Source organism: Cornus florida, unplaced genomic scaffold, assembly GCF_030987335.1.
Source record: "Cornus florida cultivar Cherokee Brave unplaced genomic scaffold, ASM3098733v1 CherokeeBrave_3.0.0_Hap2_Chr10, whole genome shotgun sequence".
In the NCBI taxonomy this organism is placed as follows: domain Eukaryota; kingdom Viridiplantae; phylum Streptophyta; class Magnoliopsida; order Cornales; family Cornaceae; genus Cornus; species Cornus florida.
The window spans coordinates 53,296,259-53,440,437 of NW_026775580.1; the positions used below are offsets into that span (position 1 = coordinate 53,296,259).

Below are 144,179 nucleotides of genomic sequence, written 5' to 3' on the forward strand. Positions count from 1 at the left end.
ATTATTGTTATTTAGTTTTTTTTTTAGTTATATATTGATAGCATTAAACTCAAATTTATTTATTTATCAAAGGGTGAACTACATTAAATCTCTTTTTTTTATCTGTATTTTTCACTATTAATAAACTTCTCTCAACTATTCAAATGGGGTGATTTAACTAACGAAAGTTAGCTGAAAGGGAGTTGTTTGGATATTTAGTTTCACATATATTTTTTAGACAAAAATGTCCTTGTACCTATTTTAATACACCCTCACATATATATCTACTCCATTATCACTCTTAGCCGCATATATTCCACCATTGCAATAACACGTACTCTTCCATCATTATAATAGTATATATAATTTGTATCATAATATAATGGTATATATAATATGTACAATTAAATATTATTTATACTATATTTTTATTTCCATCCAACCTTCAGATCAATATAAATTTTGGTTTTTCTCTTGAAATTTATCTGCTATATATATATATATATATATATATATATATATATATATTTATTTATTTATTTATTTATTTGAGAATTATATTGTGCATTCATTTATTTGGTTTTTATTAATTTTCATTTTATATAGATTTATTAAAGGGACACTACGAGAAATAATGCCTAATTTTTTTCCTTTTTTATATTAATATTTATGCCTACATGTTTTCTTCTTCTTCTTCTTTTTCTTTTTCTTTTTTAATATTTCAATATCATTTTTTTCTAAAAAAAAAAAAATTCCTTCCTTGTGACTAATTTGAACTTGTTAGTCTAGTAAAACGTTAAAACAAAAAACACAATAGAAGTGTTAATTTATGTGAATGATGTTGTTTAGGTTATTTAATAAATAAATTTAAAAAAAAAATAAAAAACAAAAAGCAAAGTAGAATTTTCAAATAGGCTTTAATGGGTATTTAAGTCAATTTATATTTCAGTTCTCTTTTCACTAACTTTCGTTAGTTAAATCACCCCCCTTAAATAGTTTTTTTTGGGGGGGGGGGAGGGAAGGGAGTTTAATGAAAAACACAGATAGAAAAGAGGGGTTTAATGTAGTTCACCCTTTACAAAATTATTGAAATATAAAATTTCTCAAACTTTTTACAAATTTTTATTCACGGAATTTGTTACAGGTCAATTGAATATTAAAAATAAGGAATTAACAATTAGTTACTTTATAGAAGGACCAATGAAACACACATTTATTTTATTATTATGCTATTTTATATAATAAGGATAATTTAGGTAAGTACAAATATTTTTCACTAATTTTGTTTCTATCCAAACTATAAAATGATATTTTTCTTTTTTTTTTAATATTTTTTTACTAATTAAATGCATGTTAAAAAATCAATTTTCTTTTCATTCACTTCAATTTTCATTTTCTTTTCCATTTCCTTTCATTCATTTCCTTTATTTTTTTTCTAACCATTTACTATTTGTGTAGCAGATAATTTCATTTCCTTTCATTCATTTCCTTTCTTTTTTCTAACCATTTACTATTTGTGTAGCAGATAATTTTTTCTCTTTAAACTTATCCATTGCATTAAATAAAAAATCCAAGAGTGTGGACAAAAGACGTTTTTATTCTTTAAGATTAACATTGGAACAAATAGCTCTAAATAGTATTTTTCTTTTTTAAAATGAGAAATATTGATAAACCAATTCAAATGAACTCTCACCAAATGTTTAAATTGATGTGATCTGAATTAGTGTAGTCTAAGAATATTTTTTAGATAATGTTTAACTACTCATTGGTGAGTAACTTCACCCTACTCATCCCTCATGTGTTCCAATAACAAAATACCACGTCAACTTTAATAAATAAAAAAAAGTTATGTACGTTTATTCAATGATTGATCCGAGAAAATATAGGAGAAAGTGGGTTATTTGGTTATTAAAGTTGATATATTATTTTGTTATTGGAACACACAAGGGATGAGTAGGGTGAAACTACTCACCGGTGAGTAAGTAAGCATACTCCATATTTTTTTATAAGGTAAAGTGGAAAAAATATCTTAATGTTTTAATTTTGGACAAATAACACTCTTATTATTTATTTTGAGTATATAACTCCATTAAGTTTGAAAAAATGAGCAAAAAAGGGTTTTATGTTGTATACATAAGTCCGTTAAGTTTGAAAAATGAGCAAAACGGGGCTTAAAATCACTATTAAGATATAAAATTTCAAAAATACGCTTTTCTCTTCCTATAATGCCCTTATAAGGGCAAACTGAGAAAAATACCCTTAATGTTTACATTTTTAGTAAATAACACCCCTATTATTTATTTTGAGTATAAAAGTCAGTTAATTTTGAAAAAAAATATGACAAATAATGGCTTGATGTCATTGTTTCATTAAAAATTTATTCATATGCATTACACGTGACATTTTTATGATATAAATTTTTAAAAATATCTTTGTCTTTTCCGATAGTGTCCTTATATATATACATACACTTGTCACATTTAATTAGTTTTTTTACCTATTTTTTATTCAGTTGTAGAGAGATACTTTAGCCTTTTTAGCATTCAGATCCTTACTTGCATCAAAATTGAATGTTAAGGAGGTTTAGAACGTGTAGGAAGTTATATATTTTATATATCATAAGGATGTTTTTGGCCCGTAGCCCTATATTATATATATAAAAAGAGGGGTAGTTGAGTCATTCCACATTTAATTAGTTTTTTTACATTTTTTTTTTATTCAGCTATAGAGGAATATTTTACTCTTTTCAACATTCATGTCCTTATTTGTTCCAAAAATAAATATTATGAACTTTTTAGAACGCATAAGGGGTTATACACTCTATATATATACCATATAGGTATTTTTTGCTCACGACCATTTTTTATATTTGAAATACATATGTGTATATATATGCTCGAAAAAAAAAATTATTCTTTGAGATCAATATCGCATTTATGGAATATGTATGTATAGATATATTCAAATAGACTTGTGTAGATTCTTATATAGTGTTGGTGTTTAAATCAATCTGTTGTTGCAAAATCTGCATGGGCCGGAGTCGAAGATATTTCCTACAAGATAATATAGAAGTGACGACCGGCGTTGTGCCGGTCGGGTGCACTCCGACGATCAAGTTAGTACCTGACAGATGAATATCCGATAAATGATTCAATATGAAATTTATGGCGTATCTTTTTATGTTAGCCGATGACTTCTTTTATAGAAGGATTTATTTTCCTTATCCATTAAGGATTGTAAGAGTCATTGGATAGAGTAGTAGCTGTTATTTCTATCTCCTTAAGTTTATCCATACTCTTTGAGTCACGTGGAATTCTTATCTAGTCAAATATTCCATATCAGTAGCCCCCCATTCCCGTAATCTTGTTTGTCAAGCGTCAGGAATGCCAAGTCCTTTCAAGCTAAGCATGCTTGATGATTTCTTTCTTGCCCCTTTTAATAAGGGAGTGGATTCGCTCGAGCTTTGTAAGCTTACCCTTTAATAAGGGAGTAGTTAACCTCTCGTCTCTTTACCGAGAGAAGAAAATGAAGTTGATCCTTCGTTCCTTTATGGGGGAATTAATGCTAGTCGTGTCCACAGAGGGAGTTGATTCCCTTTACTCCTCCACCAAGGACTAGGAGAGTTATTCCATATAGAAGTCGATGGTCTCTCATCTACAAGTAACTTATTTAAACTTTTTGGACTTTTGTGTCAGCTAGTCTTCCACTTGAGCTAATATTCCTTATCAGTAGCCCGCCATTCTTGTGTGTGCTTGTCAAGCTTAGGGAGTGTGTGTAATACCCCCTAATTTCGGAACACGGGTTAATCAAGTCCACGCACAAAATTAGGGAATATCAAAACAATTAAAGTATTTAAACAAGCACAGATTACAAAATGAAATAAAGAATAAAATAAAACGCTGAAGAAATCTAATTAATAGTAAATCCATTAATAACTTCCAAATGGTTACAGTTCGGGAATCCCGTAACTCAAGGACCCCTTAACCAAAAGTTACTATGTAGTATTCCAACCAAATAAATACTAATCTCAACTGTAACAATAATAATATCGTACTTGTAAATAAATAGAAAGAATGGATAAGTCCTCCAGCTGCGGATCCTCAACCTTGAGACTTGACCTTCTAACAACCTGAAAAATAAATCGCGGGTTAAACCCTACGAACAAGTTCCCTCTACCAAACCTCTGAAAGCCAATAAACAAATCATCTACATCAAAACAAACCCTAATAAAGTTTAAACTTTAATATACCATGCTATAAATATATATAAATACTTTTATACAATACAATAATCCTATCTATTAATAGGTGCAATTAAATTGTTAAATCCATTTACCAACGATTAATTTATAATCAGACCTAGACCAAAACCATCACTTATAAGTTTCCTATAAAATAAACTCCACTCACCTTAATTCCAACCTAACCAGTAATTTAACATTTTAGCTATAAATTACATTTAATGAATAATCCACTAAAATCCAAAACCTAGTAATACTTTTGATTGTTTAAATTACATGTTCGGAAATTTAAACTTTCACAAATCATTCATGTCTCCACCCACAATATTTTATTAATATATACCAAGTAATACACTAATATGTAACCACTAGATTATTCTAATTTAAGAATATCTAACTTAAATCCAACTCATACCTACCGTACACATAGATGAATTTAATCATCTAACATACATAGCAATTTAATTTTGCTATAGCAATTCAACCATGCTATTATGAATATATTTATCTATATATTGGCAACTCAACCATGCCTCCTCAAGTATATATATTTATACTTTTAATTAGCAATTCATCCATGCTTTCCACGTATGTATTTTATCTATACGAATAATAAGGCAATATATTTAAGCCTTTGGCAACTCATCCATGCCTACAATTCAACCATGTACCAACCTTAAACTTAACTAATAAGCTAAATCACACATACACATCTCATGCATATAATAAGCATGTCAATAATTAATAACCCACATATTCAGATACACCAAATAAGACTTATAATAATAATTATCTTAAATGATATCCATATACAAATATATTATGTAATATATACGTATATAATATCTTCCATACTATATATACATATACAGATGTATATATATATAACTACTTCCTTCCATCCTAATCGCAAGTTAAATAAACCATATACTCATGTACGATTATAGATAAATAACTAAATAAATAAATATATATATATATATATATATATATATATATATATATATTCATTTCCTTCTATAATAATCATTAATTTATTCTGTTACACACGCTAAAGGCTACCACATATCTTAGCAACACTCTACAGCCTTTAGAAAAACTAGAACACATCGAGACTTATTCTAGAACCTCTCCGGACTTTACCGGACCTTTTTGAGACACCAAATACCTTACCACGCGCCTCTACACTCTCCGAAGCACCTTGCACGCGCTTCCACACATCTTTCCACGCACGCACGCGCTCACACGCGCCCTCACACGCGCTAGAGAGTGAGCGCACGCTCACACGCGCTGCCACGCGCGCGCACGCGCGGCCACGCGCTGCCACGCACGCTGGCTATTCCTCTTGCTGACGCGGCGCGCTCCTATTGGTTAGTTGTACCGCGTCCCTGCTGGTGCGCTGCAGCGAATCAATCCACCATCATCCACCTCATCCAACGGTCTAGATCAGCGTAGCCATCAACATATTATACACCCTAATGCACTGAATCAATCTATTATGTATTTCAAAATTCAATGCCCCAGATTCACATGCACATACTTTTAGCATAGGCCGCACCACACTGGAATATCGCCTTTCTAAACTACCATCAGTGCGTAAACATATACAGTATATATATATATATAATTAATTTGCACATATATAATTATATATATATAATTCTAAATATCCGAATTTTTCTAAAAAAATATCAAATCAGTCCAGAAAATTCTAGGAAAAATCCACAAGCTTAATTTATTAATTTTGGCCATAACTAAATATATGTAATTATATTTTGGTCCATTTAATTTAATTAATCACGCTACATAAAGTTAAAACAAACTATAAGAAAATTTCAGAAATAATATTTAATTAACCTTCCCTCACATACAATATTTAAACTATCCGAACAATTCATACATATATTCACATGTTTAAATCTATAAAAAAAAATTTCAAAAAAATAAACATGCTCATCTAATTCGATTAATAATTTAATTCAATACAATACAATTATTATTTCAATAATCAAGGTGATAAGTTTATGAGTTCTAAGAGGAGAAGTAGAGAAGAACTCGCCTTTTCTTTTCCAGATCCGGTCTCCTCTTACGTTCTTTGATCCGGCCTCCTCCTCGTTAGCCCTTCTTCTTCTCTCTCTAATTCTCGTATTTTTCTAACGTAGAAAAACTCCTAACCCTAAAGTCTTATATGTCTATTTATACACATCCAAAAACCTAAATCCTTTTCCCATTAGGATTATCATATAAAATAAATAATATTTATCTTTTAAATAATATATATACATACATATATTTTAATATAAATATATATATATATATTACCTTCCATATATAACCATTAGTTAAATAAATTATATATACCTATATATATCAATATATAATTATATTGACATATATGCCCCTACACATGATTTAATAATGAATTAATATACACATGTAATTATATAGGTATAATTATGCAAAGATAATTGTTAAATATCCTCCCAACCACGGGCCTTTACCAATTAACCCAACAAGGCTTCCTTCAAGCCCAATACCACATCCGTTGGTCCAACTTCCTTTAATCCCAATCCAAATAACTTAAATACCTAAAATAATGAAATTAAATTTAATAGCTACCAATAATTAACAATAAAGTTACACCAACATAAAATCACGCAAATCAAATAAACACTTCACTAACTAGCATTCCACAAATCAAACACCATATAAATTTAACAATTAAAATTACAAAATATATAATTTAATTAAAACAATACAATTTACCTACGCACTTAATTAAATAAAACAAATCACAACTATCAAGCACCTAATTAAATAAAACAAATCACTTAAAAATAATAATAATAATATAATATAAATTAATTTAATTAATAAATCCTTTTTAAAATATCGGGGTATTACATTCTTCCCCCCTAATAAAAGGAATTTCGTCCTCGGAATTCACGAATCCATGAAATGAAATTTTGATTATTTGTCCCAAACTTTCATTTTCCCTTATTCCACTGTTTGCCATGTAAGATATTTAATATGCAAATATCTAAATAAAATGCTCACAATTGTGTAAATTACTTAAACACTTAGTGGTGTAATATACTAACAGTCAATGATTTGTATATATATGTATAAATATATATCACCATCATAAGCCAAAACCATCCAGATACTAATGAATATGATGCACTTATATCTACTAAGTCATTTCTACATCTACCTTGAAAAAAAAAAAAAAACATACCTCAATTCTTTTGAGGTACCCATGCATTGCAAGGTGTGGCATTGTACACCATACCCTGATGCAACTGCTGTATAGGCTGTCCCTGCGGTGGCGGTGGTGCTGGTAAGGCCGGAAATGTCTGAGCCTGCACACGTGGAATCTGTGGAGTAGGTAATGGTTGCCACTGTCCCAGTTGCCCATGCTGTTTCTGAGCCAACCCAGGACACCGTTTGGCTGAATGCCCATAATCTCCACACTTATAGCAATGACCCCTAAATATACTTGACTGCCCCTCCTGGTGATTACCCTGTAGCTGTCCCAGTCCAGTCTGAGGTGCTCCAGTCTGCTGAGTGGAAACTCCCTCTCTCTGAACTTCTGAATTACCTTTGTGCTTCTTCCAAGGCTGCTGGCCCTGGAATCTGCCCTTGTCATTCTGTCGGTTCCCATTATCATTCACTTTCGCAGCTGGCTGGTTAGCAAAATCTTTGCCACCCCGCTTCTCAGCCCTAGTCTGTCTGAAATCCTCATTCAGCTGATAAAGCTGCAAAGCTGCGTCCACCACTTGAGCATAAGTAGTGTAGGCTGGACTACCAGTAATAGCTCTCTTGATAGACCACATCAGTCCCTTGACAAAACTGTTGCGCTTCTTCTCCTCTGTATCCACCTCCTCCGGTGCAAAGAGAGATAAGCGTGTGAACTGCTGTTCATACTCCGCCACTGTCATGTTCCCTTGCTGCAGATTGAGAAATTCAGTCTTCATGGCTGCCCTAACTGCATAAGGGAAATACTTTTCTTCAAAGCGTGCACTGAACTCATCATAAGTCAATGCCATCCTCTCCTCTATGGTGGTAACTGACTCCCACCACTGCAGTGCATCCCCAACTAGCTTGAAGGTAGCAAGCATCTGCTTCTGAACCTCCGTGCACTGAACCAAGCGAAGATGTCGCTCAATGTCCTGTTTCCACTGGTGAGCTGCTCTCGCATCCGTGGAGCCCGTGAACTCAGGTGGACTCCCTTTTGTGAAAGAACTCCTGGCCTTCTCCCAAGTATCAGTCTGAACAACCGGTGCTGGTAACGGTGCCGGCTGTACCTGAGGCTGATTCCGAAGTACAGCTGCTACCCCAGCTTCTATAGCCCGAGCAATGAGGTCATTGATGTGAGGAGGATACTCTGGATCCCTGCCCTGAGCCGGAGCCTGAACTTCCTCTTGCTCCTCCTGAAGCTGACCCTCATCCTGAAACCCAAGTCGTTGCTGCTCTTCCTCCATTTGCTGACGTTGCAGGTGTTCTTGCTGCCTACGTTGTAATACCCCGATAATTTAAAGGATTTATTAATTGGGATTAATGAATTTTATTTTATTTTTAAATGATTTATTTTATTTAATTGAATGTTTAGATTAACTGTCTCATTTTAGTTAGATTTTATTTTGTGATTATACATTTATTGAATTGATATGATGATTGATGTGTGTGTATTTAATTATTGATTGAATTGTGGCGTATTGAGATGATGTGACTTAGTTGTAAATTCTTATTTGTTTATGTGTTTTATGTAATTAGTATTTTAGTTTAAGTATTTATTTAATTATTTTATTTATTTAGATTAATTGGTTTGGGCTTAAGGAATGTTGGACCAAAGGATATGGTCTTGGACTTGGATGAAGCCTTGATGGGTTAATTAATAAAGGCCAATGGGTATTTGATTATTTAAATAATCATTTTTATTGATTTAATTATATATAAATATAATTAATTGATAAGGGTTACAGAATGATATAGGTTTATGGATATATATATATAGGATTTAGGATTTAATTAACCGATGGTTAATTATGGGAGATATATATATGCATAAGTAATATAATATATGTTTATATATATATATATTATATTATTTAAATAATATTAGTTTATTATTTTATTTTGTAATCCTACTAGGAATAGGATTTATGGTTTAATGTGTATAAATATACACATAAGGTTTAGGGTTAAGAAGTTTTCACGTTAGAAAAATAAAAGAGACAAAGAGGGAAGAAGAAGAGAGAACGGACAAGGAATAGGCTGGATCTGAGAAAGCGGATACCGAAATTGGAAGAGACAATCAAAGGTTAAAGCTTCGATTTCGTTTCGAAATCTTCAGGCAAGTTGTCTCTAACTCTCCTCTTAGGACCCATAAATTTATCACCTTGGGTGCTAAAATTTAGTTTAAAATCATTAATTAAATCATGTTAGATCGAAAAAATATATATATATAAATTATTATATTTAATTTGTGTATTCATTGGATTTTAATTATGTATATAGGTGTGGTATATATGTTTTTAGAATCAATGTATAGGTAAATTTGTAACCCAAAAGGGTTAATTATTTTTCTGGAATTTTTCTAGAATTTTCGGAATTTTTCTATATTTTTCTGGATTTGTTTTATATTTTTATGATATTTCTAGAATTATTTATGTGTATAAAAAAAATAATATATATGCATACTAGGTACACGAATTAGAGGTCTCTGTGCATAAAAACGATTCTGATTCGGTGCGGTCAGGTACACTACACTACGGTGCGCCTCAAATCAAGACCATGGGATGGTCCTGATGACCAGCGAAGGTTCTGGTGTGATACGGTGCATAGGAATTTGGTACACAAGCTGATCTTGGCCATTGGATTATTTAAAGTTAACTAGATTGATTCAGTGTAATGCGGGTGCATGGAGGTTCAATGTACCATAAATTTGAACCTTAGATGTGGCTGATTGAAAGGAGAGTTGATGTGATGTGGTGCTAGTGCATGGAGGTGTATAGAGATGCGGTGAACTGATCCTATGTGACACGCGCATAAGGACCAGTTTACATCCAGCAAATGAGAGAGCGCCACGTCAGCCAGAGGAAGAATCAGGTGCATGGGCGGCGCGTGAGAGCGCGTGGGGGCGCGTGAAGCCACGTGGCTTCTTGTGGAGGCGCGTTCCAGAGTTTTAGGCGCGTTTGGCGGCGCGTGGGGGCGCGTGAGGAGGTGTTCAGAGTCCCGGAAAGGTCCTGTGGGGTCCGGTGAATTTTTAGGATTGATTTTAAGCCTGTGAGGGTTGAAAATAACCACTTGAGGAGGTGTTCTTGGTATTCTAAGAACCATAGAGTGTTACTACGAGGATTAGTAGTAATTGTTTGGAGTAAATATAATAATATATTATATTGTTATGGAGGGTGGTGTATATATGTGTATATATATTTATATATATGTATATATGTGTACACATGGAGTTTTGATTTAATTATGATTAGTATGGAAGAGAGTATTTATATATATATATATATAAATGGAAGGTATTATACATATATATTATATAATATATGTGTATAGGTATATATTATTTAAGATAATTAATATTAGTTATTCTTATATATTTGGATAGACTGATTATTAAATGGTAATATGCTTATAATGTGCATGAGATGTTTATGTATGAATTAGACATGGTTTAATTGTCAAAGGTATAAATAAATATACCTAGAGGGGCATGGTTGATTTGCCAAAGTTATACATGAATATACTTAAAGGAGGCATGGTTGAGTTGCCAGTATATAAATAAATATATTTATAAGGACATGGTTGATTTGCCAAAGTGTATTATTGTTATGTGTTAGATGATTAAAGTATATCATCTATAAGTATTGCATGTATAGGTTGGATTAGGATTAATTAGATATTCTTAAATTAGAATAGTCTAATACTTTCAGGATAGTGTATTACTTTATACATATTAACAAAATAATACTAGTGGTGACATGGATGATTTGTCAAAGCCTAAAGGTGTGATGTAAATACTTATAATCATTATTGGTTTTGGAAAATAAATATAAATGATGGATTTGGTCTAGGTATGATTGATAATTAATCGTTGGTGATTGGTTTCAACAAATTTAGTGAACCTATTAATGGGTAGGATTATTGTATTTATATATAATTATTTATATAAATTTGTATCATCTTATATTAAAGGTTAAAATTTTAATTAGGATGATTTTGGTTAGAGATGCTTTATTTATTGGTTTTCAGAGGCTTGGTAGAGGGAACTTGCTCGTGGGTCTAACCCACGATTTATTTTTCAGGTTATTAGAAGTTCCAGTCTCGAGGTTGAGGATCCGCAGCTGGGAGACTGTCATTCATCTACTCATCTTGTTTACCTTTAATTAGTATAGTTAATTATTGTTAAATGTTTTGTATAAACTGGTGGTTTATAAGATTTTGGTTTAGGGTCCTTAACTTATGGGATTCCCGAGTTGTATAATATTTTCAGAATTTGAAACTCATGGAAATATTTTTGTAAAAGAGATTTAATTTTATTAATAGAATTCCATTCAGCGATTTAATCATTTTTTATATTCTGTGTTCGTTTAAGTACTATATTGTTTTGATATTCCTATGTTTTCGGGTGTGGGCCTGGCCAGCCTACACGTGGAAATGTGGGGGTATTACATACGTGCAGCTCTCCTCTATCGACGGTTCAAATTCTGTCCTCTTCCAGTGTTAACCATGCTGTTAACATAGAACGACAGCCATCAGTACGATTTTAACGGACCGTAAAGGAATACAATGTATCCTAAACTTAATCTCTAAAGAAAAGAGTACACAAAGCGGAATTCACATAACGAAAGACACCCTAGGGACACTTGAACCTGGAGTGCTCTGATACCAACTGTAATACCCCCTAATTTCGGAACACGGGTTGATCAAGTCCACGCACAAAATTAGGGAATATCAAAACAATTAAAGTATTTAAACAAGCACAGATTACAAAATGAAATAAAGAATAAAATAAAACGCTGAAAAAATCTAATTAATAGTAAATCCATTAATAACTTCCAAATGGTTACAGTTCGGGAATCCCGTAACTCAAGGACCCCTTAACCAAAAGTTACTATGTAGAATTCCAACCAAATAAATACTAATCTCAACTGTAACAATAATAATATCCTACTTGTAAATAAATAGAAAGAATGGATAAGTCCTCCAGCTGCGGATCCTCAACCTTGAGACTTGACCTTCTAACAACTTGAAAAATAAATCGCGGGTTAAACCCTACGAACAAGTTCCCTCTACCAAACCTCTGAAAGCCAATAAACAAATCATCTACATCAAAACAAACCCTAATAAAGTTTAAACTTTAATATACCATGCTATAAATATATATAAATACTTTTATACAATACAATAATCCTATCTATTAATAGGTGCAATTAAATTGTTAAATCCATTTACCAACGATTAATTTATAATCAGACCTAGACCAAAACCATCACTTATAAGTTTCCTATAAAATAAACTCCACTCACCTTAATTCCAACCTAACCAGTAATTTAACATTTTAGCTATAAATTACATTTAAATGAATAATCCACTAAAATCCAAAACCTAGTAATACTTTTGATTGTTTAAATTACATGTTCGGAAATTTAAACTTTCACAAATCATTCATGTCTCCACCCACAATATTTTATTAATATATACCAAGTAATACACTAATATGTAACCACTAGATTATTCTAATTTAAGAATATCTAACTTAAATCCAACTCATACCTACCGTACACATAGATGAATTTAATCATCTAACATACATAGCAATTTAATTTTGCTATAGCAATTCAACCATGCTATTATGAATATATTTATCTATATATTGGCAACTCAACCATGCCTCCTCAAGTATATATATTTATACTTTTAATTAGCAATTCATCCACGTATGTATTTTATCTATACGAATAATAAGGCAATATATTTAAGCCTTTGGCAACTCATCCATGCCTACAATTCAACCATGTACCAACCTTAAACTTAACTAATAAGCTAAATCACACATACACATCTCATGCATATAATAAGCATGTCAATAATTAATAACCCACATATTCAGATACACCAAATAAGACTTATAATAATAATTATCTTAAATGATATCCATATACAAATATATTATGTAATATATACGTATATAATATCTTCCATACTATATATACATATACAGATGTATATATATATAACTACTTCCTTCCATCCTAATCGCAAGTTAAATAAACCATATACTCATGTACGATTATAGATAAATAACTAAATAAATATATATATATATATATATATATATATATATATATATATATATATATATTCATTTCCTTCTATAATAATCATTAATTTATTCTGTTACACACGCTAAAGGCTACCACATATCTTAGCAACACTCTACAGCCTTTAGAAAAACTAGAACACATCGAGACTTATTCTAGAACCTCTCCGGACTTTACCGGACCTTTTTGAGACACCAAATACCTTACCACGCGCCTCTACACTCTCCGAAGCACCTTGCACGCGCTTCCACACATCTTTCCACGCACGCACGCGCTCACACGCGCCCTCACACGCGCTAGAGAGTGAGCGCACGCTCACACGCGCTGCCACGCGCGCGCACGCGCGGCCACGCGCTGCCACGCACGCTGGCTATTCCTCTTGCTGACACGGCGCGCTCCTATTGGTTAGTTGTACCGCGTCCCTGCTGGTGCGCTACAACGAATCAATCCACCATCATCCACCTCATCCAACGGTCTAGATCAGCGTAGCCATCAACATATTATACACCCTAATGCACTGAATCAATCTATTATGTATTTCAAAATTCAATGCCCCAGATTCACATGCACATACTTTTAGCATAGGCCGCACCACACTGGAATATCGCCTTTCTAAACTACCATCAGTGCGTAAACATATACAGTATATATATATATATAATTAATTTGCACATATATAATTATATATATATAATTCTAAATATCCGAATTTTTCTAAAAAAATATCAAATCAGTCCAGAAAATTCTAGGAAAAATCCACAAGCTTAATTTATTAATTTTGGCCATAACTAAATATATGTAATTATATTTTGGTCCATTTAATTTAATTAATCACGCTACATAAAGTTAAAACAAACTATAAGAAAATTTCAGAAATAATATTTAATTAACCTTCCCTCACATACAATATTTAAACTATCCGAACAATTCATACATATATTCACATGTTTAAATCTATAAAAAAAAATTTCAAAAAAATAAACATGCTCATCTAATTCGATTAATAATTTAATTCAATACAATACAATTATTATTTCAATAATCAAGGTGATAAGTTTATGAGTTCTAAGAGGAGAAGTAGAGAAGAACTCGCCTTTTCTTTTCCAGATCTGGTCTCTTCTTACGTTCTTTGATCCGGCCTCCTCCTCGTTAACCCTTTTTCTTCTCTCTCTAATTCTCGTATTTTTCTAACGTAGAAAAACTCCTAACCCTAAAGTCTTATATGTCTATTTATACACATCCAAAAACCTAAATCCTTTTCCCATTAGGATTATCATATAAAATAAATAATATTTATCTTTTAAATAATATATATACATACATATATTTTAATATAAATATATATATATTACCTTCCATATATAACCATTAGTTAAATAAATTATATATACCTATATATATCAATATATAATTATATTAACATATATGCCCCTACACATGATTTAATAATGAATTAATATACACATGTAATTATATAGGTATAATTATGCAAAGATAATTGTTAAATATCCTCCCAACCACGGGCCTTTACCAATTAACCCAACAAGGCTTCCTTCAAGCCCAATACCACATCCGTTGGTCCAACTTCCTTTAATCCCAATCCAAATAACTTAAATACCTAAAATAATGAAATTAAATTTAATAGCTACCAATAATTAACAATAAAGTTACACCAATATAAAATCACGCAAATCAAATAAACACTTCACTAACTAGCATTCCACAAATCAAACACCATATAAATTTAACAATTAAAATTACAAAATATATAATTTAATTAAAACAATACAATTTACCTACGCACTTAATTAAATAAAACAAATCACAACTATCAAGCACCTAATTAAATAAAACAAATCACTTAAAAATAATAATAATAATATAATATAATTTAATTTAATTAATAAATCCTTTTTAAAATATCGGGGTATTACAGTGTGAGCCACTTTCGTCCTTGCTTATTTTCAAGCCTATTGTAGAAGCACGGTTCAAAAGTAATCTATCACTTGTAAATCAATTATCTATTTTGAAAATCATATTTTGCCCCCAGTAATTGGGCACATTTTGGATAATGTGTCTAATTTGACGTTGGTCTTAGCACGTATTATTCTTTCTTTGAGAGCCTTTGGTCTGACTCTATTGTCTCCACCATTTAGTAAGGGGAGTAGTTGTCTTGTCCCTTTAGTAAAGGAAGAAAGTTTTTAATTGGCTCACCCTTCTCTATGGAAAGAGTAGTCGTTTTCTCGTTCCTTTAATGATAGAAGAAGGTGTTGTCAACCTCTCGTCTTTTTAATAAGGGAAGAAGGTGTAGTCGGTCTCTCGTCTTTTTAATGAAGGACAGAGGTGTAGTCGGTCTCTCGTCCTTTTAATGAAGGAATAAGGTGTAGTCTTAATAAGGGTGACCCTTTTAATACGGGAGATAGTCGTCTCGTCCCTCTAGTAAATGAAGGAAGCTTGAATTATGTCACCCTTCTATGTAGAGGGAGTAGTCATATTCTTGTCCTTTTAATGAGGGAAGAATGTGTTGCTGGCCCCTCGCCTTTTAATGAGGAAACCTTTAATAAGGTGTAGGCGGCCTCTCGTCCCTTTAATAAAGGAAGTAGATTAATACGAATTTCACTTAACTCATCCTTTAATAAGGGAAATAGATTACTATGAACTTCACTCAGCTCACCCTTTAACAAAGGAAGTAGATTAATACAAGCTTCACTCAGCTCACCCTTTAACAAGGTAAGTAGATTAATACGAACTTCACTTAACTCACCCTTTAACAAGGTAAGTTGATTAATACGAGCTTCACTTAGCTCACCCTTTAACAAGGGAAGTACTTTCAGCCCGCCTTCAAGACTAATGAGTTGATCCTTTTAATAAGGATGGTAGATTTTTCGAGATTCTTGTCGCTCAAACTATCTATAGGATTTAAGGTCCTATATCAGATGCCCTTTTTCCAAGCTTGCTTATCACGTGCAAGGAACACTAATGTTCTCTTTCTATTTACAAAGTTAGCAAAGCAAAAATAAAGGAACAGATGTACAGTTTGAACGGATAATATATATATATTAGAATTGGTACAATTAAGGCAAAAACTTATCATTGAGCATCATAGGACCAAAATCATCCATGGAGCTAGCAATTGTTCTCTAAAATAAGAAAATGTAATCCTGCTCTTTTTTTATTTATTTTATGACTACTCAGTCAAACAAAATATGAGTTAGATAATTTAAAATAAAGTCGCAATAGCAAAGTCATTATGATGTGGTTTGTACCCACTCATATGACACCAAACAAAGAATTTCTATTTAAGAAAATTTAGATATCAAATGATTATGAACTTAAACAAATGAAGAGGTGTAGTATAAACAATTTCCATATAAAAGTGGAAGGTTCAGTGTAGCTTAAACAAAAATTATGAAATGCATTCTCTATGATATTTGCTCAAATTCACTTACAAGAGGATGGCATGAATCAAAACATAACAACAAATACGGCGGTAAATTGATCACTTGGGGCACCTTTGCAACTATTAGAGCATCAGTTGTGAAAATTCTTTTGCATACAGACTTGAATGCAAGTTTGCAATTGAAAAGTAGTATTACTTAATAATGAAAATAAACTGCAACTAAAAAGTTTTAGTTATTCATTTTGGATTTTATACTCGTTTTGTAACCAGTGATGCTAAACTCCACTCAGAATCAAAGTAACCAAGTTTTCCGCATCAAAAGGTTTTTGCTAGAACATTTATATTCGAAGGAGTAGGCTTCTCTCAGAAATGAGAAATTGATAGGGAAAGAACTATTAACAATGATAAGGCTCATGTACAAGGACATCATCATTTGAGCTAAAAGGTTATTTGTCTTTCCCTTAGCCACCGAACATTATTTAAAATGAAGTTCAACGAACATAATACTATATTTTTAATACACACATACTTATATCTGGTATAAGTGAGTATCATAGTAACAAGTTACGTAGCCAAAACTAAACATTCAGTATGATATAGTTCTCAACTCAACTAAAATCAATTAACTTTTTCCAAACTTATTTGGAATCAAACAAATTAACTTCTATTTTTCCTCGGGGTATACCCCGTGTCACCGTGCAATCGCTATTTAAGCTACATGGGCAATATAGTTTGAATCTCAGAGTTGTTTAGGCAACCCAAATCGATAGTTGGGCAATGTAATGGATTTCTTTATCTTATTTAGCTTGCCCACAATGTAATGGATTTCTTTATCTGGCTTGCCCTCCTCGCACTGGCCACTAAGTTTCAGTCCGGACTTGATTATGCATCGAATAAAATTCTCATGAGTTGGACTGTTTTATTATTGAAGGAAAATAAAAATCCATTGAAATGGAAGAGATTTTGTACACAGAGAGTATCAAACCAAGGAATCATACTATTATACCCACAAAATCATTCTCAGACATAACTCCAAACCACTTTTATCCTCTTCTCCTTTTTTCTTTCTCTTTTTTTTTTTTTTTTTTTTCACAAAAATATGGAAGGTTGAATTTGAATGGGGTTTAAAAGACTTATGCTGACTTTAATTTCCTGTCTGCTTGTCTTTCCATGCCATAGATACACCACACTCGGTTTTATACTTTAGCCAAACAACTAGCCTTTATTTTTTATCATTTTTTGAGACTTTAATTATCAAGTCATCAACGACCCTAATTACAATGGATCCACAAAGCGTAGTATTCTATCGAACGGTGACAATTGGAAACACATAAAAATTTGTTTCTCTTTAAATCATGTGAGGAAGTGTAGACATATATTTTGATATAGACGTAATACATGAAACTTACCCGGTTAACAACGATAATGAAACAACTGACAGCGGTCGGGTGGGACTTTCCAGCAATTTTACCGGATTGAGCAATTGTACCCTTGCTTTTGGCCACGCAATTCTTGAACTGTTCTCCTTCTTTTAGAGACGGTCAGATTATAAAGGGACTGAATTGCTTTTAAGTTTTGTCGTAGATTTCCCTTATACGAACCATGATTTCTTGGGATGTTTACGTTCCCACAGACAGTGCCAACTGTTGATGCAAAAATTTGCGCGGGCTGGAGTCGAAGATGTTTCCAGCAAGATAAGATAGAAGTGACGACCGGCGTTGTGTTGTGTTGTCGGGTGTACTCTGACGGTCATTTTAGTACCTGACAAATGAATAAATGATTCAATATGAAATTTATGGCGTACCTTTTTAGGTTGATCGATGATTTCTTTTATAGAATGATTTATTTTCCTTATCTATTAAAGATTGTAAGAGTCATTGGATAGAATATTAGCGTTATTTCTATCTCCTTAAGTTTATCCATACATTTTGAGTCACGTGGAATTCTTATCTAGTCAAATATTTCGTATCACAATCAAATCAATTTCTCAATTTCAATTTTAAATTGAATTTATAAAATAGCAACAAATTAAGTAAAGTAACTAATACAAACCTACCTCTCTAAATGAAAGATTTGACTTCGAACCTCCCGAAGGCATGGATATGCGACGTTGATTAATTCAAAATTATTGACTTTGTTTAATCTAAGTCGGGTCTTAAATCTTACGACTCTACCTAATACTTGGCCTCGATTATTGCAGTCACGGAGATAATTGTATGCAAGAATGGGGAGCAACTGAGGCACTGGTCGGCACCGGTGGCCCCTCTTAACTTTGTGTCCAACATGTGCAATGTCAGTGTTTTTGTCATCTAATTTCGTACCCAAAATGTGAACTTTTTCCTCATTATTTCTATGAAGAAATAAATAAATAAAAATTGAACCATTCAAAAATTAAAGGCTTCCCCAATCTTTGGAGTTTTCGATTGTCCCATAGTGATCTTAGGATTCATTGTGAAAAACCAAGTCATGTGTTAAAAACCAAGAGATGTAATTATTATTATTATTTTTTTTTGAAAGAAAAATAATTTAGAGTTTGAAAGTCTAAAGAATTTAAATTGATTTGTGTAAATAGAGTACTCATGACTTTCACGATAGCATCCGTTTATACTAATATAAAATTAGTCATATTTGGCTTCCTTGTAAAATACAAGAATTTCAATAATGAAAGAAGTCAAATTGCAGTGCCCTTCAAGTGAGCCATTCAATACAGCTCCATTTGTTTGGACGTAAAATATTTTTCAGAAAATATTTTTTGATTTTCTGGTATTTGGTTGTTCGTAAAATATTTATCAAGAAAAAAATATTAAAATTTAATAAAAATAACTTATCCATAAATCTTTTGCAAGTTATTTTATATGCCCCGCCCGATGGACACGACCTCAACCTCAAAGTAAACCTTTGTTAAACATCAAAAAAGTAAAAATAAAAAAATATTTTATCTGAAAAAGAAAAATATTTTTCAAGAAAAATATTTTACATCGAAACAAAAGGAACCGAAATGATTCTTAGGCTTACCATCCAAAACGAATGGTGAGCCATGGAATGCATTCAAGTGAAACCAATGGCATACAATCGGCCCACTGTTTCAGTTTCATACATAGAATGGTATGCCTAAGAATCATTTTACTTAATGAAATTAGTGTAATAATGTTTCAGATTTTTTGTGTGTGACCAATTTGTGTATACTATACTTGACATTAGCTTTCAATACAATGGAAGGACAGACTGAAGAGGACAATTAAAAAGGCAAAGCCAGCTAAGAAAAGTTTTGGCAAAGAATTGAGATTTATGTGTTTGGTACGAGAAAGATGGTGTTCCTTCATTTAGAATTATTCACATATATGATCAGGGCAGCTGGCTCTACAATGACCTCCACCCAACTCTTGTTCCACTTTTATGCAAAACAGACATGTCATGGCTAGCTGCCCTCTTTTAGTTCATCTCTTTTTCTTTCCAACTTCCTCAATCTAAAACAGTGATTTATGTGTCCCGTTTGTCATGCGTTTTATTTCTATTGTTTTTGTTTTTGGTTACTACAGTGTCAATTTTACCAACAAAAAATATGTTTGGTGCGACCTTATTTTATTTTACATAGTGCTAAAACACTTCGTGAACAGTGAGTCAGTGACCCAAAACCAAAACATCAAAAAGTTATTTTTTCTTATTTTGACAACTGGTCATGGCCCAAAAGCATAATTATTCATATTTCTGTTTTCGACATTTCCACAGTAAAACATCGTTCCCAAACGTACTTCTAATTTTTTTTCCAAAACACTCATACAGCAAAAAATTGTTTCTGTTTTAGCCAAAAACAAAACGCCTAAAACAAAACGCATGCCAAACGGGAAGGCTCCATTTGTTTGGATGTAAAATATTTTTTAATATATATATTGGTGTTTGATTGTCGTGAAATATTTACGAAGAAAAAAAATATTAAAATTTAACAAATATAACTTACCCATCAATTTTTAACAAATTATTTTACACGTCCTTCTTGATGGACTCGGACTCAAATTCGACCTAGACCTCTGCGCAATACTGAATAAGTAAAAATTAAAAAATATTTTACTTGAAAAAGAAAAATCATTTCCGAAAAAAATATTTTACGTCAAAACAAACGTGACCTGACCTAAAAGGAGGGAGCATTCAAAGCAAATTAAAAGGAGGGAGGACTTGAACACAGGCACACCCGCTCAGAGAGTTGGATACCCTATCAATTTGGCCACTGAATAATGTCCATCAATCTAAAAAAATACGTGTTCAGTGAATTTAGAGACATAAAACAATAGTGAAATTTAATAAATACTACGTGGTGCAAGTACATGTCTTAAATATAAGTAAATGATTATTGTCCATGTTTTCAATTGTTATTTTTAATTTAGATAGACTCTTTCTAGTAAACTCCTACTATAAACATTACTTAGGTGGTGGTAGAGCGCTTAACTTTCTAAACAGACGTGTCTATCTGAATCGCCTTTCTTAGTTTGTCAGTAGAAAAATAAAATTGTTTAACATTGTCCTAAATAAATGCTACCCAATATCCCCCTTGTCATGAAAAATAAAAAATATATAAATAATTAAATTAATTAATTAAAACTTTAGACCTGTATTGTATTTAGATCAAATGGGGTCACAAAGTCCTATAACTCATCTTGGATCTGCTTTTGTACCTAAAGATCTTAAACACACCAAATACATAATTAATTGCAATTATAAAGTTGGAAAATGACTTCCTCTTTTCTATGTTTAATGAATCCCACCAACCAAAAGCAACAATAAAATTTAACATGTTTAATTAATTCAATTTTTTAATGGGTGGATCACATAAATACATATTTATGTGATTTTTTTTTTCACACGATGGTCTAGCGGATAAGAAGTCTCTTAAGACAATTGTAAATTCAGACTCGTGAATTCGCCGAGGTTTACTTTTCACAATTAAATTTCAATAGAAAATAGTCTTATTGGTTCAACTCTTTCAATGAATAAAATACATTAGGCTTGTTTATTGAAAAATTTTGATGGTCTTGTAGAAGAAAAAGTGAGACTCGTTTCTAATTCTCTCTAGAATTAATGTACAAAAATCATGTATCTAGTAGTTTAATTTAGGACAAGTTAATTATATCAGTCCATCAAAATTGTCGTGAGGACTGGACCAGCATAAATTCAGACCTGTGGTCCATTATCTAGACACAATACATAAAATAATAATAATAATAATAATCCGATTAGTTTGGATTTGGAATTGAAAGAAATTTAGTTAAAACTTTGACTACTAAATTTCCTTCAATTCCAAATCTAAAGCCCTAATTCGGTGCTCCCAAATGCATCATTAATGTTTTGTTGTGTGGAATATTGTGAGAAAAATAAAAAATAAAAAAAAAATAGTAGGAAATATATGAAGGGAAAAGAGAAGAAGAAATAACGCCTGGAAAACCTGTAAGGAAAGGAGATCAAAATTTTCCTTTCCTTTCCTTTTCATTTTTTTGGATTTCACCTGGCTTTTCTAGGAACCAAACGGAGTCTCTCAAGATTCAAGACGTCCCATGAGGCCCATGATAAAATTACTCGTTCAGTTCGGGCAGCTTACACCGCTCTGCCCAGACTTGTTCCAGCTTTTTCTCTGACTAGGGGACAGGCCCAAAACTGAATCCACATTGTGTGTCTTCGGCCCATGTCACAGCCCATAAAGCTTTGAAAAACCAAATTATACCATGAATCATCCCTTGGGAAACCCGTTGCACAATGGTCCCGTTAGTTTGTAAGGTTTAAAGAAAGTGAGATATATATAGTCTTACCTTTATATACAATTTTTTTTTTCTTTTTCTCCATATACGCATATGTATGTAACCATTTTCTTTTTCTTTTTACTGGAGGAGGAGGATGGAGTTATTGGGGTGAGTCGGACACGACTCTGAGGAGTGCATTACTCAACTCTCCCCAATTAACGCAATTGCAAGGCAGGGTGGTGTGAAACCATTAATGCAAAAAAGAAATAAATTCTAAAATTGAAAAGGCAGCAAATTAGGTTTAAATTAGTCTAAAGACATCTAAAGTCAGATTCTAATCTTAACAATTTGTCAACTTTTATTTGGTAACCCATCAATCGTTTCTCTTTTTCTGAGTTTAATACAATAACAATAATTAGAGAGTTAGTTTAGCGACTTTAATGGGTAAAGTCTTCCCACAAAGAAGAGTTAGATTAACAATCTCAAATCTAATTCCAATGTGGGGTCATTACATCATCATGGATTTTCTTTGCAATGTGAGAAGCCCCAATGACCCGACCCGGTAGTTCACCACACACCTTACCTAATCAGAAAGAGCATTACTCATCATAAGTCATGCCTCCATGAATTGTTCAAAGAAATGTGCCTTACCCAATTCTTAAAAATACCTTATTATATATATTTTTACTTCGGTTCTTTCTGATCAAAGGACATGTAGTTCAATGATATAAATTCTCTCCTCTCAAAGAAGAGGGGAATGATTCGAATCCGAGTGTGGACAAAAAGGAGTGTGCGTGGATTTCATGCCTATGTAAAAAAACATTTTGATTCACTCATTTCGCTACTCTCTTTCGCCAACAATTGACTGTTTTTCAATCTTATTTTCTCTCTTTAGGGCTTTTAGCCTGACCCATCTCCGCCCTCTCTCATTTTTATAAATGTAATACAGAGTAAATGAAAAATATTATTAATTAAAATTAAGTTCTTATACTAATTATTTTATTCAAAAAAACAAAAATTATCCTCATTTTTTAAAATTTTATATTTCTTCCCCTGCACTAAATTCCTAACTATATTTAGCATTTCGGTGGTAATTATAAAAATTATTGATAAAAATATATGTCAATTTTGAAAGCATGTATATATATATGAACTAGGACTCTAGGTAGGAGTCACTTATTAGAATTTTTTTATTATTAATTTTTTTTTGACAAAAAGAAAAAACTAAAAATAAAAAGAAGGGTGGGTATTGGAAGATATAATTATTAAAAATAAAATAAAATAAAATATTACTCTATGGTCAAAGGGAAAGTAGGCAATTTCCTCCGTCATTTGCGCCGGGAGGAGTCCAAAGTCCAAAGTTTGGACTCTATACCACTAGCTATTGTCCTTGTTTGGTTTGGCCTTTTCTTTTTGGAAGGCCCACCAAAATTGTTGACATATAAAGGCAAAGCACTGATGTCCTAAAGAGTTGGTTAATTTGATTGTATTGTGTCCTTAGCTTTTCAAAACATGGTTTTGATTTGATAGTTCCTTCCCCCAACAATTTCAATTTGGCACTATTCCAATTTAAAAATATTGGAATTATTAAATTAAATAAAATAAAAAAAACCTAGTCACATGGTGTCCAAGATGTAAATTACATTGGTGTGTAGGTATGGTAATGTCCAAGATATATTGTATTGTATATTCGTATTTCCAAAATTCAAAAGGCTCTTTATAGATATGTTATATTCCTAGTACATTCTTTTTGAAGTTTTATTTGTACTTGTAAACTCCCCTCTTCTTTTTATACTCCTACTCCTACTTATCTAGGGAATAAATATATTTACAAAAAAAAAGGAATAAATTGCACTGACATCCTTGGGATTCGCCACTATCAATAACTTTTGTTACATTAACACTCCCTATCATTTGAAATGTTACTAATGCCCTTGAATTTTTAATTTGATTTTATTCTTAAAATATCAGCCTTATGAAATGACCAAACTAGCTATCCCTATGCTAAGAAATTGCCAACAACTTTAACCTTAAAATAAACCAACCCTAATTGCAAACATAATTTAGCACATGAATGTATATATATGTATATATATATATATATATATATATGAAGGAATAGAGGAAAGAACAGAGGTGGTGTTGTGGGTGGTGGTGGTGATGGTCGCAGCATTATGGGGGATGTGGAGAGGTTAGTTTGGTCTATTTACACTGTTTGTACCAATGTTGACAAGTCAAAGGGTTAAAAGGTAATTTCATATGATTTTAAAGGTCTGAAGAGGATGTCAATGCATATTTTTTTAATCTCAAGAGGTATCAATGTGAAAAAAATATTTATCTATTTTAGGACAGAGGAAATATTAAATTGCCTTCACCTCTTTGATACCTCTTAATCAAAGAGAAACCCAGCCTGGTTTTTTAAGAGGAGAGTTAAGGATGCAATGTTTGGGAATGGTCCCTCCCTCATTTTATTTTTCTTGTTGGACCAACAATATTCTCCATGAGCAATAATTAGCTCCATGCGTGACTGAGATCATTGATTAAAAGAGTAGCATTAATTTCAGCTAATTTTATGCAGCCATTATATAAAAAGCCACAATCATTGTCGCAAATTGAGTCAACCAAGTCTTGCTTTGGTTGTTCCCAATCATAGCGTGCCTAGCAGCCTAAGAGAGTTCCAAACATTGGCTAGCATGGGAGGTAAAAATTTACTGTATTTTACTGGTACGGCAGAACATATCATAGTGCGATGAGCGCGGTCATTCGTACTACAGTTGTTGCATAATACCCCATTCGTCTCAAAATAAGTATCATACTTTTCATTTTTATCATTTTTGACCATTGAGAAATCATATTTTGCATTTGGGTAATTTTGAGGCCCGAACCTCTTTGGATTTCAATTGTTCAGCAAAAACTCCAATTCCAATAGCCTTTTTCACTGTAGAGGCTCATTTCGGTAAACCGGTTCTCTACTTCGGTCGACCGAAGCACCATCTTTTATCTCGAGCCAACAGTTTTCAGTTTTTTGCCTTTTTAGTGATGGTTTTGGCTACGGGTTTCAGAATTTGGTGTTTCCAGATGCTATTAGGAGCTATGCAAGTGAAAGGTGCGTGACATCAAGACAAGCATTAAACGTGACATAATTATGAAAAGTATGACACTTATTATGATCCAACCTTTTATCTGATCGATCGAACATTTTGATCTTATCCTCAACAACCAACGAAAATGGTTAATTTTGGGTTACTAGCCCGTGAGTTTATTTTTGTCTATCCCAAAATAAGTGTCCACTTTCTTTTTTCAAACAATATATTTCACATCATTCTAAAAATGTCCTTTAAGTTTAAATTTAAAACTTTAATATTCAAAACTTAAAAGAGCAACTTAATAATTTTCCAGGCAAATAATACATGATCCCACATGTCCCCTGAAAAATTATCAATCCCCATAAGTGACACTTATATTAGGACGGAAGGAGTATAATATTAGGTCATTTTTCATCTTCTGAATCAATTTAATATGGAGTTCATATATTGTATTGTTATATACAAAGAAATACAACATGAAATAAGCTTTTCTATCTTACCTGTAATTGGACAAGTAAAACAAGGAGAGTATTTAACATGAGAGTTAGGGTAAGTATTTTGTGGCGTGAGGGTGTTGTCATAGTGGTAAAGAATTAGACCTTAAATACTTTCATCTTATATATAAATAGGGTAAATTATACTGACCTTCCTTCCCTAAGATTTGACGCATGTGCTCAATGACATCCCTTATCGTTAATAGAAATTCAAAAAATGACCAAGTTGTTCTTTCATTGTATTAAGAGATCTCAATAACCTTATAGTGTGACATGAAATGACAAAAATACTATAAAATGGCATTGAAATGCAAAGTATCAATTTTCATACCAATTTCATATTATTCTATTTTACAATTTTTTTTTTCTTCTGTTAATGACATTTGATTAGGTTTCTTTTTTATGGTTTAATTAGGTTTCGTTTTTATTTCACACGGGGGGTAAGAGAACGAAAGACATTTCTCAATTTAGGAGAGGTAAAAATAGTAAAAGTGAAACGTTCTCATGTAATTTATTCTTTAAAGTAAGGGATAAATCCTTTGGCCAAACAGCCTTCGAGTAATACAAATGTAAATAGTTGAAGGAAAAAATTACATAATTCGTGATGACATGGTTGGGTTTAGTTTGGCCAATCATAAAATAACAATAATAAAAGTTCAATCTTTCACTTTAAAAATGTCAATCATTTTTCTATATATATATATATATAACTTTCATCTAATGTTAGTGAATTATTTAGCAAGTTGCATGCAATGGATCATAACAAAGAACAATGAATTCTTTTTCTTTTCTTTTTTTTTTTTTTTGTAAAACCATGGTGGGAGTATTTTATAATTTATCACTGGATGCATACAGTTTCTCAACTCAAATGCACCAGGCAATTATCAAAAAATATTTCGAAAGTGACTCCAAAAAAATTCCAAAGATTCAAAAAAGGGAGTCATCAAAATTTTACATTGAATATTATTCAATAACTAAAAAAAAATCACTGCAATAATTTAGCCACCACCAATCTAACATTATAAGCAATAAGAAAATCACATTCAATACGACAATTTGTCAAAAAAAAAGTTAAAAGGGATAAAAAAAAACAAAAATAAAACAAATAAATAGCACAGTTGTATACAAATTAATAACAATAGTGCTTATATATTTATACTATTATTAAAAGTAAAAAAATTTCAGACTTCCATTACATTAATTGTGTTTCAGTACATTATTTTATAATTAAAAACTTATTAATTTAATTCAATAAAAAAAAATTTAATTAGAGAATGAAATACTAATAGTAATAATATAGTAGTAAGAAATACTGAAATTCAATAAATTAAAATCTTATTAGAGAAGGAAATATATAATATTCAAAATCTTATTTAGTAATATAGTAGTAGGAAATATTATTATTATTAATAGAGTAGTAGGAAATCTAATTAGAGAAGAAAATATATAATATTTAAAAACTAAATTACTGAAATTCAATAAAAAAAATCTAATTAGAAACGGAAATATATAATATCACAGTGTATTGGATGTGTGTTTTACTAGTATGTGTGTGTGACACACACGCACACATACACAAACTACAATATTGCACAAATACAAATTAACTTGGCAGAACGAATCTTTCTGAAGTACTTAACTAAAATTATTTGGTAAGAAAAAGCTGAAAAAGTTAAAAAGTTGTGCGAGAGTGAAAAAACAAAAAGAAGAAGAAGCTACAATAGTTTTTTTTTTTTTTTTTTTTGGATGGTATGTTCTAATCGCTTAATTTAAATCATGTATTATTGTGTGGTTTGGCTGCATGTATTTATTTATATTGAGGAGCCAAAATTTAGGGGAGTAAGATAAAAGGAAAAACGAAAATAAAATGACAAAACTTAAAAAGAAAGAAAAAAAAAGAGAGTTTAATTTAACAAGAAAATTTACCTATTATACCATGACTGTAAGATTTTAATGGTCATTAATTTAGGGCTATCTAAAGAAAAGAGAAACTATTGCATAATTGCGGTAAAATTGACACGTAAGTAAAAATGGATAAAGTGAAAAAAAATTTACACAGTTACTTACTTGTCAATCAACCATGCAATTATTACTCAGAAAAGCAATATTTAATTATTTCCTTTATTTATTTTTAATAATAAAAGTGGAGTTACTAAGGATTCCTTTGGAGGGTGAATGGCTCATTTTACAATAACTGTGCACTTTTTCCTGTTCAGGCGCGTCCGAATATGCGTCCGTTACATTTTCCTTATAATTATTGCTGGCTTCACCAGATAATGTTTGTCCACTAACTCGTCCATTACATAAGTCGTGAATCTCACTCCCTAGCCAATTAATCTCCTCGTTAAAAAGACGCAAAAGGACAAAAAAAATTGCGCGCAGAATGTAACCGCCTAATGGTCTACAGCCCACAGGTGCAGGGTCATTTGTCTCATACATGTGTATCACGAATATATACATATATATAGATATATATATACGTATTTATACTGGTATTTATACAAATATTTAGAAGTGCCAAAAAAAAAAATACTCTGTATATATATATATATATATATAGAGGACGAAAACAATTAAATGTTTTTGCTTCTTCAAAACGGCATGCTTGTCTGCCCTTTCACTTGCTTTTTTCAGTGAGTAGTAGTGGTGAGTGGCTGCATTTGTTCTTACTCTCTCTCTTTTGTTCTCTCTCTAGAACGCAGAGAATACACTTGTTTCTGATCTTTCTGGGTTTTGTTTGAGGGGTAGTGTCGTGATTATGGAGAGAAAGCAGGGGTTCTTTTCGGCGCTGAAGGAGGAGGTTGTCAGAGGTTTATCGCCGGGGAGGTCCAGGGGGAGGAATCCGAACTCGGTGAGGAGTAAGTCACCGGGTTCGGGTTTGCTGCGTAGGAGGAAGGGGAACCAGAGCCACGTGGCGCAGCCGGAGGCGTTGATTTCGAGATCGGGGAGTTTGAGGCCGGTGGAGGCTTTGTCGCCGTTGAGGGAAGGGCCCGATCAGGAGGGATTCGACGGTGGTGATTCGAGGTCGGAGAGGTGGGGCCACTGGATGAAGGGTCAGCTTTGCAGGGCACCCTCTGTGTCGACGTCCTCGTCGGCTGCGGCGTGCCAGAGGTCTGATCTGAGGTTGCTGCTCGGCGTTTTGGGTGCACCATTGGCTCCGGTGCACGTTAGTGACACCGACCCTTTGCCTCACCTTAGCATCAAAGACACTCCCATTGTTAGTTTCTCTCTATATATCTATATATAGATAGATAGATACACATTTAATTGCAAGCCTAGAGTTGATGGTTACTTTGTTAATTCTTGCTAGTAATTTTACGTGCCAGTCTGTGATTTATCAATCAAGGAATTTAATGGGTAGTTTACTAATTGTTTGGTGGATTTTGGGGCTCAAAGCTTGATGATTTTGACTTATGGTAATCTGAAGAATGTAGATTGAACTATGTGGATTATGATTTACTATTTGCTTATATTGAGTGTTAATTTTTGCTACCAATCCTTGCATGCCTGTTTGAGTTTCGAGGTCTGGTAGAGAAACGAACTTGTCGATGTGTGTTAAATTTTTTAAAATTTAGTGGGTCGCTTAGGAACAGGTTTTTATGTGTGTTTCATAGTTTAATGGTTTGGCTGAATAAAAGGGTAGGTGCTATTTTCTTCTTATTCTTCTTGGTTCGGTGTCTTATTTTATTATTATTATTATTATTATTATTATTATTTTAAGCTTTAACTTGAATTAATAGTTTTGTGAAAATTATAATCTTCGTGTATGGATCTCGTCTGTTGTCTTGCATTTCTAGGATTATTAGACGAATTTTTGGCTCTGTGATTCATGTGTGGAAGTATGTAATTGTGTTGTGTTAAACTCAGAATGTTCTGTGCAATTCATGGTTGTTCACTATTCACAAGAAGTTTGTTTTTTTTTTTTTTTTTTCTAAAAAAAAAAAAAATCATATTATTGTATATGCAGGAGTGAAAATGAGGGCTATCAGGATGAAATAAATGAATGTATTTTTGTGGGTGGACAATCACAAGCTTCATTCTTCATGTATGAATCAAGAATAGTACAAGGTGTTGATCTATATGAATTGTAGTTATTGTATATGCAGGAGTGAAAATGAGGGCTATCGGGATTGAAATTAATGAGTGCGTTTTTGTGGGTGGACAATCACTAGCTTCATTCTTCATTTATGCATCAAGAATCATAAATAATTGGAAAGAAAGTAAGATAGTACAAGGTGTTGATCCATATGAATTGTATTTATTGCATAGCAGGAGTGAAAATGACGGCTATCGGGATAGAAATTAATGAGTGAGTTTTTGTGGGTGAACAATCACTAGCTTCATTCTTCATTTATGAATTACGAATCGTAAATAATTGAAAAGAAAGTAAGATAGTACAAGGTGTTGATCTATATGGATTGTAGCATATTAATGAGTGCATTTCAGTGGGCGGATCAGTCAAAAAATATTTCTTATGGATGGATAGATAGATAGATAGCACAACATGTTGATTTATATAGATTCTTGGAAATTTGATTTACTGAAACTTACTAAAAGTGAGTTCATGGTTCTGGGGGGTATAATTGCAGGAAACTTCATCTGCTCAGTACATATTGCAGCAGTATGCAGCAGCATCAGGAGGACAAAAGCTTCAAAACTCTCTTCAGAATGCTTATGCGATGGGAAAAGTAAGGATGTTAACTTCGGATATTGAGACGGCTACAAAGGTCATAAAGACCAGGAATTCCTCGAAAGCAGCAGAGTCGGGTGGCTTTGTGCTCTGGCAGATGAATCCTGACATGTGGTATGTAGAGCTTGCACTTGGTGGCAGCAAGGTTCACGCTGGTTGCAACGGGAAGCTTGTCTGGAGGCATACACCCTGGCTTGGCGCACATGCTGCAAAAGGACCTGTTAGACCCTTGCGTCGTGCCCTTCAGGTGAAACAGTTAGCCTGCTCTCTGCAATGCATTGTTCTTTGTGGATTTGATTTGCTTGTTCCTAGGTGATATTTTGACGATCCATCCTCTGTTCTGTTTGCAGGGGCTTGACCCAAGGACAACTGCAAGCATGTTCACCAACGCAAGATGCACTGGGGAGAAGAAGATTAATGGAGAGGATTGTTTCATCCTCAAGATTTGTGCTGATCCACGTACATTAAAAGCCAGGAGTGAAGGGCCAGCAGAGATCATAAGGCACATTTTGTTTGGCTACTTCAGCCAGAAAACTGGGCTTCTTGTGCACTTGGAAGACTCCCATTTGACCCGCATTCAAAGTAATGGAGGTGGTGATGCTGTGTATTGGGAAACCACTATCAATTCATTCCTCGATGATTATAGGCCTGTTGAGGGGATCATGATTGCTCACTCCGGGCGGTCAGTGGTAACCCTTTTCAGGTTTGGAGAAACAGCGATGAGCCACACCAAGACCAGGATGGAGGAAGCATGGACAATTGAGGAAGTGGCATTCAATGTCCCAGGCCTATCAGCAGACTGTTTTATTCCTCCTGCCGAATTAAGATTGGGTTCTATAAGCGAAACTTGCGAGCTCACTCAGGGAGAAAGGGTAAAGACTGCTGTGGCTGCTGCAGCGGCAGCAGCTTATCGAGCCAAAGTTGCTTCGCTAGGGAAATCACATGATGGTAACGTCAACAATATCGTTTTGAAGATGGATGTATAAGAAAAGGAAAGAGTTTTCTGGTAAATCTTTCATCCTGGTAGGCTACATTCTTGGTGCAAATGGACTGACAATTAAAGGTAAACTGGTAAAAGATAGGAACTCAGTTGATTGAGGAATTTTGAAGTTGGGACCAAGTCTCTTTTGAATCTGTAAATAGACCGGAATCATTCACAAGTTGTCTGGGGAGCCTGCGGTCAACCTTTATACTCTACAAAGATCCATTAGAGGAGTCAGGGCATGGGTGTTCTCAAAAGGATATGGAGCTAATGGAGGTTTGTCTATTGACCTTTCCATTTTTGGATATGCTGTAAATTTAACATATGAGATTCACTTCTGTGAACTCTTGTGAAACTGAAGGTTGTCTCAACTGTGCTGATACTTGAGGATCAAATCTTTTATGATTTTATAAAATCTCATCTTTTTACATTGAATCTCAATTTGTGAAACTTGTTTAGTGCCCATAAAACGAAATAAAAAAGTAGTGAAGTAAGAATCAAAACATGGAAATGTATGAAGCAAGGAACCCTTGATAAGAGGGTGAAATTTTTGGAATTTTGTTGCTGTTGCTGTTGTTAATGAAGCACGCATTTGCCCGCAAACCACGTGCATCATTTTAGTCCAGGCCTCACGTTCTGGTGAGTCTCGATCTGAAAACCTTAGGGAAGTACCCCAAGGCCTTACCAGTTGAGCTAACCTTTGCGGGCTTTGTTCACTTGATGGTGGGTGCAACACCCAATTTGTGGTTGAGGATGAAAAAAGCCTTCACCATCATCCTCCATTCCTTCTGGTTATGGACCATGGCAATAATTGCTGCCCATAAAGATGAAAGCAGCATTTTTGCTGTTGGTCACACGGATATTGAATGCATATAAATATGATTTCCCTTCATTTATTTTGTATCATATATGGGTGGATGTGTAATTATGCTTAGGGGCTCACTGTCCCTTGCAAGCTTCAATTCGTTTCTTATTCTATTTCCTCACTAATCATATTGCTTATGCTTTCTGCTTCATACTCACTTCACTTCAAATATATCTTATATGTGTGTGTCTTTAGTTATTGTTGCTCTCTCTTTGCTTCACTGTATTAATTATTAATATAGAAAGTTTTGTATGTATGTGTATGTATGTAGGTATATATATATATATATGAAAGGTTAAGCAAACTCACACACCCATCCATGCCCCCACTGACATTCGAACCCCCCGATCCCTCCTTCGGAAGGTGGGTTTGTACCAACTGGGTTATAGTACATTTTGATAGGGTTTGTACCAACTGGGTTATGGTACATTTTGATCTTTCAAATGTTGGTGTTTGGGTTGATTATGACTACACCAGGTATACCGTGGTGCACAAAAGCGTCACGTCACTTACTTATAAAAGAATGGTCGCTTTGTAATTTGAATGTCACCGCTTTAATTGGTGAATGTGGTGATTAATTTCAACTATTCTTTCTACAACATCTCATACGTACAACTTCTGAAGTCAAATGAGATGCAATTGATACTCTAAAGTTTCGGTTGAATTGATGGAATTGGAAGGAAAACAAAAGAAAATGAAGGATAAGTATTTATATGTTTGGTTTAAAATTGAGGAAGGAAAATTAGGAAGGATTGCTTAACCCCTCAAATTATACTTTCATTATAATCTCTTTAATGAAATTTTCAAAATACTTAAATTAACCTTTAAATTGTAAAGAAGAAAAAGAGTATATCCTTTTGCAATGCTAAAGTTTATGATACTAAAATTAATAAGATGGTTTTCTTTCTTTTTCTGTATTTACCTTTTCTTTCTTTTTCTGTATTTACCTTTTCTAAACAATAAGAAGAGTTATTGTTATGTTTCTTATCCAAACACAAACAAACGGCAAACAAAGGCTTCTATCAATTCTTTTCTTTTCTATTCTTTTCCATTATACTTATCCAAACGAAGTCTTAGGCTCAGTTTGGTACAATGGAAATGGGATGAAAAGAAAAGAAAGGAAATGGAAGAAAAAAAAAAGTTGTGTTTGGTATAAAATGTTGGATGGAAAGGGAAGGGAATGGAGGGGTTTGGAAAGAAAGACTAAAGCATAAACACTAACTTTTATTATCCTCCCAAAAATGAGAGGAAAGAGAAGAAAAGCTAGTATTTTTAATGAAATTTTGTTAATACTAAATTTGCTCTTATATCTATAAGAGAAAAATTCTATGAAAAAAGGATATGATTTTAAATTCATAACATTAGTTTCTTTCCCTTTCTTTCCCCAAACATGATTAGTATCATTTTCTTTCTTTTCATTTATTAACCAACCAAACACAACAAGTAACTAACACTATCATTTCCTTTCTTTTCTTTTCTCTCCTAACTAATGTTATCTTTTCTTTTTTTTTCCCGATATACCAAACATACCCTTAATTATTCATAGAATTTGGTCGGATTGGTTTCGGGCGGTATGCCATGGTGTCAATCCAAGTCTTCTGCAATGTGACCACAGCCTTCGGCCCACAATTTTTGAAAATCTATGTTCGACTCTCAGCCCACTATCTTTGCAGGCTGGGCTTGGCTTAGTGAGCAATTATTATACCTAAAATTCTATTATTCCTTTTAGTGATGTTTAAATTATTTATTTTTAACCCGGCAACATGGTCAGCCCCAATCCAGACTGGTCCCAACCCAATCTGAATCCAAAATTGGGTTGGGTTGGGCCAGCCCAAAGTTTATTAAAAATTGAGTTATGTCCATAATCCGAACCCAGACAAATATGCAAATTATATTTTCCTTTGGGCATCTATAAGCAAAATTTTATTGTTTTTCTAAAATTATGCAAAGATGACTTTATTCTACTTCCGACGACCTTTGTTTTGAAATCAAGCTCCTCCACTCTACCTCCATCCTTCAAGGTGTGTTTTAACTTCAAAAATCATAATTTTTTTGGTCTTTTTAATATTTTTGTTATTATATATATATATATATATATATATATATATATATATAGAATTAAGTTTGATAATTAGATAAACCTCTTTAATATGGTTGATATTAACGAGAAGAAGTGATAATTATATATAGTGACATGTTTGAAGGACGTGTGAAAGTCAGTCATGTCCCTTTCTTTGAATCTGGAAAAAATGCAAATTAAGTTCTGAAAAAAAAACCAGATAAGTTTTTCTCTCTCTAATTTATTCTCTGTTTTTAAATCTTTTACTTAGACTCAACCATGGTATAATTTAATGCTCTGTTACTGTAATTTTATCCATTTTATTCCTTTTTAGTTTTTAGGCTATTGTTAATTTGGAACTTCTTAGACTTAGATTTTGTTAAAGTGTTAATTTTGTTAAATGCTATAGTAATTTTTTTTTTTTTACATCTCCTGAAAGCCCACAATTAAATGTCTGTATTGGAGATGATGAAAATACGATTTTCAGAATGATATTGAGTTGAAAATGTGGTTAAAATTTTATTAATACAGTCCATCCACCAAAAATTTTAAATTTTCATTTTTGATAGCTTCTTTTTTCCGGTAAAGTGGTAGCTTTTGAAATAAATTATTGGGTTTTCAGGGGATGTAAAATGATTTTCCAGAGATAATATTTTGCTTATTTGTAAAATAAAAATAAAAAAATAAAAAAATATAATAAATTGGAAGAATTTTAGAAAAATAAAAAAGGACGTGGGCGTCTATTGATTTGGGCTCAGATTGTTTAATTTGGGATTTTTGACACTACAACAATTATAGTCTTTAATAACAATTTTATTTGCTGTTAGAAGTAAAAAAAAAAAAAATGTTGCTATAGCTACTTGGCAGCATTTATAGGTAGCATTTGTATTTGTTGTCATAACCTGTGTCGCGATAGGGACAGCAATTGTATCTGCTGCCATATATGAAAAATATATTACAGCAAATATAAACGCCGCCAAAAATGACACTCTTTTTTTAAAAAAATGATATAACAATATATTAAAATTCAAATTCTTATAATCAAGGTCAATCCATTCATAAACCAAAATTTTGATCAAATAAACTCAATTCACAACAAAGTCAAGAAAAAAGAAAAGAAAAGAAGCAATTACAATGCATTTATTAGTGTAGCTATGTCTCAATAACAAGGGAAATAAAAGATTTTTAATGTCTCATCAAATCGTTTAAAAAAAAAAAAAAAAAGATAAAAAAAGGGAGAGACTATGTATATCCTCCAAGTATCATCCTTCTCTACGAGCAACCTGAAATTAAACATATAACGTATTAGAAACCAATAACTAGTATTCGAATTAATACAAACAACAATTATGCATCAAATAAGTCCCAAATAGAAGAAGGAAACAATCAGATCACAAAAATAACAGAATGAGCCAAGAGGTGTCATCATCAACATCAAGCAAGTCCAACCTAAGATTCTGTTGTGGCCTGCTCTTTATTATCTGTATGAATACCTTTTCATTATTTCGACACACTATAACTATATTTTCTATTGCAGAAAGTGAATAAAGGCTTACATGCAGTTTATCTACACATCATGTTAACAAAAAAATAATGCAAAAATTGCATGCAGTTTATCTCACTTCTCACCTGAAGACAGCAGTAGTAGAAGATTATCCCATGCCATCCCCAATGAGAAACCAAATCAACCAATGCCAGACACGTCAAATGCACAAAAAAGGAAGCCCTGCAGCCAATGAAGAAATATATGATGAGAAGATTAAAATTTGTATGCATTAGACACGACATCCATAAAAAAATATTTTTTCAATGGACGTGTCTTTAAACAGAGTTGCAAATTGATGAGGAGAAGCTCAATATCAACTCTGTTATATGCAAATTGAGTTTCATCTTTGTTTATGTACCAAGTCATCATTCTCTATATATAACCTAGAAATAAAACATTTAACGTATTAGAAACCAACAATTATTATTTTCTAGTTTCATATTGTTAGGTGCTGAATGTTATACATTTTAGCCCCTCTATTCGTATGTTTTATTCTCTTAATAATAGTTTATTTGTGATTTTACATTGTTTTATTGTTTTTATTTATTTCAGGGCTTTAATTGTAAAATCAGTCAACACCAGTAATTATGAGCTTTACAAGATGACTTTTAGCAATTTTGAAAATCCAAATCTAATTATACTTAGAAAATAGTCCAAAAGAAGCTACAAGTTGATGAGAATGGAAAGAAGAAGAAAAGGAAAAATCATTCTCCAAAATAGGATTTGTCGCCAAAGTTGGTAACTTTAACCCATTTTGATAATCTGGCTGTATCTCTCTCCTCGAGTGTCAAAACAGCTAAATTCTTGCGAAAGTTGATAGGAAATTCGAAGAGCTACAATTTTGTGTTTCACGAGCTTTCCCTAAAACAGCTGTTTACCTTGTCAAAATTGGCCTAGAAGTCTGCACGAATTTTGGGAGTCTTTATTCGACAGAATTTCTATGTATGTCTCCTATATGAAAAAAGGGAACTTTAGGGATGATCTTTTATTATTTAAAAGGGATCCTCTACAACATTGAAGGATCATACAAAGGAGCTTGAGGCTGAGATCAGAGAGGAGCAGTCAGAAGAAAGAAGAGATCGATCCATGGCGGTGAAGATGTCTTCCTCAACCATGAAGAATTTCACTCCAATCATGCTTGGCTAAACGCTTTGTTAGGGTTGTGATGTAGCCCTAGCTTAGCACACTGGTTTGATTGTATTTAATTATTGGAGAACAATTTTTATTATGCATGATTGTGTAATCTATAGGGTTTTTAGTTAAATTTTCAGTAAGAATCGGTTTTAAAGTTTTAATTCAATTACAAATATTTTTCTATCATGTCTTAGATATTTTAATCTTGTGATTGAATACAACTAATTCACTTCTTGTAGTTGTGAATGAGATAATTACACAATGGTATTTATCTGAATATAATGTTAGAGATTTGATGGATTATGCCTAGAAAAGATAGACCATGCTACACCCTAGAGTAAAGTAGATAGGTAGATGATTTATACCAATCGAAGATAGTCCATGCTTAACTTAAAATTATATTATTTTCTAACTGAATTAATATGTGCTTGTAGCCATAATTAATTCCCTGTGCATGTTATATGATATATCTCCAATAAATTGATGCAATTGACTGGTGGTGCAACGTTAGTGGTGAAATCATACCCCTAGTCCTCTCTCTCTATTTTCTACATCATATTTAATCATTGTTCTTTAGTTTATTTTATTTTCTATTTAGTTAATTTAGAATTAATCATCACAATTCAATTATCCTACTTTCAAGTTAATTTTAGAATTTAAGAAATCTATTGACAAACTTAATTTACATAAGTCCCTTGGGTACAACACCCTTACAAGTAAATCATATTTGCAAAGATTCGTGCACTTACGAGTGGTACATATAAATCTCACAACAAATTTTTGGCGCCGTTGCCGAGGACTTGTTTTAATTCTTGACAGATAATATTAAATTCTACAATTAATTTCAATTAGGATCTTAGTTTAGGATTTTAATTTAATTTAATTTAATTTCTTTCTTTATTTTGATATTGTTTTCTTTTAATTATTGTAGGTGACATTATATGCTTGGTAGACGTTCTTTGTCACTCCCTCAGCTTCCGTTAGACCCAAAAATTGAAAGAACTCTCAGAAACTTGAAGAAATAAAAGATGGCGGATGATTTACCAATTGCAGAAGCAGTTTGCTGTTGAAAGGATCATTACGAACCAGGTGCATACAACTCTTCATCTGCAGTTCGATATCCTCAAGTGAGGGCCCCTCACTACGAAATTAAGGCCAGTACTCTTCAGTTACTGCCTTCTTTTTACAGCCTATCAAAAGATGATCCATACCGGCACTTGGATGACTTTGCAGAGGTGTGCAGAACAATAAAAATCCAGAGTTTTGACGATGATGTGCTCAAGCTACACCTTTTCTCCTTTTCATTGAAGGACAAGGCCAAGGACTGGTTTAATTCATTGACAGCCGACACCATCACTACATGGGCTGAATTGCAACAAAAGTTTTTAAATAAGTACTTTCCCATGGTGAGAACTACTCAATATCGAGATACTATTACTCGTTTTGCTCAAGGGCCTGACCAGCCTTTTCATAAGGCTTGGGAAAGATTCAGAGACCTCCTTCAGAAGTGTCCTCATCATGACATACCAAAATGGCAGCTTGTCAATTTCTTTCATAAGGGGCTCAATGAGGCACAAAGATATATGGTGGATGCCTCTTGTGGTGGAAATTTTATGTTGAAAAGTGTAGAGGAAGCATGGTAGCTTTTTGAAAATATATCTGATAATTCTACACAACATGTCTTACCTCCAGTAGCAAGACCTCACACCATATTGAGGAGAGCAGAAAGTGTGAATGAAACAGGAATAAATCAAGGGCTAGTGAGCCAAATTGAGGCATTAACCAAGAAGGTTGATCAATTGATGATTTACAGTCAAATTGTACCCCTCCTGCAACTAATGTTCAAGGCTTTGAAGTGTGTTCTTTCTGTTCCAGTCCAACTCACCATGTGTCCATTTGTCTAAGTGTATCTCAATATTCAGAAATTCCACAAGAGCAAGTTAATGCTACATATGGAAGGCCCGAAGGGAATAATATGTATTCAAACATTTACAATCCAACTTGGAGAAACCATCCTAACTTCTCATGGAGAAATCCAGCCACAGGGACATCAGCTCATCCACCTCAAGTACCTCAAGTGCAAGGCAATTTTCAATCTCCAGTTTAGACTTCAAATCCTCAAGGATTCACTCCTATGAATGCCTTCAGTCAACCTCAACAATTCTTATCAATGCTCGAGGCAATGATGGCAAAGCAGTTAAAACCAACTAATCAACTTGTGCAGTCTCATTCTCAATCCCTTGCCAAGTTAGAGACTCAAGTTGGCCAACTAGCTCAAGCCTTGAACAGAAGAGAGGATGGCAAGCTTCCTAGTCAACCAGTAGCTAATCCAAGAGGTGTGCGTATAATTGATGACATTACTAGCCAAGAAGTTCACCATGAACAAGTGCAAGCAATTACTATTCTGAGAAGTGGTAAGAGAGTTGAAAACAAGGTGGAAGAAGAGGAAGCAAAGAAGGATGAAAAATGGAAGAAAAGACTTGAAGAGAAAAAAGAGCGTAATGAAAAAGCATAAGAAGTACCTCTAACTATTGAGCCATCTCTTGAACAAAGGCATGTCGTTGTGCCATTCCCTTAGAGACTACAAGAAACATCAAAGGCGGCAAAGTAAGCAAGCAAACTTCAAGACATAATGGAGATGTTCAAACATGTGAAGATTAATCTCCTATTGCTTGATGCAATTCAACAAATTCCAGCTTACGCTAAATTTCTGAAAGATATGTGTACTCAGAAGAGGCGTTCAAATAGCCATGTTCCTAAGAAGGTGCTATTAACTGAGCAAGTCAGTTCCATAATCCAACACTGCACTGCTCCAAAATTCAAAGATCCAGGCGCTCCAACAATTTCATGCACAATAGGGAATCATCAAGTAGAGCGAGCTCTCTTAGATTTGGGTGCCGGTGTAAACCTTCTTCCTTATTCGATTTACTTGCAACTTGGATTAGGAGAATTAAAGTCTACTTCCATTATTCTCCAATTGGCAGATAGGTCAACCAAACAACCTCATGGTGTCATCGAAGATGTGATTATCAAAGTAGATAAATTCTACTTCCCAGTTGACTTTATTGTGCTAGATACCGAGCCCATTCCAGAACTAAAGAGGCACATTCATGTGATCCTTGGTCGTCCTTTCCTTGCAACAGCAAATGCGAGCATAAATTGTAGAACAGACGTCATGGACGTATCTTTTGGTAATATGAAGGTGCGCTTAAATATTTTCAATACCAGTCAATGCCCTTCAGATAATAACGATTTTTTTCTAGTCGATGCCATCGATGAATGTGTTGAAGAGATGACCCCATTTGCATTGATAAAAGATCCACTGAAAGCATGCATGTCTTACTTTGATGCCGAGTCATTTGATGTTGAGAAAAGTATTGAAGAGGTGAATGCCCTGCTTGATGTAGCGAGTATGCACAACACTCCACCATGGAAGATTCCTATTGAGCCACTTCCACAATTGTCAAGTAAACCACCTATACCATCTTTGGAGTGTCCGCTAGAGCTAGAGCTGAAGCAGTTACCCTCTCATCTGAAATATGCATTTCTTAGGCCAGAAAGTACTCTTCCAGTAATTATTTTAGCAAAGCTATCAGACGTACAAGAAGAGAAATTATTAGAAGTACTAGCCAACCATCGAGAAGCTATTGGCTGGAGTGTGGCTGATCTAAAAGGGATTGATCCCTTAGTATGTATGCATCGGATTTTCTTAGAAGAAGATTCTAAACCTTCGCGAGAAGCACAAAGGAGGTTAAATCCAAATATGAAAGAGGTGGTGAAAAAGGAAGTAGTCAAGTTACTTGATGCAGGCGTTATTTACCCAATTTCAAACAGTCAATGGGTGAGCCCGATTCAAGTGGTTCCAAAGAAATCTGGGATCACTGTGGTGAAAAATTCTGAAGGTACTTTACTTCCCCAACGCATTACTACAGGTTGGCGAGTGTGCATAGATTACCGCAAATTGAATTCCAAGACATGGAAGGATCACTTTCCTCTCCCCTTTATTGATCAAATATTGGAGAAGCTGGCAGGGAAGAAATTTTATTGCTTCTTGGACGGGTATTCTGGATATAATCAAGTTGCCATTCATCCTGACGATCAGGAGAAGACAACTTTCACTTGTCCATATGGTACTTTTGCCTATCACCGTATGCCTTTCGGACTCTGTAATGCACCAGCCACTTTTCAGAGATACATGATGGCTATTTTCTCTGATATAATTGAAAATTTTCTAGAAGTCTTTATGGATGACTTCTCGGTGTTTGGGCCTTCGTTCGATAATTGCATGGAGAATTTAGTGCTTGTTCTTTAACGATGTAAAGAGAAGAATTTAATCTTAAATTGGGAGAAAAGTCACTTTATGGTGCAAGAAGGAATTGTCCTTGGCCATATAATATCCAAAAGAGGAATTGAAGTAGACAAAGCTAAGGTCGATCTTATCTCTAATCTTCCTCCCCCATCATCGGTGAAACAAGTGCGATCATTCCTCGGCCATGCAGGATTTTACAGACGTTTTATCAAAGACTTCAGTAAACTCACAAGGCCATTATGCAATTTATTGGGAAAAGATGTTCCTTTTCACTTTGATGAAAAGTGTCTAAAGGCATTCGAGCAACTTCGCTCTTTACTGTCTTCTGCACCCATAATGTAGGCTCTAGATTGGTCTCTTCCTTTTGAGATTATGTGTGATGCATCAGACTATGCAGTTGGCGCCGTCTTGGGTCAGAGAATGGAGAAATTGCCAAGAGTAATTTATTATGCAAGCAAGATCTTAACAGAGGCACAATTGAACTATACCACTACTGAAAAAGAATTATTGGCAGTGGTCTTTGCTTTAGACAAGTTTCGCTCTTATTTGTTGGGTTCCAAAGTTATTGTGTTTTCTGATCATGCAGCTTTTTGACATTTACTCAACAAAAAGGACACCAAGCCAAGGTTGATTAGGTGGATTCTATTACTACAAGAATTCGACCTAGAAATCAAAGACAAGAAGGGTTCAGAAAATGTGGTGGCAGACCACTTATCCAGAATTTTGGTAGATTCATCGTGTACTCTTCCATTGCATGATTCATTCCTAGATGAACAGTTATTTCAACTTCAGAAGGAGAATCCACCATGGTATGCTGATATTGTAAACTGGAAGGCATCCAGAAGAATTCCGTCTAATTGGACCAAACATGAGAAAGACAGGTTCTTCTCTCAAGTGAAATATTACCATAGGGAGGATCCACAGTTATATAAGTACTGCTCGGACCAAATTATTCGTCGTTGTGTACCAGATAATGAAATTCCTAGTGTTCTGAAATTTTGTCACATGCTTGTAGTGGAAAGAAGACAGCAACAAAGATCCTTCAGAATGGTCTAACTTAGCCTTCCTTGTTCAAAGATGCTCACAAGTTTGCCAAGGCCTGTGATCGATGTCAACGGTTGGGCACCATTGTAATATCCCTAATTTTACAAAGGATAGTCTTGGAATTTCATTCGTTATTTACTTGAAATTTTTAAATGATTAATTGTTATTTTCCTGACTTGCTTGATGTATTTGCCCTAATTGTGATTATTTGTTTTAATTTGAATTACTTAGTATTATTTGAATGAATTGTATTACTTGTTTAAGTTGATATTTAATTGTGGCTTTATTTCATTGTATTTCATTATTTGTTTTGCATCAACGTGTCTGTTTAGTGTTGCACACATATAGTTAAATTAGGTTTACAGTTTTCAGTTCAGCTGGCATTGGATTATAACCTAGGTTTTATGGGCCGAGTAAATTGTATTAGGGTATAACTGAGCCTAGGGCTAGTGTGTCCTATAAATACTCGTCTAAGATGTCTGCCTAGGGTTTTAGAACAATATTACGCCATAGTAAGACACAGAAAGCTTAGAGACGGCTGGGAAGGAAAACTGAGAATTTACAAAGGATTCGCCGGAAAATATAGACGAACGTCGGTGTAAGGCAAGTTCTATCCTTACTCTCTCCTTAGGCTTCGTATTCTTTGCATTCCTAAATAATTCTAAGGTTGATTGAATTATTAAAACGTTATCTGTTTATGTTAGAACTTGAATTAAACCAGTATGGTTGCATGCTTGCTTAAACTGTTAACACGTGATTTTTGCTTGTTTAATTCTCTTCTTAAACTTATGTATGGGTTGTATTAAAGACTTAAACATGGACTGGGAAGTCTACTGGGATGGAGATTAAGACTTCTGGAAACCATAGCATATGGCAGAGTAGTCGCAGAAGGCGTCTGAAGAAGAGGGAAGACGAAAAGACGAAGAAGAGAGGGAGAGAGCCGGCTCTCCCTTGGAGGGAGCTGGCTCCTTTAGGATTGGAGGTGGCTCCAAAGCCTTTGGAGGCGGCTCCAAGGCACTTGGAGGCGGCTCCAAGATTTTGGAGCCTGCTCCATGTTGGTTCCTTTAGTATTTTTACGTTCTGTTTGTGTTTTTTTTCAATTTTCAATATGGAAACTTCATGGTGGTTGAATTTCTATGATTTTTTGAGGAGAATACATACTGTAAGGGATGTTTTAGAGGATGTCTAAAGTGAGATTAAAGTCTCAAAGGATAGAAGGGTGTGGAATTGAACACGGAGTATTAATCGTTAAAACAGTATGGAATTTATTGTATCTCGCAGATTGAATGGATTTGGATATTTTAAATTCTTATTTAGGTTGGAGATTTCTGTGAGGGCTTGGCCACTGCTAGTTATATAATCGTGGTATGGAAAACATGCTAGGAATTTACACTTCCCTAAAGATTAATTGATGACTAAAGTTTCAGTAGTTAGTGCATCAGTGGTTAGATATGTAATTTAAATGTAAGATAAATTGCTTATGTTTGTTATGCAGGCCATGGAATAAAGTGATATAAACTCTATTTAGGCCTTGTCCATTATATGGATACTTTTGGTATGGATAGTTACTGTTTGTGTGGACAAATAATGGCTGCTGTGTAGTGGTTTTATTTAAGCATGTTTCTTAATGTACCCTAATATGCTTAGTATGGAGCAGTTGATATTGATACTTATACTGTCAATGCTTTTATCAGCTGGTGGTTTTATTGAAGCATGTTTGTTAATATATTCTAGTATGCTTAATATGGAATAGTTGATATTGTTATTTATATTGTTAATGCTTTATCAACTGCTGGATGATTGGAGTATGCATCGGTATGGGACGGTAGCATACTAGGGACAGTTTGGATTCAAAATACCAAAACCTACCTACTCTAGATTAACGAATGATTTAACTAAAAGTTAAATCCTATGGATTTGTAGTGTCATGGCAACAACTAGTTGAGCGGCACTACTATGGATTTTGAAGGGAATTTAAATATATTATTATTATGGTACCTCAATATGAGCTTGAGTCTCAGGATCGATGGTTAGGAAGCGTATATGCGTTGGGATGCATAGCTGGATACGATGGTTGGAGGTGTACCCTGTTTAGGCCTAGGTACACATGCCCACTTCGTGTGCGTTTTAGCATGTTACCTCTATTCAGGTTGAGACCGGCCTGTAGTCCAGTGAGAGTCCTTCAGTGTGACTATATATATATATATATATATTTACGGACTATTAGCTATTGTTGAATTGTTTAAGGTGTACATGCATATCGGGCCTCTATTTGGATTGTAGTAGTATAGAACTTGCGCGTGGACCTGACCCACTTCTATTTTTCAGGTGCACAACAATTCTAGACTTAGACGTGTTCGTGTTGAGCTGAGGTTTCTATTCACTCTACCGACGATGTAGGACTTCTTTCCAGATGTTAAATTTGGATTCTATCTTTAGTTTTACTTTCATACAGCTTGGAGTTTATTAGGGGTCCACTAAGGATGGATTCCCGAGTTGTAAACTGATGGAGTTTTGGAGTTTGGATTTAATGGATTTCAATAATTATATTTTGAGGATTTTATGTTAGTTTCTTTCAGCTCAAACTTTATTTCCTAACTTCATTTTGTCATCTGTGTTCGCATTACATATTAATTGTTTGATATTTCCCTCGGGTTTGGGCCTGGGCCTGATCAACCCGTGTCTCGGATCCGAGGGGTATCACAGTTGGTATCAGAGCACTCCAGGTTCAAGTGTCTCTAGGATTCTATTGTATAAGTCTTCCGCGTAGCGTTCTCTTGTTTAGAGCTTAAGTTTAGGATTCGTCGTATTCCGTTACGGTTTGTTTAGAAGTTACTGATGTCAAGTTTATTCTGTAATTGCAGAATGTTTGGAACTAGGAAGAGGATGAGGGCCGCTATGAAAGCAAAGAAAGGCCCAAGGCCGAGGAAGGTTACTCCAGTAATTCCCCTACGAAGGCCGATCAAGAAGGCGGAATTGGAGACCAGGGAGTTGATTCCAATAGGGGTTGCTTTGGAGTACAAGGCAAGGAGAGTTTCTTGTGTGCGGGATTGGCCACCATATTGTGGACCTAACACAACTTCGGTGGTGCTCGAAGCTGAGCCAAGCGGAGAGGAAGACCCCGAAGAAGATAAGGATGGAGGAGATACCGGAGCATCCGAGATGAGGGGCACCGGCATTCAAGGATGACTGTTTTCTTTAAGGGTACTCATAATTACTAGTAGTGGTGGAGGTATTAGTAAGAATGTAGTACGGATTTAATCACGTACACTAGGATTATGCTAAGATCACCTTACGGTTATTGGTTTGACAGTTAAGGTTTGGAAAGGTTCTTAATAAAGTGAACTAGCGGTTTTGGCTATCTTTGTTGTGGTTGGTGATAATATGTTTGGATTTATACACATTTGGTTTTATTTAACTGTATTGGCATGTGTATGTTGTGATAATAAGTGATTGATCACCGTAAAGTGATTGGTTTTTGAACAGGCAGACAGCTAATCACTTGTATGAACATTGCGTTGAGACAGGACGATTACCAATGAGTTTATAAATGAACTTGTGTAAATCAATATAGTAGGTCTGGTTTAGAAGGAGATATTCCCAGGATAAAACAATAATCTAAAAATAATGGGTGATTGTGGAGCATTTTGTTTTGTCGTATGTGTTTTGCTCTACGGAGTATTTAGAAACATGGGATTTTCATGGATTGGTTGGTGACACACAGATGCAGTAGACCTCTGGATATTTCTACATTGTTGGGCAATACTGTCATTTTTCATGAGAGTGATGTGCCTGTGACACTAGATATTGATAGACTCAGATTTCTAGCCAATCGTTTGTCATGGACATGCACACTTATGACGTGATACTTGGGATGGATTGGTTATCACTGCCATGCTCAAGTTATTTATTTTGGATGAGTCTATTGTGGTTACCATACCTAGTCAGGATGTTTACGTCATTTCTATGCCACGTTTTAACGGGGGCACTAGCACCTATTTGTTTCGAATAGAGTAGGAGACGGAGGAAGGGACAACTACTGTATCATTGGATAGTATACAAATTGTACAGGATTTTCCGGATATATTTCAGGAGATTCTAGGGTTGCCACCTAGTCGCGGGATCGCCTTTGTAATAGATTTAGCTCCAGGCACTACGCCTATTGCTAGGGCACCGTATGGAATGGCACCGGTAGAGATGCGCGAGCTGAGGGATCAGATTCAGCAGCTACTCAGCCAGGGGTTTTTTTTCAGCCAAAGTACTTCACCCTAGGGAGCACAAGTTTTGTTTGTGAAGAAGAAAGATGGTTCGCTTTGTCTGTGTATAGATTTCAGGGAGTTAAACAAGGTTACAATTCGTAACAAGTATCATTTACCCAGGATTGATGACTTGTTTGATCAGTTGAAGGGAGCTACCTATTTCTCTAAGATTGATCTGCGGTCAGGATATTATTAACTTCGGGTTAAGGAGTAGGATGTTCCTAAGACAGCGTTCCTCACGAGATATGGTTCTCATGAGTTTTGTGTCATGCTGTTTGGGACGACTAATGCACCTGCGGTGTTCATGGATTTAATGAACAGAGTCTTTCGGGCTTATTTGGATCTGTTTATCATTGTCTTTATTAATGATATCTTGATCTATTCTAGGTCTGAGGACGACCATGCTAGACATCTTCGCATAATCTTGCAGACGCTTCGTGAGCACCAGTTATATGCCAAGTTCGAGAAGTGTGAATTTTGGCAGCGGGAAGTGAAGTTTCTGGGTCACGTGGTGTCAGAAAAGGGGATAGCAGTTGATTCAGCCAAGGTTTTAGCTATGGTAGAGTGGGGACAGCCTACTTCACCTACCGAGATTTAGAGTTTTCTCGATTTGGCAAGATATTATCATCGATTAATCCAGGGGTTCTCTAAGATAGTAAGACCACTCACTCATCTGACTGAGAAGGGTGTACAGTTCATGTGGGATGAGCACTGTCAGCGAGCTTTTGATGAGCTGAATAGGAAGTTGACTTCTGCACCGGTTTTGGCTACTCCACAGAGCGGGATGGAGTATCTTGTCTACACGGATGCTTCGTTGCAGGGTCTTGGATGTGTTTTGATGCAGGAGGAGCGACCGATTTCTTATGGATCTCGAAAACTTAAGCCTCATGAGCTTAATTATCCAACACATGATTTAGAGTTGGCAGCTGTGGTTTTTGCCTTACGTATTTGGAGGCATTATCTGTTGGGTGAGTCCTTCAGGTTATTTAGTGATCACAAGAGTCTGCAGTACTTGTTCACTCAGCAGGAGCTGAATATGAGGCAGCATAGATGGTTGGAGTTTGTGAAAGACTATCATTTCTCTATACAGTACCATCCAGGGAAAGTGAATGTGGTGGCGGATGCACTCAGTCACCGACCTGTTAGTAGTCTTTCTGCCTTATTCACCACTAAGTGGAATGCTTTAAAGAATGTAGATAAGTTGTCAGACACTTTTATGGCTTGTATGGTGGTTACACCTTCCATCATTCGCAAGGTTTTACAAGCACAACTCACCGATCAACAGTGTATCGACAAAGTTGCAGAGATAGCTTCCGGAGAGGTTCCATTCTACTATGTTGGGGCCGATGGAGGTTTGCGGTACAAGGGTCGGTTAGTGGTACCTTCTGCTGATGATTTGAGGAAGGATGTGATGACTGAGACGCACCACTCTGAGTTCTATGTTCATCCGGGAGGCGACAAGATGTATCAGGATATGAAGCGACGGTTTTGGTGGGCAGGTATGAAGAGGGACATTGCTCTTTTTGTCTCATAATGCAGTACTTGTCAGATGGTCAAGATTGATCATTAGAGACCGCCAGGAACTTTGCAGCCACTACTGATACCGGAGTGGAAATGGGAGAGCATTTCTATGGATTTTGTAGAAGGTTTGCCAAATTCCTTCAAGGAGCACAATTCCATTTGGGTCATTGTGGATAGACTGACTAAATCAGCTCACTTCTTACCTATTCGCACTGACTACAATTCAGAGAAGTTGACGAGGCTTTACATTTCAGAGATTGTGAAGTTGCACGGCATTCCATTGTCTATTATCTCGGACAGGGATTCGAGCTTTGTGTCTGGATTCTGAAAGAGTTTCTAGCAGGCTTTGGGACCGAAGTTACACCTTAGTACTGCTTATCATCCTCAGACTGATGGACAGACTGAGAGGGTGAACCAAATTGTGGAGGATATGCTTTGGTCCTGTGTTCTTGACTTCAAGGGCCATTGGGAGGATTACTTACCACTTGTAGAGTTTACTTATAACAATAGTTTCTAGAAGATTATTGGGATGGCACCATTTGAGGCATTATACGACCGACCGTGTCAATCGCCTGTTTATTGGATGGAGGTTGGTGAGAGCAGATTCTTGGGTCCTGAGTTCATCAAGGATACTTCTGAGAAGATAGCTCAAAGTAGGCAGAAGAGCTATGCTGATCGTCGCACTCGTGCTTTGGAGTTTCAGGTTGGGGATCAGATTCTACTCAAAGTGTCTCCTATGAAAGGTATCATGCGCTTTGGGAAGAAAGGGAAGTTGTCACCGCGGTTTGTTGGTCCATTCATGATTACGGATCATGTTGGAGTTGCTGCTTATCGGTTGGCACTTCCGGATAACTTGGATCGCGTCCATAATGTGTTCCATGTTTCCATGTTGCAGAACTTTCTGCGAGATGAAGGTCGGTATCAGCATATCGATGTTGGGGAAATTGAGTTGCAGCCGGATGCAACTTATTTGGAGCCACCGTGTCGTATTGTCGACCGTCGGGATCAAATCCTTCGTAACAAGGTTATTCCATTAGTTTGTGTTCAGTGGAGTCACCACAATGAGGCTGAGTCCACTTAGGAAAAGGAGGATGGCATTCGCTCGCAGTTTTCTGATATTTTGAGAAGGTAAGAGCGAATTTCGAGGACGGAATTCCTTTTGTTCGGAGGGAAGAATGTAATACCCCTAATTTTACAAAGGATAGTCTTGGAATTTCATTCGTTATTTACTTGAAATTTTTAAATGATTAATTGTTATTTTCCTGACTTGCTTGATGTATTTGCCCTAATTGTGATTATTTGTTTTAATTTGAATTACTTAGTATTATTTGAATTAATTGTATTACTTGTTTAAGTTAATATTTAATTGTGGCTTTATTTCATTGTATTTCATCATTTGTTTTGCATTAACGTGTCTGTTTAGTGTTGCACACATAGAGTTAAATTAGGTTTACAGATTTCAGTTCAGCCGGCATTGGATTATAACCTAGGTTTTATGGGCCGAGTAAATTGTATGAGGGTTTAACTGAGCCTGGGGCTAGTGTGTCCTATAAATACTCGTCTAAGATGTCTGCTTAGGGTTTTAAAACAATATTACGCCATAGTAAAACACAGAAAGCTTGGAGATGGCTGGGAAGGAAAACTGAGAATTCACAAAGGATTCGCCGAAAAATATAGACGAACGTCGGTGTAAGGCAAGTTCTATCCTTATTCTCTCCCTTAGGCTTCGTGTTCTTTGCATTCCTAAATAATTCTAGGGTTGATTGAATTATTAAAACGTTATTTGTTTATGTTAGAACTTGAATTAAAACAGTATGGTTGCATGCTTGCTTAAACTGTTAACACGTGATTTTTGCTTGTTTAATTCTCTGCTTAAACTTATGTATGGGTTTTATTAAAGACTTAAACATGGACTGGGGAGTCTACTGGGATGGAGATTAAGACTTCTGGAAACCATAACATAGGGCAGAGTAGTCGCAGAAGGCGTCTGAAAAAGAGGGAAGACGAAAAGACGAAGCAGAGAGGGAGAGAGCCGGCTCCCCCTTGGAGGGAGCCAGCTTTTTTAGGATTAGAGGCTGCTCCAAAGCCTTTGGAGGCGGCTCCAAGGCACTTGGAGGCGGCTCCAAGATCTTGGAGCCTGCTCCATGTTGGTTCCTTTAGTATTTTTACGTTCTGTTTGTGTTTTTTTTCAATTTTCAGTATGGAAACTTCATGGTGGTTGAAATTCTATGATTTTTTTAGGAGAATACATACTGTAAGGGATGTTTTAGAGGATGTCCAAAGTGAGATTAAAGTCTTAAAGGATAGAAGGGTGTGAAATTGAACACGGAGTATTAATCGTTAAAACAGTATGGAATTTATTATATCTCGCAGATTGAATGGATTTGGATATTTTAAATTCTTATTTAGGTTGGAGATTTCTGTGAGGGCTTGGCCACTGCTAGTTATATAATCGTGGTATGGAAAACATGCTAGGAATTTACACTTCGCTAAAGATTAATTGATGACTAAAGTTTTAGTAGTTAGTGCATCAGTTGTTGCATATGTAATTTAAATGTAAGATAAATTGCTTATGTTTGTTATGCAAGCCATGGAATAAAGTGATATAAACTCTATTTAGGCCTTGTCCATTATATGGATACTGGGAGCATTTTGGTATGGATAGTTACTGTTTGCGTGGACAAATAATGGCTGCTGTGTAGTGGTTTTATTTAAGCATGTTTCTTAATGTACCCTAATATGCTTAGTATGGAGTCGTTGATATTGATACTTATACTGCCAATGCTTTATCAACTGGTGGTTTTATTTAAGCATGTTTATTAATATATTCTAGTATGCTTTGTATGGAATAGTTGATATTGCTATTTATATTGTCAATGCTTTATCAATTGCTGGATGATTGGAGTATGCTGTATGCATCGGTATGGGACGGTGGCATACTAGGGACGGTTTGGATTCAAAATACCAAAACCTACCTACTCTAGATTAACGAATGGTTTAACTAAAAGTTAAATCTTATGGATTTATAGTGTCATGGCAACAACTAGTTGAGCGGCACTACTATGGATTTTGAAGGGATTTAAATTTATTATTATTATGGTACCTCGATATGAGCTTGAGTCTCAGGATCGATGGTTAGGGAGTGTATATGCGTTGGGATGCATAACTGGATACGATGGTTGGAGGTGTACCTTGTTTAGGCCTAGGTACACATGCCCACTTCGTATGCGTTTTAGCATGTTACCTCTATTCAGGTTGAGACCGCCTGTAGTCCAGTGAGAGTCCTTCAGTGTGACTATATATATATATATTTACGGACTATTAGCTATTGTTGAATTGTTTAGGGTGTACATGCATATCGGGCCTCTGTTTGGATTGTAGTAGTATAAAACTTGCGCGTGGGCCTGACCCACTTCTATTTTTCAGGTGCACAATAATTCCAGACTTAGACGTGTTCGTGCTGAGCAGAGGTTTCTATTCACTCTACCGACGATGTAGGACTTCTTTCCAGATGTTAAATTTGGATTCTATCTTTAGTTTTACTTTCATACAGCTTGGAGTTTATTAGGGGTCCACTAAGGATGGATTCCCGAGTTGTAAACTGATGGAGTCTTGGAGTTTGGATTTAATGGATTTCAATAATTATATTTTGAGGATTTTATGTTAGTTTCTTTCAGCTCAAACTTTATTTCTTAACTCATTTTGTCGTCTGTGCTCGAATTACATATTAATTGTTTGATATTTCTCTCGGGTTTGGGCCTGGGCCTGATCAACCCGTGTCTCGGATCCGAGGGGTATCACAACCATTACAAAAAGAAACATGGTGCCTTTCTCCTCAATTCTAGTTATTGAAATTTTCGATGTCTGGGGCATTGATTTCATGGAGCCATTCCCGATGTCACATGGCAAGGAGTATATTTTGGTAGGGGTGGATTACGTCTCCAAGTGGGTAGAAACAGTGGCAACAACGACTAATGACCACAAGGTAGTGGTTGAATTTCTTTAGAGCAATATTTTTAGTCGGTTCGGAATGCCAAGGGCAGTAATCAGCGATGGTGGAAAGCATTTTTGTAATCGCTTTCTTTGAATCTTATTTCAGAAATATTCCATCTCTCACAAGGTAGGTACTTCTTACCACCCTTAGACAAGCAGTCAAGTAGAGATTTCAAATCGCGAGATCAAACATATCCTTGAGAAGACGGTTCGACCGGATCGAAAGGATTGGTCATTACGTCTCAATGATGCTTTATGGGCGTATCGTACAGCATTCAAGACACCAATTGGGATGTCGCCATATCACTTAGTCTTCTGGAAAGCATGTCATTTACCTGTGGAATTTGAACATAAAGCTTTTTGGGCCGTGAAAAAATTAAACTTTGACATGAGTCAAGCAGGGTCTAAGAGGAAGTTACAGCTAAGTGAATTAGAAGAACTTCGCAATGATGCTTATGAAAACGCAAAAATTTACAAAGCTAGAACCAAAGCATTCTATGATAAACACATTGTGAGAAAATCTTTCGAGCCAGGTAACAAAGTCTGGTTGTTCAACTCCAAGCTGAAGCTATTTCTAGGGAAATTGCGCTCACGATGGATGGTCCATACCAAGTTCAAACGGTAACCCCTCACGGGGCTATCACTATTTTTGACCCAAAGAAAGGCAAGACACTACAAATAAATGGTCAGAGATTGAAGTTGTACATTGAAGATTCTGTGCCTACAGAAGGAGTTGAATCTGTCACTTTGATGGATCCCATTTACTCCACTTAATCATCCAGGTATCACGTCGCCTATCGACGTTAAATGTAGGAAGTGTAGATAAGATTTTTATTTTTGCTTTTGTATTTTTTCTCTCTCCTAAATTTTATCTATTGTTTTAGTAGATTAGGAGGATTTAATTTGATTTGTAGTGCTTTTAGTTACTTGTGCAGGTTTACAAGTCATGCTTGTTTCGAAAAAAAATTTCATGGCATTCAAGGAAAAAAAAAAAGGATGATTGGAGCAGAACGAAGCATTTTTTTGGGTCCAAACTTCGACCTACGGCAGTTTGCATGGCATAGATCTCGAAAAAATACCCAAAATGAAAAAAAAAATTCGTCCAAAACGGACTCCCGATGACAAAGTTATGGCCGTTTGAAGTTTGCTTTCTAAAAATTTTTTTGTTTCGGATCAGCAGCAAGAGAGGGCAAACCATCGCCCGGCTTTGGGGTGACCATCGCCCAAGTGAGAAGCATTTTCGGACTAAAAGTAGGTCCGGGCGATCGATCGCCCAACCCATGGGCGACCATCGCCCGAGTGTGAGAAAAAGGAAGCAGGTAAGCAGGTCCGGGCGATCGATCGCCCGGCCCATGGGCAATCGTCACCCAGGTAAAAACAAAGAAAAAAAAAAAAAAAAGAAAAAAAAAAAAGAAAGATTATGTCGGTAGCATACCCCCTCAATAAATTTACTGCCATTATACCTATACCACCTTACCCATTACTTTCCTTCTCTAACCCAGTACAAACCAATTCCTAAACCCAATACAAGTTCCATCTTCCTCACCTCATCTATAAAAGCCTATAAGTTCCTTTACTTCAGTACTAAATTCCATACACCCAATTCAACATATTCCATCCCATTGCTCATCATTACCATTACTACCCCACTGTCCATAAACCATTCACCTATACATTAGAAAACCCATCATCCAAATTTCCTTTCTTCCTTCTACCCTACTATATATATATATATCGAAAGCTCATATTTTCCAAAACAATGTATGTTTCAAAACATCCTTTGTCTTGGTAAAAAATATGATTGATAAGCTAATATTAGGAGTTCCATTCATCTACCTCCTCTATCCCTTTACTACTGATAATGAAGGATTAGTTACTCGACCTTTTGGACATGAAGTTCAGTTTAAGTTCCTTAGTCCACCTTCCAAGAAAGAATTAAAATCTATAATTGATTTCTCTGTGTCCAAATCAATAAATCTGCTCCAAAGTAAAACTCAGCAATTAATGTTTTTAAAAGAAGAAGTTACTTACAAACGCATTGATAATCAGTTAGCTGATTCAGTGCTCCAAACAAAAATTCAAGATTTTGAACAACAAATTAAAAATACAATTTGTTCTGATCTTCCAACTGCTTTTTGGCACAGAAAAAGACATTCTGTGAAGTTACCTTATATTAAAGGCTTTAAGAGAAGGCACATTCCCACTAAAGCAAGGCCTATCCAAATGAGCCCTGAAGTCATGGAATTTTGCAAACAAGAAATCTCTGATCTTTTACGGAAAAAGATCATTAAAAAGAGCAAGTCTCCTTGGTCATGTCCAGCTTTCTATGTTCAGAAAAACTCTGAAATAGAAAGAGGTATTCCTCGTCTAGTTATCAATTACAAGCCTCTCAATAAGGTCTTAGAATGGATTAGGTATCCTATTCCCAATAAAAAAGATCTTATTAGTCGCCTTAGTCAAGCACTTATTTTCTCCAAATTCGATATGAAGTCCGGATTTTGGCAGATTCGCCTTCGAAAGAAAGATCGATACAAAACTACCTTCACTACTCCATTTGGTCATTATGAATGGAAAGTAATGCTCTTTAGATTGAAAAATGCTCTTAGTGAATTCCAAAATATCATGAATGATATTTTCAATCCTTACAGTCATTTTTCCATTGTTTACATTGATGATGTGCTTATTTATTCCAAGTCAATTGATGAACACTGGAAACATTTGAAATCGTTTCTAGCCACAATTCAAAAGAATGGTCTCGTTCTTTCTGCTACAAAAATTACGCTATTTCAAATGTATTCTGTGTCTTCTCTCTTATTTATCTTGTTTGGTTGTTCTGTTTAAATTCATTCTGTTTATTGATTCTCATATCATTGTACTCTTACTCCTTCCTGTAAGTCCAGATCCAAACAATAAGACCCGAGCCAAACAGTAAGACCCAGTGAGGCCTGAGCGGGATGGCATGAGCGGATGAGCGCATGGATAGGATTTAGATACCACTTTGAGAGAATCATGAAAATAGTATGTTTTACCCAGTCAACCAACTAGCGATAGTTTAAGATAAGTAACCATGAATAGGTTATTCAGGTCTTCCAATTCTATGAGTTCTAGATCCAGAACTAGCCTACCTCCACCAATTCCAAACATAGTTAATGAAGAAGAATACTAAGTTGAAGATATTAGTTTAGATTTTAGTGACTGGAGTATTCCCCGTATTCCAACCAGAGAAATCTACAAAACTAATTTCTTTAAATCAACTTTTCTTAGTGACTACACAGTTAAAACAGTAGAACAAATCTACTCCTTATCCAGAGAACATGAAAAATGCCAGTTACTCACTATTAAAGCAATCAAGAGACATAAAGATCGTGGATCCAATTTCATCCACATAGGTTTGGTCCAAGTTGCCATTAATCCATTTGGTGGTGCTGGTCTCAATGCCTCAGTACTCTTAGCTCTCCGAGATGCTAGATTCCTAGATTATGATGATAGCCACTTAGGGATAGTAGAAATCAGTCTCTGTAATGGTCCAGTTCATTTTAATTGCTATCCAGATCTAACACTCAGTTTAACTGATCCTCACTTATTAAAGGCCTTAGCCCTTAATATTAAAACTTCTGGTTATAGAATGCTCCCTGGATCACAGCCTCTAGGTCTTATATATCGGATTTATTATAAGACAAGAGGAACTAATCTCAACATAAAAGTAATGAAGAAAGATGCTAAAGGACACACTCTATTAATTAAGAGTAGTTCTTCTGATGCTAATATTCAACTCAAGAAAACTATTGCTTGGAAAGATATTTCTTTACCAAACGAATGGATTCTTGAGAATGAAAACCATCCAGTTAAAATACAAATAGATATTTGCAGTCTTGATAGAGTCCAGGAATATATTGACGGAACAGTCAGAATAAGTTTTGATGAACAACGCCTTCTAACTCACTCTCGTCCTTCTACTTCCTCTAGACAAGATATTGACAAAGATAGTAAAGCAATCCCTCCTCTTGCAAGAAAGAATTCCAAACTTAATCCTCAGTCCAAAGACATTAAGTTAAAAGGCATTCACATCGAAGAACAAGTTAGTCATCCTTGTTATGAGCAAACTCCTCCAGCCAATAACAAGTCTCAGTCAGCACCTAATTCCCCTTCACCTTCTAATTTCATTGGTAACCTTAACCCAATAGATCCTTCGTTAAATACTATTAGTAAAACTTTCAAATATAATCTCTCCAAGTTACATGATGAATATTCCTCTCCAGAAAATAAGCTTAAAAGGAAACTCTTCAGACAGTCACATAATGAGAAAGAACGTGATAAAGTTCTTCGTCATTGGCAAAGATTCATGATAGGACATCGAATAGAAATCAAGTTTTTTTATTATCTCGAAAACTGTCATAATCAAGTCAATGTATTAACAAAAGCCAAATGGAAAAAACCAGATAAATCAATAGTTTCCTCCTCTCATCCTCCACTAGACTCAGTAATCTTAGATCACATGGGAATAGAAATTACAGCCTCTCCTTTAAAAGTCACTACCACAATCACTGATAACGACACACGAAAAATCATTGAACAAAATAACTTTACTAATCAATATTTACATACTATTGGGACTCAACTTGATAAAATTGAACTTTCTCTTACTCCACCTACCATTCCTCCCATTATTTCAACCCCACTTGAGTCACCCATTATTTCTATGCCTACACAGCGAAAGGGCCTCCCCAAAGCCTTTTTGGATCCTTCTGTCATTCTCTAGATTGAGACCCTTCTCAAAACAATGGAGAAAGGCAAAGCTATTAAAGAAGACAAGACAATCACTGTTATCCATAATACTGATGAGTCTGATAGTCCTTCTTCCACCTCTAGTTACCCCTCTGATATCCAGCAAATAAAACATGCCTTTTTTAACCTAGAAATTAATCGATTAGTTAATAAACGCGTTAATCCCACTAATCTTACAAAAAATTGGTACTCCAGGCCAACACCTCCTGATCTTCAATATGAAAAAAGAAACATTCAAAATCAATTTTCTATCTCTTCTGATAAACTTTATGAATGGAATATTGATGGGTTATCAGAACAGGAAATTCTTAACAAACTCAGCCATATTTCCATGGTGGCTAATAACTATGTTACTACACATAATCTTAGTCAACCCGAAATAGTTGATCTTTTTGCTTCAGGATTTTCAGGGATGTTGAAATCTTGGTGGGAGAAACATCTAACTGAAGATTCTCGAACACAAATAAAAAATGTTATTCAAAAAGATAATGATGGCCTTCCCATTTTTGATGAAGCCATAGGCCGTGCCGTTCCTGATGGTCTTAATACCCTTGTTTATACCATAGTTGACCATTTTATAGGTACTCCAAGTAACATCACCTCCAGAATACATGACCAGCTTACCAATCTCTCTTGTCCAACCATGAGCGATTTTAGATGGTATAAAGATGTATTTTTATCTAGAGTTATGATGAGAGATGATAGTAACAAACCATACTGGAAAGAAAAATTCATTAATGGATTACCTAACCTCTTTGCTCATAAGATTAGAGATACCTTTAGTAAAGCCACAGGTAACATTGATTATGATACTCTCACATATCGCAATATCATCAGCCTAATTCAAAAGGAAGGATTAAGGATGTGTCTTGACATGAAAATTAGTAACCAGTTGCAAGATGATAGGAAAAGAGCTAAATATGAAATGGGAACCTTTTGTGAACAATATGGTCTTCCACCCATAGCTCCTTCTAGACAAAACCCCAAATCACAATAGAAAAGTTACAGAAGTTACCCTAGGCATTACAAAAACAGGAAACCAGTCTTTCCAAAAAATGAATATTATTCTCAAAAGCCTAAACCTAAAAAGAAATTTAGTAAAAAGGTTTTTAAGAAAAAGAATACCCCCGCTACCACAGATATTAGCAAAGTTAAATGTCACAAATGTGGTCGTCTAGGTCACTTTGCAAAAGATTGCTATGCAAAAACAAAAATCATTCAGTTACAAATCCCTAGTGAAATAAAAGAATCCATTTACCAAATTCTTTAGTTAAAAGATACTGATGATAGTAGTAGTGATCCAGAAGTTGGTTCCTCCCCCCAGTCATCTAATGCTTCTCCTAGTTCTCCCAATATTACATTAGGATGTAAGGATAGTTGCTGCAATCCTAATAAGTCACTTTATGTCCTCACAAAAAATGATAAACAAGAACATCTACTTATTGATTTAATTAGTAAGGTTGATGATCCTAAGTTAAAAACCCTATATCTTAAAAAACTTAAGATATTATTAGGCAACTTAGAACCTGAAGCCCCAACAATTAGTAAACCCAATTTTAGTCTATATAAAACTTTGGAAAGGTTTAATAACAAACCAAAAGAAGTCACCATTCAAGACCGTCAAACAAAAATTAACATAATAAAAACTGAGATTAAAAATCTCAAGACAGATAACCAAGTTATGAAAAATAATATTCAAGAATTAAAACAAAATCCTGCTTTTTCCTTCACAGGAAAAGAATCTTCTGGATCCTCTGATGAAGCAACCTCTGCTCATTCGGTGGCTTCAAAACATTCCAAATATTCTGAATCTTCTGAAAAACTCCAGACTTTAAATCACATTTCATTCCAGAAATGGTATGCTAAAGTTACTCTTATCATCAACAAAGATTTCAAACTTGAAGTCGTTGCTTTGATAGATACTGGAGCTGATCTTAATTGCATTCAGGAATGTCTCATACCAACTAAATACTATGAGAAAACCTCTGAACGGTTCAGCTCAGCTAATGGTAGTAAAATGGACATAAAATATAAGTTATCTAAAGCTCATATTTGCCAAAACAATGTATGTTTCAAAACATCATTTGTCTTGGTAAAAAATACGACTGATAAGCTAATATTAGGAGTTCCATTCATCTACCTCCTCTATCCCTTTACTACTGATAATGAAGGATTGGACATGAAGTTCAGTTTAAGTTCCTTAGTCCACCTTTCAGGAAAGAATTAAAATCTATAATTGATTTCTCTGTGTCCAAATCAATAAATCTGCTCCAAAGTAAAACTCAGCAGTTAATGTTTTTAAAAGAAGAAGTTACTTAGAAACGCATTGATAATCAGTTAGCTGATCCATTGCTCCAAACAAAAATTCAAGATTTTGAACAACAAATTAAAAATACAGTTTATTCTGATCTTCCAACTGCTTTTTGGCACAAAAAAGACATTCTGTGAAGTTACCTTATATTAAAGGCTTTAAGAGAAGGCACATTCCCACTAAAGCAAGGCCTATCCAAATGAGCCCTGAAGTCATGGAATTTTGCAAACAAGAAATCTCTGATCTTTTACGGAAAAATATCATTTAAAAGAGCAAGTCTCCTTGGTCATGTCCAACTTTCTATGTCCAGAAAAACTCTGAAATAAAAAGAGGTGTTCCTCGTCTAGTTATCAATTACAAGCCTCTCAATAAGGTCTTAGAATGGATTAGGTATCCTATTCCCAATAAAAAAAATCTTATTAGTCGCCTTAGTTAAGCAGTTATTTTCTCCAAATTCGATATGAAGTCAGGATTTTGGCAGATTCGCCTTCGAAAGAAAGATCGATACAAAACTGCCTTCACTACTCCATTTGGTCATTATGAATGGAAAGTAATGCCCTTTGGATTGAAAAATGCTCCTAGTGAATTCCAAAATATCATGAATGATATTTTCAATCCTTATAGTCATTTTTCCATTGTTTATATTGATGATGTGCTTATTTATTCCAAGTCAATTGATGAACACTGGAAACATTTGAAATCGTTTCTGGCCACAATTCAAAAGAATGGTCTCGTTCTTTCTGCTACAAAAATCACGTTATTTCAAACTAAAATCAGGTTTCTAGGTTATCGTATCTATCAGAGACAAATTCGTCCTATTGATAGGTCTCTCCAATTTGCAGATAAATTTCCAGACTAGATTTTAGAAAAGTCACGGGACTGGCACCCAAGTAGGAACAGTCTAGTCTGGGCTCGCACCCATCCCATATATATATATATATATATATATCCCTTATCATCCCAAAACCAATTCCATTTAGTGATTATCCATATTGTTTGCACTTATTTGGAGAAGAAATCAAAGTTTTCAAGGCAAGAAATTGGGGCTGCCCGCCAAGTGTTCGATAAAAGGCTTCCAAGAATTCTTTTTCCTTTTACATGGCTTCAAGAAAGAAGAAAGGCACACAAGGCGGTGCTTCAACAAGCCGCTCCATTCAATCTTCCATGAGACGGCCAACTCTTCGAGATACCATAGATGGGAGGTGGCATGGTCGCAAACTTAATTATGAAATGGGTTTTGACATCAAATTTCTTAATGCATGCGTTCCAGAAACTCAGTGGCCCATTGCAGATTAGTCAAGGTGTTTTACCAAAATCTTCATTCCAATTCAGATGAACGGGGAACACTAATGTCATCCGTTGATGGTACTATAATTCGCATTACTCCTTCGACGATTGCCATGGCTTTGGGATGTCCACATCAATGCCCGACTGATTTGGAGTCAAATTTTACTCCGATGTCAGAGGTTCCCACTAGACTGGTGATTAGTCGCCTTGCTGCAAATTATTTTTCTGGCTCCAAATATAAATCTACTGCCAAATCGTCTTTGCCATTACACCTATGGTTTGTCGATGTCATACTTTTGCACAATGTGTGTCCTCTTACTCATCAATCTGAGCGTCGTCAGGATTTTCTGCGTGCTTTAAATGCCATCCATTTTGGCCATTGGGTATCTTTTCCAGAAATCATCTATGGGCAATTTAAAAAATTTTATGATTTGGTGATCAAGCAAACTCCGGAAAAAGAAAAAGATTGGAAGTTTCCTTTGCCATTCTTTATTATTCGACTGCTTACTTCTCAGGGCTACACTATTGCTACTGATGAGTTCTCTTCTGTGTGCCATGATCGCTATGGTGAGGTTGATTGGAATCGCAGCCGATCTCACATGACATTAAAGATGGTTGCAGCACCTGGAGAGCCGGCTCGCCCAATTGTGCAGGGTGAACAAGTTTTGCTTATTTATCCAAGTCAATTGGCTACTAGACAGGTCATTGAAGATGGGCCGGCTGATGAACCCCTTGATAAGCCTATGGAAGAGGCGGCCAGTGATGACGAGGATGACGCCGATGAGCATCCCTATGACTATTTGGTTAATGAGGTGACCCAACTCCGATCTGAAGTTCAAGAAATCCGTTAGGAGCAAAGGACGATTCTTGAGGAACAAAGGATGATTCGTCAGGATCAAAGAACAATGATGGACATGATGCGTGCGCTTATGATTCATAACGGGCTTAATCCCGATGCTCCACCGCCTCCATTTTAGCTATCATGTTAAGTGCTTTTGTTCTTTGTTTTTATTTTCTTTTTAGTTCTTATTTTTCTTACTTTTGATTTTGCCTAGTGACGACACTGTCCAATTCCAGTTTGGGGGCATAGCGTCTACTTTAGTTGTATTAAAATACTCTAGTACTTAAATTAAAAAAAAATTAAAAATTAAAAAAAAATACTCTAGTACTTAAATTAAATTAAAAAAAAAAAAAAAAATTCTTTGGCATATTGACTTTAATTCAAGTATTTGAGAATTGTTGGGGGGATTAAGACACTTAAGTACTTTTTAAAATTCTTTTCTGAGATCGTCTTAAATCCCTAATTTTCGTGCTTTATTTTATGTGGGTTCCATTATCTAGTGTAATAGGAATTTTAGTATTGTCGGTCCCTGATGGATTTCATATGCACAGTAGAATTTTATCTATGGGTACTTGTATTTTTTGTTGTATTCTAATAACTATGGATGGATATAAATTGGTGAACTTTGACGGTTATTACTATGGCAGTGATATTACAAACAAAAAAAAAAAAAAAAAAAACCGAGAAAAAAGCAGAAGAAAAATATATATATTTCGTAACCCTTTCATGGAGTAATCGGGGCTCATGTCTTATATACATAGAGTGTTCGCATGAAGAAATAGGGGTAAGGATAAAGAAAAAAAAAAAAAAAATAATAATAATATTTTGCCATAGAAAATAATTTGAGAAGGGATCTGAGGAATTGAAGTTATAGAAGTTGGGTTCAATTGAAAAGACATTACTACATAGGTGATTTGCTAGTTCACAAATTTCACAACATTGGGGATTGATTTTGCTATTTTTTCTTGTTATATAAGTGTGTGGGAAACATTAGGATGAAGTATGAAAATAGGGATAAAAGAGTATAGTCAGATGATAATTTTTAAAGTACTTTTGTGTAGTCTTCCCCTTGATTATTGTTATGATATGAGAATAAATTGATTGCCAGAGGATGAATTGTGTTATATGTTTGTGAGTATCATCTCTGGAAACTCTCACGAGACTTCACCCATCCACTAGGGGTAACATAGGGGTTTAAAAGGCTTGTTGCATATGCTAAATGCAATCATGATTCCCACGAAAGCGGCATTTATGTTTTCTTTAATTTTATTGTTATGGGACTAGCAATACGTAAGTTTGGGGGTGTGTTAGGCGTTGAATGTTATACATTTTAGCACCTCTATTTGTATGTTTTATTTTCTTAATAATAGTTTATTTGTGATTTTACATTGTTTTATTATTTTTATTTATTTCAGGACTTTAATTGTAAAATCAGTCAACACTAGTAATTCTGAGCTTTACAAGATGACTTTTCATGGGACCGAGCAATGTTGAAGATCCAAGTCTAATCATACTTAGAAAATAGTCCAAAAGAAGCTACAAATTGATGAGAATAGAAAGAAGAAGAAAAGGAAAAATCATTCTCCAAAAAGGATTTGTTACCAAAGTTGGTAACTTGAACCCGTTTTGGTAATCTAGCTGTATTTCTCTCCTCGAGTGTCAAAACGGCTAAATTCTTGTAAAGGTTGATAGGAAATTCGAAGAGCTTCAATTTTGTGTTTCACGAGCTTTCCCTAAAACAGCCGTTTACCTTGTCAAAATTGGCCTAGAAGTCTGCACAAATTTTGGGAGTCCTTATTCGACAGAATTTCTATGTATGTCTCCTATATGAAAAAAGGAACTTTAGGGATGATCTTTTATTATTTAAAGGGAGTCCTCTACAACATTGAAGGATCATACAGAGGAGCTTGAGGCTGAGATAAGAGAGGAGCATTCAGAAGAAAGAAGAGATCGATCCATGGCGGTGAAGATGTCTTCCTCAACCATGAAGAATTTCACTCCAGTCATGCTTGGCTAAACGCTTTGCTAGGGTTGTGATGTAGCCCTAGCTTAGCACACTGGTTTGATTGTATTTAATTATTGGAGAACAATTTTTATCATGCATGATTGTGTAATCTATAAGGTTTTTAATTGAATTTTCAGTAAGAATCGGTTTTAAAGTTTTAATTCAATTACAAATATTTTTCTATCTTATCTTAGATATTTTAATCTTGTGATTGAACACAACTCATTCACTTCTTATAGTTGTGAATGAAATGATTACACAATGGTATTTATCTGAATATAATGTTAGAGATTTGATGGATTATACCTAGAAAAGATAGACCATCCTACACCCTAGAGTAAAGTAGATAGGTAGATGGTTTATACCAATCGAAGATAGTCCATACCTAACTTTAAATTATATCATTTTCTAGTTGAATTAATATATGCTTGTAGCCATGATTAATTCCCTGTGCATGTTATATGATATATCTCCAATAAATTGATGCAATTGACTTGTAGTGCGACATTAGTGGTGAAATCATATCCCTAGTCCTTTCTCTCTATTTTCTACATCATATTTAATCATTGTTCTTTAGTTTATTTTATTTTCTATTTAGTTAATTTAGAATTAATCATCACAATTCGATTATCCTACTTTCAAGTTAATTTTGGAACTTAAGATATCTGCTGACAAACTTAATTTACTCAGGTCCCTTGGTTACGACACATTTACAAGTAAACCCTATCTGCAAAGATTCGTGCACTTGTGAGTGGTACATATAAATCTCACAACACATATATCACCAACCATTTTCAAGTTTTGCTCTAATATTACAAAAATATTGCAGCTACAAATGAAATTCCAATCAAAGCTTCAAACTACAGAGTTTATCATTTTCAAGTTACGCTCTTGCTCCTATTATGTATGGCTTAGGTAGTTTTATTGGCACTACTGTTTTCTATGCATAATAATAGATAGAGTGGTAAAATCCAATACAGCAGATAGCATCATTTCTGGTGGGGGCAGTTTGAAATTTATCATTTCTCTATGAAGTTACCTGATGAGTATTGGTGGGGGCAGTTTGAGTGGTATATTGTTCAGTATGTGCACCCGGTTGATTTTGGTTATCTCTAGCATCCATCCGGCCCTGCAATCCAATTATTAGTTGCTTCAATTTTTGCACTTCTTCTTTTAAATCATGAACTTCTTCTTCACAAGCCCTTTTAGCCTCTGAAGCCATCTTCATTGACTTCACACGATTAGGTGTTGTGCCCCAAAGATCTGACAAAAAGGGACCCAAGCCATATGTGCGAACCAGACCATGTCTATCTTCACCAACTACTTGGGAAAAGATGTCATCTCTAGCAGCACCACGTTGTGAAGTTTCTGGTTGCTGAGTTGCATATTCTCTGAGCTTTTTCTAAATAAAAAACGGCAAATGTTTGCATTATACAACCACAATATAAAGTAAGCAACAATTTAATCTTATATGTATTATTATGAAAAAAGAGTCCACTACAAAGTCCAAATTCCACGAACGTATCTTACAATAATTTTTACAGATGCTTCATCCATTGGTCGTCCATTCTTCTGCGTGTGCATTAGTATATACATCTCTGCCCGAGTTGGTTCCTCTACATTAGACCTATTTTTACGCTATCCTCAAATAAATAATTAACATTCAAGTTCAGAAGAATTATTTGGAAATTAGACTACCAAAATATTATCACATAAGCATAATGCACAAAATAGCTTACCTCTTCCTCGCATATTCGCGCAAAGCTTTTTGACCCTGCTGTGTGAGTATATTTTTGCTTAGAACGACTGATACTATTAGTATTGCTATGCTCCTAAAAATAAGAAAAACATGTTAAAACATTATTTAGAGAAAGATAAGAGAAATCAAAAAGGGAATGTGTGTTTTACACCTGTCCTTTGTCTGAGTTCCAAAATTGAATTAGGTATTACCACTGCTCTGGCAGAACTCGATCATCACGATCTATCAGTCGCTCTGCATCAGTCACATGTTTCTTGTAATGCTTTCTCTTTAAATTAGATTTAAAGTTACTCTATTTCCTACCAGTCGATTTCACTACCCATGATTTAGCATACTCTGGAATGATAAACTTTTCCTGCCACAAATTCAAAACACATAAAACAAACTTAGTTGGACCTACAAAGTATAAACTGTGTTTGTGCGTCCACTAGTATTAATAAAGAGATTGACATAATGCTTCATACCAAGACTATCTTCCATACCTCCTCTTTAAACTGATCAGGTAAATTCCTCCAATCTGTAAAATGCAAGGGTAGTAGCTCGCTGTTCCGTGCTATAGTACCCAGAAATTGACCCAAAATTTCGCCTTCTTTCTCAATGGGCTGCCCCAATTCATTAGAAGCAACAAACATACGATCTTCTTCAAATCTGCCCCATATGTCAGGGCACCTAGTGTCTCCACGAGTCTTTTGTTGTATTCTTGATGATTCTATTACATGAGTGGTTACTTAAGAAAATGAGTAATCTTACAAAAATCAAGATGGTTTTTATTGAAATAATGTTCAAAGATTCATATACCTCCAGTTTCAATAGTACTGCAATTTTGAGAAGGGATTGACTGTTCCAGATTGGAGGTAGAGTCGGTAGACTGATTTTGTGTAGGTAAAAATTGTTGTTTTTGTATGGAACTCGTATGTACAGTTTGCACAAAACCAGTGTGTTGTGCTTGCATGGAGCGAACCTGATGAATCCGTTACTACTGGAGTGACTGTTGTGCCCCATTAGTCATGACACCCTTAATATGAGTAGTGACATGATGAAATTTGGTTGCTTCATGCAGATCTTCTGGGACATGTTGTATGGGATTAGAATAACAAGCCACGTGCTGTGGGATGTGCTTATGGTCTTAAAGGGATTAAATTCGTCAGTTGATAACCCAAGTCTGACGTTACGAATGTCATTACAGAAGTCAAGGTGCTCATAGTCAAAAGTTTTCCATGCACTAGAATCAGCAGGGTGCATAAGGATCCCATCATCTATATGCCCTTCAGCATGCCATCTCATTTCACTTGCTGTTTTTGATGACATGAACAACCATTGAAGCCTTGGTATTAAAGGAAAGTGACATAGTACCTTGGCAGGAACTTTTTGAACCGTATCGGAAGAAGATGATGCCTCATCATCAGAAAATGTTTTCCATCTAGAAGTACCATATGTTGCACAAGAATCCTGATTGGCTGTCTTCTTCCAATATAACATGCAATCATTAGGACAATCATCAATTTTTTTATAACCTAAGCCTAAGTCTCCAATAATCTTTTTGGTCTCATAAAAAGACTTTGGTAATCTTTCACCCTCTGGAAATGCTTCTTTTAACAACTCAAGTAACATTGTGAATGACTTATTGGTCCATCCACCAAGACAATTTATATGAAATAACCGAACAATAAAAGAGAGCTTTGTGAACTGCTTACATCCTGGGTAAAATTCCATTTCAGCATCTTCTATCAACTTGAAAAACTTCATAACATCTAAATTAGGTCTCTCGGTGGCTTAATACATCGCATCATCCACCTCATCGTTAGGACTTCTAACTCCAAATGCATCATGCAACATCCCTTGTATGTCATCTTATAGGTCTAAGTCCTCGTGCTCTATTACGTTATTAACATCTCTTGAAGAGATTCTCTCCCCATGGAACACCCAACATGTGTAATTATTAAGAAATCCATCTGCAATAACATGATTTAATACTTCTTGACAATTCTTCCAAAAGCAATTGCTACACTTAGTGCATGGACATAAGATCATCCCCTCTTTAGCTGCATTAGAAAATGCAAAATCCAAAAAGTTTCCAACTCCTTCTACATATTCTTCGCTCACTCTGATATTACCGAACACAAAATAAAAATAAAAAAGTTAACTCGTTAAACATGTGTTATAAGCTTATAAACCATATAAAATGGAAGGTAAAATTTTCTAAAAAATGTACCTTGATCTGTGAATCCAACTCCTATCCATATTTGTGTCTTTAAAGTGGCAACTATAAGCAATGCGATTGAAGAAACTACAAAGGCAAGTAGGTTATAGAGTACATGCTAATGTGATACTAATAATTAATCTATTTCAATGTTCTATTATTATTTTAATTATCTCTATCTTTGATTCCAAATTATGTACAATGTTGCAGAATGAACAACATAACTAATGAAATAGGTAAAATCCAACTCTTATATAAACAGATCATGCAAAAGACAAAATTCAAGCAATTTTCATAACAAAAAAGTTAATGTAATGGACATGGTTGATAAAGTTTTTAATGAAGCGAATATGTATAGCAGGGTTACTAAATGGTTTCCTCATGAGCACATGCATTCAATGAATCCTTTTAGCAGCAAGTAAGGAAAGACCATCATCCAGTGTTGGTTACATTGTGCTGCGGTGTTAGGAGAGTAGACACTCTTCATGTAATTCATATTACATTCTTAAAGAAGAAATTTCCACACTTCATAAATACTAATAGTGAACAATGCTAATGCTGGTCACAAAAAGGAAAACCACAGGTTGCAATTGTGAACAATGCTAATGCTGGTCACAAAAAGGAAGAAGAATGAATGATTTTTTTTGCCACACAAGTCTATACAAAATTATATACAGCAAAAGTTTGTATATAAAGATTTCAGATGCAAAGCTAAACAAAGCAATGAATCTACATAACATGTCAGCAATATAGTATACTACCATACTACAGAAGGTGAAAATTGTAAAGGAAACAATATTAAATCGGATAGACTTAATATACTAGAGTCCTCCAACAGTAAAAAGCGCGAATCACATCGCTATATATATGTGTACACAGAGACAAAGAGGCCAAACATCGTACCTAAGTTCATGCAGAAGGAGACGAAAGATGAAGACGTCTGACTCTGATACCGACGGTTCATTTGGTCACCCAGGAATAGGAGGAAAATGAACAGAGAAAAAAGAAGTTAAAACTTTGGACTCTTACGTTCATTTGGTTCGACAGAAAAGGAGAATGAAAGAGATTTCAACAAAATTCTCAATAATTTTGAATTAAGTTATACATCAAGATAGATAAAATTTGAAATAAAGTTCTAAAATTAGCGTCAAACTCTTAGAAAGCTAAGGTTTCTTATAAGATTAACATAAATCCCCAATTAAAGCATGAATAAAGCAATATTGATGGAATTTACCTGCAAGTGGATAGACTGATGAACTCAACAGTTTGGTTTGGCGATGATAGTTGGCCTATTTTGGCGAATCAGATGTCGATTTGGCTCCCAAATCAAATAACACAACAGAATATATGCTCAAATAGCACAATCGGGACTGTGTTCGCAGTATAATTTTGGTAGATCAAGCTCTCCATTGAAGAGCGAGGAGCGAGGAAACCAGTCTGAGTCGAGCTAGAGAGAGAGAAATGAGTGGGAGTAGAGAGAGAAAGCGAGGAGCGACGAGAGAGAAAACGATGATCGGCGAGAGAGGATTGGGGGTAAAGAGAGAGTCTGAGTCCAACTAGAGAGAAAGGATTAGGGGTAGAGAGAGAAAGTAGGGAGTGAAAAAAGAAAATTGGAAAATGAAAAATGAAAAATGAAAAATGAAAAAATAAAAATGAAAAATGACGCAGCATTTTTTTTTTTTTACTTCTGGCGGCATTTTTTATGAAGTGCTTTTAAAAATGATTTTTTAACAGCATTTTATTATTTTTGCTGCTAGACCATCCTTTCTTGCAGTGTGATTGGGTTCTGATTGGATTCGGCCCAATTCGAATAAGATTGGGTTTTGATAAAACCCAACCCGATTTGTGAATTTAAAAGTCGAAATTCTAAAATTTTTGGGTTAGGCTTGGCTAGTCCTTCCAAGTTGCACCCCTACCCGGCAATAACATACACGATCACTTTGCTCGACCTTCCACATTAACGAAGTGCCACAAGTTACTGTCGTTGGTTTTCAAATAATTATTTGTATGGGTAAATCTAATTAATCTCACTTAAAACAAAACATTATTTATTGAAGTTATATGTGAGATATACAAGGTATTATTCGATTAAAGGAAGATATTATAATTTTTGTGCATTTAGAATTATTGTTGTCATGAATTTCAAATAATGTCTTACACTTTGTTATTTTGGATTTATGCATATAAGAGACTCAAATTATTATTAAAACTTAAACCTAAATTAATGATTCTAAATTTATTCTATAATTCTTTATATGATTAAACATAAATTCATTCATTTTACATCCCTTCAATTCGGAACATTACTCACTTGCTTAGTTAAAAGAACATTCAAGGTGTGCTCGTATTCGGATCCACCTCCCCCTAATTTACCAAGAAAAAAAAAATTCCCCTCAATTCTTATGAAGCCTTAATTATTAAAGAACCACTTAGACTTATGTTATGAACATGTTATGAACATGTATTGAACAAATTTAGAATGTTTTGTAATTCCTGTATGTAAAATTCAAATTCTTTTAAAATTCAAGTATACTGAAACTCTCGCATCATTACTCGAAGATTGAAAGCTCCAATCTCCTTAAATTACATAGAAAGATAAAATAAGTGATCTACAAACAATTAGAGTGATATTTCAATACAACATAATTGTCTATATCCCTTAAAAAATATATATATATATATGCTTACATCATCTATCCTTAATAATTCTCTCATATTCGTCTAATATAAGAGCATCTCCAACCGTTGTATATATATTTTTTTTTTTGTGTAAATCTGATGTGTCGTGATGAATTTACACAAAAAAAATTAGATTATTTAATTTTAACCACAACAATTATTTTATACCTTTTGTGTAAAAATATATCTCCCAATAATAACCAACCATGTGTCATATCAGGACCCCACATAACTTTTACAAACCTACTTAATATATAGTTGATTCTTTAATGGAATGAGAAAGAGGGATGAAAAATGAAATATGTTGATCTGACAGTGTAAAATGGTTGTGTATTTTACATAACCCTTTTACACATTGGTGATGTGGCAATATATCTTAACAGACTGTTAGAGATGGAAAAAAATTTACACATCATAGATGGCGGTGTATATTTTACACAAAAGAGTATTTTAACATATCGCTGAAAATGCTCTAAGATGTCTAAATACTATTATTAATGTGTTAGGTAAATATTTTTTAAAAAATATCCTTAATAATTTTCTCATATTTGTCTAATATAAGATGTCTAAATACTGTTATTAATGTGTTAGGTAATTTTTTTTTTTTAAAAATATCCTTAATAATTCTCTCCTATTTGTCTAATATAAGACGTCTAAATACTATTTGTATGTACCTGTTTTTCGATGATTGTTGAGAGATCAAAATACCTGGTATATACTACTAAAACAATATGAGGAATACAGCAGAGTAGAGAGAGGGAGAGAAACCAGCCTAATCTGAAGACTGGAGCGATGGTAGAAAAGACGAAGTCTGGAGTATATGGTCTTAACCCTTGAATTCTTGTGCCTCTTACCTTTTTATAGTCCTTAAGTCATTCGGGTGGTATTTGTTAGGCCTCTAGATTGGATGAGTAAGGACCTATGTCCCTTTATGGGTCATATTACCCTAATTTCTATCTTCTTGGTTCTGCTGCCAAGGGTATGCTTTTCCCTGAATGATCCAAATGGGGCTAGCTATAAAGGTAATTGTACTTACTCCAGTTTGTCTTTCACTCTTATCCTCACATTGCTGATTTTTCATCCTCCATTCCAAAACCCCTTCTGCATTTCCACTGGCCTCGAAGGGTCCTACCATTACTCTTCGTTGTTCATTTTACTTGGTAGTATGTGGTTTGGTTAAATCGAGGTTCAAGGTCCGTTGCTTGATAGTGGCTAGGTCGGATTAATGTTTAGGGCCCATTAATCGACAATTTGTGGCTTGGTCGGATCAATGTTTAAAGCCCATTAATCGATAATTTGTGGCTTGGTCAGATCGAGGTTCAAGACTCATCGATCGACAATTTGTGGCTTGGTCGGATCGAGATTCAAGGCCCATCGATCGACAATTTGTGACTTGGTCGGATCGAAGTTCAAGGCCTATCAATCGACAATTTGTGACTTGGTCGAATTGAGGTTCAAGGCCTATCAATCAACAATTTGTATCTTGGTCGGATTGAGGTTCAAGGCCATTGATCGTGGCTTGGTCGGATCGAGGTTCTAGGGCATTGATCGACAATTTGTGACTTGATCAGATCGAGGTTCAACACCCATTGATCGACAATTTGCTCATACACCAATATCGATCACGTGACGCTTAGACATTTTGTTTCTCATACACCAATATCGATCACATGACACTTGGACATTTTTGTTTGTCTTCTTGTTTGTAGCTGGAACTAGTGTGGCAACTTAATTTGACCTTTGCTCAAGTGGCATAAACTACATCCACACTATTATTAATGTGTTAGGTATTTTTTTTTTTAAAAAAAGCCCTTTTTTTATAATTTTTTTTACACGCACGCGACTCACGCTAACTGCTCAAATTACTTAAAAACTTTATCTATGCGCCCTTATAACTCGATCAGAGAACCAGCAACTGAACGACCTTTCTCACACTTAACCAACTTTTCTCTCTCTAGAATTCTTTGTCCTCAGTTTCCATCTAATTCTAACAATGAGCTGGTGGTGGTCCGGAGCTGTTGGTGCTGCTAAGGTATTTATACTGTTCTATTAACACTATCATAATCATTTATTGCAGAACTGTTTTTCATTTCAATTCTAAAACATGGATTTCATATTACTGGTTACTTATCATTTTTGCAGAAAAAATTGGAAGAAGATGAAGTTCCGAGACTTACCCAGAGTGTTGCTCTGATCATCGGCGTGACCGGTATAGTTGGCAACAGCCTAGCCGAAATCCTCCCGCTTTCGGACACCCCAGGCGGCCCATGGAAGGTCTACGGAGTGGCGCGCCGCCCCCGCCCCTCCTGGAACGCCGACCATCCCGTCGACTACATCCAATGTGACATCTCCGACGCCGGCGACACCCTCGCCAAGCTCTCGCCCCTCACCGACGTGACCCACATCTTCTGGGTGACCTGGGCCATGCGAGCCACCGAGTCCGAGTGCTGCGACGCCAATGCCGCCATGCTTAACAACGTCCTCGCCGCCGTGGTCCCCAAAGCCGCCAATCTCTGCCACATCTGCCTCCAAACCGGCCACAAACACTACATCGGACCATTCGAAGCATTCGGCAAAATCAAACCCCACGAACCCCCGTTCAGAGAAGACATGCCCAGATTGATGAACGCCCCCAATTTCTACTACACCCTCGAAGACATTCTCTCCGAAACCGCCACCAAGACCCGGACACTCTCCTGGTCCGTCCACCGACCCGCCGTCATATTCGGGTTCTCCCCGTACAGTCTGATGAACATCATCGGCACACTCGGCGTCTACGCCGCAATCTGCAAACACGAAAACGTACCGTTGAAGTTCCCGGGAACGAAGGCAGCGTGGAACTGCTACTCGGTGGCGTCGGATTCTGACCTGATAGCGGAGCACCAGATATGGGCGGCGGTGGATCCGTACGCGAGCAACGAAGCTTTCAACTGCAGCAACGGCGATCTGTTCAAGTGGAAGCACTTGTGGAGGGTGATTGCGGAGCAATTTGGGGTGGAATACGTGGAATTCGATGAAAACGAGAAGTGGGTGAGCTTGGCGGAGAGGATGAGAGAGAAAGGTCCGGTGTGGGAGGAGATAGTGAGAGAGAAAGGGCTGGCGGCGACGAGGTTGGAGGAGGTGGCGACGTGGTGGTTCGCGGATGTGATACTGGGTGGGGAGTGTTTGTTGGATAGTATGAATAAGAGCAAGGAGTATGGGTTTCTGGGGTTTAGGAATACCGAGAAGTCGCTCATTTCTTGCATTGATAAAATGAAAGCCCACAGGATTGTTCCTTGAATCGGTGGGTTGTGAGTGGTTGGTTGATGTTTGATCAAGCTGAAATAAGGACGAAGAGAGAAGAAAGAATGTATGTTGGGTTTGAGCTTCGTTGCTGTGGTTGATTTCTTTCTGTCATGCACTTAATATGATGATGATAAGAAAAATGTATTGGCGTCTTTTGATTGATTTACTTCACAGTTCTAAGCCTCTCCTTCTACTCCAAAATCTTCTTGCCATTTTTTTTTTTTTTTTGGGTACAAACATGGATAAATAATTATACTTATCACAACATATTAATTTTTGAGGTATAGTACAGCCACATCTACTGAGATTCGGTAAAAGGACACTCAGATGAAATTTACATATTTTTTGGACAAAGATACCCCTGAAGGTTCAAAAATGGACAAAGACACCCATTTACATGAGAAATTGACCAAACTACCATTTGACCGTTTAGGAGACTTTTTTAATTTCACAATTTAATAAATTGGACCAATCTACCCTCATGAACAATTTATGCATAAAAAAAAAGTAACAAAAAAAAAAAACTTTATATTGTTCACTTTTTTTTTTTGTTATTTACTTTATAAATATCCCAACTTCTTTAAATTTAGACATCTAAAATGATTTTTTGATCCAATACATATATTTCAAATAAATTATATTTTGTTAATACTTTTTTTCTTTTTCTTTTTTATTTTTAAATTAAGATAATTAATTCTTTCATATAAAAAAAATTAAACCAATCTATTTTCCTTAAAAATAAAAAATATGGTACTAGTATAACTTTATGCATCTTAAATTATATATTAAATATTATGCATTTCCCAACATAAAAGGGGAAAATAATAATAATAATAAAACAAAGGAAAAAAAAAAAAAAAAAACAAAGGCATGCATAAAATTAAGATGCATAAAGTTATACTGGTACCTATTTTCTTTTATATTGAGAAATGCATAATATTTGATATATAATTTAAGATGCATAAAGTTATACTAGTACCATATTTTTTATTTTTAAGGAAAAGAGATTGGATTAATTTTTTAGATGAAAGAATTAATCATCTTAATTTAAAAATAAAAAAGAAAAAGAAAAAAGTAATAACAAAATATAATTTATTTGAAATATATGTATTGAATCAAAAATTCATTTTAGGCGTCTACAATTTTAAAAAGTTGGGACATTTATAAAGAAAATAACAAAAAAAAAAAAAAAAAAAAAAAGGGAAGAAGAAGTTAACAATACAAAGTTTTTTTTTTTACATTTTTTTTTATGCATAAATTATTCATGAGGGTAGATTGGTCTAATTTATTAAATTGTAAAGTTAAAAAAGTCTCCTAAACGGTTAAAGGGTAATTTGATCAATTTTTCATGTAAAATGGTGTCTTTGTCCATTTTTTAACCTTCAAATGGTATCTTTGTCCAAAAAATAGGTAAGTTTCCTCTAAGTATCCTTTTGCCAAGCCTCAAAGGGTGTGGCTGTACTTTACCCTAATTTTTAAGTACATAATTGACATCAATAGAACATGACATCAATAGACCGATAATTTAAAACATAGAAGGTAAGTGGTTTATTTGAAATTAAAGAGGAGGTTCTTATTGTTTAGGCAATTATACTAATCTTTCCTGAAGTTTGAAAAACTTATATACAGGTCATATGAATTTTTAAATTAACAAATATTTATAATATAGTATATTATTAGAGCATCTTCACTGTGTAAATATGATATGTCATAATGGATTTACACAAAAAAAAAAAAAAAAATGGATTATTTCTTTTTATATGACGGCTTTGGTTTTTAGGCCAGCGCGTCTTGTGATGAACCGAACGTAGATCCAATAACGAATCCAGAATGCGGAAGCAAGAAATAAGACAACGGTCTCATAAGGAATAACACACCTCTAAGACAGTTTGATAACCTTCCATGAGGTCGTGGAACTCAATGAGAACTGGCGCGGAAGTAAAAGATCGGAAATATGACAAATAAGCCCTCAGGGGCAAAATAGTCATTTTACATAGAAATGACGTCCCTAGAATATATATCATTCCCAAGACACATCCATAACTTCCCGTGAAGTCACGGAACTCAAAAGAAAGTAGCGGAAGCGAATTACAAGAAAACCGGACAAAAATAGCCCCAAAGGCAAAATGGTCATTTCTAAAAATATAGATTCGAGTGCTACCGAGCACACTAATGGAAAGACAATGAAAGATTAATCAAGATGGACTCAAGAATCGCATGATTCGGAGTCCGGACAAAGGAGAAACGACAAAACAACGAAAAACGGACATACAAAGCAAAAAGGGTAAACTGGTAATTATCTAGGAAGATCCAGGTGCAACCGAGCACACCGTTGAAAAGACAGCAAAAAACATAGTCAAGTTCAAAAAAAATTTTACTCGATCTGGAGTCCGAACGAGGGAGAAAGGTCAAAAACAAAAAGAGGGTCATGACAGCTACAGTGTTGCTGACCCATTGCTGCTGCAACTGAGAGTAAAAACAGGCATCTAAACGGACTTTTTTGGAAAAACTCAAAGAAGAAACCCCCCCTAAAATCAAGTTTTCTATCCGGCAACAAGGACGGAAATAAATAAAAAAAATACATTGTAAAATGCCCAGAATGCCCCCAAGAAAATCAGGTCAAGAGGGTAAAAATCCTTCCAAGCTGCTGCCCAAGGAAAGGAAATGGGGCTTCGGGAGGTTTTTAAATTGCCTAAATTGAAAATGCAATCTTAAAATGTACCCACAAGACCCCCAGAAGTTTCGGATCGGTCATCACAATTTTCAAAAAAAAGTTGATGAATAGTACCAAGTACACTTGTATTACAGATCAGCAAAAACCTGGTAGCAAGGATTTTTCGGAAAAAAATGGGTTTTTGAGGGCCAAGATGATATTTTCTGGAAAAACATAAAGAAAAAACCCCCTCCGAAATCGAGTTTTCTACCCGATAATGAGGGCGAAAATGAAAAAAATACATTATGAAATACCCAAAATGCCCCTGGAACAAAATAAGGTAAAAACTCAAAAAAAAATGTAACCTTAAGTTTTTGTTTCATCAAGAAGGATATTATGTGCCAAAGTGAACATGCAAGCATAATACGATAAAGTAGACGTACTACAATGGCCTCCGGCCTTATGTCATATTGTATGTAAAATATGACCCTTCAATGCATGAAATCTCCTAACTTCCACAAGCAACAATGAAGTTAAAAATTTGCATACATATCACATAAGTGTCTTTGGCCCTTGCCTCATTACATACAAGTCAAATACATTGCACAGAGTGTACTTATGTACACATTACATAAATTGAATTAAATACACACATTTTGACAAATAAGGTTATAAGTGGCATTTCAAACCAACATTTACAAAAATTAAAACATTCAAGTCTACAATCATCCAAGCAATGATGAATATCACGAACCAAGTCTTCGTACCTGAACAAAACCCCCAGTAATTTCGGGGTGAGTAAACAAGTTTACTCGTAGGAAATGAGCATGCATAGACTCGATTTCTTCACAGATTTTTACATTTACTTTGAAACAATTCAAAAAGATTATGCCACCTAACGTCTGTGTTAAAGTGAGACTCAGGGAGCGTCCTAAACTACCTTATATCATTCCTAGCATATATCATGTCATACATGCAATTCAAACAACGTAGAAGTATGTTAAACGAAACAACAAGATATAAATTCTCAAAGCCATCAACTTGCAATGAAGAACGAAATCAAACAAAATGGATACTTGAACGTCACGCCAGATCAGACCGACACCATAGTTATTTTAGGGTTATTAGCCCACAAGTAACCTCCCTATGTGCGCACTAGACTTATAGAAGGACAATCCCCCGTACTAGAACCATGTCCTAGCCTTAGTCAAACAACGACATTCCCAAGTTTTCAAAATCAACAAGTTGTGCAACAACATATATATCAACACGTATATACAAGATAATCAACTATCTACCATGTACAACCAAATTTGGAAACACATACAATACATTCTTTAAGTCCACAACTACTATGGCATGAAAGATGTCAAATACAAAATGTGGAACTTATTACACAAGACAATGATATATTCAATAAGGAAAACATATTCTCATGAATATAAATATAACAACTATATTATCCAATGCTCAAAATGTAACCAAGTGAATATACAACAAGTCCAAGTCCATGATTTAAACATAGAAATAACTTCCAAAACACAATTAAATCTATGGAGCAATTAAATAGAATTAATTAAATAAAAATAATTAAATTCTCTATATTCCAAATCAATTTCAAATGGCTTCAAATTAATACATGTCAAAGATCATATCGTGGTCATTACATATATTATATCAATACTTTAATTTAAGCCATGAGTAGAAAAACATAATTTAATTAAATACAAATAATTAAATTATCTAGATTTCAACATTCATCCAAATATTCCAAATTTAATATATGTTAAACAACATGTCAAGATAATCACTAATATCAACTCAAAAGTTTAATTACATCATTGGAATAGTTGAATAGAATTTAATTAAATAAAAATAATTAAATCTCTAGATTTCAAGACATCTTCAAATCCTTCCAATTTAATATATAATAAAGATTAAATCATGATAATCACTAATATCAAGTCAAAACTTAATTACATCAATGGAATAATTAAATAAAATTTAATTACATAAAATTTAAATAAATCTCTAGATTTCAAAATAATTCCAAAATTTCTCAAATTAATATATAACATAGATTAAGACAAGGCCTAATCAAATATCAAGTCTTTAATTAATTCTTCATCATATACAACCATGTGAATTAATTTTTAACTAATGAATAATTAAATTAAATCATAGATTTCATACAAAACATGGTATACACATAAAAAATAAAAATAAAAAATAAAAAATAAAAAATCATTCCCTACCTCACTAGAGAAGTGTCTCTCTAGAATCCAAGGCAAATCAACACAAAATGGCAAACTCTTCAAGGGTTATGTAGAGGAGGATGAGGGGAACAAAAAATATTTCAAACTTTATGGTCTAAGGGGAGTGGAGAGGCCTCAAAAATCACTTTCAAAGCCTAAGCATTAAGCTTCTCTAATGGTGGCTAGGTTTTGTGGTGAGGAAGATGATGATACAATATGATAAAGTGTGAGTGGAGGAAATATAAATTCTCCACTCACTATGTGATCCTACACCATAGTCAACACACACAAGTCTTGGTCAATTGTACAATAACCCTTCTTTAAAACCATAACCCAAAGTGGCCCAAAAATAATTGCAAGACTTAATTTGGAGCATACACTTATCATTTATTCAAGCCAACAAGTGGTCCAATTCTAGGCCAACAAATAGGTGAATCTCCACCCTCCATGTGTCAAGAGATTAAGCTTCCAAGTGGTTCCACCAAAATATCAACAAGTGGTTCCATAGGAGTGTGACACTTGTCACACTTTTCAAAAATTGCAAAAAGATCCTTTTTGAAAATATCTTCCAAATTTAATTGCAAAAAGGTCCTTAAGATGAAAAATAATTATTTTTCATAATTACTCTGAAGCCCCAAAAATTTAAAAAAATTACCAAAAGTTATGCATCCATATCATTTACAAGAAAAGTAAACATTTAGCATAGTTTTATACAAAAGTAAAAATGTAGATATCATAGAAATTAAATATCATGAATGCATACAAAGCCGGAGTCAAATCCAAGGGCAAAAAGTGAGGTTATGCAACGAAAAAGGAAATCGAGAAAAGACAAAAAAATGAATAGTGACGAAAAATGTAAAATGTAGAAATGACTCGGTCCTTAAAGGAAGTTGTCAATCTTAAGAAAAGAGTCTCAGAAACCATTTTCGAGCACTTGATATGACACTAAGTGATGGGAAACCAAACACAGAAAAGAAAAGATAACGGAAAAAATTTATCTGTAAAATTTGAGTAAAAAGAAAAAGGAATGAAAATGACCGGGTCATTACATTTTATCTTTAGCGGTTGTTTTATACTTTTTGTGTAAAAATATATCTCCCAATAACAATCAACCAGTGTTATGCCTAGACCCCACGTAATTTTTACAAACCTACTTAATATAAGGTTGATGAAAAGAAATATGCTGATGCATGTGACTATGTAAAAAAGTTGTGTAAAATACACAATAATTTTACACATTGGTGATGTTGCAATGTATGAGATAAAAAAAATTTACATATCATACGTGACAGTTTATAAGATACTCTTATATACAAACATTACTAAATGAAACATGTAAAGTCATTTCACAGTTGTCCACGAACAAGTTTAGGAAAAGTCAAGATAATAATGTAATTATTGTCCAAACCAACCACCAAATGTAATCAAGGTTCTATTTGTTTTGTCATAAAATATTGTCTTCATAAAAAAATTTATGTAGAAATTTGTACATGTAACATGTATTTCTTTTTATTTTTTTGGTATTTTTCAAAAATACATTTAAATAGATAAAATAAAAATAAAAATAAACAAATCAACAATCCTCCATAATTTCATGATATTTAAAAATTGAAATGACCACATTCATCATTAATCACCAAGAATCTTGTGGCTCAATGGTATGAAATGAATTTGTAAATAGGGTGTGTGTTTCTTTTCACAAAAAAAAAAAAAAAAAAAATAAATAGATAAATCATTCATATAAACACTAGTGGCCGGTCCAATCTCAACGCTGCGTAAGAATGAGAACACTAGTGGCCCAATATCACCCAGGTAAAAGAAAAAGAACGGGAACAAATGGATGGGCCTGCACATTGATTCCGGGCCTTAAGTCTGGTTCTGTGGTTCATTACATTCGAAAACCATTTTATCAACAAATGTACCAAGCTATTATTTTTATTATTATTTTTACTGAAATTTTTTTTATTTATTTATTTTTCAAGAAACTCACGCACACCGTTCACGCACCTAATTTGTTCCTTTGGAGATTCGAAGTGTAACCATTCACTTGGTCCAAGGCCCTTGGTTAAAAAAAATTTATTCAATTAACCTTAAGTTTAATATATAAACATATTTAATTCTTTAATTGTAGATTTGTAACACAACACACATATCCGTTTATTGTTTTTGCGTCAGACTCGCATAAGAATAGAATTTGTGTCCCAAAACAAATCTCTAATTCAAAAACTTAAGTTAATAGGTGGTATTAATACCCAACTCATTTATAACTATTTTATTTTTCACCTACATTTAAATTCGATATGATACATTTTTAATATTTTCTTTCATTCGAACTCGTAACGTCTTGTTACGATCGAATTACTCTATCTATCTGGACTGGCACATTTGGACGCATTCGAGATAGACACTTAATATGACATTGAATTAAAAACTGGAACTAAGATACCAATTATAAGAAATTGGGTGCTTCTTGATCTAACCCATTGAACAATAACTAAGAAATAGACAAGAAAAAAATTTTGGTGATAAGGCAAGCCCTTGGTACCTTTATACCCCTATTAGTTAATATACCAATTTCACACATTTATAAATAAATGAATACCGAACTCATTTATACCAATTTCACACATTTATCATACTTCAATATAATACACCGAACTCATATTTATGCACATCTTACTTTTCATCCAACGTCGTCAATATTGGCCACCTCTAACATCCAGCTCTAATAATCAAAATGGTACTGTATTTTTAAATCCACCTTCTCCTCAGCCCCAATTTCGCCAATTGCGTCCCATTATTAAAGTCTAGAGATTAATCTCGAACCTCATCAAACATCAACAATTCAAGGTATCATCTATATATATAATTTGTAAAATTGGAATTATTTTGTTTGTATTTATATATGTATATATACTGATGCCAGTGCGATTCGAACTTGTTCAGCTTTCAAAAACGATGGTGCTCACAAGCTTCGACGGTACTGGGGTCGGATTTGGTATGCATTTTTTTATTTCCTCCATATGCTAGGTTTAGCGACATCTACATTTCACCCTATAATGTGTATTTTGAATTGTCTGTGGATCCTATTCAGGTTTTGGAGTTGGTTGCGGTTTCGGCGTAGGATGGGGTTTCGGAGGTTTGTCTTCCATAATTTTCCTCTGCATCTTTTTCATTCTATACCATCTTGCTTGAAATTTCAGATTTTTATCACTATTGGGTTGATTATTATTGTTTATTAATTGTGACCTGTGGGATTCATAGTGAGTTGATTTTTTGTTCTTGATGGGTTCAGTTGTGGGTCAAGTTAGTAACTTGAAGGCATTTCTTTGGTTTATATTGACAAATCTTAATACAACTTTTTTGGATCACCCTGGGATGATGCTGGGAAGGAAGAACTTGTAGATAAGCTGCATTTAATTGAAGGGTGTTGAGGGAGTTGTCTAGAAAGATAGTGCGCATGTTATATATATATATATATATATATATATATATATATTTTTTTTTTTTTGTTTTTCAGAAATTGATTGTGTTGTATTGCAGTAGCAGATTAACTGCGCTCTTGTTTAGTACTCATGTTCTGCTGAAGAGGAAACTATAAATAAAATTAAGAAAGTTTTCTCAATTATGACCTACCCAACAAAAGAAAGAGTTTTCTCAGAAGCACCTTTCATTGTGATGATCCATGACTGAGATTGGTGATCCTGGTAGATATATATATTTTTTCTTAATTTATTGATTTTTGAAAGGTGCTCATAAAGACACCCGTGTCGAATTTGGTATTTAATTCTAGATCCAAAAAAATGAACCCTTAAAGAAAAAGAAAGAATATTCCTAAATCCATATTGATCTCCTATTTTTGTCTTTTTTTTGCAGAACTAAAAAAATTCTCCCTCGAAATCAAGACGAATGCTTAGACTATTGTTCTTGTTATACTAGACATATCACATGCTCCAATAATCCAAAAGACAAGGCTAAGTCTTCTTATATGTGCATCTGTGATATTTATATTAAAGGGAGCCTTTTGGTGTTATCCTTAATCTTTAAAAACAACCTTTTGTTGTCCATTGGTCATGGATGATGATATTAGTATTTGTTTCATTTATTTAGTGAATCTGTTTGATCTTCCCTTGCAGAATTGAAAACTTGGTGTTCTAATATATTGGTGCCATTGTCTTGACCCCATTGGTTTGGTGTATTAAAGAGGATTCTTGTGTCTGTAAAAAATAAAAGAGTATCTTATTATCAGGTAAGGTTTCTAACTTTTATTTCTTAGGTGGTAACAAAGAAAGAATTACTGATATGTTGAAAGATTAAAGGGCTTTTGTGGCATCCTTTTCTATCTAACTCCATCCACACTGTTTTAGATCCTCCAAATGAAAAGGATTTTGCGCTTCAATAGCTCTTCAAGAAATATGACACATGGGTGTGAATTTAACATTGTTAAATGATTATTATCTAACCCTTGAACCACATTACACCTGCAATATGATAAGATTGACCAAGAATCTTAGTTTCAATGTATGGTTGAAACTAAGATTCAAATCCCATTTTGTAGATGAATCTGTGTGTGTGTGTGCAGGTGCCAAGAGCTGATGAGTTTGAGCTTTAGATGGTATATGCTTAGAAGGATTAACTTTTTGGAGCACATGAATTAGAGAAATAACAGAACTCTGTCAAAAGTAGACTGGACTGGAACCTGACCGATAACATCACATATCTTCTGATCTTCGCTAGATGCTTGTTGTCTGATCAGAGTGTGGAGGAATGAAGTGGTAATGAATTAGGAAAAAGTTTTAATACTCCGGTAAAAACCTTCTTCTTCTTTTTTCCTAGTTGGGAAACTGACACACACGGCCTCCACTGAGGTTCGAACCTCTAACCTCCCATTGGAAAGTAAAAACCTTCTTTGTACAGATGTACTGGTTTGAATGACTCCGAGACTCAAGCAAGAGTAACAGAAAGTTATGTTGTACAGTCTTGGATATGTGTATCGAGTGCAGATATGTGTCCAAGTGTCAAACATATCATTTATGGACACTACTAAATATTCATATTATTTATTTTATTTTATTTTATATTATAGAGTATGAAATTTTTTGTGTGTCACATATATATTATACAATACTCAATATAGGTATTTTACTCATTTTGAGGTAATAATACCAAAGGGCCTCTAGCCCAATGGTATGATCTCTCCTCCTCAAAGTGGGAGGTTGAGAGTTCAAGTCCCACTATGGACAATGTTTTGAATAAGGTGTGTGTGTTTGCTTTAATTTCCCAATATATATATATATATATATATATATATATATATATGTATGTATGTATGTCTAAATTTGAATAATTGGATATGCTTTCTGGGTGCAGGTTCAACCAAATGGGTTGCGGTGAAAAAACCAATTGTGTTCGACACATATTCCAAATTTCCAACTCCATGTCTAAGTACTGTGTATCCAAGCCGGGTACTTCATGTACTTTTGAAAAGTCCATATAACCTATGTTACATGGACCCTTTAAAAGTAGATTAAGTACTATTGTCAGACACACAGTACTCGTACATGCGGGTGTGATATTGGTCGACACTATTGTTTGAGGATTTAACACGTCTATGCATGGTTACGTATCCGACAGGACCGACACACGTACCCCAATCCGTGTAACATAGACAGAGGGGTTGCAATGGTGTTATGCCTTTTGTTTTCTTCTTTTTTAATAGTAATTTGATGTTTTCTCACGTCTAAGCATTTAGTTTTTTTTTTTTTTTTTTTTTTTTGCTTTCACATGCCTGCAAAATAAGGCAATTTACCCGTTTGAACTTTTGAACTTTTAAATAGTTCAATAGCACCAGTAGCATATATATAATTGATTTTAATACAAAATTTCGACTGGCATTCTGATCACTACTCTTAATTTGTATTACTCCAATTATTGTCCTGCAGTATAGCTGATCCAATTATTAGAAGTTTTTACCTGGATATGCGTGTCATGCCTATTCTTTTTACTAATAAAATAGGACCTTTTTTTTTTTATATGAAGAACAAAAGCATAAACTCTTTACCTTTCTACCATATAAGGTACTTGATGTTTCATTCCTTGTGATGCTATTAATGGTTTCTTATGTAGTTCTGCTTGATGTTATTTTATACTCCTTGTGATGCAATTAGTGGTTTCTTCAGTAGTTTTGTGTCCTCTGGTTAGGTTTCTGTTTCTGTACTGGTACAAGTGTTGTGGACCGAAAGTTGGAAATATTTTCTATTTGAATCAAACAATTAAGTTTATAAAACTTTCAAAAGCCTGCACCTTGATAAAAAATAACAAAATATGTTAAGACCTTGTTAAGAACTTGCATTGTATTAGTACTAAAAAGTTCTTATTTCAAATCCAGCTGACTCATTTAATTGAAGGTGGAGGCTGTGGAATTGGGCTAGGCCTTGGATGGGACTCTGGCACAGCATTTGGTAGTCAATATCGGTCCGATAGATTCACATTCCAAGGCATGGAATTTAAAAGGAAAGGTCAAGGTGAAGGTAGAGAGTCGGGTATCTCAAAAAGCTCTCCCAATCTTCATGCTTCTCAGTAGTTTCTACTTGGACCTTCTCTCCTCTTTGCAAGCTTGCAATGCATTTCGACCGTGTGAGTTAGACATAAGTGCAGTGGTTGGTGCCTTCTCTGTTTGATACGTAAGGTACGCTAACTATTTGTCGAAGGAAACCTTGAGCCTCCAATGCAAGTCTAATATAGTTTCACAAAATTTCCATTTCAATAATTATGAGGTAATTTTCCTGTATATTAAAAAATAGAAATCGGTATTTGAGGTTCAAAGGAAATGGATTCCTTCCTCCACAGACAATATTGCATTCAGTTCGAATGTAAAGAAACCAACTTCCTTTTGTCCCATACTTATTTCTTTAGCAAATCCTTCTCATCCAAGAAAGCAGCCCATTTTGTTCCCTTAATTGTTGATTCCTTTGGCACATACACAAACACACATCATAATATGTCACCAGCTATTCATGTTTCACACCAAGAAGTGACTTATAAGCAAAAAGTGGGTTGAAGATGACATAAAGCTGACACATTTGCTTATGTGACAGCACATGATTGGCCCAGGACCATGTAATAATTTCTCCCATCTTACACCAACCCACACCTCATCTTATTGAAAGAAACCAACCTCCTTTCGTCCCTTAGTTACTTGTTCCTTTAGCAAGTCCTTCTTACCCTAGAAAGCAGCAGATTTTGTTCCCTTATTTGCTGATTCCTTTGGCCTAACATGTATACTTATCTTGTGTGAGAAGGACTTAGTTAATGTCGGTGGAGGTTAGATAAGACAAAAGATTAAGAGAGTGTATAGAGATTATAGAGAGATGGGACTTGGGGGTGGAATCGGGTGAATTTGGGCGAAAGTTAACCGTGGGCACACGTTAACCAAACGTGATACGCATTTCCATTTTGCCATACTGGCTTTCAGCAGTACCGTAGTAGTAATAAAAGTCTAAAAACACAAATAACTCTATAGTATCTTGTACATTAACTAGTTTAAGTATATTGCATTTACTGTCATCAGTGAAAGTAGCGTACAAGACATCAAGGACTAGTCAGTATAATAACTTACCCAAAAAAATTTGATCGGCATAATAGCTAATCATTAGGTTACTAAAAAAACTCATTTGTACACTAGATATTAGGTTAGCATACTAGTCATTGGTTAGTCACATTAGGTTAGTATACTAGACTTACTAATCATTGGGCTAGTCCCATGGTAGTGAATATATAAAGCCTTCGGTAAGAAACCCAAAAAAACTCGTACATGCTCATATACATGTTTTACACACCCACAATACGCACTTATACACACTTTTTACGAAGAAAAAAAAACTCAATACACACCCCCACGTGAAAACTACTGTAGATTTTATCAAAAAGCCATGCACCAGTGTTTTATTAAGTTTGCCAGGTAGTACAGTGGTCTCACTGAGAATGAGACAACTGCCAATATTAGCTTAGGGAACGAAACTCAGCCTCATTGCTCTAGAAGCTGAAAAGATCACAGGTTGAGGATTAATGATTGTTTCTGCAATATTAAGTTTTGAAAATCTAGCAGTTAATGTAGTGGATTATTGGCTACATAGAGAAGAAGGGTGTCGTGATCTTACCTATGACATTATTTATGTTTTATCGGCTTTTGTACAATACTATGTGCTATTATACTGTGGAGGGGAGTGAAGGGGTCATTTTCCACTTTCACTAATGTAGGTTTCAGAGTATCATCACTTTCTCATAATGAATTACTTTATAATTGGTACCCTTATAAATTATGAGAAAGTGGTGATACTATGAAGCTTACGTAAGTGAAGGTGAAAACTGACTCTTTTTTTTTATTTTTTTAGGTTTGGGGAGTTAGGCGCTTTGCCAACTAGGCTACTTGATAATGCCCATAGGGGTCTAGTTAATGCAAAAAAATTTTTGGCTCATACAACTTATTTTTTTGCTTTCTCAAGGGCAAAAAAAAATACCATCGCATTTGTTTACAATAACAAATGAGCATATCTTTGCAGGACATAGGATATGAATTTTGTTTGTAAGAGTCAACTCAGACTTGATATGTTTTGTATTCGGATTTACTTGAATATGTTTTAGAGCTGCTCTTTTTTACATCTTATTTGAGATTTGAATTAACCCTAGTATGCAAAGGAAAGGTACCAATTAGCCTACAAGTTTTAGGTAGTTGTATTAGAACCCAGTTGTATAAGGACTTGCGGGGCATAGCTAAGGAAAAACTACTGCAACTTAACAACAAAATAGTATTCTTTTAACTAACTTGGCCAAATATTTGGCTAAGTTATTTATATTATTATTTTTAATTTTGATAGTTGTAAGGTGAATAGTTACAAATATGATGAAATTTCCAGAGTTGTTCCAAAATTCAAAAAGATGTACAAAACTATAATGCAAGTTCAACTATGAGAAGGAATGTTAGCAGCCTAACCTAAACATCCACCAAATCAGAAATATGTACCTTCCAAACAAAGCCATGGAAAGGTGGGGGTGTCACATGTCTTCCTTTACTGTATAGTCCACAGTAACACCCTCATCCCTCATCAAAATGGTGATATATACATATATATAAATAAGTATATTATAGGGTAAAGTGCCAAAAAAAAAAAAAAAAAAAGTTATATAAAACATGTGCAAAAAGCAACCCTACTATTTAAAGTGTGCATATAAATTCTTATACTTTGAAAATTTGTAACAAATTGCCCCCTGATTGTCAGTTTTGACCAATTTTATTTGTAAAATCCCAAAATACCCTTAAGGGCATTTGGTATTTAGTCTTCAATTTAAACTTGTTTTTATTTATTTGTCTTGAGGACTCTTGGGGTATTTCAGTCTTCAAATTGAAGAATTGTCTTTATTTGTTCAATTTGGAAAATGTAGGGGGCCAAGTTGCTTGGTCAATTAACCCATCTTTTAACTCAACTGAAAATCAAATGGTGGTAGCTAGCTAGCTAGCCAGCGTGCTCAACAACTCACCCACCTTCCCCAAATCTCTTCATCCCCCTATTATATATATATATATATATATCACTCTATCACCAATTTTATAAATCCAAACTCTCTCTCTCTCTCTCTCAGACAAAATGAACAAGCAAAGAGTCTTCACCCTTTCACAGGTTGCGCAGCACAAGTCCACTAAAGATTGTTGGCTCATCATCAATGGCAGAGTAACCCCAATACCCTCTCCCTCTCTCTCTCTCTCTCTATACACACACACACATGACACATGCATTTGAGTGAATACAGATGATTTGGTGTCAGTTACATGAATCTTGTTTCGTGGTTCTATTCTATGCAGAGTATTTATGGATGTGAATGATATGTTTCTATGCATGCATATAGGTATTGGACGTGACGAAGTTTTTGGAAGAACACCCGGGAGGGGACGACGTTTTGCTTGAGGTTGCCGGGAAAGACGCCACCAAGGAGTTTAAGAACATCGGACACAGCCAGGCTGCCCAGAATCTGCTTCTGAAATACCAGGTGGGATATCTCCAAGGCCACAACATCCAGGAAGCTGACAGTGACTCCAAGAACAGCATTGCTTCTTACAAGGAGTCCAAAGGCAAAGAAATGAGTGCTTTTGTGATCAAGGATGATGCTGTGCCCAAATATGTGACCTTTGCTGAGTATTTTGTGCCACTTTTGGTGGCCACCTCCTTCTTCGGCTACCGGTACCTCATCGGAGCAGCCCAGTTCAGCTCTTAGAAGATCTTGGAATGTTTTCTGGATTTTAATTAATATCCCTATCATAGGATCTTGTTTGATCAATCTGAAGATATGTTTGTGTTACTGTTTTTATGATGGTATGTTAAGCTTATATTTCATCATAATTTAATGGTTTCAATATCATATTTCCATTTTGGAATTAATATAAAAAAGGCAAAATATATATAATATAATATAATATAAAACAAGTATAGTCCAAATGGAGAAAAAATATTTGTGAAATTCATAATATTGATGTGGTAGTATTATCGATGTTCCATCAATCTATTCATTGTATTACTTATTTTGCATTTATAATTAAACATTGCACGGGCTTGAATTATAAAAAAGTACCACGAACTTGAATTATAAAAAAGTACGCAATGGCCCAAAAGATCCGGACATCATTTAAAACATACCACGGACTAAGTTTTTTTATGTTTCATTGACTTTTTGCATAATAAATCGATATAGAAATTCATCATGTAAAATGGATCAATTTGAAAAAATCTTATTTACTGTGCCCAAATATGTGACCTTTGCTGAGTATTTTGTGCCACTTATGGTGGCCACCTCCTTCTTCGGCTACGGGTACCTTACCGGAGCAGCCCAATTCAGCTCTTAGAAGATCATGGAATGTTTTCTGGATTTTAATTAATATCACTGTCATATGATCTTGTTTGATCAATTTAAAGATAGGTTTGTGTTACTACTTTTATGGTGGTATGTTAAGTTATATTTAATCATACTTTCATGGTTGCAATGTCATATTCCCATTTTGGAGCATATATATATTACCTTTAAAAATAACAACAAGAGCATGAGAGTTTTGAAAGGTAATTATGTCATTTTCCAAAACAAATAAAGTCCAAATGGAGAAAAAAATAATTGTGAAATTCATAGTATTGATGTCGTAGTATTTTCGATGTTCCATCAATCTATTGATTGTATTACTTATTTTGCATTTATAATTAACAACCTAATATTTAACAATTGTGAGAGGCATCAATTCATTAATTATTAGTTAATCTTTGTTTTAAATTCACATTAACAACAGATCTAAAAGTTATTGAAAATTAAGTAATAATTATTACTTATCCATAATAAAACTAAATTGATTTGTTATTTCAAAAACTATTAGCTATTTAAATATCAAATCATTAAATTTTAATTATTAAAGGGTTAACACTAAACTTGTTGACACTAATAAATAATAAAATATTGAGGCTGGATTTTTTCTCCTGAAAATATGGGAAATTATTGGGCTTGACCATTACAGGTGCCTGACACAGACTTTTACTCACCTATTTACCATTTTGTCATTCGTATCTTTCAACTCTGATCGGCAAACGGAACTATTTTCTCAAAATTTGTACGTGCGCGTTTAATTCGTAACCTAATTATTATTTTTTTTGTTTACGAAATTCACGTTTCTAATAGCATATTTTTCTAAAACACAAAAATATTGTCTTTTCTACCCTCCTGTACTTGTTATAGCCATTATTTTTGAAACCATCACAATAATGTTATTTGTTGTGCAAACTATTGTGTTTTCTACCCTCTTTTGCTTGGTATAACCATTATTTTTCAAACCATCAAAATAATGTTATTTGTTGTGCAATCTCTTATTGTTGTCACTCCAATTATGATCTTTAATCAAAGCAATGAAAGATATATATATATATATATATATATATATATATATATATATATATAATTGTGGAACACTATAATCTTGAAGAATCATAAGTTTTTTATTGATATTTGTAGATATTTATAGATTTTTTGTTTTGTTGTGAGATATTATTATTATTTTAGAAATTTGTAGATCACCACACTCCCTAGATGTTTTAGTAGAATATTACATTATATGCTTATAAATTTTTTTTTATGATTATTGTGATAGTGTTAATTGTAATATGTTTATTTCATTATTTGTTACATATTATTTATTATCCTTACAAATATATATATATATATATATTAGAAAATAATAAGATGTGTATAGCCGAATTTTTTATCCCGAATTTTTAGAGTATATAACGTATTATATATGTACATATCTGTATTCGTATTTTTACATCTCCGTATTTTTTTGTCGAATTTTTTAAACGTATTTTAAAAAAAATATCGAATTATACTCGTACGTTTTCGTACCGATATTTTTTTCGTACCGTATTTTACTAACTATGATATCTTGTAATTTAGTGAATTTTATAAGGTTGACACAAAAATATTGCACGGACTTGAATTATAAAAAAGTACATAATAGCACAAAATGATCGAGACCATTTAAAACACAGCACAGACTTGTTTTTATGTTTCATTGACTTTTTGCATAATAAATCGATATAGAAATTCATCGTATACAATGGATCAATTTGAAAAAAAAAATCTTATTTTGTGGAAGATTAAAAAAAAAATGATGAATTTTCAAAGAAATATTGAGACAAATATGTTAGAACTCCTCCATAGCTCCATCTGAAAAGCAAGAATGCTGTATTAGGGGCGTCACCATCAGCAACGGAGGCAGGAATTGTAGTCGTGGGGCTCAATAAATATGTCAATTTTTATTTTATTTTATTTTATTTTTTCAACCGTCGGTGGGGCAAACTAGCAAGTCAAAAAATATAATTTCAATTCAACTATTATATGTCATTATTCTAAATATATATATATATATAGTAAAAAAGTTTTAAAATATAATATATGAACATTAATTTCATAAATTTACAGTGAAATTTAAAGAACAAGAGAAAAAAAGGACTTAGATCTTCTAAATTAAATCTTCTATAAGTTATTCTAAGTTGAATTCGTTGTAAATTGACACTTGACAATGTGACATTTCAAATCTATCAAATAAGAAAAATTTATTAAAGTTTAAAAACTACACCGTTTTGAAATAAGGAAAATTCACCACGTTAAGGTCGTTCTCTCTCCCTCATCTTTTCCAATAAAAATCGCTCCCTCTCTCTTCTTGCTCATGGAGGAATATTTGAAGCCAAAAATGAATGTTTTTTCCCACGATTTTTGGTGCCTAGAAGCTCTGGTTCACTTTCTTTTTCTGAAATCTAAATTGTAAAATTCCTCTCTTTTTTCACCCTTTTTTTCTAAAATCTAAATTACAAAATTCCTCTCTTTTTTGAAATTTAAATTGCAAAATCGCTCTGGTTTACTCTCTTTTCCTGAAATCTAAATTGCAAAATTCCTCTCTTTTTTCACTCTTATTTTCTGAAATCTAAATTATAAAATTCCTCCCTTTTTTGAAATTTAGACTGCAAAATCCATTACAGAATATTAAATATTTCCCCACTTGTGGGAAAAAGCAAGAGGAGAGAGAGGGAGCGATCCTTTTCGAAAAAGAGGAAAGAGAACGATGTTAACGTCGTTAAAGTATGGTGAATTTTTCTTATTTCAAAACGATTCAGTTTTTCACACTTTGGTAAATTTTCCTTATCTCAAAACGGTGCAGTTTTCAAACTTTCTTTAAATTAGTTGACGTGATTTAACACCAGCAGTAGATATATTTTAAATGTCATATGTCAATCTGAAGAGAATTCAACGTAGAATAACTTAGAGAAGATTTAACTTAGAGGATCCAAGTTCAAAAAAAAAAAGAAGGGAGAAAAATATTATTGTACATACATCATATATATATATATATACACACACGCGCGCGCGCGTGCAAGAATAAAAAAAAAAAAGATTTAAGAAAGAGAAAAAAAATGAGAAAAAAAAAGAAGAAGAAAGAAAGAACTTTGTAGAGGAAAATTAGGGTTTTATTAAAGAAAGTGAATGCAAATTTTTTTTTTGACGGAATTAAAAACTTGAAATAATAAAAATAAAAAATAAAAGAGAAAAAGAAGAAGAGTTAGGGCTACAACTCGGGCAGGCCCAACCCGAAATAACCCGGGCCCAGCCCGAAATTTTGTGGGCTTGGGCAATGTTTTTCTAATTACGGTTTGGGCCTGGGCTATATATTTTGATCCCAAATTCAATTCAGGCTTGGCTTGGGTTGATATGGATGAAGCCCGAAAATATTACATATATTTATAATTATACTTAAGTCACAAGAGTATGGTAGCCAAGTCGGTAGTGTACTTGAGATTTATCCTTAAAGTTTTAATTTCAAGTTATGGGTGCAACATTAATTAATTTATTTTTTATACACAAATTCTTCTGAGGTGGGCTTGGGTTGGGCTTAAGGTGGGCTCGGGCTGGGCTTGAACTAAAGATTTTCTATATAGACCTAACTCGAGATGAGTGTCAAGCCTGTCCAACCCGCCTGAGTTGCAACCCTAAAAAGAGTTAGAGAGAGTTTTTGAGAGAGAGAGAGAGAGAATTTAATAGGGACATTTTGTAATTTTTTTAAAAAATGCATACACTAAAGTAAATAACTATATGTGTGTGTATTGAATAGTTATATCGAATAAAAACATGATGATTAAATTCTGGTGGTCTCTGGTTAGGTTTCCCTTAAAAAATGCTTTATTTGTAATGAGGCCCCTTATCTCGCCAGATATAATATTGTCCAATTTTTACTTCATCGGACCATAGACTTTCTAGAAGAGTCACCTTTTAATAGGGCTGCAACTCGGGCGGGTTTGGGGTATAACCTAAACCCAACCCACCATTTGAAATGTTAAGCCCAAGTCCAAACCTAATACTATTTTCAACCCTAACTACTCAACTCGAGCCCAACCCATTCTTCTAATTTTAAATTCGGGCTTACAACTCAGATTTAGATTCCGGGTTAATTCGGGTTTCTAATATGGCTAATCTTCACACCAAAAATTTAATATGATCTTGAATTAATTTTAGATTAAATTACTCTTTAAAAAAAAAAAAAAAAAAAATTAAAAGACTTTTTGTAAATTTTTAATAAATTACAAACAAATTCTTAAAAAATTAATTGTCCTAAATGTTTACATTCAATAAGTTAAAGTTTAACGAAGGAAGTTGAAAGGAAAAAGGTTATCATAGTTTAAATATTATATACAATTTATTTAAAATTAAAAATATACATGAAAATAGTATTAGATTTCGGGTTGGCTCACGTTGCTAGCATCTCAACCCAAAATTTTTTTAATTAAATTCGGGTTGAAAATTTTCAACCAAGGCCCAACTCTAATTGTAAAAGTAATTGTCCAAGGCTGCGAAAAATCGGGCTGGGCTTAGGTTGGGTTCGGGTTTGTAGACAGTAAAATTTTATGGACTTTTGTTTTGACAAATTTACCCATTAAATATGGGTCTCATGTTTAATTAAATTATATAATTGGCCCAAACTTGGTACACTTAAATTATTTAATTAGCCCAGCCCAGATGATTAAATAAAAAGATAATTATTCCTAATATAATATATTTGGAATAATTATTTTATAGATAATCATCACAATATAGCCAGCCCGGCCCAGTGATGATTTTGTCCTTTTCAAGAAAGGGCATGTGTCATCATCCTATTAATCCAAGAAGCCTATAAATAGAGACCTGGAGGAAGGGGGTTTAGAAATTAAGAGACTCATAAGAAATAGAGAATTCTAGAAATCTAGAATTCCAGAGAGAAATACAGAAGCTTTACCCACATTCATCCCCAACACCCAAACCTGAAGGCGAAGAGTAACAAGCATATCAAATCGTGTTGTTCTTCATCATGTTGTTCTTCATCAAAATTCAACAGTGATCAACAAGAAGCACATCAAATCATGGTGTTCTTCATCAAAATTACACGGTGATCAACAACAAGTACATCCAAAGCCGTGCCGTTCTTCATCAAATTCAACAAATTTTCTTTGAAAGCGAAGAACAACAAGCCATTCCAAAGCCGTGCCGTTCTTTACCAAATTTAACAAATTCTCTCTGAAGAAGAAAAACAACAAGCACATCAAATCATGCCGTCTTTTCTCAAATTCAACAAAGAACAATAAGCACATCAAAATCGTGTCGTTCTTTCCCTGCGATTCAACAAGTTCAAAGAATCATCAAACAACACTGTTCATGATCAAGCTTCGTCAGTCCTCGATCAGAAATTATCGGTGATCTTCTTCAACTACAAATACTTGAAGAAGATTATCAACAACCCGATTCAAGATCAAGCTCCAACAGCCCTTGAATCCAACCAACAAATGAGATCGAATTAGAGAATATTTTCTTTCTTTTATAAAGAATACCTCAGAGGATTGTACTCAATTTTACAAAAATTAATAAAATTCTATTTGCTCCCTATTTTGTTCTTTATTTGCAGACTACGAAATTTGTGTGTACAAATTTTTGACACGCAAGGTGGGACATCATTTGCCTCTCATCTCTTTCTCCTACATCAAATCCTCAACAAATTCATCGTCAAATTCTATAACTTCCAACAAGATTCAGACGAAAAGCAAGAATACGACCAAAGACATCGCAATTGTGACAGGCAACATCAATACCACCACAAAAGGTGGCAAGAAGGTTACAATTTCGTCAAGTGGTACAAATATCTCCACAAGTTCAATAATGGGGAGCATAGTCAAAGCATCCGTTCCTGCCAAAAGACAGCACGATGCGATGAGAGTCGATTCCGCCAAATCTGTTAAAGTAACAACTCAAGCTCATATTGCCTTCACCTTGCTAGGGGCAAGGAGGAAGGTTCCTAAAACCTCAAAGGTTGCTCCAGTCACAAGTTCAAGTTCAAGGCTGATCCACACAGGGCCAAAGAATTTTTCTGACTTCGTCACTATGCCAGTCATGATGATGAGTACCACCTCGTATGAAGAACAATTGATAAGTATGGTCTGTGCAATTGAAAGATTACAACATTCTCTCAAGGAATAAGATCTGAAAATTGCCTCGCTGATAAAAAAGTTAAAATTGCGTGACGACAATGCTGAGTCAAGAAAAGATCGAATTCCTCATTCTAATTCCATGCTAGAAACCACTCCCATTGATTATCAAAATGACATGTCCGCAAATCCAACTATTGAAGCTGCCTCCGTCACCTCACTTTCTGTCCAACAACTTTAAGACATGATAGTGAATTGCATAAGAGAATAATACAGTGGCGTTCCTCAAAGTGCTCGCATGTACTCAAAGCCTTACACAGAAAGAATTGACATCTTAAAAATGTTGGTTGGGTATCAACCTCCAAAGCTTCAACAGTTTGACAGAAATGGCAATCTCAAGCAACATATCGCACACTTTATAGAAACTTACGGCAATACTGGTACAAATGGAGATATCCTTGTCAAGCGGTTCGTTCCTCAAAGGGAATGTATTTGATTGGCACACAGACCTCAAAGCTAGAGGTATTGACAGTTGGGAGCAGATGGAACGAGAATTTCTCAACCATTTCTACAGCACTCGTCGTACTGTAAGTATACTGGAGCTTACAAACACAAAACTGATGAAGGGTGAACCCGTGGTTAACTACATCAACCGTTGGCGAGCTCTAAGTCTTGACTGTAAGGATCGTTTGTCTGAAATTTCTGTAGTTGAAGCATGTATGCAAGGCATGCGCTGGGAGCTTCTTTACATCTTATAAGTGATTAAGCCTTGCACATTTGAAGAGCTTGTTACTCGAGCCCACGACATGGAGCTTAGCATGGAAAATCATGGTGCTAGGAAAGATGTTCCAGATATACTCAACAACTTTCAAGAAGATGAGGGAAGTGAGTCCGAAGAACAAGACAATATATTTCTAACTCGGATGACGAAGTAACATCATCTTTCATTATAAGCATCAACTCAAGAGACTTGTATCAAGAAACGCACCATGCTACGACAATGACTTCAACCGAAAGTGTTAAATCACAGGGGGCATTAAGTCAAGGAAACCAAGAAGAAAATCCTCAAAGTGACATCGAGATAGTCCATACCCTTCAGCAAAGTTGAAGAATAATAAAAATTGAAGTACTCCCAGATACGAGCCTAAACTATCGATGATACTCCCTGACACGAGTATAAACTGTCAACTTGAAAAAAAAATTGAATGACACTTCTTGACAAGAGTTTAAACTGTCTACCTGAAAAAAAATCAAGAACTCATTGACACGAGTTTAAACTATCTCCCAAAAAAAAATGGCACTCATTGATATGAGTTTAAACTGTCTACCTGAAGAAAAAAAAAAACAACAACAACATTCCTTGGCACGAGTATAAATTGTCTGCCTAAAGAAAAAAAAAAAAAAATCAAGAACTATTTGACATGAGTATAAACTGTTTACAAAAAAAATAATAAAATAAAATAAATAAATAAATTACATGATGACTTGATCCCTGTTCAGGGTACGTATGCATCTTGGAGGTCTGTTCTAAGTTCAGTCAACCCAACAAACAAACAAAAAAAAAGAAAAATAAAAAAAATAAATAAATGAATAAATAAATAAATAAATAAATAAAATCTCAACAATGCTCCTTGATACAAGCATAAACTATCTTCAAATTTCAAATTGATCCATATCAAACTCAAACTTGGACTACTTCCAAGCCTTTAAAAAAAAAATATTAGAGAAGGTAAAATCAACAACGCTCCTTGATATAGCTTAAATTATCTTCAAATTTCAGGCCAGTCCACACCGAATTCAAGCTTGGATTACATAAGGCTTTGCCAAGATAAGGTGGAGATCCATCTTCAAAGAGGATTACAGTAGTGCAAGCCATCAACTCCAAATCAAGCTCTGTCTTCGAAACTAATGCATAAGTGCACTTGTACACAGTCAAGTTCTTATGGAGATTATGTTCAAGCCCACTTGCGTAAGCTGTTAACTTCAAGTCAAATTTCACATTCGAGAGTGATGTCTAGATGCACAAGAACATAAAGTCAGATTTTGGTGGAGTTTTGTATTCAAAGGCGGATGCACAAGCATACTTGTGTAACATGTCAAGATTCTGATGAAGTTTTGCTGAAAAGTTTGTCAAGTTTACTTTATTTGGGATCTTGGTCAGAATTTGATTGCTTTTACAATTCACTTCATTCTTGACTTTTATCAAAGTGGATTTCTCTGGGAAAAAAAACAAAAGAAAAAAGAAAAAAAAAATGAACAATGGGTCCTGACGAACTAGATAACGGAACAACGGGTCTTGACGAACTAGTAAAGATGTGTTCCAACGGAATAATGGGTTCTGACGGACTAAATGCGTTCTAAATGAACAATGGGTCCTTGACCGGTTCTCTTTTACAAGGGTCGCGATACCAAGTCAAGCTTGAAAGTTGTGTGAGAATTTAGGAGGTGGCCAAGTTTTACATTTATAGAAAGCCACTACTACCTTTCTTTATATAAAATATAGATAGGGGGAGTAGGGATCGTCCTAAGGGATTTGATGGTGTATCGAATTGTGAAACTATGATAATTAGGGTTGGTAGGTCGAATGATCACACAATTGTTGATTGATTGGTTGATTATACTAAATAAGCTAAACTATAATAAAGCAATGCAATAAGATAGAGAGTAAGTAAGAAGGAAAGGTCTTGGGGTGTAGAGATCACCACCAAACAATACTATTCCAAACCATAATCAAGTGACTAATGAGGGAAATGAATGTGTTGCAACAATGTTGTGTGTGTAAAAGACATTCAATTGGTAAGGGTGACTCAACAAGTGCAAATTGTCTCAATCAACATGTGTGAGGCTACAATACATCTATTGGTAGAGGAATATATTGTCTAAACATCATGTGAAGATAACAAAATAACAATTCAAGTCATTGAACCTTTCATTAAGCTCATAGTCCAAGCAATCCATAAGGATGACTTAGTTAAACATGCATTATCTAAACATCATGTGAGAGGTACAAAATATCTATTGGGAGAGGAATAAATTGTCTAAACACATGTGAAAGATACAGCATATCATAACTAATCATTAATCCTTCATTAAGCTCAAAATTCCATTACACCACAATATTAGAGCACATGCCTCTTGCATTCAAAAGCATGGAACATCAAAAAACAAACACGAATTGTTTCCCTAACTAACACTACATTACTTAAAAGAGAAGCACAATCCATCAAGGAATAAGTATGAACCATCTAGAGACATGACAAGAGCATTACATTAAGAACTTCATATTTTGGCAATCTCAAGATTAAAGGCATTAATACACATAGACATGCATCAATAACATTAAATCTAGAGGTGAGCATCTACTCTAGCATACATAGACATATAGATAGAGAAAATGATCAATTAGAAGCATTAATCCATAGAACTCAATGAATAATCAAGATCTTCATAAGTTCAAGAATCAAAATATGCATTACAACACAAATCCCTCAAAATTACACAAGATTAGGTAAAGAAAGCATGTTTGGGGCTAACTCTAGCCCCAAGAAGATGTCTAGCCACTCATGGTAGTGATGATCCAACCCTCAAGGGCTAACTTCATGGCTGCTCCTTGTTGGTGAAGATCTCCTCCAATGGTTGCTCTAGCTTCCTCCATTCTTCCTCTCCAAGAATAGCCTCCAAGATGATTTTCAATGTGTGACAAGAGACTCTAGAGCCTTTTCCAAAAAGTGTATCATATTCCTTATATAGGTAGGTCAAATACACCCTATGATGAGCTGTGGTCGTGCAAGGCATATTCTCCAATGATTGGGTGAAGGACGGAATAAATGAGCTGGATTTTAACTTTTTCTCGCTGGAGGAAGTTCGATCGATCGAACCTTAACTTGGATCGATCAAAGATGGGTTCGATCGATCGAACTGCATCTTGGATCGATCGAAGTGGTCTGACTCCTCCGGATAAGGACAAGGCTGAGATATTTCGAAGATATTTATGGGGAAAAGGACAAAAGTGGTTGGTAGGCGTACAGCTGTGGATAAGATCAATCATTTGAATAGGACAAAATAGGGTTCGATCGATCAAAGGTGATGTTGGATCGATCGAACTTGGAATTTCAGCAAAGGCCAAGGTTGGATCTATCGAGAAGTACTGTGATTGATCATAGATGTTCGATCGATCGAACTCTAAGTTGGATCGATCGAACTTTTCAGCTGCACAACTTTGATTCCTTTTTGCTCATTTCTTTCTCCACTTTGCTCCCTCCTTTGGTTTATCTCAGGATTGCTTCAATTAAGCTCTTATTTGGCTGAGTTAGCTCAATTTTGGGATTAGTGCCTGAAAATATAAATAACACGTAATAAGTCTAAAACGGCAAAGTAAGATAGATAAAGGTACTAGAATGCTTAAGCTTAATGGGTTTAAATGCGCACTTTTCAGTGCTCATCACACCCCAAACTTAAATATTGCTAGTCCCTAGCAATGAACTAAGAAGTAAATGAATGAAATGAACAACTAAACAAGTATAAACTAGAAAGCAAGTGAAATGATAACACTATTTTCGTAGGGAACACGATTGCATTTAGTATATGCAACAAGCCTTTTAAACCCCTAGGTTACCCCTAGTGGACGAGTAAAGTCTCGTGAGGGTTTCCAGAAATGGTACCCATAAACATTAAGCTCATTCTTTCAAAAGAGGCACCAATATTGCAAACAAGCATTGGGAGAAAACTACCTCAAGTAAACAATTTTTCAACCGTTTCTAAGCAATCTCCCAAAATTTTAATATCAAGCAAGCAAGCATGGTCCTCCACACATCAAGAAAATGATCATGAAAATCGAAACAAGTTTAGAATCCATGTGAGAGGTCCGGCATCAAGTGTGTTGCTATCTTAGCCAACTAAAGAAGTAATCACATCCTTACCCTCAAATTAGCACACAAATCTAGTACCGATCATCAAGATAAGAGAGTGGACCTTTTATGAAAACTTTATTCTTCTAGGTGCGCTTATTCTTTTCACTCATTTTCTTCTTTTTTTTTTTATTTTTATTTTTATTTTTTATTTTATTGAGGATCAAAGATGGAAATATTGTGCAATGTGTTGATCTCTTAAGCTTTCTAGAAGATTTATGTAGCGAGCTTTAGGTCAATGACTCCCAAACCAGATGGCTTTAGGGCATTAGGTGTTAAGACACCCCAACGGACTTACAAACTCAAATCAACTAGGCTACAAATCAAGACAACAACCATCTAATCATTTCCTACTTCTCACCTTTTGGGAGAAGTCCTCACTTTTATTGCTTTTGCAACTTCTTCTTTTTTTTTTTTTTTTTTTTTTTTTTTAATCAATTATTAACCTAGAGTTTGGGCCCTCCACTTTTCGGCGCGAGAAGTTCACTGCTTAATGAGGCAAGAATCCCGGCTACTCAATGAAAAGGGGTTGTTATCCACCTTTATCAAGAATGAAAGCTTTCAATACACTACTAGCCCAATTGGGATATAACCAATTCAATAATCAACAAAGCATGTACCCCACAAATGAATGCTAGCGTGCACCGGTGTTAGTGTAGAATCCTAGAATGAATCTCAAAACAATCACAAATTCAGGATGATGTGGACCACAAATGCAAGCAAGATATCAATCTTCTGAAAAATTTACTCCTAAATGGCATCCTCAAGGCATACAAGGAGTATTGGACCCTCAAGTCAAGCAATTTTTAAATTTTAAGCAATATAGTCCTCAAAAGATCAAAATCATAGCTAGAAATGGACCAAGTATAGAAATATCCCTCAAATACACAAGACATGCTCAAAATTTGAATTTTAAAGTAACACTGAAGCATACACCAATACCCCCAAACTTAAACTGCACATTATCCTCAATGTGTGAAGAGAACAAAGGAAAGAGTATACCAGTGCTTTAGACATGAATGATCGGGATAGAAATATCTAAAGTGGGTGGCATGGCCCCCCCAAACTTGGGATAAAATGTGGCCTGAAAAGTTTGCACTCGGATAAACTCATTAGATAACAAGATAGGATAATCAGTGCACAGTGGACATGCAAGTGTAAAATGGGATAAATAGAGAATAGAGAGAGAGGTGTAAGAGTGGTCCTGAAAAATTGGGCAGCACTCTCTCACTGAAGTCACTGTGGTGTACCTGATGGAGTCAAATATACAAATATGAGATACTAGGAGACATCCATAATCAAAAAGCAATATATAGAGAATATAAAGTGCAGGTACATCAATAAAATAATAAAGCCGACAGACCGGCCGCAAAGTATAATACAGTAACAGTGACAGTATAATACAGATCCAGAATAAAAGAAATGAAATCATAGAACAACTGGAAATGGAGTCTCAGGAGGCCTGATCGTGAAGATCTGCAGTGGCTGGAGGTGCAGGTGCGGGTGCAGGGAGTCGGCTGGAGAGATCGGCAAAGCAAGCTATGACATCCGCCCTGAAAGAGGTGAACTCAGCTCGGTGGGCAGTGATGTCGGCTCGCATGGCTGCTACAGCATTTTAAAATCCTCAAATAGTTCGATCGATCGAATCCGAACTTGGATCGATTGAACTATTTGCTCTCCCAATTATTATTATTTTTTTTTTTTTGGCATAATTTTGAAAAATCAAAGGAAATTAAATTAATGAGATACAAATTTCGATCGATCGAAGAGGATAAAGAATGCACAAGTTTAAGGGTTCAAGAGTTGATACGTGTTGGAATCTTGGATCGATCGAACTTGGAATTCGATCGATCGAACATGAAAAATTTTGAAAAGTCCCGAGAGCATGCATTTTGGAATTTGGATGCAGGTCCAAAATTTTTCTAAGTGTTGGGACTCATGATCGATCGAACCACATGTTGGATCGATCGAAAGGTAGTTCGATCGATCGAAATGGTTTACGATCGATCGAACTTTTAAGAATTTGGAGATCCCGAGAGCATGCATTTTGGAATTTGGATGCAGGTCCAAAATTTTTCTAAGTGTTGGGTGCAAAATGAGAGCTGGATCGATTTCGATCGATCGAACCAAAACTTAGATCGATCGAAATTATGCCTAAATGCTCAAAATGACTTGAATGCTCATGCAATCCCTTACTCAGTTCCTTCCAATGTATATGAACCACAAAAACAGTATCTAGACTTCGCAAGAATCAAAATGCAAGATAGAAATGAGGGAGGAATAGGGTTTTGACATCCTACGAATTTCGGTGCTAGTCTTTAACGTCTCTAGCAAGACCTAGGGTTCTTTTAACCCGGATCAAAGATCTTGCAATGCATCCCCTCCTTTTTGGGATGAGAGATGTTTTGAGTTCCACCCAACAAATGGTTCTTGGAAGAACTTGTTGGATTTAACTCAAAAGATGTTTTTAAGTTCTTATCAAAATCTTCATCAATATGTTCATACACCGGGTCAATAAGATTTGCAGCCTCTAAATGTCTTTGAAAGACTTGACCCTCTATGTATGGTTTCAATCTTTGCCCATTCACCTTGAAGATGTTCCCCTTCTTCAAGTCTTGTATCTCTACCGCTCCATGCGGTGCAATCGAGATAATTTCATATGGACCTTCCCACTTAGTTCTCAATTTGCCGGGAAAGAGTTTTAACCTAGAGTTGAAAAGCCAAGCTTTTTGACCGGGTTCTAAGGACTTTTTCACAATATGCTTATCATGGAAGGCTTTGGTTATTTCTTTGTAGAGCTTGGCATTATCATAAGCATTGTGCCTTAGCTCTTCCAATTCACTCAATTGAAGTAGCCTATTCTCTCCGGCTTTGGCTAGGTCAAAATTGAGCTTTTTAACTGCCCAAAAGGCTTTGTGTTCTAGCTCAACTGGAAGATGGCAAGGCTTCCCATAAACAATTCTATAAGGGGACATGCCAATGGGAGTCTTATATGCCGTACGGTAAGCCCAAAAAGCATCATTTAGCTTTCTTGACCAATCTTTCCGGGTGGTGTTAACCGTTTTCTCAAGGATATGCTTAATTTCCCGGTTAGACACTTCAACTTGTCCACTTGTTTGAGGATGGTAGGGAGTGGCTACTTTGTGAGTGACGGAGTACTTAAGAAATAATTGTCTCAAGAATTGATTGCAAAAATGCTTTCCTCCATCACTTATCATAGCCCTTGGCATACCAAAACAAGCAAAGATATTGGATTTAATGAATTGAATGACCACGGAGTGATCATTCGTTTTGGTAGCACAAGCCTCAACCCACTTAGAAACATAATCAACGGCAAGAAGAATGTATTGATAACCATATGACATAGGAAATGGACCCATGAAATCAATGCCCCAAATATCAAAAATTTCAATAACCAATATATTGGTTAATGGCATCATATCTCTTTTAGACATTGTTCCCATCTTTTGACACCTCTCACACGACTTGCAAAAGTTGTAGGCATCTTTATGAATAGTGGGCCAAAAGAGCCCACTTTGAAGAACCTTTAGGGCGGTCTTCTTTGCACTAAAATGCCCACCACATGCAAGTGTGTGGCAAAACACTAGGACACTTGGGATTTCACTCTCCGGAATGCATCTTCTCACAATTTGATCGGGACAATAGCGGTATAAAACAGGGTCTTCCCAATAGTAATTCCGGATGTTGGCAAAGAAACGATTTTTGTCGTTCTTTGACCAAGAGGTTGGAAGCTTGCCTATTGCCAAATAATTCACAATATCAGCAAACTAAGGCATTATTCCATTTGAGACTTGAAAAAGTTGTTCATCTGGGAAGGAATCATGAATTGGAGGACTAGGGAAAGGCTCTATTTGTAATCTAGAAAGATGACCAGCAACCACATTTTCGGTGCCCTTTTTGTCCTTGATTTCAAAATCAAATTCCTAGAGGAGTAAAATCCATCTAATCAATCTAGGTTTTGTTTCCCTCTTTGTTAAAAGATGTCTCAATGCAACATGATCAGAGTAAACAACAACCTTAGATCCTAGCAAATAAGAGCAGAACTTATCAAGAGCATATACTACAACAAGTAATTCCTTCTCGGTGGTGGAGTAATTCAATTGAGCTCCTGAGAAGGTTTTGCTTGCATAGTATATGGCACAAGGGAGCTTACCTACTCGTTGGCCCAAAACTGCCCCCATGGCATAGTCAGAAGCATCACACATAATTTCAAAGGGCAAAGACCAATTAGGAGGTTGCATGATAGGAGCAGATGACAATGAAGTGCGCAATTTATGAAAGGCGTCTAGGAATGCTTGATCGAAGACGAAAGGAGTATCCTTGGCAAGAAGATTGCACAAAGGTCTAGCGATTTTGCTAAAGTCCTTGATGAAGTGGCGATAGAAGCCGGCATGACCTAGAAAAGCGCGAACTTCCCTCACTGTTGAAGGTAGGGGTAGTTCAGAGATGAGTTCAACTTTCGCCTTATCTACCTCAATTCCTCTTTTAAATATGACGTGACCCAAAATAATTCCCTCTTGAACTATGAAATGGCTTTTTTCCCAACTAAGAACAAGGTTTGTTTCACGGCATCTTTTAAGCACTAAGTCCAAATTTTTGAGGCAAGCATCAAAGGAAGACCCAAAAATAGAAAAATCATCCATGAAGACCTCAAGATACTCTTCCACCATATCCGAAAAGATAGACATCATACACCTTTGGAATGTAGCAGGAGCATTGCACAAACCAAAAGACATCCGTCTATAAGCAAATGTGCCAAATGGACATGTAAAAGTGGTTTTCTCTTGGTCTAATGGGTCAAGGGCCACTTGGTTGTAACCGGAATATCCATCTAGGAAGCAATAGTATTGTTGCCCCGCCAATCTCTCTAAGATTTGATCAATGAAGGGTAAAGGGAAATGATCCTTTCTAGTGGCGGCATTCAATTTTCGGTAATCAATGCACACACGCCATGAGTTGGCGGTGCGCTTAGAGATTTCCTCACCTTTCGCATTTTCAACCACAGTAATTCCCGACTTTTTGGGAACTACTTGTGTAGGACTCACCCATTTGCTATCGGAGATTGGGTAGATGATTCCGGCATCCAAAAGTTTCACTACTTCTTTCTTAACTACCTCTTTCATGTTAGGATTCAATCTCCTTTGGGCATCCCTAAAGGGTTTTGTATCCTCTTCTATGAGTATACGATGCATACAAATGGAAGGATCAATTCCCTTAAGGTCCGCCACACTCCACCCTATAGCTTCTTTGTTTTCTTTAAGTACATTAAGTAGAGCATTTTCTTGGTCCTCATCTAGGCTTGAAGAGATGATAACCGGAAGAGTGTCGTGGGGACCTAGAAATGCATACTTAAGATTAGAAGGCAAAGTTTTTAGCTCAAGAGTTGGTGGAGATACCAAAGATGGAACCGGAGGAGTACTAGAAAGTGAAGGAAGAAGTTCAATTGGAGTTTTCTATGGTGGACAATTCAAACTTGCTATGGATTCCATTATATTGCTTACTTCATTGATTGAATTTTCATTATTAAACCCACAACTCTCATACATTTCAAGAAGACATGAGGCAAGAGGATCATCAGATAAAAGAGATGAGAGATCATCCTCAAGCGGTTGTTTCATGATCATTGTGGGAATTGATTCCTCAACAACCTTATCTAACACATCAATAACATAACACTCATCTTCATCTATGGGATGTCGACTTGCATTGAAAACATTGAGTTTGACCAACATGTTGCCAAAAGAAAGATCCATGATTCCGGACCTACAATTGATAGTGGCATTGGCGGTGGCAAGGAATGGTCTTCCCAAGATGATTGGGATTTGGGTAGTGGGATTAGCAACCGGTTCGGTGTCTAACACTATAAAATCAACCGGAAAGTAGAATTTATCTACTTTGACAAGGATGTCCTCAACCATACCCCTAGGTGTTTTGACGGATCTATCGGCCCTTTGAAGCACCACCGAGGTTGGCTTTAACTCATTTAACCCCAATTGGACATACACAGAATAAAGAATCAGGTTAACACTTGAACCTAAGTCAAGAAGAGCTCTACGGATCTCGTGATTTCCAATTACACATGAAATGGTTGGAGCACCGGGGTCTTTGCATTTGAGTGGAGTATTTTGTTGAAGAATGGAGCTCACTTGCTCCGTGATGAACACTTTCTTAGGACCTTGCCCTTTGTTCCTCCTCTTTTGTGTGCAAAGATCTTTTAAGAATTTGGCATAAGGCGGCATTTGCCTAATTGCATCTAAAAGGGGAAGATTTATGCTCACTTGCTTGAAAACATCCATCATGTCAAGCATTTTCCCATCTTGCCTCTCTTGAGGTAAGGTTTCTCTCAAAGCATAAGGGAAAGGAGCTTTTGGCTCATGACATTTTGGCACTTGAGAAGATGATGAAGATTGAGTATTCTGATTTGGAACATTCTCATCCAAAGAGATAGGTATGGAATTGGAATTTTGATGAGTGACAACATTTGGTTGCACCGATTCACTATCCTCCTTTGGCAACTCAACCTTATTGTCAACTTGCTTACCACTTCTCAAAGTAGTGATTGCTTGTGTTTGAACTTGTGAGGCATTCTCCGATGTAGAGTTTGCCTCCACACAAAATTGAGCTTTTGGGTTCCTCTCGGGTTGACTAGGTAACTTACCCACTTCCCTTGCATTCAATGCATTAGCTATGATCCTGATTTGGGACTCTAGCTTTGATATAGATTGAGAGTGTGAATGCAACAAATTTGTGTTCTTCTCTAGGCTATCCAAAGCCATTAAAACCTTATCTTCAAATGTAGAATTATTATGAAGTGCATGAGGAGAATGATGCTCCGTTTGGAATTCATATATTTGAGGATGTGAAGAATTATTCATTCTTTGATGATATGAAGGAGTGAACCCTTGAAAACTTTCATTTCTCTTGTGAGGTGGAATGTACTTGTTTTGAAAATTCTGAGCTTGAAAAGAATTTGGATGTTCATTCCACCTTGGAACATAAGCATTGGAATAGGGATGAGCAAATGTAGCATTGACTTGTTCATAGTGTTCATTATAAGCATGTCCGTGGGGACAATCAAAAGTAGTGTGCAAAACACTTGAACATGTCATACAAGGCTCATACATTTGAGAGGTATGATGATGAGGATATGAATTGTTAGCCGGTTTTTGATTTAACAAGAATTGGTCAAACTTTTGAGAAAGAGTTTTAATCTCGGCTACAATTCCCATTGAACTCTCTATTTGACAAACTTGAGAATTTTTCTTCTTCTCTTTTCTTTCATGGTCAATTTGAGAAGTATAAAATTTTTGTAAAGAGTTTTCGCTCATCTTCTCAAAGAGTTGCCAAATGTCATCCTCATGTTTCCCAAAATATGATCCTCCACATGATGTATCAACAATGTCTTTATGAATGTCGGATAGGCTCTCATAGAAGGATTAAACCACTTGCCATTTTGGAATGCCATGATGTGGGCATTTCCCTAGCAAGTCATTCAATCTTTCCCAAGCCTCATGTAATAACTCCCCTTCTTTTTGAGAAAAAGTTCTAAAGTTTTTTAAAAATTCATGGGATAAAACTTTTTTAAAAATTCATTTTGCATTTGCATCCAAGAAGTTATAGAATTTGCTTCCAAAGTATTGAACCAATGTTTTGCCTTGCTTTTGAGTGTGAAAGGGAAAAGGAGTAGTCTAATCACTTCCTCCGGAACATTCATGTATCTAATGGTGGAACATATTTCAAAGAATTCATTTAGATGCTTATAAGGCTCCTCATCATTTAGACCATAGAAAAGTGGACACAATTGAATAGTTTCGGGCTTGATTTCATATTGATTTGTCTCGAAATTAGGCAACATGATACAAGAAGGTGCATGGTATGCATGGAGATCATAATAGTCACGAAGTACCATTGGAGGCATTGGAGCTTAAGCTCCGAGACCGTATTGGTCGGAAGGGAGGTTTTGCATGAAATGCGGGTCTAGGTAGCCAAGATTACCCTCTAGGTTTTCCATGTGAATGCCTAGAGTGAATGATCAAGTAAAAACTACAAATCACAACAAAGCAATCAAACAAACACTTCTCCTCCTCAACAAGTCAAATATCAATAACTTCCTCCATATACAATAATTCCCATACTCCCATGCTTTCAATGATATGCAATGCCACCACGTGGGCCCCCGATTTAACTAAAGAGATTGAGTAAGAAGGTCTCACAATAGTCCTTTAGCACTTCAACTCCAAATTTAAAAGCTTAGCTTAGCAAAAACTCTTCATTTTTATCATTATCATTTTTTTCTTTTTGCTTGCTTTGCTCCTTAGCTTTGAAGTTCTTTGCTAGCTCCTTGCTCAATGCACCTTGTTAATGAAGAACAAACTTAATAAGTAATCAAAAACAGAAAATAAAAAGAAAGTAAAGACACGATCAAAAGAGTACTAATCCTAATTGAATTTCACAATTCGACGTTGCCAATTTAAAATCCCCGGCAACGGCGCCAAAAACTGACCGGTTCTCTTTTACAAGGGTCGCGATACCAAGTCAAGCTTGAAAGTTGTGTGAGAATTTAGGAGGTGGCCAAGTTTTACATTTATAGAAAGCCACTACTACCTTTCTCTATATAAAATATAGATAGGGCGAGTAGGGATCGTCCCAAGGGATTTGATGGTGTATCGAATTGTGAAACTATGGTAATTAGGGTTAGTAGGTCGAATGATCACACAATTGTTGATTGATTGGTTGATTATACTAAATGAGCTAAACTATAATAAAGCAATGCAATAAGATAGAGAGTAAGTAAGAAGGAAAGGTCTTGGGGTGTAGAGATCACCACCAAACAATACTATTCCAAACCATAATCAAGTGACTAATGAGGGAAATGAATGTGTTGCAACAATGTTGTGTGTGTAAACGACATTCAATTGGTAAGGGTGACTCAACAAGTGCAAATTGTCTCAATCAACATGTGTGAGGCCACAGTATATCTATTGGTAGAGGAATATATTGTCTAAACATCATGTGAAGATAACAAAATAACAATTCAAGTCATTGAACCTTTCATTAAGCTCATAGTCCAAGCAATCCATAAGGATGACTTAGTTAAACATGCATTATCTAAACATCATGTGAGAGGTACAAAATATCTATTGGGAGAGGAATAAATTGTCTAAACACATGTGAAAGATACAACATATCATAACTAGTCATTAATCCTTCATTAAGCTCAAAATTCCATTACACCACAATATTAGAGCATATGCCTCTTGCATTCAAAAGCATGGAACATCAAAGAACAAGCATGAATTGTTTCCCTAACTAACACTACACTACTTAAAAGAGAAGCACAATCCATCAAGGAATAAGTATGAACCATCTAGAGACATGACAAGAGCATTACATTAAGAACTTCATATTTTGGCAATCTCAAGATTAAAGGCATTAATACACATAGACATGCATCAATAACATTAAATCTAGAGGTGAGCATCTACTCTAGCATACATAGACATATAGATAGAAAAAATGATCAATTAGAAGCATTAATCCATAGAACTCAATGAATAATCAAGATTTTCATAAGTTCAAGAATCAAAATATGCATTACAACACAAATCCCTCAAAATTACACAAGATTAGGTAAAGAAAGCATGTTTGGGGCTAACTCTAGCCCCAAGAAGATGTCTAGCCACTCATGGTAGTGATGATCCAACCCTCAAGGGCTAACTCCATGGCTGCTCCTTGTTGGTGAAGATCTCCTCCAATGGTTGCTCTAGCTTCCTCCCTTCTTCCTCTCCAAGAATAGCCTCCAAGATGATTTTTAATGTGTGACAAGAGACTCTAGAGCCTTTTCCAAAAAGTGTATCATATTCCTTATATAGGTAGGTCAAATACACCCTATGATGAGCTGTGGTCGTGCAAGGCATATTCTCCAATGATTGGGTGAAGGACGGAATAAATGAGCTGGACTTTAACTTTTTCTCGCTGGAGGAAGTTCGATCGATCGAACCTTAACTTGGATCGATCGAAGATGGGTTCGATCGATCGAACGAACTGCATCTTGGATCGATCGAAGTGGTCTGACTCCTCCGGATAAGGACAAGGCTGAGATATTTCGAAGATATTTATGGGGAAAAGGACAAAAGTGGTTGGTAGGCGTACAGCTGTGGATAAGATCAATCATTTGAATAGGACAAAATAGGGTTCGATCGATCGAAGGTGATGTTGGATCGATCGAACTTGGAATTTCAGCAAAGGCCAAGGTTGGATCTATCGAGAAGTACTGTGATCGATCATAGATGTTCGATCGATCGAACTCTAAGTTTGATCGATCGAACTTTTCAACTGCACAACTTTGATTCCTTTTTGCTCATTTCTTTCTCCACTTTGCTCCCTCCTTTGGTTTATCTCAGGATTGCTTCAATTAAGCTCTTATTTGGCTGAGTTAGCTCAATTTTGGGATTAGTGCCTGAAAATATAAATAACACGTAATAAGTCTAAAACGGTAAAGTAAGATAGATAAAGGTACTAGAATGCTTAAGCTTAACGGGTTTAAATGCGCACTTTTCAGTGCTCATCAGTCCTGACGGACTAGATGCATTCCAACGGAACAATGTGTTAACCACTAATTGACTTTAGAGGGGGGGTGAATAGAGTCAATGGCCAATTTTTGCAATTTATGAAATTTGTTTTACAACAACTATTATGCAATGATTAATTGAAAAATTCAAGCAATATAAAGCACAAGTATAAAAGAGATAGAGATAGGAAGATGCAAACAATGAACTCGGTGATTTAGCGAGGTTCGGAAACTCCTACTCCTCGGCTCAAGATCCCCCTTGAGACTTCCCAAATTCGCTAGAGCTTCTCCTTAATGGTGGAGAGCAAACCTTCAAATTTGAAGCAAGACCTTGCTTCTTTTCCTTGCTAGGAGAACACCCTTCTCCTAGGCTTCTTTTGAGTCACACCAACCCTTACAAGATTGTAGCAAAGTTTGTAAATGAAATACAAGAATCTCTCTCAATAGATATACAAGTGTAAGCTCACAACTAGAGAATATCAGAATATTAATGAAGCTCAAGTTCTAGGATGAGAGAATGTAGTGATGGTTGAAAGTGAAAGCTCAGAGAAGAATTTAAATGGCTTATTGAATGCTCTTGAATGCTCTCTTGAATGTATTATCCAGTGGTGTAACTACTTCAGTAAATGAGCCTTCCTTATATAGATAACCGTAGCTTAATATGTCTGTTAGAAGTAGTTAGAAGACTTAAATGCAGAAAAGTGCCGTTGTAGATTCAAATTACTTAGAAGAGCCGGCTCTACAAAAAATTGGAGGAGGCTCCAATAAATGGGAGGCGGCTCCAATAACTAGGAGGCGGCTCTAATAACTGGGAGGCGGCTCCAATTCACAAAATGCATTCTACGACACACAATTTGGCTACTAAAGTGCAAAGAGCAGGCTCCTACATTTAGGAGGCGGCTCCAATCCTTGTGTAAGACTAAGAATGAAACACATCTTGTTCTGTGCACTTCCTATTATGAGAGCATGCATAAGTAAAGTTCATGGAAAGATTTTAGGCCTTCTAAAAACTGATTTTTAGAGAAAATATGCATGAACCTAAAAACTTGAGCTTCAGAAGATATTCAAATATGCTTTAACATTTAAATCTAAAGCTCTCACCATCCTATCTACCCTTTTCTCCATTCCCTGACCATGATCTGTTGAGCTTGATGAAGACTTGCTTTCTTCCTTGAAATTATTTGATTGATCTTTGAAGTTTGAGTCTTTCTTTGATTTCTTGCAATCTTTGAGGCTTCATTGAGTCCATAGCTTGAGTACTTGAATGCTTGAAATGGCTCATCTAGCTCATTATATAAGATATGAACTATATATAACTCAATGAAAATATTAGTACATAAACATCATTAATGGTTTGTAATCATCAAAAATAAGCTTGACCTTTAGATAAAAATCCTTAGGCCAACAATCTCCCCCTTTTTGATGATGACAAAACATTGATGTGTTTATTGACAAAGTAGAGTTGTATTTGAAAGAGAGAGCTCCCCCTATCAATAAGCATATCTAAAGTATCATATCATGCTTGATTTCATTTAACTTTTTACAGATATTTTTATAAATCTCCCCCTATCAATATGCATCAATCAAGATATATATAAAAAGTAGAGTAGACACATAGCATAGTAGACACATAGCCTAATAACACATCTTTCTCCCCCTTTGTCATCTCAGAAAGTCTACTTCTATGAAAGAGAAAATACATGCCAATTCATGAACTATTAGAGAATGAGAATTTAAAGGGCAATAAAATAGGAAATATGCCATTTTATAGATAACAGGAGTTAAAACAGTAGATAAGGAAAATATGAACATAACTAGCAGATGTTAGACAAAAGCATAGATCATGATAAAGACTTCAAAAGAAAAACGACATAAGTAAAAACATATCTAAAAGAGGCTTCTTCAAAGCAGATAAAACAAGTGAGTGCACAAAAAGAGTTTTTAGACGAGGTGATATTGTTCTAAGTAGAAGGAGGAGGGGGTTCAAGGCCTTTTCGAAAGGCTTCAAAGTCTTCACTGATATGAGTGACAGTCATAAGCACTTCATCAAGTTGTTGTTGTTGATGTTCAAGAGTGGTTTGTTGTTCTTGAAGAGTGGCTTGATTTTGATGAGAAACATTTAGAAGTTCCAATAAAAGATCATGATTTGAGCAATATGCAACTGGAACATCCTCATCTTCAGCACTGTCATGGCTTTCATGTTCTTCCTCATCCCCATCATCAACATCCTCAATCTCTTCTCCACGAGCTTTAGCCTCTTCGAATCTTCTTTGCCTAGGATAAAACCACATACCATCGGGATCCCTTTTTAGCCCCATTGTGTCTAGATTGAAAGCATCAAGGATATCTCTTGGGCCTAGTTTGGCTGATTCACTTTTGTCAAGTGGAATTTTGTTAGCCGTGAAAATGTGAGTGAGAACCATGGCATAGTGGAGTGGAGTGTTTTTCTTTTTCTTGCATGCCAACATGTGATGAAAAATAATGTAGGCCAAGTCAAAATCTTTTCCATTTAAGACACACCAAATCAGAAAGATTTCCATGCGAGAGACTTTTGAGCGACTGCCGGTTTTAGGAAGAATGGAGTATGCAATAATTTTGTGGATCAATCGAGCTTCCATAGTCAATTGTTTGGATTTGACTTCTTTGATATTGGTAGTGCGGGAATCATAGCTCATTTGGCGAATGGCTGCTAGTTTGTCAAAATCTTTCCCAGTGAACCATTTTTGAGGAGAGTAGAATTGAATACCATCATCCATAAAATGAAAGATTTTGGAAATGCTTCTAACATCAAGATCGAATTCCACTCCAGCCACATAGCATTGTAACTTCTCTACACCAGGCACTTTCTCAAGGTGGGTGTAAAATAACTGAACAAGTCTTGGATAATACTTGTTTTTCATCCCAACAAATGACCCAAGGCCAATAGCATTAAAGAGTTTGTAGGTGTTGAGGTTGAGGTCATCACAAATTGTGTGTGACAGAACCTTTCCTTTGGCCACTTTCCTATGAAGAAATTCTTTCTCCTATAGCCTCTTGTGAGTAGGAGTTCTATATAACTTTGTGGCAGAAATTTGAATTGGACTTGGAGGAGGAGTTTGTTCATTTGGGATAGAGTCATGAGATTGAGTGATCCTAGTTTTGCCACGAGAAGGATTCCTTCTACGGGAGGAGGATGCCATGGAAACTCAGTAGGGACCTAAACAAGTCACAATTTAAAAACTAAACTTATATTAATTTTGAAAGATATGGAGGCATTTTCAAAAGACTTTGAACAAAAAAATTTCATATCTAGACAATTTGGAGAACAAAACAATAAAATAAACTATGTTTGAAAACCCAAAAAAAATTGTGAGCAACAATGTGATTGTCGTTGGATTTTGAAAAATGAATTTTGAAATGTAGACTTAAAATGGAATTTTAATGGAATAAAATTAAAAAGAAATGAATGCACAAAGCAACCCCCAAAATTTTTTTTGCTGAAAGTATTAATTTTCTAGGGTTTGATAGAAAATTAAGTCTTGAGAAATGTTGAATCAATTATGATAATTCATGTGGAATTGGTAAAATATTATGGAAATGTAAACCCAAGAGGGAAATTTAACATAATCCACAAGAAAATGCTTAGATTCATGAAGCAAGACCAAAATTTTGGATCAAAATATGACATTTCTAGGGTTTGAACATGTAATGTAAAGGAGATTAAACCAAAATTTTGTTCAAAATTGAAAGGAATTCATGCAACAAAATTCAATTTAAGATGAGTTTAAAGCAATTCATGGAGTATTACATCAAAGCATGGATCAATACATATATATGATAGACGAAATAATGAAGAAAGGAGAACAAATGAGGTTGAAGTTTTTACCTGAGATGAGGAAATTCTTGCACAACAATGAGAGGAGAATGAATTAGGATGCAGAATAAAGGCCACTTGATATTATATGATGGATGAAATCATTTTGAGATCTTAAAATTTGAAGCACTCATACTCATGGTGAAGGAGCTCTCACGGTTTATACTCTCTGGAATTGGTGAATATAATGCCTAAAATGCTACTACCGAGAGGATTTAAGGAGACATATCAGATTGGAGCCGGCTCATGGGAAATTGGAGGCGGCTCAAGAGCTTTTTGGAGCCGGCTCTTGATTTTTGGAGCCGGCTCTTGAATTTTTTGGAGCCGGCTCTTGATGAGTTTTGAGAGATCCCGAGAGTTTGGACATAGATGCAGGTTTTGGGGAGCCGGCTCATGAAATTTTGTGATCCGGCTCTAGAGATACCGAGAGTTAGAATTTGTGATTTTCTTGGATGCAGGTTGGAGAGGCGGCTCTTGAATGAGATGATCCGGCTCTTATTTTCTATAGAGGCGGCTCTTATTTAGATTGGAGCCGGCTCTGCTGCTGCTACTTCACTGCATGACATTCTGCTCTGTGATCATTCCAATTTCTCTTCTGAGTAGACAGAATCTCTCCTCTTGGAGTGGTTTTGTGAAGATGTCAGCTAATTGCTTTTCAGTAGTCACAAAAATAAGATCAATATCACCTTTAGAAACATGATCCCTAAGAAAATGGTATCTAATTTCTATATGCTTTGTTCTTGAATGCTGAATAGGATTTTTAGAGATACATATTGCACTTGTATTATCACACATAATAGGAATGTGATCAAAATAGAGTCCAAAGTCTTCTAGTTGTTGTTTAATGTAAAGTGTTTGAGCGCAACAACTACTGGCTGCAATATACTCGGCTTCCGCCGTTGATAGAGCTATGGAATTTTGTTTCTTGCAAGACCAAGATACTAATGATTGTCCAATGAAGTGACAAGTCCCGCTAGTACTTTTTCTATCAACTTTGCATCCACCAAAATCAGCGTCCGAGTAACCAACAAGGTCAAAAGATGTATATCTAGGATACCAAAGTCCCAAGAATGTGGTATAGCTCAAATAGCGAAAGATTCGTTTAACGGCACATAAATGAGATTCTTTAGGACAGGATTGAAAACGAGCACATAAACATACACTAAACATGATATCCGGTCTACTTGCGGTTAGATATAAGAGACTACCAATCATACCTCTGTATTTTTTAATATCTACATCAGTGCCTTTTTCATCTTTATCAAGTTTCAAAGATGAGCTCATTGGAGTATGGGCATGTTTGACTTCCTCCAAGCCAAATTTCTTTAGCAAATCTTTAACATACTTAGATTGGCAAACAAAAATGCCATCAAGTGTTTGTTTGATTTGCAATCCTAGGAAAAAAGTAAGTTCACCCATCATGCTCATTTCGAATTCATTCTGCATACTAGAAGCAAACTTTTCACATATCACACTATTGGTTGATCCAAAGATAATATCATCAACGTAAATTTGAATGACCAATAAGTTGTTATCGATGGTTTTAGTGAAAAGAGTATTATCAATTTTACCTCTAATAAAACCATTAACAAGTAGAAAACCACTTAGTCTTTCATACCAAGCTCTTGGAGCTTGTTTCAAACCATACAAGGCTTTTGATAATTTGAAAACATGGTTTGGGTAATTATAGCTTTCAAAGCCCGGTGGTTGATCAACATATACTTCTTCTTCAATGATACCATTTAAGAAAGCACTTTTTACATCCATTTGATATAACTTGAAGTTCTTATGGGATGCAAAAGCAAGGAGTATTCTTATAGCTTCAAGTCTAGCTACGGGGGCAAAGGATTCCTCATAATCAATTCCTTCTTCTTGATTATATCCTTGAGCAACAAGCCTTGCCTTGTTTCTTACTATGATTCCCGATTCATCCTTTTTGTTCCTAAATACCCATTTTGTGCCAATGATAGTTTTGTCTTTAGGCCTTGGAACCAAAAGCCAAACTTTATTTCTTTCAAATTGGTTAAGTTCTTCTTGCATGGCCAAAAGCCAAGATTCATCATTTTCGGCTTCATGAATATTTTTTGGTTCAAGTTGGGAAACAAAAGCTACATAATTGCAAATATTACTCATTTGAGATCTAGTTCTTACACCTTTAGATGGATCACCGATAATTTAATTTATTGGATGATTAAGCACTTGCTTCCAAGCCTTAGGAGGAGTGTCTTCATGAGAGTGACTTTCTTTTGGAACATCTTTGGAGAGATCTTTATGAGAAGGACCATTTAAATCAAGATTTTCAACATTCTTTTCAATTTCAACCACATCTTCATTTTCATCCAATGAGCATCTAAGAGGGGATAATGGTGATTCATCAAATACAACATGTATTGATTCCACAACCACTCGTGTTCTTTTGTTAAACACTCTAAATGCTTTGCTACGAGAAGAGTATCCTAGGAAAATACCTTCATCTGATTTAGGTTCAAATTTTCCTAGATTATCTTTGTCATTTAACACGAAGCATTTACACCCAAAGACTTTAAAGTATCCAATATTTGGTTTCCTTTTGTTCCAAAGATCATAAGGAGTCTTATTAAGGAGTTTTCTAATGATGACTCTGTTTATGACATAGCATGAGGTACTAACAGCTTCGGCCCATAGAGATCTAGGAGAATTATGTTCATTTAACATAGTCCTAGCCATTTCTTAGAGAGACCTATTTTTCCTTTCAACAACTCCATTTTGTTGAGGAGTTCTAGGAGCCGAAAGATTGTGATTGTATCCATTTTCATCACAAAATCTTTCCACATCTTAGTTGTCGAACTCTCCACCTCTATCACTTCTAATGGACTTGATCTTACATTCTTTTTCGTTTTCGACTCTCTTACAAAATTTAGTAAAAATTGTATGAACCTCATTTTTATGTGTAAGGAAAAATACCTAAGTGAATCTAGAGAAGTCATCCACAATGACAAATGCATAGAGTTTTCCACCAAGACTAGTAATTCTCTCCAGACCGAATAAGTCCATATGAATTAATTCTAGTGGTCTTGAAGTTGTTATATCCTTTTTCCTTTTAAATGATGACTTGATTTGCTTGCCTATTTGACATGCGCTACAAGTTTTATCTTTAGAAAAATTAGTCTTTGGGAGGCCTTTGACCAATTCATTCTTAGATAGTTTTGAAATCAAATCCATACTAGCATGACCTAACCTTCTATGCCACAACCAACTATCCTCATTTGAGGATACAAGACACTTGACATCTTGATCGTGTAGTTCACATAAAAGCAAAGAATATACGTTACCATTTCTTAGAGCATGGAAAACTTCAACATTATCCTTTTTGACAATGCATTTGTCCGACTTAAACAAGACATCATATCCTTTATCACATAATTGGCTAATACTAAATAGGTTATGTTTTAAGCCCTTAACAAGTAACACATCATCAATAGATAGGGAGGAAGAGATACCAATAGTTCCAATGCCAATGACCTTGCCTTTTGAGTTGTCACCGAATGTGACGCTTCCTCCTTTATGAGGTTTGATGGAGTGAAATTTTGATTGATCTCCCGTCATATGCCTTGAACATCCGCTATCAAGAAACCATTTGTCCTTGGATAAATATGGAGACTTCAAGCAAACCTACAAAAGGAATTTGAATAATCTTCTTTTGGTACCCACATTCTCTTGGGTCCATGAGAGTTAGGAAGAGGTGTATAAGTCCCTTTAATAACCCAAACTTCTTTTGTCCTACATGGCCTAATAGGACAATGATTGATCTTATGTCCTATTTTTTTACAATAATTACATTGTGGACTAAAAGAGAAATTTTTAACAAAGTAATTGTTCAAAGGTTCTCTCTTTTTCAATAAACAAGAGTCTTTGTTGTGAGGATCAAATCCAAGTCCATTCTTGGCATAAGCATTTCTTTGCTTTCCAAGTATGAGACCCAAATTTTCTCTACCTTTTGTGAATTTTGCTAAGGTCTCAATTTGATCTTCAATCATAATTTTTAATGATTTATTTTCAGAAATTAAATCTATTGAAACCGATTTTTTAGCTAATTCTTTTTCCTTTTTCAAAGCTTCATTTTCAAGTTGAAATTTTTCAAGGTTTTGAGAGATGATATTCTTTTCCCTTTTTAGAGTAGCACATTTTTGAACTATTTTACCTAATTCATCATGCAATTCTCTAAAGGCATCTAGCAAGTAATTGTGTGCATCAACCAATTCATCATAAGTAGTTTCCAAATTAAATGAGTCATGATTAGAAATTACCTCATCATCATCGGCCATGAGACAAAGATTAACCAATTCATTGAGTTCATCGTCACTTTCGGATCCATTTGAATCATCATCCTCCCATGTAGCTTGCATGGCCTTTCCTTTCTTTTTCCTTTCCTTTTCATTTTTATAGGCATAGCAATCGGATTTGAAATGCCCCGGTTTTCCACAATGGAAGCAAGTAGGTGCTTCTCTTTTTCCTTGCTCACTAGATGACCCATTTCTTTTGAAGTTGTTGCTCTTTTGGAACTTCTTCATTTGAAGGATTCTTCTCACGGTTTTGGTAATGAGAGCAACTTCTTCTTCTTCTTCATCATGAGGAGCCTTATCAATTGCAACTTCTTTGGTAGTAGCTTGTAGAGCTATATCCTTCTTTTGAGTTTCTTCATCTCTATCATTCATTTCTAGCTCGTAAGCCATTAATGAACCAATGAGTTCGTCAATGGGAAGTGTGTTAAGATCTTTGGCTTCTTAGATGGCGGTCTTCTTTGCTTCCCAATTCTTTGGCAAAGATCTAAGGATTTTTCTTACATTGTCGGATGATGTATATTTTCTTCCAAGAGCTTTCAAAGGATTAACAATGTTAGTAAAACGAGAGTACATTTCACTAATAGTTTCTTTGTTATTCATGGTAAAAAGTTCATATTTATGGACAAGCATATTCATTTTGGATTCCTTAACATGACTAGTACCTATATAGGTAACTTCAAGTTTATCCCAAATTTCTTTAGCCGTTTCGCAATCCGAAATTCTATTGAATTCGTCTTTGCTTAAGGCACAATAGAGATTAGTGATAGCCCTGACATTACATTGTATAAGCCTACGGTCATTGAGGGTCCATTCAATATCGGGTGTTGGAACATTTTCACCCTCTACTATCTTGGTTGGAACATGGTCTCCTTTTTCTACGGCTTTCCAAACATCTACATCTATGCCTCTTAAGAATGCTCTCATTTTGATTTTCCAATAGTTGTAGTCACTTCAATCAAACTAAGGGGGTCTATTGTTAGATTGACCTTCTTGATGAAAATTTGTATTGGCCATGATCGTTCTCTAAGATGATTAATCTTTTTCTAGAGATTAGGCTCTGATACCAATTGTTAACCACTAATTGACTCTAGAGGGGGGTGAATAGAGTCAATGGCCAATTTTCGCAATTTATGAAATTTGTTTTACAACAACTATTATGCAATGATTAATTGAAAAATTCAAGCAATATAAAGCACAAGTATAAAAGAGATAGAGATAGGAAGATGCAAACAATGAACTCGGTGATTTAGCGAGGTTCGGAAACTCCTACTCCTCGGCTCAAGATCCCCCTTGAGACTTCCCAAATTCACTAGAGCTTCTCCTTAATGGTGGAGAGCAAACCTTCAAATTTGAAGCAAGACCTTGCTTCTTTTCCTTGCTAGGAGAACACCTTTCTCCTAGGCTTCTTTTGGGTTACACCAACCCTTACAAGATTGTAGCAAAGTTTGTAAATGAAATACAAGAATCTCTCTCAATAGATATACAAGTGTAAGCTCACAACTAGAGAATATCAGAATATTAATGAAGCTCAAGTTCTAGGATGAGAGAATGTAGTGATGGTTGAAAGTGAAAGCTCAGAGAAGAGTTTAAATGGCTTATTGAATGCTCTTGAATGCTCTCTTGAATGTATTATCCAGTGGTGTAACTACTTCAGTAAATGAACATTCCTTATATAGATAACCGTAGCTTAATATGTCTGTTAGAAGTAGTTGGAAGACTTAAATGCAGAAAAGTGCCGTTGTAGATTCAAATTACTTAGAAGAGCCGGCTCTACAAAAAATTGGAGGAGGCTCCAATAAATGGGAGGCGGCTCCAATAACTGGGAGGCGGCTCCAATTCACAAAATGCATTCTACGACACACAATTTGGCTACTGGAGTGCAAAGAGCAGGCTCCTACATTTGGGAGGCGGCTCCAATCCTTGTGTAAGACTAAGAATGAAACACATCTTGTTCTGTGCACTTCCTATTATGAGAGCATGCATAAGTAAAGTTCATGGAAAGATTTTAGGCCTTCTAAAAACTGATTTTTAGAGAAAATATGCATGAACCTAAAAACTTAAGCTTCAGAAGATATTCAAATATGCTTTAACATTTAAATCTAAAGCTCTCACCATCCTATCTACCCTTTTCTCCATTCCCTGACCATGATCTTTTGAGCTTGATGAAGACTTGTTTTCTTCCTTGAAATTGTTTGATTGATCTTTGAAGTTTGAGTCTTTCTTTGATTTCTTGCAATCTTTGAGGCTTCATTGAGTCCATAGCTTGAGTACTTGAATGCTTGAAATGGCTCATCTAGCTCATTATATAAGATATGAACTATATATAACTTAATGAAAATATTAGTACATAAACATCATTAATGGTTTGTAATCATCAAAAATAAGCTTGACCTTTAGATAAAAATCCTTAGGCCAACACAATGTGTCCTGACGGATTGGTAAAGATGTGTTTCAACGGAACAATGGGTCCTGACGGACTAAATGTGTTCCAAAGGAACAGTAGGTCCCAGAGGGACTAGTAAAGATGCATTCCAACGGACCAGTGGATCCAGTGAAAAAAAATAATAATTAAAAATAAAATTAAAAATAAAAATAAAAAAAGAAAGAAAGAAAAGTAATACCGATTATTTATTCAAGCAGAGATCGCAATCTAACAAGTATTAAGAGGATTTGGAATTGATGTCTAACCCTATAGCCTGGATAGGTATATATAGACAACAAAATATCTTATATTTGTATTTGGATTTGTATAATTCAATTCAAATGGAAAAGTAAAATTATAATCTAAAGTTGGATAGGAAAGCCTTTTATAATTCAAAGATTAAGTTGGATACTTCAAGTTCCACTTGAAAGGGAGACAAGTCCTGTCAAACATGGGACTTGAAGTGGGGCAATTTGCAAACACTAAAATTTTATGGATTTTTGTTTTGAAAATTTACCTATTAAATATGAGTCTCATGTTTAATTAAATTATTTAATTAGCCCAAACTTGGTCCACTTAAATTATTTAATTAGTCCAGCCCAACTAATTAAATAAAAAGATAATTATTCCTAATAAAATATATTTGAAATAATTATTTTATAGATAATCATCACAATATAGCCGGCCCGGCCCACTTATGATTTTGTCCTTTTCAAGAGAGGACACGTGTCATCATCCTATTAAACCAAGAAGCCTATAAATAGAGACCTGGAGAAAGGAGGAAGGGAGTCCAAAAATTGAGAGACTCATAAATCCAGAGGGAGAAATTAAGAATTCTAAAAATCTAGAATTCCAGAGAGAAATATAAAAGCTCTGCTGACATTCATCCCTAACACCCAAACCTGAAGGCGAAGAGCAACAAGCACATCAAATCGTGTCGTTCTTTATCAAAATTCCACGGTGATCAACAAGAAGCACATCAAATCATGCCGTTCTTCATCAAAATTCTACTGTGATCAACAATAAGCACATCCAAAGCCGTACCGTTCTTCATCAAATTCTCTTTGAAGGCGAAGAACAACAAGCACATCCAAAGTCGTGTCGTTCTTCACCAAATTTAACAAATTCTCTTTAAAGACGAAGAACAACGAGCACATCAAATTGTGTCGTTCTTCCTCAAATTCAACAAAGAACAACAAGCACATCAAAATTGTGCCGTTCTTTCCCTCCTATTCAATAAGTTCAAAGAATCATCAAACAACACTGTTCGAGATCAAGCTTCGTCAGTCCTCAATCAAAAATCATTGGAGATCTTCTTCAACTATAAATACTTGAAGAAGATTGTCAACAACCCGATTCAAGATCAAGCTCCAACAGCATTTGAATCCGACCAACAAAGGAGATCGAATCAGAAAATATTTTCTTTCTTTTGTAAAGAATACCTCAGAGGATTGTATTCAATTTTACAAAAATTAATAAAATTCTATTTGCTCCCTATTTTGTTCTTTATTTGCAGACTATGAAATTTGTGTGTACAGGGTTGCCCAACCCAAGTTGCATCCCTACTCGTTAAGCACGCTTAACTATGAAGTTCTGATGGCTTCATGGCCATCACGGCTTTGAAACATGTTGTGTTATATGGATACGGATCCTCTCCTGAGGACATCTCTCTCCTGCTCTCTCCAAAACTAATCTGAGGGCTAATATTAAAACACGTCATTTGCCACATCTCCATCTCCCCCCCTCTCTCTCTCTCCTCAACCTCTTTCTCTTTCTAAATCTTAGATACGAGACCAAAATTTTCTCTTCCCTTTTTAATAACTTCCATAGGTACCCAAATTTCACTTGCAGAATTCGCCGCCAGGGTTCTTCTTGTGCTTCTTCACCATTGGTTTAAGATGATATATTTAGAAAAATAATATATACACACATATATAAAAGAAAAAAAAATGATTAATTCTGGAAACAAAAATAATAATAATAAATAATGAAGAGGAAGATAACGATCTTAGATCACTCTCTGCACGAGGAAGACCATCTTCAGTTCGTTTCAGTACCAACTCCAAGTGGCTTTCTTCATTCAGGAACACCGTTAATGACGGTAACAAGAAGAAACACTTTTCAAAGGCGTGAGGAATTTTTTTAGCAAGCATCGTTGCCAACTCCATTCATTATTTATTATTATTATTTTTTATTTCCAAAATTAATCATTTTTTTTCTTTTATATATATTTGTGTATATATTATTTTTATAAATATATCATCTTAAACTAACGGTAAGAAGCACAAGAAGAACCCGGCGGCAGAGGATTCTGCAAGCGAAATTTGGGTACGTACTGAAGTTATTAAAAAGGGAAGATAAAATTTTAATTTGGTCTTGTATATAAGATTTAGAGAGAGAAAGAGGTTAAGGATAGAGAAAGGGAGGGATGAAGATGTGGCAAATGGCGTGTCTTAATATTAGCCATCAAATTAGTTTTGGAGAGAGCATGAGAGAGATGTTCTCAGGAGAGGATTTGCATCCGTGTCATATAAGGATGTTGAACCTACATACAACACTTTACTCTTCTATACCCAGGCGATGTGAGACTTGTAAGCACACATAACTCGCACCAAAGCCTAGCTTGCCTCTCACATGCTTGCTCTCGCCCACCGAGCCTACTCTGGTCTATCTCAAAAGTTCATTTAACAAAGGAATTAAAAATTTATTATGAAATTATTTGTGTGCTATTATCATGTGGAGTGGAGTGAAGGGGTCATTTTCACTTATATTCCAAAATCCAACCGGTTACTTTAAAGCCATTTTGTTTAGGTTTGGTAACCGAAACCTGATTTTCTCTTAAAAGTCTTTTACTTTATATTAACTAAAGCTCTTTATACTTTTTTCATGTGTGACTTGTCTTTCTAATGTAATATATTTATCAGGTCCTGAATTACAAATTACTCTCCCGAATTATTAATTTGTCGCAATTAAGGACAACCCTATCAAAAAAGATTATTTTTCCCTTTATCATTACATTTGTCTTTTCTTATTAAACTATTTCTATTATCTAAAGATTTTAATATTAATTATACCATTTATCTTAATTTTATTATTAGTATCAAGTTATCATAAAATGAAAAAAAATAAATAAATAAATTTGTAACTGCCATTTTCAAAAATGATTAATTTATTATTAAAACTTATTATACTCACTTTAAACTTTTTTACCACAAAAAATACCTTCCTTTTACAATATATTGATGAAAAATTAATAAATTACTTAAATAAAAAAATGCTTCTTTTTTATGCAATATATTCATGCAAAAATCAAGAAATTACTTAAATTATTTTAAAATTTTCTACTTAATATCTTTACTTAAAAATTTTAATTTAAAAAAGTAAAGGTAAGCAAATGGAGAATATGTCATCAAATTAGTATGAATTTTTTTTTCATAATTTATTTCAATAAGAAAAATAGATTAAGTGTAATCAATAAAAAAGAGTAATATGGTCATTTAATGAAATATAATCAAGGCATTGTGGTATTTTGTAACTAAATGTGATAGTTCAAGGAGTTTTATATACAAAATATACTTTAAGGGAGTTATTTACAAATTCTAATATAGTTTAGGAGATTTTTTTACACTTTATCCTATTTATTATATTAAAATTTACTCAACAGTACATGCCATAGCTTGTCATGGATTTATCGTGGTTTCCTGCAAATTTGTGAATCCCTGTATTCATCATCCATTAAAGAATGTAGATAGCTTTAATCAACAGGATGTTCTATGGCTTCTACAGCCTATGGAGTGCAACTGTGTGTTAGTGTGTGCGTGGGTGGGGTGAGAGAGAGTAAAAATGTAACAATAATATAAAAGTAAACTATAGTGAAAATCTTTGATATAAGGCCTAATAACGTATAGTAAAAGTTAAGCCAAAATCCACGCTGATGCTTTATTCTGCATTAAAAAAAAAAAAAAAAAAAAATTGGATGGAAAGAATAGAAGAAGGGATGGGTGACAAAAAGAGACTTTACTAGATAATTTTGTCTTATACGACCTTTGTGTGTGTGTGTGTGTGTGTGTGTGTGTATATATATGTATGTATATACTCAGCTCTTTTAAAGGTCAACTTACCAGCAAATCGAGTTAATCAACCCATCATCATCTGCTGTTCTTTCCCCCCATCAAACCTACCCATCGTTATCATCCAAAATATTAATTCTACTTCCCCACAGTACACACCTGCCTCTACACCCCTCTCTCCCTCCTAACGCCCAAATTCAACCTACCCCCCTCTGCCATTCTTCTACGCACCCAATACCAACGAATCTCTCACTTCTGCTCAACACAAACACTCCCCACTTTTCTTTAGGATTACAACTCGGGCAGATTGGACGGGCTTGGCACTCATCTCAGGCTAGACTCATATAGAAAATTTTCAGCCCAAGCCCAGCCCGAGCCGAGCTGCCTAAGCCCACCTCAAAAGAATTTGTGGGTAAAAAAAAATCAATTAATGCTACACCCATGTCTTGAACTTAAAACTTTAGTAATAAATTCCAAACACAGTACTAACTTAACTAGTACACTTTTATGTCTTAAGCATAATTATAAATATATATAATATTTTCAGGTTCGGGTTGGGCTTCATCCATATCAACCCAAGCCCAACCCGAATTAAATTTGGGCTCAAAATATGTAACCCAGGCTCAAACCGAAATTAAAAAAACATTACCCAAACCCACAAAATTTCGGGCTAACTCAGGTTATTTCGGATTGGGCCCATCCAAGTTGTAGCCCTACTTTTCCTTCATAGCAACTCCAAACCCCCCAAATTCTCACCAACGGATGGCACCCACATCCTTCACGTGTCTATAGCCCCATGTAGCAGCGAAGGGAGAGCTAGAAGAGGAGGCAATGGTGGAGAGAGAGAGAGAGAGAGGGAGAGGGAGAAGAGGAGGGATGTGCGGTGGTGAGAGAGGGGATTGGCAGTGGTGGGCGTAGAAAATCGGTGGTCACGGCAGGATTTCTAGTTAGAGGTTATATATGAAAAAAAATAAAAAATAAAAAAATAAATTTATCACATATATTATAGAGGGCTGGGTTAGGCTAGGGGGCACGTGGCCCCCTGGACCTTCATTGGCTCGGTTCCGCTCAGAGGTGGAAGGGTGGAGAGAGAAGGGGGTGGTGGTGAGGACGGGTGGGTGGATAAGAGAAGGGGTGGGCGGGGATGGGGGTGGGGGTGGGGGTGGGGTTGGGGTTGGGGTTGGCTAAGTGTTTCACGCGTCAAATGAATGGGGGACCAAGTTCGTCATTCACATTCAGATATTTTATTATTAAAAAAGAGCTAAGAGACTGCAGTGCTAGCATAATTAATTTCACGTGAAAGAGTAACAAAGGTTATTTGTCATCACTCTTTAGCGGTATATCAGTTACATCTATCAAGAACCATACCTTGGCTTAAAAGTGTTACCGTCAGACATTGCATACACACGGAGGAACATGTTACACTGGTATAAATACACAAATACAAATAAAAAGAAACTATATACATTACAAGACCTGGCAAGGGGCAGAAACCTAGTTTTTCATTTTATTTTTCCTTCCCTGTTACAACCTTGGCCCAACATTCTTCGCCATCATCTTTGCCTCATATAATACAACAAAATTCACTGATTATCAAGGAAATCAGCAAAACCGGAAAACGGAAAAGGAACTAGAGGTCAAATACAGCATTTCTGGCGCAATTATGACCAGTAAGTCACATGAATGAACATGTCATCACATAAAGAAGAAACCAGAACCACCCACCTCATTTTGGTGATGGCGCTAAGAATGTGCAACACATCTACCCTTGAACTTCCCACTACAAATTGCCATTGACTACATAATACTGGATAATGAATCTCTTGCTCCCTAAATTGCACGCAACACGAATAAAACTGCAAGAGAGAACCAAATCCATGTAAGCCCCCACAAAAGTATACAACTCAAGGCGTTTACGGGTGTGTGCGAATTTCCTTTTATAGATAAACTTTCAACAAAATTAATGACAATAATGAATTGTGCATGGGAATCATAAAAATGAGTTGACATCCTAGAATTTAAATACATAACATAGTTACTATTCTAAGTTTCACATGCCCGCGCACACATCTTTTCTTATTCAACACATACTCAAGCACATTCAGGAAGTTGCTACCTCAGTGCGTACTAAGACAACTTCAATTCGATTTTTGTATCACTGCTAGGGTGATGCTTAGAAAAGCTGGTTCTAGCAGCATTACAAGAAAACCTATCATCATTCATTTCATAAATTGCAAGGCGCAACTATTTCCCAAAAATTAAAGTTCAATGTCATACAAAATTTCACTTTCACTAATTTTATTACAAAATGTGGCACAACCATTTACTATATTGATGATATGGCATGGATATAGAGTGTCAACCTTTAAGCAGAAAACTCTCATACAGTGAAATCAGTAACATAAATAATTACTTGCGTGTGCTTGCATATGAAATTTTAAGAACACAAACATCTCACGATCAGTGGACTATGTGCAGCTTAGCATCTACTAATAGACTAGAATATTGAAAAATAAACCACCAAAAACTTTTAAACTAAGAATTCGTGGAAGGGTAGAAAGCACTGCAGTAATGAAAAAGGTAAGGTGTAAAGCTTACAAACATATAATAGTAACAAGGATCAATATCCATGCGATGGGAATATCAAGGGTAATTAAAACATAATACTAGTAGGTCAAAAATATTCAATGTGGCACCAATAATGTCTCCCAAAGTATAGGTGGTTAACCATCAACCAGAACATAATCTTGATACAATGAAATAATCTGATAAACAAAATGTTTCATGGTAAACATCATCTTCTATGTAAATTGGGTAAATAGTCATGATCAGCCCAAGCACATATAAAATACATATTATGTAATATGTTTAAGTAATGGTTGATAATCTAATCATGTCAGCAAGTGAGGGTGTTTTTTTAGTAAGTGAAATTGTGTGTGTGACTGTTCGTGATGACCTTTGTGATGCATGTAATATTTTATTCCCCTCGGTGATCCCATGTCAAGACGACGCAATATGGGTCTGGAAATGGATACGTGTATGGTTCACAAACCCAAATTGGGCACCATGATCCTCAAGATATGATAATAAAAAAATAAAAATATATAAAATAGAAAAAGAGAGAAAAAATCTGAAATCCTTTTTCATTCATTCTTCATCACGTTCCTCTATCTATCATCCAACCAACAAAGGCCTTGAATACACAAATCTAAAACGAGAGAAAAATACCAAGCCTAACTAAAGAAAGACAATGCATAGACATAAATAATATTAAGTTTTAATCCATATTGATAATGATATAAGAATGCGCGAGTCAACTTATAGATGGTGCAAGAGTACGTATTCTAACTGCCCTCAGTAATTTATGTAAGAATCATTTATGTGAATCCAGCCATTAGATTATACACAATTGTCAATTGCCATCCATGCCAAATATTAGTCAATTGGATTAAAAAATAAATGGCTAATCCACGAACTCACATTTCCCTTTTTTTTTTTTTTTTTTTTTTTTTTGATAAGTAATAACACAAACTCACATTTCTCTTGATCAAATATTAAAGTAATACTTACTGTTGTTGATAAATATGAGGACATTTAATCCAGTAGTTATGTTAAATTGATTGCCAAAAAATGACTCCTACAAAAAGCTGTTGGCAAGTGTAAAATTAACTCAAGTCAGGTGTAAATACTTATAAAAAAAAGGTCAGCTGTAAATAATATTCCATGGATGTTGGAGAAAGAATCCATGAAATAATGACATTCACATACTCTGAAGCAAACACCATTCTTCTTGCTTTTAGCAGGGTTGAGATATTACTCTCTATCCATTTAAATCTAGCATTAGATTGTCTCATTATAGCCAGGTGTTAGTTATAGAGGTTAACCACCTTATCATATATTAATGCAACTGTAAACATACTTTGTGTTGGTACACATTGCAAAAATTAACCTGATGATGAGTCCATAGGATGGTTTCTCCTTCCTGAAATTCCTAAAAAAAAATCCAGACCCCCTCCCCTTTCCCTAGGCTGCTTTGTATATTCGCAACAACGGGAGTAACCCAATGACTAGAAAGTCTAGTAACCAAACGTGACTAACCAATGACTAGTATGCTAACCTAATGTCTAGTGCACTAATGAGTTTTTTTAGTAACCTAATGACTAGCCAGTATACCAATCAATTTTTTTCGGTAGTTTATTATACTGATTAGTCCTTGAATTTCATGTACAATACTTTCTTCTTCTTCTTTTTTTCTTTTTTTTGATAAGTAAAAAAATTCATAGAAAGGCGCTCAAAAGGGGAGCGCTCCCGAAGAAATACACAATACTTGCACTGACGAGAGTAAATGCAATATACTTAAACTAGCTAATGTACAAGCTACTCTAGAGTTATTTGTGTTTTTAGACTTTGATTAAAACTAAGGTACCCCTCAAAGCCAACTTGACAAAATGGCAACATGTGCAGCATTTGGTTAATGAGCACCCATAGTTACTTTCACCCCAATTCACCCAATTCCACCCCCAAGTCCCATCTCCAAGACATTGGCACCTTCGTGCACCTTGAGCCTTTAGCAACTATGGTATCAACTAAATACCCCATGTAATGAAATTTATCTTTAAATTATGACACATATATGAAGTGTTGGACACGTGTGTAGGAGTGTCCTCGAAGTGTCGGTATTTGACACGTATCCAATACATACACAACAATATCATAGAAGTATCTGCACTACTTAGCTAATATGAGAATGTTAAGATTTGGATTAACATGCATTTCAAACTAAATAAATAGATAAGAAATTGTAAATGACAACCCCACAAAAAAGTGGAGACTTGATTTGTCAAGTGCAAATCGATGGATTGTGAGTCGATGCGTTCAAAATCCATGGATTTGTTTTTTGTAATTTGCAAATTAGCTTTTTTGTTTGAGGATCTCAAACACTTGACACCAACATCACTTGACACAGAGTCAAATTCCACTTCACACACATCCCGAGATGACTGTGTCATGCGTGTAAGGACATTCACTGCAGCAGAGTTTATGAAATGTCCTACTAGCTTCTTCTTTTTTTGATAAGTAAAAAAATTAGTTAAGAAATGTCCTACTAGCTAAATACTGATTACCACAAAGATTCAAACTCATAACCAGTGCAAGGAAATTTAGATTACTTACCATCAAGCTGGCCATCTTTTTTTGAACCTTTTCACTAGATTGTTGAATTAAATTGCATTATGTTTCACTAGATTACATTAAACAAATAGGCAATAGCAAATGAATATACTTATTCAAGGAAAAAAAAAAAATGAATATACTTAACGAATATTCATATAAACACTTTCACAAATTATAAAAAGTTAGACAATGCTGACATGTAATAAATTAACATGATCATGCAATAATGAGATATATGTACATGCAAGATACCGACATTCCTTGTTTCAAAAAGTTTACACTTTGACTCTCTCACACTTTAGCTCACGCTCTGAGAGACTTGGGTGAAGCCTAAGTCATGCCATGTATATCGAACCTCGAATAACCATTTTCCAAATAATAAATAACATTCGCTTGGACCTCAGTAAGCTACAATTTGTTTAAAAAAGAAATTATAGGGCCTGGGAAAAGAAAACCACCATTAATAGCCTAGACCTTGATTGAATCCATTACTATCCTATCAGAACCCATAAAACCTCAACAGTAAAAGGAATTCTACTGGTGAACAAATGAAGAAATGTAGAGGATTAAATGCTCAAAAAAATATCAGTAACATTTTAATGAACATTGCTGAATGCTGACTATTCACATGATGCAGGAAAACAAGCAGATCTCTCTATTTTCTTAACCATACTTTCAAGACTGATAACAAATACGTAGTATTTTAAAAACTGCAGCCTTTAAAAAGACAAACAATCAATGAGAATAAAACTAAAAGATCAGTAATGGTTCACGCAAGCTTACCAGCAAAGCAGAGGAGAAGAGCAATTGAAACAATCATTTGAATGGGCCGACTATATTGCATCTGATACTGAGACCTTTGAAGCTGTCTCTGGATAGCTCCATACCAACCATAAAGTTGCTTGTCGTAACAGTCATTAACACCATCAAGGCAACTCTTACATCTTTCATAGCACATATTAGTGCCCTGTGTGTAACAAATCAGGTTAAAAAAACTAATTAACAACATAATTGAATTGAGAAGTCAAAATTCAGACTTCACTAACATATTCTAATTAAATAGACACAAAATTTTCCATTCACCCGAGTCAACTGCTGGGATTGTGATAATGTGGTATCAGCTTCCTGGTGGCGATCCGGAAGCTTCAACTTCCTGTACCCATTCTTTGAAAACTTCAACTTGGATGCAGTCTCCATTGTACTCAGGAACCCTGAAAAACTGGGTATCCTTTGAGGGGGAACCTCAGGCTGCCCATTGGGGGAGCTATGTGGAAAAACATCATCAGCAACTGCAATCTTCCATGCACTAATGTCTGCACTAGCACTTGCTGTTCTCCGATGTCCAGACAACTTCTCTTCCCTAGCCTCCAATAAACCCCACTCCACTGAATTACACGAATTCTTTGAACTCAGTGGCTTCAATTGTTTATCAATCTCTTGTTGGTTCGCTGTTTGTTCGTCCCCAATATGAATTTTCGTAGTGATCTTCTCCACAGACGCTGCTGGTCCCGACAGGAACAAAGCAAGTTCACTACTTTCTCTGTCATCCAAGCGAGCCCAAGGGAGTGGGGGCTTGCCCGTAGAAAGGGTTGATTCTTGTAATGAAGTTTCGATTTTTGAAATCTGGCTCTCAATTGCCGTGATGAATTCACGATGCCTGACTTTTGCATCATCACCTAAGCTATTAGTGTAGCTCAACCTGACAGCCCTCTCAAATTCCTCCAACTGCATAGTAATCCCAATTATCAGTTTAACCCTCATATGAAATAACAGGAATGAAGATAAATGGACAATACATACATATATACATATATATATGTGTGTGTGTGTGTGCGCGCGCAGATATAGAGACATGATGATTGATGATAGAGAAAAACGAGAGATGACCTGCCATTTGGTAGTGCCAAGAGCAGTTTGCAGGTCCCTGTGAAGCTCTTCCAAATTCCACATACCGGAAGCCTCTTTCCTTGCGTGAATCCAGGTTCTATAAGTCGATTCCATCCTAAACAACAGCACCAAACAAACAAAAAAAAAAATTGATATAGATCAAACTCTTTTAAAAATAAAAAAAAAAAAAAAAAAGGGGGAATTACCAAATCAATTTCAACAATCATACAAAATTGAAAATTAGAAAAATTCAAACAATACCCCATAAAACAATAAATACATACATATTCGTACATATATGTTCGTGCATGAACATACATACACACACAAATTAGAACAGAACAGAACCCTAATAAGACAAATAAATGGAACCTGTCGGCGGATTCCTGAACTTCCTCTGCTGCAGAGAAGAACGGATCTTTCTCCCACCGATCAAAATGCGACGCCATATCCCAAAATTTCAAATGCTTTGCTAGATTTGGAAGAAAAACTTCCAAAAAAAAAAATAGATACTTTTTCAACAAATGAAAGAGTAAAGCAAAATTCAAACCCTATCTGATAGATTCTATGTTTTTATTTGAAAATTACAATCTTTAGATAGACATATAGAAAACCAAGATCAATAATTCAAATGGGTTGTATAATAAAATCCCAAAAATTGTGTATACGCGTGGAGAGAGAAAATTTCTCTCTTCGAATAGAGAGAGAGAGAGAGAGAGAGAGAGAGAGAGAGAGACAAGGAGAGAGAATAATCTGGAGGAGAATCGAGTAACTGCAACCACGCGATTGAACTTGGTAAGTATGGTTGTCTTCAATGCGTATCGTATTCCTGGAAGGAGTAAATATGAAGTTACGATGTCGTTTTCCGCTTCATTGCGTCGGCTGATTTAGGTGTGCGGTCAAACCTATCGTGCGACCAGCAGACATAGATGCCTCCAACCGCCTCCAACCGAAATGTGCGTTCAAAGATTAATAAGTTACTACTCCATTATTTTGTTTTTTGCTAAGGTATAAAGTTGCCATTTCGATTAAAAAATAATTTATTCTTTTATTTTTTTTATTTATGATAATGTTGCCATATGATGGGCTAAGTCAAACGTGTGTTCAAATTTCCATCATTTTTAGAAGCACTAATTTTATAAGATTGTAGATTTTCAAACCCTTAAATGATACAATTTTAAGTGTAATGCACCTCTTTTTCTTTTTTCTTTTTTCTTTTTTTTATTTATTAATTTGGGTGTTCAAGAAGGCACAAACGTTTAGGGCTCTTCAACAACACAACTAATTCTCGAAAATCTGGAGGCTAGCCACAATGAACACCTAGCGGGACTCGAACCCAAACCTTAAGTTTACTAGGCTCTAAAGTCCAGCGACTAAACCAAAGTGAATAGTGTAATGGCACCTTTTTTTTAGAAGTTTAATATAAAAACAGGCACACATTATTCACATGTTTCTATTAAGGAATGAATAGAATCTCAATTTTTTTTTTATTTCTTTATATTATACCCTTTCTAAAAATTTTATTTCCTTCCTATTATAATATAAAGGTTCTCAAAATTTTTATTTCCTTATATTATAACTTTCAAAATTTTTTATTTCTTTATATTATAACCTTCCCAAAAATATTATTTCCTTCTTATTATTTTCTTATATTATAACCTCCCTAAAAATTTTATTTGTATATATTATTAGATTCTAATCAATAGAGATTTTAATAGGGCTCAAAAGATTTCTATCTTTATCTTAACCCCTTATTAAGGTTTCTTTTTTTCTCCAAAATTTGTAAAACTTTTTATATTCTTATTTTAACTTTTATCTTCTTTGTTTGTTTATTTCTGACATATTTTTTCTTATTATTTCTGACATATTTTTTCATCATTTTTCATTAAGTATAAGTTGTATAACTCTCATCAATTATGTGACAAAAAGATTAATTGGATTGACTATATATTAAATATTAAAATGCCACTTTTATGTTAAGTAATGATAGGCATCGCAAAAGAGAAAACTCAAAAACTCCCTGAATCTGATTTGGCTAAGTCACGTCAGAATTAAAATAAAAAAAATAAAATAAAGTCATCTCTTACATAGTATAAATGAAAAGGAAAAAAAAGAAAGACAAATATATATATGTGTGTGTGTGTGATGCTTTCTCTTTCCCCTCACAAACAGGAAATCAAAAACTCTTTAAAATTGGTTGGAGAGAGCAAAAGAAAATAGCCACAAACCAGAAATTATTTGTTCCCGTATTCCATAAATTTAAATTTACAAAGTAAAAATTCATAGAACTATACAAATACAGTATTATTTATATTATGTATAAAATAAATATATATTGTTTTATAAATTATATTAAAGAATTTTTAATGTATAATTTATTCAAACTATTCAAGTTCTACAAAATGAATTTGCCTTTTACAGAAAAAGTAGGGGTCCGAGAGTAATTTTATAAAAGGCGACGTTTGAGGAGAAATGTTTGTATACATGCAATTTTGGAGAGTTTTTAGTTTGGGAGGGGAAAGAGAAAGCAACATGTTTTTTTTTTTTTTTTTTTTATCATTTATATCATGTGAGAAGGGACTCTTTCTTTTTTAATGCCAACGTGACTTAGCCAAATCAGATTCGAAGAGTTTTTTTTAGCTTTGAAGTATATAAGATGAATAATTGTCTGTGGAATGAGAGTGTGAGCACAGGGTCACAATATTTTACATTATTTGATAAAGCAATACAATTATATTTTTTACCACACGAAAAGGGGATACTGCTAAGAGTGACAATACTAATTATAACACAACTTGAACATGATATGCCATAAGTGAGTTTAGGTTTGTCATAATTATGTTCAAATTGTAACTAAGTCGACACACTAATTAAATCTGTAGTATATTTATTGGATTTGCTAACTCGTTTATAACCATATTAGCCATGTTTGCCTAAGTTATTCTGACTTTTTTTAAAAATGAAACTAATCTATACAGACCTCATTTTTTAGTGATGGACCGTCAATTGCACTAACGGACATGTCTAATTTACTGAAATACCTTCAACTTTCTATAATAAATGATTAAAGTAATCTAGTATTTATTTATATATATATATAAAGCAGTACACGGAAAAAAAATCTCAAACAGTTGGTACCGCAGCCAAGACCATTTGCACCAAAAAAAAAAAAAAAAAAAAAACCATCACCACTATCTACAACAAAAATAAATAAATAATCATTTTAATTATTATATATGCAAATCATGAAATCATTTTATCAAAAAAAAAAATGATCAGGTACATCCCCTCTAACCCTGCATCCTTTTTCAATCATTTTATGTTTACGTGCACAATAGGCCGACAAATGGTAGAGAAATGATCATGTAAAAATTAAACTTAATGTATATTTTTGTGAAAAATCACAAGTATATGGTAAAACAAATAATAATAATAATAATAATAATAATAATAATAATAGATTTGCGTGTATAAAAGGAGAGCAAATTACGAAAAAGGGTTGGCACTATTTCCAATTTCTTGTTTGTTTAATTTTAATTTTGTCTTTTTTATATACTCCGTACTATACAACTAAATTACATCATAATGCCATTTTTCTATTAAAAAAAAAAATTGTTTTCGCTTATGTTTTCGTAACACAAACATATTTAAACAAAATCTCTCGTCAATATGCCCATGTGTGGGAAATCACTCTTTGGAGCGCAGCTGAAGCAGCGACGAACGGCGACACCAGCGATGGGCAGAGCTCCAATGCACGCGGCCAAGCAATCAACCCCATTTGCCCTTTCTCACTCCTCTCTTCACCTTCTCTTCTAGGAGCATGCATTATGTAAGTATCATCATTGTATATCTATTGCTCACTGACCCATCTCTCAATTTCAGCATTTTTATGCCTAATCATCTAAATGTGATAAAGGGTATCTTTCGAAATTCAACCAAGTTAGAGCAATTGTTAGTATTTCTTCCTAGAAGCATTTGGATGTTCGTCCTTGTATGTTAATTTTCTTTTCTTTGTTTAATTTATCTAAATTAAGATCCATGGATTTGAAAGGAATATATTTTGATTCTAATGATATAAGAAGTAACTTAAACATGGGTTTATAACTTGAACTTATATTTCAGTAAGATACATGAATGGTTGTGGATATTTGTTTCAATTTTCAAATACTTATTTTGTTTAGGTTTATTTTTAGGACAATTCTTGTTGGGACTTACTTGGAAACTTGGACACTAGGGATTTCTCATTCCTTGTCTACATGACGTCTAACAATGTACATACAAGAGAGTCCATTTGTTAGAGAGATGGGTTGGTGAGGTTTCAAGGTGTGTAGAGATGTGAGAAAGAAATAGAAAAATGCTGTGGAGCTTTTCTTTAAGACTCGAGACACTAGGTGTGAGCGGGTAGCATAGGGGTGTTGATTTGGAGCTTTGAACCTTCAAGTATGGAAATGGGCATGAGTTCAAGCTCAGGTTTTGATTCAAGTTGTCCCTTGAATTCTATACCTATTTTTAATTTCTCTATGCTTTGTTGTGGATTATCCCTTTTCATCTATGGACATAAATAGGATTGTGTTGAACCACATTAAAAAAAAATATGGTGTGTTAACTTTTTGTTGATTATTTTCTTATTTAATTATTATTATTATTATTTATTATTTTAAATCTCAGGGATTTAAACTTTACTGTATGTAATGGCAAAATAGCCATCATTACCGTAGTCCGATATGCCGGCGAGAAAAAAATTAATGCATGTGACACCAATATATAATGATCATTAAGGAAAATGTAATGGTCATTATAGCCAGTATAAGCTACTATCATATCGCGATCACAGTTACAATTTTTGTAATGGCCGTTGTGCCATTATGTGATGGTGTTACTGGTGATAGCTTACTTTATTAATTTCTCATTTTGCACTTTATTCTTGAGTTTTTTCTTTGTATATTCATATGTAGAGCTTAAGAACAGTTTTTAAAATTTTTTTGATAAGTAAAGTGTATATAGAAAGGCGGTCAAAAGGGGAGCGGTTCCCACTTACAACTGCACAAAAGCCAAAAGGAACACTATAATCTCAAGCTATAGAAGGTATACAATTTACATATTAGATGGTTGAAGAAGCAAATTTTAAGGGTTCTTTTTTATTTTTAGAGAGATCATAATTTTTTGAAAGGAAAAATATACCAACTTGGTTAAGGTAATATTCATATTTTGGGGGCTTTCATTTTCTTTAAACCTACGAGTAAGGAATGAATACACTACGGATGATCTTGTTATATATTTAACATAAATCTTGTTATTGATCTAGCTTAACATGGTACCATTATTATTGTTTTTATCTCTTCCTTTTTTTAGCTGTTCATTTAATTAGTTAGTATGTATTATGTGTTATTTTTATTCTTATAAGCTATGTTTAAAATACATAACAACATGACAGTATTCTTTTAATTTTTACTGTTATGTTAATTAATATATAATAGCTTGTTAAACAATAACTTAAAATGTAATAGTATGTTATATTTTATTTCTGTTTGGATAATCAGGTGTCATACCATTGACATTAACAATTAGAAACTTCTAAATGTAATAAATTGGAGCCAAAACTTGAGTATCATTCACTTTTGAGTGGTTTGCCGCTGTTGAAAAAATATGTCTGCAACCTTTATGTGTTGATTGATACTCCTGATATTGTTACACCATGATTGTCATCCCCAATAAAGTCAAAAGAGAGGGAGATCCTCACTTGGAAGGATATGGGACTTAAAAAGGTTTAAATGGATATAATCCACAATACCCATGTTGTGTCCACAACTTTACTGAATTGATCCCTGCAATGTTTTCCATAGAGACAATGCTTACAAAAGTCCAACTTCCCTGTTTCTACCCACAAATTAAACCTCGTTTGCTCAACTTTGGCGTACAACTCTTGCCCATATTCCTTAACATGTGCCAGAATTGAAAACCTTTGAGTCTAAATGCCTAGATGATACAGCCACAACACTTGTCATGGTACTTCCCCAAAGGTCACCTTTATTTCCTTTCATCAAAGCAAGAGAACCTTGGGTACTCAAAATTCTATCTTCAACTGCATATTTGCACCAATTTTAATCAAGAGTATCCAAAGACACGAGATTCTTCTTCAAAATTAGTACATGTAATTATCTTCCAAGGTCCTAATAATACTATCGTGCATTTTAATCCTGGTTGTTTCTATTTCACAACATTACTGGTCATATCGTTCTCCATTATGATAACACCTCCATTAATAGGTAATATGTGGCTACCAGTCACTATCAGGATACATTTGGCAGGAACAACCAGATTCAAGAATCCACTATTACCCAAGCACAAATTACTAACAGTCACTGAAATGACATTCTAAGCATTTGAGAAATTCTCTTTTTTAACTTCAGAGACACTGGAAGTCTTATCCTTCATCATGCCTTTTCTTAGAAGACATCCAAACTAATGATGGTACTAAATTTTTAATTAGTTGAACCGTATTTGTTGAGTTTTTTTTTTTTTTTTTTTTTTTTTCACAACCAGACCCTTAGCCTAATAATTATAGATTTGATTTTTGATGAGCTTGATATGCTTTGTTGGGAAATGTGGGTCTTGATGGTGGTAAAGTCCAAGATGTTAGTGAGGAGGTGAAATTAGATCTGGAAGCTCCAGAGATACTGCAAGAGGGCACTTCAGTTTAGCCCATTCAAGAAAGGATGTATAATTGTACAGGATGATCCTTCTGAGGAGTAGCTGTTATTAGTAATGAGTCTAATGACCGTTATCTTAATCACAAATTAAGATATGAAAGACTAATTAAAATACTGGTTAAAGAAGAAATCTCCAGGGGCACAATTGAAAAATACTAAAAAAGATGGTTATTTGATTGAACGAACTATCCAAATGGTAGGAAAAAAAAAGGACAAGTGGCATACTCGTGTAATGCATTAAGGTTCATAATCTTCCTACAAGGGCGTTGCTCTAAAGTTTCATGCCCGAATTGGCGCTTAGAGAAGAAAACTCATCCCAATTCATGAATTTAATTTTATCAGTCCTCGAATTCAGTTTGCAAAATTTTGAATTCATAACGATTTTCATTCCTCAAATTATAGAAAACCACATGTGACATTTATTGTAGACAATAATGAATCAAAATGTACCAATTACTAAATAAAGACTGTTAGAAAGTTGCACAACTAAGAATGAACCTACAATATTAAGAAAGGATAGCAAATCCTTGCCATGGTGTCGCACGTTTCATATTGATCATTTTTTGTTCTTGTAATATACTTGATAAATGTCCTAATTATAAGAGATATGCCAACAAATTCTTAAATTTTGTATAGTTATATAAAAATATTAAGTGTGTGTATACACATTTACAAAGAAGTTACATACACACTTGTTAGTTTATATTTACTATTGTAGAATTCCTTAACATAATCCTTTCATGTACAAAAATTAAACAATCTCTCTTTTAAGAATTTAAAATAAATTTATAGATTTGTTGGCCTGCATTCCTTTAGAAAAAAAAAATATAATATGACTTTTTGTATTTTAAATTACCAATAATATTTACTCCTAACATAGAAGAAATAATGCATTAGTCACAGGTCAAACACATTTCCTCATGCTTATGCGATTAAATTATTGTTATTGCAGTAAGTAATGGCCTTTAGCATGTGTACAAATATTGAAAATGTTTTTTTACATGCGCATATTCTATATATAATAGTATATACATGACAAGAGATCTGGAGGCGCTCTTGCTCTGGCGAAATTTTAAATATTGCTGCTTTCTCACTGCCATTCTCACACTTGCTCTTGCTTCGTGTGGCTTAGGTCATGCAGCCTTTTCTATAAATAAGGGTGGGTGGGAGAGAAATGAAAAAGGAATGGAGGGAGAGAAAGGAGAAGGAAGGAAGGATAAGAAGAGAAAAAGCAAGAAGGGAAGAACAAAGAGAGAAAGAAAGGTTCATCTTGAGGAGGTATTGATTTATCTTCCTAACTCTTTTTGTGCTGTTATGCTGCCTGAATCATTAGTGCTTGCCATTTGAATTGTGTGAAGAAATTGCTTATGCATAATTTTTTTTACAAATAGGCTTGAACTGCATGCTGCTTGATTGGTTTTTTTTTTTATTGTTCTTTCTGTTAACTGATGGCCTACTATGATGTCCAACTTAAAGATGTGTGTATAGATTACGGAAAGGGTAATGCACGCATATATGTTTGATCAGAAGAACTTTATAAGTGACCAAAAATTGAAGATACAGATCAAGAATGTTTTGCATGATTCATAAAATTTATGCCAAATTGTTGTAACTATATTCACATATGAGTAAATGGGACCCGGGGATGTGGACAGACCATAGGAAGAAATGAAGGAAAAAAACAAAACTAGATGGTAAAATGTAGGGTAGCTTGATCAAAAGAATATCGATTTGGAATCAGGACTAATGCGGCAACCACCTCTTTTGCGTGATCTGGTTAGCTATTTAATTGATTGAAATTTCCGAAATTTGGAAAAATCAATAAAATGTCAGCGAGATTGATGTCAAGCTATGAAATTGAGGAAAGCGGGAAACAAAATATCTAGCAATTTGACAAAACATGATAGGTTGCATAGATAACTGTGTACAGGATAGGTGGTTGCGTAAATAACTGTGTATGTGATAGTTGGATAATTGCCTAGGCGATGACTTATTGTCTTGAAATGTCGACGAAACTTATGTGACAATCCTTAGATATTGGTAAAAAGTACACCAATATGATGTTTTAAATATTGATAAAGGTATGCCTATATGATTATTTTTTAGATATTGAGGTTTTGGCTATATGAATGTTTTAAAATATTAAAGATTTACTTTTGTGATTGTGTTTGAGTTTGTGAGCAACTGGTGATATTGGTTAATATTCTAGTAATGTGTCTGGACAATGTTTGGGAAAGAGTTGTTGGGAAAGGGTTGTGTTGGGTGGAGTGGGTGCTCTTATGCTATGTTTGGTTGAAACTTGGAAGGAAAGATTACTTTCCGAAAAAAAAAACTTGGAAGGAAAGATTGAGGAAGGATGGAAGAGAGGAGGGATAGAAGAAGCTTCCCTTATTTGGTTGGAAGGAAGGAAAGAGAGGGAGGAAGCTATCATTATGTCTATTTTGTTTCTCATAGAAAGCACATATACACTTAACAGAACAACTTCCTATTTGAAGGGACGATAACCTAGTCTTTCAATAAAGGCTATCCCACAGGGGAAGGGGAAGTGAAAGAAAGCTCGACCAAATGGAGAACGGGAATTGAACTCTATGAGATCTAATCTTCCGTTGTTCCTCAGTAGCTCAGTGGTAGAGCGGTTGGCTGTTAACTGAATGGTTGTAGGTTAGAATCCTATTTGGGGAGATTTGATTTATTCTGAACTCTTTAATTTCAGAATGGAAGGGCGCTCTTTGACCGTTATGAAACGAGTTATTGCCTTTAAGGGTTCTTGCTTGAGATGAGTTATTGCCATTTCATTTTGATGGAGGAAACGAACAAATATGTAATATCAAATTTAACCTTCAATTATTTACAAAATAACTTATAAAACCCTATAACGAGGTTATATTGGTAAAAATATATAAAAACTCTCCTTCCCTTCCAACCCAAAAAAAAGGTGTCACCCAATCCATCATTTCTTTTATCCCTTCCATTCAACCAAACAAAAAGTGAGAGAGACACATTCCCTTCCCTAGAGATGCCTCATCTATCCCCTCCCCCACTCCCTTTCATTCATTTTTTTCCATCCCTCCAACCAAACAGAGCATAGTGTTAAGAGTGACTCTCGGAGGACCACGAAAAGAGTTCTTTTGGTCACGTTGCAGGTATGACCACGAAAAGAGTTCTTAGAGGAGTGACTAGGATGATACTTGTACACAGAGAATACAATGTATTAATATGGTTCAATGACCCTGCCAGGAAATAATGTCGTGTTGGCATGTTATGTTAGCAAAAGTTTTCTTGATCTATATGGCTGTCACTTCAGTTAAAGGTTTGCATCAATGTTGAAGCTGTAATTGTATATTGAAGAAGGTGCCGAAAGTTCATCACGTCAACATCTCCTTCAAGCGTCATCAATGATCAATCACACGATATAAATAAGGTAAGTGACCTAAAAGACCCAGATTCTGAAGTGGTTCAAAGATTAAGTTGATTTAGAAGTTCCTAATTGATCATGTAAACACTCTTTTTTCTGTAAGAGTCCCCCAAGTGTCTCACGTCCACCTTTTCGTCACTTCCACCTTTACGATCAACTGGATCAAACCTTTATTTTTGGTATGATGAGTGTTGCGTGGTTAGGGTTTTGTGGTACAGAGTGAGAAGAGAAAGAAAATGGATCGTTGGGTTAAGGGGAAGTGATAAGGTTTAGTTTGTCGGGGCAATCAAATCAAGGGTACTTGGACATTTTAAATTGAAATATATTGCTGACATCAGCAACATGCAACAAAAAAGTGAGGGTATTTTAGTAATTAGACACTAAAAAGTTGAGGGCATTTCAGTAAATGTACATGATCTGTTATTTCTGCTAACGGACCATCACTCTAACAGGGGTGTCAGAGTAACTTTGCAAAAACTTTAATCTGAGGGTAATTAAGTTGAACCTCAGGGAGGTCAGAATAATTTACCCAATTCAAAATTGAAATTAAAGTAAAAAATCATCAAATTGTGCAAAAGGCCTTAACCCCTCTAGGTCTAACCAGGCCTCACTCTACATGAGAGCCTAGGGTTACAGTCATATACTTATCAAACTCTTTAGGGGAAGCCTCGGAAGGTGCTCGTTTGTTGGATGATACTTGGGGATGACATCATATGGGAGAGAGCCTGTGAAGGGGGTGATTGCACTTTGGAAGTATACAATGACCCAATTGTGGAAAAGCACGCAAGAGTGACTCCAGAAGGATTACAAGCCTAAAAAAGAACTCCAAAATTGTGGGTGGCCATAGAGGAAGTTTCAAGATAAGTGGCCTCAAAGGGAAAAGCAGTGCTAGTGCCAAGTGACTTTGTAGAGAAGTTCTTGTACCCCAATGTCTTTGTCCCTATTTATTGTTGTATGTGGTTAATAGATATTAACTGGATTGTGGATCCACCAAATCAAGAATGAGTGTTGAGTTATTGATAAAAAGCTTACAGCTGAATCAGTTGGGGTTGCCATGAAATTTTGTACTCTGAAA

General features: G+C 34.8%; 6 protein-coding genes across 12 annotated transcripts; 4 read left to right on the top strand and 2 right to left on the bottom strand.

Annotated features, from left to right (window-relative positions):
- The first annotated feature begins 28,841 nt into the window (after window positions 1-28,841).
- Window positions 28,842-32,373, top strand: LOC132279087 (uncharacterized). The gene is made up of 3 exons (XM_059781018.1): window positions 28,842-29,483; window positions 30,856-31,203; window positions 31,307-32,373. Exons 1-3 carry the CDS (start codon window positions 29,025-29,027, stop codon window positions 31,940-31,942), a joined length of 1,443 nt encoding a protein of 480 aa, XP_059637001.1. The 5' UTR covers window positions 28,842-29,024; the 3' UTR covers window positions 31,943-32,373.
- A 3,602-nt stretch (window positions 32,374-35,975) lies between these two features.
- LOC132279918 (uncharacterized) lies at window positions 35,976-69,444 on the bottom strand. 7 transcript variants are annotated; one of them, XR_009471429.1, is made up of 11 exons: window positions 69,091-69,444; window positions 68,760-68,802; window positions 67,869-67,943; window positions 66,455-67,760; window positions 66,139-66,365; window positions 65,808-66,011; window positions 65,637-65,729; window positions 65,428-65,535; window positions 64,937-65,299; window positions 36,492-36,588; window positions 35,976-36,145 (listed from the first exon to the last, which is right to left on the bottom strand). XR_009471429.1 is itself a non-coding variant. In XM_059781987.1 (5 exons), exons 2-4 carry the CDS (start codon window positions 65,491-65,493, stop codon window positions 36,547-36,549), a joined length of 471 nt encoding a protein of 156 aa, XP_059637970.1. In that variant the 5' UTR covers window positions 65,494-65,535; window positions 65,637-65,801; the 3' UTR covers window positions 35,976-36,145; window positions 36,492-36,546. The 7 variants fall into 7 exon arrangements, 1 of the variants encoding a protein (XP_059637970.1); XR_009471432.1 differs by lacking the exon at window positions 67,869-67,943; XR_009471430.1 differs by having other exon boundaries at window positions 65,428-65,524; window positions 68,760-69,444.
- A 3,084-nt stretch (window positions 69,445-72,528) lies between these two features.
- Window positions 72,529-74,486, top strand: LOC132279161 ((S)-8-oxocitronellyl enol synthase CYC2-like). Its single transcript, XM_059781096.1, has 2 exons — window positions 72,529-72,567; window positions 72,678-74,486. Exons 1-2 carry the CDS (start codon window positions 72,529-72,531, stop codon window positions 73,812-73,814), a joined length of 1,176 nt encoding a protein of 391 aa, XP_059637079.1. The 3' UTR covers window positions 73,815-74,486.
- Window positions 74,487-81,362: 6,876 nt separating this feature from the next.
- Window positions 81,363-85,416, top strand: LOC132277622 (protein TRIGALACTOSYLDIACYLGLYCEROL 5, chloroplastic-like). Its single transcript, XM_059779461.1, has 6 exons — window positions 81,363-81,578; window positions 81,675-81,726; window positions 81,823-81,867; window positions 82,605-82,639; window positions 82,909-82,977; window positions 85,117-85,416. The coding sequence occupies exons 2-6, from the start codon at window positions 81,687-81,689 to the stop codon at window positions 85,309-85,311; spliced, it is 384 nt and encodes a 127-aa protein (XP_059635444.1). The 5' UTR covers window positions 81,363-81,578; window positions 81,675-81,686; the 3' UTR covers window positions 85,312-85,416.
- A 2,893-nt stretch (window positions 85,417-88,309) lies between these two features.
- Window positions 88,310-89,147, top strand: LOC132276977 (cytochrome b5-like). The gene is made up of 2 exons (XM_059778651.1): window positions 88,310-88,456; window positions 88,632-89,147. Exons 1-2 carry the CDS (start codon window positions 88,373-88,375, stop codon window positions 88,995-88,997), a joined length of 450 nt encoding a protein of 149 aa, XP_059634634.1. The 5' UTR covers window positions 88,310-88,372; the 3' UTR covers window positions 88,998-89,147.
- A 38,126-nt stretch (window positions 89,148-127,273) lies between these two features.
- On the bottom strand, window positions 127,274-133,793 carry LOC132276185 (uncharacterized). Its single transcript, XM_059777504.1, has 5 exons — window positions 133,352-133,793; window positions 132,980-133,094; window positions 132,176-132,817; window positions 131,876-132,059; window positions 127,274-127,776 (listed from the first exon to the last, which is right to left on the bottom strand). Exons 1-5 carry the CDS (start codon window positions 133,426-133,428, stop codon window positions 127,751-127,753), a joined length of 1,044 nt encoding a protein of 347 aa, XP_059633487.1. The 5' UTR covers window positions 133,429-133,793; the 3' UTR covers window positions 127,274-127,750.
- Between the last annotated feature and the right edge of the window lie 10,386 nt (window positions 133,794-144,179).

What these genes read in the sequence shown, in the direction of transcription:
- LOC132279087 (XM_059781018.1), top strand. Translation starts at nt 29,025, where the DNA reads ATGGAGAGAAAGCAGGGGTTCTTTTCGGCGCTGAAGGAGGAGGTTGTC. An exon ending in GCATCAAAGACACTCCCATT is followed by an intron (nt 29,484 to 30,855) that starts GTTAGTTTCTCT and finishes GTATAATTGCAG; the next exon opens with GAAACTTCATCTGCTCAGTA. An exon ending in CCTTGCGTCGTGCCCTTCAG is followed by an intron (nt 31,204 to 31,306) that starts GTGAAACAGTTA and finishes TTCTGTTTGCAG; the next exon opens with GGGCTTGACCCAAGGACAAC.
- LOC132276977 (XM_059778651.1), top strand. Translation starts at nt 88,373, where the DNA reads ATGAACAAGCAAAGAGTCTTCACCCTTTCACAGGTTGCGCAGCACAAG. An exon ending in GGCTCATCATCAATGGCAGA is followed by an intron (nt 88,457 to 88,631) that starts GTAACCCCAATA and finishes GCATGCATATAG; the next exon opens with GTATTGGACGTGACGAAGTT.
- LOC132277622 (XM_059779461.1), top strand. Translation starts at nt 81,687, where the DNA reads ATGGTGCTCACAAGCTTCGACGGTACTGGGGTCGGATTTG. An exon ending in CGTAGGATGGGGTTTCGGAG is followed by an intron (nt 81,868 to 82,604) that starts GTTTGTCTTCCA and finishes TTTTTTTTGCAG; the next exon opens with AACTAAAAAAATTCTCCCTC. An exon ending in CCCTCGAAATCAAGACGAAT is followed by an intron (nt 82,640 to 82,908) that starts GCTTAGACTATT and finishes CCATTGTCTTGA; the next exon opens with CCCCATTGGTTTGGTGTATT.
- LOC132279161 (XM_059781096.1), top strand. Translation starts at nt 72,529, where the DNA reads ATGAGCTGGTGGTGGTCCGGAGCTGTTGGTGCTGCTAAG. An exon ending in GAGCTGTTGGTGCTGCTAAG is followed by an intron (nt 72,568 to 72,677) that starts GTATTTATACTG and finishes TCATTTTTGCAG; the next exon opens with AAAAAATTGGAAGAAGATGA.
- LOC132276185 (XM_059777504.1), bottom strand. Translation starts at nt 133,428, where the DNA reads ATGGCGTCGCATTTTGATCGGTGGGAGAAAGATCCGTTCTTCTCTGCA. An exon ending in GTTCAGGAATCCGCCGACAG is followed by an intron (nt 133,095 to 133,351) that starts GTTCCATTTATT and finishes GCTGTTGTTTAG; the next exon opens with GATGGAATCGACTTATAGAA. An exon ending in TTGGCACTACCAAATGGCAG is followed by an intron (nt 132,818 to 132,979) that starts GTCATCTCTCGT and finishes ATTACTATGCAG; the next exon opens with TTGGAGGAATTTGAGAGGGC.
- LOC132279918 (XM_059781987.1), bottom strand. Translation starts at nt 65,493, where the DNA reads ATGTATATACTAATGCACACGCAGAAGAATGGACGACCAATGGATGAA. An exon ending in AAGCATCTGTAAAAATTATT is followed by an intron (nt 65,300 to 65,427) that starts GTAAGATACGTT and finishes TTTTTTATTTAG; the next exon opens with AAAAAGCTCAGAGAATATGC. An exon ending in CCCCCACCAATACTCATCAG is followed by an intron (nt 36,589 to 64,936) that starts GTAACTTCATAG and finishes CATTGGCTGCAG; the next exon opens with GGCTTCCTTTTTTGTGCATT.